Source organism: Nycticebus coucang, chromosome 18 (assembly GCF_027406575.1).
Source record: "Nycticebus coucang isolate mNycCou1 chromosome 18, mNycCou1.pri, whole genome shotgun sequence".
NCBI lineage: Eukaryota > Metazoa > Chordata > Mammalia > Primates > Lorisidae > Nycticebus > Nycticebus coucang.
In genome coordinates this window covers 23,778,786-23,922,964 of record NC_069797.1, presented here as the reverse complement: position 1 = coordinate 23,922,964, position 144,179 = coordinate 23,778,786, and the positions used below count along the sequence as shown (strand labels likewise).

Sequence of the window (144,179 nt, the reverse complement as noted above, 5' to 3'; positions counted from 1 at the left end):
TATGACTAAGAAAAAGATGAGGTTTTAGTGTAACATGATCTGGCCCTCGTGCAATTGTAAAGGTAAAAAGAAATGGCCATTAAATGGATCCTTGGATTACTGTACTATTTAACCGTTACAGCTCTTTTGTTAAAGATCAGAGAAATGGGGCGGCACCTGTGGCTCGGTGAGCAGGGCGCCGGCCCCATATACCGAGGGTGGCAAGTTCAAACCCAGCCCCAACCAAACTGCAACAAAATACTAGATGGGCGTTGTGGCGGGCGCCTGTAGTCCCAGCTACTTGGGAGGCTGAGGCAAGAGAATCACCTAAGCCCAGGTGTTGGAGGTTGCTGTGAGCTGTGTGACGCCATGGCACTCTACTGAGGGTGATAAAGTGAGACTTTGTCTCTAAAAAAAGAAAAAAAAATTAGACAAATGGGACGAGCTCTTATTTGTTTGTGCTCACACCTGGTATCTGTCTGTCTGTATGTGTAATATTTGTCTCTTTCTGTTTACGTATTCACCTGGAGGAAAGCCCTTTGGGGTGAATCCTGTCTAATTGGGCAACTTATGGGTACTACTCTCTGACTAAAAGAAAATTAACATTCTACGGTAACATTGTTTAGCCTATGTATATTTGGGGCTCTAAGGCAAAATGGCCCTTTGAACAGCTTCTTAAATTGTTAATACTATTTTACAACTTGTTTTGTCAATGGTCAGCAAAATGAGATGGAATTCCAAATGTACAGCTTTTATGTCTTTACATAAGACAGATGCAAGAAAAGAGGAGAATCTTCTAATAGTCCAGAAAACAAAGAGGGGGGAAAGTCAGCCACGTGGGAGAAAAAGGTTACAGTTCAAGGTGAGAACGATCACTGTAAGTTGGTGAGCAAAACGATGAGAGATGGAGACCAAAACTCCCGTGCTCCTGTCACCTCCAGAAGGAGAGCCGAGCAAGCGGGGTGGACCTGGAGGGGGTAACCCCATCTAGAACTCATCAAGAGAACTCAACTCAGCTGGGGAGCCAGCCGGGGGAGGTATTTACTTTTATTTTCAGTGTTTTTTTACTGTATGCCCTGCTGAGGTTGAAGCTCGCTAGACTTCCTCATCTACATTTTGCCTGCTCTCACCATCTTCACTTTCCAGATAAGGTGTCTCTTTCAACTGCCCCCTTCCCAATTCAGATCCTGACACTTGGGCGAGACAATCCATTCTGGCAGTGCACTTTTTCTCCCCGTCGGTCCATGATATTTGGCACGGACTACAAAAGCTTGTAAAGGAGCCTCAGACTCCACAAGCAGAGTTCCAAACCTGGCCTTCAATGATCTTTGATAACCATAAAATTGGGTCTTTGATACTGTAAGGAGACAGAGAGAAGGGGGAAAGGAGATGGAGCCAGCAGCAGGCCCCGGGAGCAGAAAGAAACTTTTCTAAAAGTTTGTAAAAAAATTCTGCACTGCGGTAGAAAGTTTTCAGAGACAGAGGCACAAAGACATGAAGAATGCACCCTGCTCTGTGGGCTGCACTCTGCTTCCTCTGCAGCCAGCTGGTTTCTGGACAGAGACGCACCAGGGAGCAGAGCCAGAACTGGCAGAGGCCCCTGAGCCAGCATTCCCCACACCTACGGACTCTCTAGGACTATTTCAGTCGGACAGACCAACCCAGAACAAGCGCAACTTCATCACACTGGAATGGCTGAGCCTCAGGTAACACTCTCTCTGTTACAGGTAAGCAAACTAATTTTAATAATACGAGGGCCACTTCCTCTGCACTCCCTGAATTTTAGGACCTCTGTTTCCCTCTCCTATTTTCATTTCTGGAGTAGAAGGTAAAATACAACCCACTGTGTATTCCACAGCTCCTCTGCCACTGGGAGATCAAATCTAATTGCCCTACTGCACTGTTTGAATGGAATCTTAAAGTTAAACACCTAACTCATTGAATGTCACAGGCTTTTGGAGAAATTTAACTGAGACTTTGTACACAATCTTCTTTTTCCTTTTATTTCTGAGTTTGGAGTAAAGGAAAAGGAACCAGTAAGTAGTGGGGAGAGAGATGTATAGAAAGACATGGGTATGAAGATGTACTTTTAGTAAGGAAGGATAAAAGAATACAGAATAATTTTGTGTAGGAAAGAATCTTTTGTGAAAACTTCTTGTCTTAAAGTAACTGGTGGTTTAAGAAAAAATTTAAGACAGAAACGAGGGACTGAAATACGTTGAAAGATCGTTCGTGTAAGTTGTGAAAGTTCACAAAAGGAGAATTTAGACACAACTTTGTATGTGGTTAAGTCACTTTTAATGCAAAAGGAATCTCTAGCTGAACAACCAAGTTTTCTGTTTTCTGTTTTCAGTTTATAAGACTTGCGTTTAAAGCCTCTTGGATTTCTTTTCTTATACATGTGTGTAAAGTTATAGGTAAATGCATCAAAAGTTCAGAACTCAAAAGGTCAATCTATCACTACAGAGTTAAAATGCAAAGTTTGTTCAACTGTTTATCTTTTGCCTGCTAAAAACTATGGTTGCTATGTTGCCAGTGACCTTGAGATAAAGTACTAGCACTCAGCAGAAGACCCAAGGCCAGTTACTCATTTAGAACTAAGGAAAAAAAGGGTCCTCTTTATTTTTAAAAACAGAAAACAGAAGCTGCTTTTCTTTCTGTGTGTCTGGCTCTTAGAGTAACTGGGGATATTCTTAACAAATGACTTATTTTGATTTATGTCATATTCCAGAACTTGATTTCTTCCCTTCTGTTTTTACTAAAATGGTGGGCAGAGGAAAAGGGTTAGATATTGACCAGTTCTAATTTTCAGGCCCTGTATTTTCAACTACATAATAAGATTTACTTCTTCCCACTTCGAGGCTATTCAGTTACAGATGCTGGTAACCACCAGGTATCAACATTTACAGCAACAACCAGACATCCACCTGTAGGAAAACAACCACACTGATGAACCACTGAGCCCCCTTTCCTGCAGTCCTCTAGATGAACGTCCACTCCCGCCCTCATAGACAGCTGACTGCAGAACCCACTACTCACATCACCCCTTCTCAGTGAAAAAGGGGCGAGATAGGCAGCCCATTTCCCAAAGGATGGGGCTCTGCAGAGCAGAGGGGAAATGTTAAATTAGGCAGTTAGTTGGACACTAGCAGGATGGGTGGCATATGCAGCTGGGCTATTTTGGCGATTTTGAACTAGCTTGAGTCAGGAGGGCCTGAGCTGTCACACTGAGTTAACATGGGAATGGGGCCAACTGAGACCTTGAAAGTAGACTCTCTCGGGATACAAGCTAATCAATGTCTCGGGGACTTTATGACACGAACAAACAGATGTGGTCCTATGTCATACTAACTTGGATTATTTTAGAAATAGCCTGATTAAGACCCTAGGGGGGGCTCCCAAGAGAGAAGACATGTCCAGAGGATCTCCATGGATGAACTGGATGTTTGGTCTACAATAGAAAGGCCTTTAGGACACACACACAGTTAAAGTAACAATGTCCCTAAATAAACTACCCTCAACACCTGCCCAGGACTCATGGGCCATAATGGAAAGGACACCAGTTTAAAGCAGTGCAATCCCCCACCTTCTTAGTTAAACTTGAACTGTAATAATTTCTCAAAATGTAGACATTCTACCTTCCCATCAGAATGAAAATGCCTGGACGTATTTGTTAACACTGTAATAATTATGTCAGATTTTTATTTAGCAAGGGGAGTCTCTGTAAACAGGTGTTTACATCATATTTAGTAGGGATGCGTACTGTTTTAGAACTCTTAAGAAATGTTATGTCTCTTAGACATATAGGTAACAGGATACCTTACTTAAATATATATGACTAGGGAACATGTTATCATCACAAAAGACCAAGGAATATTTTCTTTAAAATTGAAGGCAGTTAACATACCTGGACCTCCCACGAAATCAGACAACCACCCTATCTTATGCTATTGTACACCTGAAGCTGCCTAAGAGTGGTTTCTCCTTTGTGGGTCTTGAGCATTCTCTTATGCCCCAGCTAGCAGTGCTGGCAGGCCTTGCACTACTGGGAATCTCACACCCTTCTCCCCCATATGGTGGACACGCCCCACTGACCAGACACAGCCCGTAGGTGTAGTCGGGAACTGCATCTTCCAGCACCCCCCCCAGTAAAGTGCACCTTTTCAGTCTGGCTGAGTATGTCTCATTATCTATTTGTGTGGTGCCTGCTATGACTATCAGTCTTAATATTCAGATTGACCACTTAGCCTGTGCTCTCGCAAAAACCTTAAATGCTGCTTCTCAAAATATAAACATTATGATCGCAACATTGAGACAGGTTAAAGAAACAGTGTTTAAAAATCAGGCTACAGTGAACTACTTATTACTTAAACATAACCATAAGATTTCCAAAAATATGTGTTCTTTTAAATGTGTCAGAAAATAATTAAAAGGAGGTAGGAGGCGGAGCAAGATGGCGGCCGAGTAACAGCTTCCTTGCATCTGGGCACCATCAGTTTGGGGAGATAGGACTCCAGGCATCTCTGGCTGGTGGGATCTGCCTATCATCACCTCTGTGAGGATACAGGGAGTCAGCAAGAGACTTCTGGACCCCAAGAGGAGGACTAAAACAGTGGAAAAACGATAAGTGGTCGCCTGTGTTCAATCCGTCTAAACCCGCCCGCAACTGTAAGTTCAGTAGCAGCGAGACTACAAATCAGAGGGGCCTTACCTATGAACTGTTTTGGTGTCTTTGGACTTGGCACTCAGTTGAACTGCCTTGGGGAGAGCCTGAGCGGGAGTGTGGAGAACTTTGGCCATTGTCTGGGGCCCCAGTCTGAGCCACGGAGCCAGACGGAGCTAATAGTGTTTGGCTGTGGGTCACAGGGAGCCATTGTGAGCCATCTGCCCCGGCAAGCTCCGCCCTCAGGGTTGCAGAGCTAGAATCGGGTGGGAGCTGGTAACCCAGCGAACGAGTAGCCTAAGGGTGGGGTCTGAGCCGCCTTGCAGCCCTAACCCTCAGGGGCAGAGTGAGATCGATTTTGGCACACTGGGTAAGTAGATAGCCACTTCAGCAGTGATTACAGCGATAAGCACTTTCCTGGGAAAGCTTCTGCTCAGCAAGTTTACAAGTTCAAAGTGCCTTTTCAGTGGGCTGAAGAGAGATTTAGGGTGTCTACCTGCTGGGGTTTAAGAAATCAGCAGCCTCCAGTCGTATCAGAACTGTGATTAATATCTCATACCCCAGAAGACCACGTGTTGCCCAGACAATATTCAATAACATATACATACTGCTTTGTTTTTGGTTGTGGTTTTTTGTTTTTGTTTTTTTTGGTTTGGTTGTTTTTTTTGTTTATTTTGATGTTGTTGATGTTGTTTTGTTTTTTAATTTCAACCTTTTCCATACAGATCCTTTTTCTTTCTCAAATTTTCTAGTTTAATTATAATTTCCCATTGCTGCCTTTTTAAATAACTAGAACTTCATTTTTGCTAGTGTTTCTACCACTATTATTTGGTTTTTCACCGAATTTTATCCCGTAAAGTTTTCTGTTTGCTTGTTTTGGTTTGATTTATACCATTTTTGTCTTTCCTCTCTACTTGGTGGAGGTGGGGTACTGTGTCTGATCAGGTTAGCAAAGAGCTGCTGACCTCAAGGGAACCACCCAACTGGGCACCCCCAGAAGGTGGGCTTTTTTTAACGTTGTGTCAAAGTCCCCTACTGTACACCTATATTGCTCTGTCTCCCGCTTTCTGTGCCTCTCTTCTTTTTGTCAATATTCCTTTCACCCACCCCCTCTCCTTTCTCCATTTTTCTTTTTTTTCCTTATCACTTCATCCTCCTTTCTTTCATCCCTTTTTTGCTCTTCAACCTTCTCACCCTTCTGGTCCTGTAACCCTTAGTCCACAGGCACAAGAACTTAAAGAGCAAGAGGAAGTGAAAGGAAAATTAGGGCAAGGAAACAGATAAAAGAAATCACTCATGAGGAAGAATCAGCAGAAAACTCCAGGCAACATGAAGAACCAGTCCAGAACAACCCCACCAAGGGACCATGAGGTAGCTACTGCAGATGATTCCACCTATAAAGAAATGTTAGGAATGACAGAAAGGGAATTTAGAATACACATGTTGAAAACAATGAAAGAAATGATGGAAACAATGAAGGAAATTGCTAATAAAGTGGAAAATAACCAAAAGGAAAACCAAAAACAGAATCAAATAAGAGATGAACGATATGAAGAATATAAAAAGGATATAGCAGAGCTGAAGGAACTGAAACAGTCAATTAGGGAACTTAAAGATGCAATGGAAAGTATCAGCAATAGGTTAGACCATGCAGAAGAAAGAATTTCAGAGGTAGAAGACAAAGTTCTTGAGATAAGTCAGATAGTAAAAGAGGCAGAAAAGAAGAGAGAGAAAGCAGAACGTCCACTGTCAGAATTATGGGACCTTATGAAGCATTCCAACATACGAGTTACAGGAATTCCAGAAGGGGAAGAAGAATGCCCCAGAGGAATGGAAGCCATACTAGAGAATATTATAGAAGAAAATTTCCCAAATATCACCAAAGATTCTGACACACTGCTTTCAGAGGGATATCAGACCCCAGGTTGCCTGAACTCTAACTGAGCTTCTCCAAGACACATTGTGATGAACCTGTCCAAAGTCAAGACAAAAGAAAAGATTCTGCAAGCTGCCAGGAGTAAGCGCCAGTTGACCTACAGGGGCAAATCCATCAGAGTGACCGCAGACTTCTCTAATGAAACTTTCCAAGCAAGAAGACAATGGTCATCTACCTTTAATTGACTTAAACAGAACAATTTCCAGCCCAGAATTCTGTACCCTGCTAAGCTAAGCTTAAAAATTGACGGAGAAATCAAATCATTTACGGATATAAAAACATTGAGGAAATTCGCCACAACAAGACCAGCTCTATAGGAAATACTTCAACCTGTTCTGCACACTGACCACCACAATGGATCAGCAGCAAAGTAAGAACTCAGAAATTAAAGGAGAGAACCTAACTTCCACACAGATGCAAAAGATAAAACTAAGCAATGGACTCTCACAAAATGAGACTAAGAGAATACTGCCACACTTATCAATTATCTCAATAAATGTTCATGGCTTGAATTCCCCACTGAAGAGACATAGATTGGCTGACTGGATTAAAAAACACAAGCCATCCATTTGCTGTCTGCAAGAAACACACGTGGCTTCAAAAGACAAATTAAAGGTCCAAGTCAAGGATTGGAAGATAATTTTTCAGGCAAATGGAATTCAGAAGAAAAGAGGAGTTGCAATCTTATTTTCAGATACATGCAGATTTAAAGCAACTAAAGTCAAAAAAGACAAAGATGGTCACTTTATATTGGTCAAGGGAAAAATACAACAAGAAGACATTTCGATTCTAAATATTTATGCACCCAATTTAAATGCTCCCAGATTCTTCAAACAGACCTTACTCAGTCTGAGCAATATGATATCTGATAATACCATAATAACAGGGGACTTTAACACTCCTCATACAGAGCAGGACAGATCCTCTAAACACAAATTAAACAAAGACATAAGAGATTTAAATGAGACCCTAGAACAACTGTGCTTGATAGATGCATATAGAACACTCCACCCCAAAAATAAAGAATATACATTCTTCTCATCACCCCATGGAACATTCTCCAAAATTGATCATATCCTGGGACACAAAACAAATATCAACAGAATCAAAAGAATTGAAATTTTACCTTGTAGCTTCTCAGACCATAAGGCACTAAAGGTGGAACTCAACTCTAACAAAAACGCTCGACCCCACACAAAGGCATGGAAATTAAACAATCTTCTGTTGAATAACAGATGGGTGAAGGAAGAAATAAAACAGGAAATCATTAACTTCCTTGAGCATAACAACAATGAAGACACAAGCTACCAAAACCTGTGGGATACTGCAAAAGCAGTTTTGAGAGGAAAATTCATCGCTTTAGATGCCTCCATTCGAAAAACAGAAAGAGAGCACATCAACAATCTCACAAGAGATCTTATGGAATTGGAAAAAGAAGAACAATCTAAGCCTAAACTCAGTAGAAGAAAAGAAATATCCAAAATCAAATCAGAGATCAATGAAATTGAAAACAAAAGAATCATTCAGAAAATTAATGAAACAAGGAGTTGGTTTTTTGAAAAAATAAATAAAATAGATAAACCATGGCCAGACTAACGAGGAATAGAAAAGTAAAATCTCTAGTAACCTCAATCAGAAATGATAAAGGGGAAATAACAACTGATGCCACAGAGATACAAGAGATCATCTCTGAATACTACCAGAAACTCTATGCCCAGAAATTTGACAATGTGAAGGAAATGGATCAATATTTGGAATCACGCCCTCTCCCTACACTCAGCCAGGAAGAAATAGAGCTCCTGAACAGACCAATTTCAAGCACTGAGATTAAAGAAACAATAAAAACACTTCCAAGAAAAAAATGCCCTGGTCCAGATGGCTTCACTCCAGAATTCTATCAAACCTTCAAGGAAGAGCTTATTCCTGTACTGCAGAAATTATTCCAAAAAATTGAGGAAGAAGGAATCTTCCCCAACACATTCCATGAAGCAAACATCAACCTGATACCAAAACCAGGAAAAGACTCAAACAAATAGATGAATTTCAGACCAATCTCACTCATGAATATAGATGGAAAAATTCTCAACAAAATCCTAGCCAATAGATTACAGCTTATCATCAAAAAAGTCATTCATCATGATCAAGTAGGCTTCATCCCAGGGATGCAAGGCTGGTTTAACATACCCAAGTCTATAAACGTTATCCACCATATTAACAGAGGCAAAAATAAAGATCATATGATCCTCTCATTAGATGCAGAAAATCCAGCATCCTTTTCTAATTAGAACACTGAAGAGTATAGGCATAGGTGGCACATTTCTAAAACTGATTGAAGCTATCTATGACAAACCCACAGCTAATATTTTACTGAATGGAGTAAAACTGAAAGCTTTTCCTCTTAGAACTGGAACCAGACAAGGTTGTCCTCTGTCACCTTTACTATTCAACATAGTGCTGAAAGTTCTAGCTAATACAATTAGGCAAGACAAGGAAATAAAGGGAATCCAAATGGGAGCAGAGGAGGTCAAACTCTCTCTCTTTGCTGACGACATGATCTTATACTTAGAGAACCCCAAAGACTCAACCACAAGACTCCTAGAAGTCATCAAAAAATATAGTAATGTTTCAGGATATAAAATCAATGTCCACAAGTCAGTATCCTTTGTATACACCAATAACAGTCAAGATGAGAAGCTAATTAAGGACACAACTCCCTTCACCATAGTTTCAAAGAAAATGAAATACCTAGGAATATACCTAATGAAGGAGGTGAAGGACCTCTATAAAGAAAACTATGAAATTCTCGGAAAGGAAATAGCAGAGGATATTAAAAAATGGAAGAACATACTATGCTCATGGATGGGAAGAATCAACATTGTTAAAATGTCTATACTTCCCAAAGCAATCTACCTATTCAATGCCATTCCTATCAAAATACCAACATCGTACTTTCAAGATTTGGAAAAAATGATTCTGCATTTTGTATGGAACCGGAAAAAAACCCGTATAGCTAAGGCAGTTCTCTGTAACAAAAATAAAGCTGGGGGCATCAGCATACCAGATTTTAGTCTGTACTACAAAGCCATAGTGCTCAAGACAGCATGGTACTGGCACAAAAACAGAGACATAGACACTTGCAATCGAATTGAAAACCAAGAAATGAAACTAACATTTTACAACCACCTAATCTTTGATAAACCAAACAAGAACATACCTTGGGGGAAAGACTCCCTATTCAATAAATGGTGTTGGGAGAACTGGATGTCTACATGTAAAAGACTGAAACTGGACCCACACCTTTCCCCACTCACAAAAATTGATTCAAGATGGATAAAGGACTTAAATTTAAGGCATGAAACAATAAAAATCCTCCAAGAAAGCATAGGAAAAACACTGGAAGATATTGGCCTGGGGGAAGACTTCATGAAGAAGACTGCCATGGCAATTGCAACAACAACAAAAATAAACAAATGGGACTTCATTAAACTGAAAAGCTTCTGTACAGCTAAGGACACAAACCAAAGCAAAGAGACAACCCACACAATGGGAAAGGATATTTGCATATTTTGAATCAGACAAAAGCTTGATAACTAGGATCTATAGAGAACTCAAATTAATCCACATGAAAAAAGCCAACAATCCCTTATATCAATGGGCAAGAGACATGAATAGAACTTTCTCTAAAGATGACAGACGAATGGCTAACAAACCCATGAAAAAATGTTCCTCATCTCTATATATTAGAGAAATGCAAATCAAAACCACCCTGAGATATCCTCTAACATCAGTGAGAATGGCCCACATCACAAAATCTCAAAACTGCAGATGCTGGCGTGGATGTGGAGAGAAGGGAACACTTTTACACTGCTGGTGGGACTGCAAACTAGTACAACCTTTCTGGAAGGAAGTATGGAGAAACCTCAAAGCACTCAAGCTAGACCTCCCATTTGATCTTGCAATCCCATTACTGGGCATCTACCCAGAATTAAAAAAATCCTTTTATCATAAGGACACTTGTACTAGATTGTTTATTGCAGCTCAATTTACAATTGCCAAAATGTGGAAACAGCCTAAATGCCCACCAACCCAGGAATGGATTAACAAGCTGTGGTATATGTATACCATGGAATACTATTCAGCCATTTAAAAAAATGGAGACTTTACATCCTTCGTATTAACCTGGATGGAAGTGCAAGACATTATTCTTAGTAAAGCATCACAAGAATGGAGAAGCATGAATCCTATGTACTCAATTTTGATATGAGGACAATTAATGACATTTAAGGTTATGGGGGGGAAGCAGAAAGAGGGATGGAGGGAGTTGGGTGGGGCCTTGGTGTGTGTCACACTTTATGGGGGCAAGACATGATTGCAAGAGGGACTTTACCTAACAATTGCAATCAGTGTAACCTGGCTTATTGTACCCTCAGTGACAATAAAAAACAATAAAAAAAATAATAAAAAGAATATAATTAAAAGGAAAATACAAACTGTTAATAGTATAATCCAGGATGTAAAGAAAAGGATTCTTTGGGGGTGGCACCTGTGGCTCAAGGAGTAGGGCTCCGGTCCCATAGACTGGGGGTGGTGGGTTCAAACCCGGCCCTGGCCAAAAAACTGCAAAAAAAAAAAAAAAAAAAAAAAGAAAAAGAAAAGAAAAGAAAGAAAGAAAAGGATTCTTTTTTTTTTTTTTCAGTTTTTGGCCAGGGCTGGGTTTGAACCCCCCACCTTTAGCATTGGCCGGCTGCACACTGTAGCCATGTTGGGGGAGGGGTCCTCTTGTTAGGCCTCCTAATGTGTTGCTGCACATGTTACACTGTACAAACCACATCTGCTTTCCTGTCTCTTTGCTTATTGTATGGGTTTTCAACTAAAGTGCCAATGACCCCCAAAATTAGTGCCTTAAATCGTAACTATTATTTCCATGCTAAAACAAAACAAAGGTCCATAGATAGGGACCCATGAACAGTAAGGGGGGAATGTTACCAGCCACTGTCGACCTGAATGTCCATTTCATGCACAGCGCTGCTGGTCAGGCCTTGATGAGCCTGGAGGAGCCCACATGCTGACATCTGCAGATGGTTTATTCACTTCCAAGGCTACTGTCATAGATACGGGGCACTCAATTTCGTGGGACCAGTCAAGGACCCAGGCACTCTGTGCACTCACTGAAGTGTTGACTAACTATAAATTTAATCTAGAATAGAAGTGCTTTGAAGGTATATCCAACTCAAGATAGGAAGATTTGGTTAACCTTGTAACCTATGAGGGGGAATCTGACATGTACTGTGATGAGTAATGACATTGCTGATGTTTAGTTTTACTGTAAGAATAAAAGGTAACAAAGGGAAAGAGGGGACAGAGCTGTTCTTTGGGGGAGATATCTCCACTGCTCTCTGGAATCACTGGCTTTTCTGTAAATAAAAGTGAAACTGTTGATCTCTCATCCACTTTTCCACTTATTTATTAGCTTGGGTAACAGGCAGGTGGACTCCTTGGTCCCGCAACAAATAGACCCAGCAATAGTGATCCTTTGTATTTGCACAGATAGGGCAGTTGAAGCTCAGAGAGGGCAGGTGACTTGCATAAGGTCACACAGTTAGTACCAGACATCAGATAAAAACCCAGGCTTCTGGCCTCGAGACTTGTGCTTTCTTTTCTCTGCCTCAGCAGTCCCTCTGCATTGTTAAGCTTCCAACAGTCACATGGGCAAAATGAAGGTCTGGAGGGGCCTCTGCAGAAGTGGCCTCTAGGGGACTGCTCCAAGTCCAAGGTCAAGACATGTGCAGATTCATTATGAGTTCTCTTGAAAAGAAATGCTCAGTTCTCAGGGCAACACCAACCACAGGCCTAAAATCATTAGGCCCTTCTCCCTCCGCATCAACAAGAATGGCAAAAACATGAAAAGTCAGGCAGCCTTAAAGAAAGATGGAGACTTTGCCTCTTTCATGTTTACATGGATGGAGCTGGAACATATTCTTCTTAGTAAAGTATCTCAAGCATGGAAGAAAAAGTACCCAATGTACTCAGCCCTACTATGAAACTAATTCATGGCTTTCACATGAAAGCTATAACCCAGTTACAACCTAAGAATAGGGGGAAGGGGGAAAGGGAGGGAGGGAGGGGGCAAGTGGGTAGAGGAAGGGGGATTGGTGGGATTACACCTGTGGTGCATCTTACAAGGGAATATGTGAAACTTAGTAAATGTGGAATGTAAATGTCTTAGCACAATAATTAAGAAAATGCCAGGAAGGCTATGTTAACCATTGTGATAATAATGTGTCAAACGGTCTATGAAACTAGTGTATGATGCCCCATGATCATATCAATGTACACAGCTATGATTTAATAAAAAAAAAAAAAAAGTCAGGCAAAGGCTGCTCTCAGTTCTCCCTCAAATTAAGCAGCAAAAAGGACACTGTGCTCACAGCAAGCCCTCAGGTAGAGTCCAGGTCCTGCCATTTAAGTCGTGTGGCTTTGAGTAAAGCAGATCAGCCCCCGAACTCAATGTCAACATCTTTCGAGTGGATCGAAAGATTTGAGACCATCACCTTGATTTGAGACCATCACCTAGTCTCTGCAGACATTAAGCTCCCTGCAGCAGACCTGGAGGCTTTGGAGATTCACCTCCTCCCAGCCCTTCCCGGAAATGAGAAGGCCCCTTAGAATCCTCTTCCTGCCTTCCTACTCCCCCAGCTGGAGTCTAGCTCCCAGCTGCTGCTCAAACCCAGTTTACCAGGAGCTGAAACCAGGAGCTCAGTTCAAAGGAAAAATCAGCCCAAGCAATTGTCTGACCAAATTGACTTGTCAGTCACCCTGCTCAGACAGGGCCTTGGAGAGTCACCTGATCTGCTCACAGGAAAGAATGATTTGCAAGCTGTGAGGCCAGAAGGAAAAACACACAGGAAAGGCTCAACACAGAGACAACTCAGTCTGGGTTTCCATAGCAATCCTGGGAGAAACAGGGGGAGCTCGTGCCAGGATAATTCAAGAGATAGCAGCCAGCAGTCACCTTGCTCCCCCATCTCCCGCTGGGTCACTTGCCCCTCATCACTCGGGCAACAATTTCCCTCTCCAAAACCACCAGTCCACCCACCCAACCCCCAGCCCCAGCCCCAATCCCACCTGGAATCCCTCATATCCTCTCTCCAAGGTCTGCTATGGTTCAGTGAAAGGAATCCTAAAATCTATATGACACATTAAAATTTCATGTAATCTTAAGTAAAATCATCACATCTACATATTTGTCCTGAGAATCTAGGAAGAGACAGCTCCAAATGGCCAAGCGTGCTGCTCTGAAGATTTGCATGTCCTTACGGCAGACCCACCCCTCAGATCAGGACTGTGGAAAGTGAATTATTATAAATACGACATGGATATTAACTTCCTCTGAGATTGTAGCATTAAAAGTGGTTCTTTTTCTGATGTGCTTGTCCGGTACCTTCTCTTATTTGGCAGTAGAAGTATGTCCTATGCCACCTGCTCTGGAAATGATAAGAAATATGCTCCAGGTGCTGTAAAGTCCCTCCTATTCTGTTCCAAATGGGTTTTTAATCACCTGTGTGGGGTGGTGCTGAAAATTCAGGGAATTCAGCATCTGTCACTGCCTCCCCTTGTACCTGGGGAGTGGAAACCTTCTATCCCTCTTCTCCACACTCCCTTCTCTCCAGCTTCCATCCCTCCTTTGGTGACTCCATTTCTTCCCATCAGGTCCTTCCATTTGGTGAGCATGCCACCTCCGGGTGCTTGTACAATCTCCCTCCCGCTCCAGCCTCCAGGAGCCACAAAGCATCAGATATGCACAGGGGAGGGTAGGCGTGGGGCATATAGCAGCTCTTCTGTGAATCTGGAACAATTCTCAAATCAAACACATATCGAAAAACAAAATAACCAACCAAAATAGAAGATGTGGACTCTGGTCTCAGGAGTTAGGAAAAAGCAGGGACCGAGGTCTTTGTTCTGACGCCTTCTATTTGAGGTCCTCATTGGTTTATGTAAGGCCCAAACATACTGTGTCATAGCATGGAATAATTTTTCCCACATGAGGAAATGTTATTCCTCCTGTTAATGTAACTTTGACCTTGTCCTTTAAGAAAAATGATTGCAGCACATTGTTGTGCTAAGCATTTTACTCTCCATTCTGGCTGAGAATGAGCCTCCCCAGAGGACATGACACCAACTCTGGTGTGTTTCTCATTTCAGATCTCACACACACACACACACACACACACTACACACGCACAAGTACACACCTACCTGTCATAAAGGGTGCATCTTGTGACATCACAAAAATTGAACTAACATACTGTTTATACTTAGTTGAATAGTGTTATATCATAGCATATTGTTGGAATTGTTTGAATGGTAAGTATAACAGAAGTTGGGATCTGTCACCTCCCCAAACCTCCACACCTCTCTGTGAAGGAGGCACTGTGGCCTCCATTTCACACAGTGGGAAGCTCTTTCAAAGAGGAAGGCCATTTGCCCAAGGTTTATCCACAGGAAGCTGACATTCAGCCCAGTCCTCTCTGCCCCCTGTTCCAGAGTAGATCTCTGTAAGTGAGGTTTTCTCTTCAGCCCAAGCAGAACCTAAATTTCAGCAGAGACTTGTGAGAAGTGCCCTGGGCCCCATCCTCCCAAGCCAATGCTCTGCAAACAATGTCTGTGAGAAGAAAAACTAAACACTCATATGAAAGACAGAGGAGGCATCTTATAGCCATTGTTTAGTCCAGGTAAAAGCTCCTACCTGAAGCACAGTAACAAAGAATTTGGTGATCGGGAACACATCAGATTATAGGAAATGCACCTGCCTGCTTCTGACTCCCCAGTGTTGTGTGGCCCACGTCTGCTTATTTAAGTAAGTATGAGCCTAGATGTCACCTCCCAGAGAGGCCTGCCCTGTATCCCTGCTCTCATATATATCTTCCTGTGAAACTGAAGAACAGCTACCATCACTTGTGAATTTGTACTTACTGGGGTGTTTATAAGATTTACTGTCCTGCCAGCCCCCCATCATGAGAATGGACTCTATACCTGTTTTATTCAACCCTATATGCCCAGTGCCAAGCATCATCCTTTCCCAAACTAGCCACTCAATAAATATTGTAAAAAAGGCAATAAAAAAGCTACAGAGTATGTTCTTGATGCTTTTAGCTCCAAGGAAGATCAATAGACACAAGCGTGGGAGAATCTGGAGGTGGATGAAAGGACAGAGAGCAGGACACTGCTGACTGGGGAGGTGGGAGTTGCCCTGGCAGAGTGCTGGACACTGCCATGGAGGGGAGCGATTGTGACAGGAACCAGTAGACTCACCCTTCAAGAATGCCAGACCTTCCAGCAAATTCAAGCAATGTAACCTGGCTCTTTGTACCCTCAATGATTCCCCAACAATTAATAACAATAATAATAATAATAATGCCAAACTTGATGGGTTCTTTAGAAGCTTTGAACCAGACCGATTACGTGCTGCCCAGACCCACTCAGCCGTGCAGGCTCCAGTGATAGTCATCTGTTCCTGTGGTCATTCCATTCATTTCCTATTGCTACTGTGATAAATTGTCACAGATTTAGTGGCTTAAAACTGCACAAACATATCAGCTTACAGTTCTGTAGGTCAGAAATTTGACATGGATCTCACTGGGCTAACACTGAGGTGTCGGCAGGGTTGTGCTCTTTCTGGAGGCCACAGGGGAGAATCTGTTTCCTTGCCTTTTCTAGCTTCCAAAGTCTGCCCATATGCCTCCATTGTGGCCCCTTCCTCTTCTTACAAGGCCAGCCACGGCAGGTCAAATCTTTCTTGCATCACATCACTCCAACTTACTCTTTTACCTTCCATTTTTAAGGACACTTGCGATTACGTCGGTCCCACCAAGATAGTCCAGAATAATTTCTTCATCTTAAATCAGCTGATTAACAATCTTAATCCCACCTGCAACCTTAATTCCCCATTGCCATGTAAGCTGGCTTATTCAGAGTTTCAGGAGCTCCCATGTGCTGGGTCAACATTATGGAGAGGACATTTTCCCACTCACTAGCTTGACTAGAGCTCCAGCTTCCCTACAAGTGGCCTGGACGGCTTCAGATGCCTCTCTGGAGACCTCCCAGGTCCTGAGCAGCCACCTGCATTTACTGTAAAGCTGTGGGCAGCTCAGTGACATGCTCCCAGGTGATGGCTCTGGCTATATTCCTGCTTTGCTTTCCTGTTCCCTCAGACATGATTCCCAGGATATGTGCACACCTCCCTCCCCCCTAATAAAGCTGCAGCAAGTGTTATGCCTAGATCATGAAGTCCCCAAAGACCACCAGGGAGCCGATTCCAATGCAAAAGCAAAAGAGCCGTTTTATTCCAAGCTCGAGCTTGGGCTCCCAGGGACTCCACTACAACAGATCCAAGCCAAGAGCCCCGAGCTCTGTAACAGGGGTATTTTATAGTGTAGCACAGCAAAGTGGGGGTATACAATTTAAACAAAGGGAGTGCTTCTGGATTGGCTGCCACTGGTCCTGCCATATGGCCCACTCCAGAAGGCAGTTTCTGATTGGAGGCTGATGAGTCAAGGTGAAAAACCAGTGACTCACGGTGACTCATCAGTTTTGAACAAAATGGCTAACAAAATGACTGAACCCTTAAGATGGTTTTGGTCTGGTTCTCTCACAAGGAAGCTTTTGTCTCAAGCTCTGTTTTCTAGGGAACTAAGACACTGGTTACCAAGAGTGGCCCTAGAAAGTATAAGCTCAGAAAGGGACTTTGGCTTTGGATTGGCCACATGACTAGAGTAAGAGGCACCTATGCTGGGTAAAAGGGCAGTCATGACCTGGGGCATGTACTGACATCAAGGTGCAGAAGCTTCCACCTGTGGTTCACTGGGATGAGCTTCTCATGGAAGGCAAGACATTGGACAACACACTCAGCCCTACCTGCCCAACTTGGGCCTCCACTATTTGTCTCACTACCCAGCCAGGGTGGCCCCAGTGACAACTCACCCCATTCCCACGGGAAGTCCCAACTGCTGCTGCTGCCACCACGTCCTGAACTCCCACTCATGGCACCAGTAAATGAAGACAGACTCCACACTCACGCTATAGCCAGTCTGGATCTTCAGGGACTCTGACTTCCCTGGGGCTCCCTAGAGTTAGCACCTCATATGTTTGGGGGCTCACACCCATGGTGCTGGCTTTTGTCAGTGAGAGGCAAATGTAGGAAGGATGTCGTTAACGCCTACCCTGCCCAGCCTCCCTTCCTACATACTGGAAGGAAATGTCTCTGGAAATGCCTCATTCAGCAAGGGCCTTGGTTCCAAAGCTGAAGACATCCTCTTGTATTCACGCCCCCACACTCCTCGCTCCCTATGTTCTGCACCACTCAACAAAGCCTCGGATATAAGCTTTTGCCCATAGACTGTTGCTCTCTAGGGCACCTGAACTAAGACACACTTCTATTTCTCAATAAACAGAGAAAGCACTCAGGGCAACACCTTCTCCTTGCGATCCACGTGTGTGACCTGAAAAGAAATTAGGGTTGATGGAATGGAAGTGGCAGGAGAGTGAGAAGTCTATGTCTTCTTGAAATCCAAAATGGTAGCAGAGGAGACACGGCCTTGCAAGGTGTTAAATCAGGGAGACTCTAGACAATACCAATGAAAGGGAAGAGTAATTTTAAGACCAAACAAAAGGGCAAGATGGAAGGTAAGGAAAAGAAAGAGGCAAGCTAATGGTTTAGAGCTAGATCCCTCTTGTGTGATTCAGTAAATGTATTGTCTCATCAGGTTACTATACTTTCCTAAGCTGTGAGTCCTAAAGAATAAAAATGGCTCATTATAGAGTTGTTATGAGGACTAAATAATATAATGCAATGTTTAGTAAATATTAACATAATCATTTTTCCTCAGATTTGCACAGCATTTCACAGTTTGCTGAGAGAGCCTCGCATCCATTATCACACTGAGATTTCACAACAATCCTGGGAAGTGGCCAGAACCATCATCACCCCAATTTGGCTGATAAGTAAGCTGAGGCTCAGAGCTTCATGATTCCCCCAGGGTCCTGCTGCTAACAGCATGGATGGGACTTCACCCCATGGCTTAGGACTCTTAGTCAAGCAGTCTTTCCAAACCATCATTTCCAAACCAATTTGGGGGCAGGGAGAATTAATTCTGAAGAAGCAAGCATAAAAAATCTTGTTAAGGAGAAAAGACAGCAAGAGAAACCAACACATTTGATGGATATGGTGCACGTGACCCAGGGTAACACCTTCTCCTTGTGGTTTTTCTGAGCTGAACCTGGAGTAAGCAGAAACATGTGGGGGAAAGGTGGATGACAAAATCAATCAGTGAATTAGAGTGTTTGCCCTGGAAAATCTCCCTCCATTCTCAGGACAGTCTTCTGAGATGGGTACCTCTATTAGTTAGGATATTTTAGATGGCAAGCTTTTTAAAAAATTAAAAGTGATTTAAACACTAAAGGAGCCCTCCAGCTTTGAGTTTTCCCTCTGATCCCAACACCAGGCACTCATAGATAAAATATAAATAGTGAGAACTAAAAAGACCCAGCCACCTTCAAAATCAAGATAAGTATCTTTCTGGACTAGAAAGGGTAGAAAAGAACAAAGAGAAAATGTGAGCTGAGTCACAGGTCTGCTGGATTCTGGCCAAAGAAGCAGGCAGAGGTGGCTGGAGTTCTATGTATGTGTTACAGGGACTAAAATACCACAGATGAGGTAGGGATATTGATCCTGACTCACAGGGCCTGGAATGGGGTTTCCCTGGTGGTAGCGGAAAGAGTTTAAAACCAATTACAACGTACCTGGCCCAGGACTGTGATTTCTATGAAGCTATATGATTAAGAAAGTGGGAGTGAGGTATAGACTTGCAGCCAGGACCTGGGCAAACCATCCAGTACTGGATCTGCATCTTTCTGTTTCCATAAGGAACCAGAGCCCGAAGTACCTACATGAGGCCAGGTTCTTGGATGGGAGGCTCAGTAACTACAACAGGTAATGTGGGGTTGACGGTGTTGAGGTGATTCCCATAACAATCCTACAGAGTGAAGTTCTGTAGCCTGTCAGGAACCCTAACCCTGAGAAGGAACAGACAGCAAAACCGATGCTTAGGAGGCACAATGATAGAGAAAGCACAAAATAATTTTTCTGATTATTTAGAATCTACAATGGATAAACAAAGAAATAACATAAATAGTAACAAGAAATTATGAAATGAAAGCGAGCAGAAATAAAACAAGGTCAGGTGGGCATTTTTAAAAGCAGAACCAGTTAGAAATGCTAGGTACAGGACCAGCACGGGGGCTCACACCTGTAATCCTAGCAAGCAAGAGGATTGCTTGAGGCCAGTTCAACATAGCAAGACAAATATATTACAAATATATTAAAAATATATATTTTTAATACAAATATATTAAAAATTATAAATGGACATGGTGGCACAACTTGTAGTCCTAGCTACTTAGGCGACTGAAGCAGGAGAATCATTTAAGCCCAGTAGCTCAAGATTGCAGTGAGCTATGATCATGCCACTGTGCTCCACTCTGAGACACAGAGCAAGATACTGTCTCTTACACAAATAAATAAATACTATTTTTGAAAAGAAAAAGAAATGCTATACACAAAACAGGAACTTAATTTAAAATACTTTTCAATAGAATGGATCAATGTTAGAAGACAAAAATCAAAAAGAACACAACTTAAATAAAGAAGGAAAAATATGAAGTCCTGTTTAAAAACAAAACAAAACAAAAAAACCCTCTGGCCCAAATGTGCTTAATGGGACTTCCAGAAGAAGAGAATGGAGAGGATTGTGAGAAAGCAATTTTCAGAGATAAAGGCTGAAGATTGAATATATATACTGAAGGCTAAATAGAACACGCTTTTTTTTTTTTTTTTTTTTTTGAGACAGGGTCTTGCTGTAGTCCTGGGTAGAGTACAGCGGCATCATCATGGCTCATAGAAGCCTGGAACCCCTGGACTCAAGCAATCCTCCTGCCTCAGCCTCCCAAGCAGCTGGTACTATAGGCACATACCACCATCTCCCACCATGAATGGTTAATTTGTTCTACTTTAGTAGAGATGGGGGTCTCTGTCTCTTGCTCAGGCTGGTCTTGAACTCCTGACCTCAAGCAATCCACCCACCTTGCCCTCACAAAGTGCTAGGGTTATAGGCATGAGCCACTATGCCCAGCCAACAACTTTTTAAAACCGCCCATAATTATATGCCACAGAGAACATGGAAGGTAAAGAAAAAGGTAGTTATAAAAACCATCAGAAAGAATACAGCAGATTATCTGCAAAATTAAAAAAAAAAAAATCACCATAAGCTTCTCATGACCATAATAGAAGATAGAAGACAGCAGAGTCACTTCTTGAAAAGGCTGAAGAAAAATAACCAGAAGCGGAGATAATATCCCCAGTTAAATTATCATTGAAGACTGAAAGTGAAATCAAGACCTTTTCAGACATAAAAAAGACTGTTCACCACACGCACAAACTATCTGAAAGAATCAGAGAAGAGTGTACTTCAGCAAGAAGAAAAGTGAAACGAGAAGAAACGTCGCACAAGACACAAAGGTAAATGGAAATTGGTGAAATGTCAATAAGTTTAATTGATTACTAGGTAATGCTATTTCATTACTCAATAATCATTATACTAAATAATAATAATGTCCAGACAAAAAGTCTAGACAAAAATAATGAGAAAAACACAGGGGTTCTGCAGGTAAAGTATGGTAAGATCTTATTTACAGGAGAAAAGAAATAATAAAGAAGCTCTGCCTTTTCCTTAAAAAATTAATAGTAGAGGTGATGCAGTGAGTGTGGTGGGGCCAGCAATCTCACCTGCACCTGGAAGGAACATTCCCAAGTTCTTTCTGGAGACTGTCAGGAGCTATTGGGATGGGCCAAAGGCTTTTGAAATAAATCTAGCCCATCTGGGCACTGTGAGTCTGGGGAGATAGGACTCCAGGCACCTCTGGCTGGTGGGATCTGCCTATCATCACCCCTGAGAGGATACAGGGAGTTAGCGAGAGACTTCTGGACCCCAAGAGGAGGACTAAAACAGTGGACAACTGGCAAGTGGTCGCGTGTGTTCAATCCGTCTAAACCCGCCCGCAACTTCCACAGGCACGAGAACTTAAAGAGCAAGAGGAAGTGAAAGGAAAATTAGGGCAAGGAAACAGATAAAAGAAATCACTCATGAGGAAGAATCAGCAGAAAACTCCAGGCAACATGAAGAACCAGCCCAGAACAACCCCTCCAAGGGACCATGATGTAGCTACTGCAGAGGATTCCAACTATACAGAAATGTTAGGAATGACAGAAAGGGAATTTAGAATACACATGTTGAAAACAATGAAAGAAATGATGGAAACAATGAAGGAAACGGCTAATAAAGTGGAAATTAACCAAAAGGAAATTCAAAAACAGAATCAAATAAGAGATGAACTATATGAAGAATATAAAAAGGATATAGCAGAGCTGAAGGAACTGAAACAGTCAATCAGGGAACTTAAAGATGCAATGGAAAGTATCAGCAACAGGTTAGACCATGCAGAAGAAAGAATTTCAGAGGTAGAAGACAAAGTTTTTGAGATAACTCAGATAGTAAAAGAGGCAGAAAAGAAGAGAGAGAAAGCAGAACGTTCACTGTCAGAATTATGGGACTTTATGAAGCGTTACAACATACGAGTTATAGGAATTCCAGAAGGGGAAGAAGAATGCCCCAGAGGAATGGAAGCCATACTAGAGAATATTATAAAAGAAAATTTCCCAAATATCACCAAAGATTCTGACACACTGCTTTCAGAGGGCTATCGGACCCCAGGTCGCCTCAACTCTAACTGAGCTTCTCCAAGACACATTGTGATGAACCTGTCCAAAGTCAAGACAAAAGAAAAGATTCTGCAAGCTGCCAGGAGTAAGCGCCAGTTGACCTACAGGGGCAAATCCATCAGAGTGACCGCAGACTTCTCTAATGAAACTTTCCAAGCAAGAAGACAATGGTCATCTACCTTTAATTGACTTAAACAGAACAATTTCCAGCCCAGAATTCTGTACCCTGCTAAGCTAAGCTTAAAAATTGACAGAGAAATCAAATCATTTACAGATATACAAACATTGAGGAAATTCGCTACAACAAGACCAGCTCTACAGGAAATACTTCAACCTGTTCTGCACAATGACCACCACAATGGATCAGCAGCAAAGTAAGAACTCAGAAATTAAAGGACAGAACCTAACCTCCACACTGATGCAAAAGATAAAACTAAGCAATGGACTCTCACCAAATAAGACGAATAGAATACTACCACACTTAGTAATTACATCACTAAATGTTAATGGCTTGAATTCCCCACTGAAGAGACATAGATTGGTTGACTGGATTAAAAAACACAAGCCATCCATTTGCTGTCTGCAAGAAACACACCTGGCTTCAAAAGACAAATTAAAGCTCCGAGTCAAGGGTTGGAAGACAATTTTTCAGGCAAATGGAATCCAGAAGAAAAGAGGAGTTGCAATCTTATTTTCAGATACATGTGGATTTAAAGCAACTAAAGTCAAAAAAGACAAAGATGGTCACTTTATATTGGTCAAGGGAAAAATACAACAAGAAGATATTTCAATTCTAAATATCTATGCACCCAATTTAAATGCTCCCAGATTCTTGAAACAGACCTTACTCAGTCTGAGCAATATGATATCTGATAATACCATCATAACAGGGGACGTTAACACTCCTCTTACAGAGCTGGACAGATCCTCTAAACAGAAATTAAACAAGGATATAAGAGATTTAAATGAGACCCTAGAACAACTGTGCTTGATAGACGCATATAGAACACTCCATCCCAAAGATAAAGAATATACATTCTTCTCATCACCCCATGGAACATTCTCCAAAATTGATCATATCCTGGGACACAAAACAAATATCAACAGAATCAAAAGAATTGAAAATTTACCTTGTATCTTCTCAGACCATAAGGCACTAAAGGTGGAACTCAACTCTAACAAAAATGCTCAAACCCACCCAAAGGCATGGAAATTAAACAATCTTCTGTTGAATAACAGATGGGTGCAGGAAGAAATAAAACAGGAAATCATTAACTTCCTTGAGCATAACAACAATGAAGACACAAGCTACCAAAACCTGTGGGATACTGCAAAAGCAGTTTTGAGAGGAAAATTCATCGCTTTAGATGCCTACATTCGAAAAACAGAAAGAGAGCACATTAACAATCTCACAAGAGATCATATGGAATTGGAAAAAGAAGAACAATCTAAGCCTAAACTCAGTAGAAGAAAAGAAATATCCAAAATCAAATCAGAGATCAATGAAATTGAAAACAAAAGAATCATTCAGAAATTAATGAAACAAGGAGTTGGTTTTTTGAAAAAATAAATAAAATAGATAAACCATTGGCCAGACTAATGAGGAATAGAAAAGTAAAATCTCTAGTAACCTCAATCAGAAATGATAAAGGGGAAATAACAACTGATCCCACAGAGATACAAGAGATCATCTCTGAATACTACCAGAAACTCTATGCCCAGAAATTTGACAATGTGAAAGAAATGGATCAATATTTGGAATCACACCCTCTCCCTAGACTCAGCCAGGAAGAAATAGAGCTCCTGAACAGACCAATTTCAAGCACTGAGATCAAACAAACAATAAAAAATCTTCCAAGAAAAAAATGCCCTGGTCCAGATGGCTTCACTCCAGAATTCTATCAAACCTTCAAGGAAGAGCTTATTCCTGTACTGCAGAAATTATTCCAAAAATAGCCGGGCGTTGTGGTGGGCGCCTGTAGTCCCAGCTACTCGGGAGGCTGAAGCAAGAGAATCGCGTAAGCCCAAGAGTTAGAGGTTGCTGTGAGCTGTGTGACGCCACGGCACTCTACCCGAGGGCGGTACAGTGAGACTCTGTCTCTACAAAAAAAAAAAAAAGAAAGAAATTATTCCAAAACATTGAGGAAGAAGGAATCTTCCCCAACACATTCTATGAAGCAAACATCACCCTGATACCAAAACCAGGAAAAGACCCAAACTAAAAGGAGAATTTCAGACCAATCTCACTCATGAACATAGACGCAAAAATTCTCAACAAAATCCTAGCCAATAGATTACAGCTTATCATCAAAAAAGTCATTCATCATGATCAAGTAGGCTTCATCCCAGGGATGCAAGCCTGGTTTAACATACGCAAGTCTATAAACGTTATCCACCATATTAACAGAGGCAAAAATAAAGATCATATGATCCTCTTAATAGATGCAGAAAAAGCATTTGATAAAATCCAGCATCCTTTTCTAATGAGAACACTGAAGAGTATAGGCATAGGTGGCACATTTCTAAAACTGACTGAAGCTATCTATGACAAACCCACAGCTAATATTTTACTGAATGGAGTAAAACTGAAAGCTTTTCCTCTTAGAACTGGAACCAGACAAGGTTGTCCTCTGTCACCTTTACTATTCAACGTAGTGCTGGAAGTTCTAGCCAATACAATTAGGCAAGACAAGGAAATAAAGGGAATCCAAATGGGAGCAGAGGAGGTCAAACTCTCCCTCTTTGCTGACGACATGATCTTATACTTAGAGAACCCCAAAGACTCAACCACAAGACTCCTAGAAGTCATCAAAAAATACAGTAATGTTTCAGGATATAAAAATCAATGTCCACAAGTCAGTAGCCTTTGTGTACACCAATAACAGTCAAGATGAGAAGCTAATTAAGGACACAACTCCCTTCACCATAGTTTCAAAGAAAATGAAATACCTAGGAGTATACCTAACGAAGGAGGTGAAGGACCTCTATAAAGAAAACTATGAAATCCTCAGAAAGGAAATAGCAGAGGATATTAGAAAATGGAAGAACATACCATGCTCATGGATGGGAAGGATCAACATTGTTAAAATGTCTATACTTCCCAAAGCAATCTACCTATTCAATGCCATTCCTATCAAAATACCAACATCGTACTTTCAAGATTTGGAAAAAATGATTCTGCATTTTGTATGGAACCGGAAAAAACCCCGTATAGCTAAGGCAGTTCTCTGTAACAATAATAAAGCTGGGGGCATCAGCATACCAGATTTTAATCTGTACTACAAAGCCATAGTGCTCAAGACAGCATGGTACTGGCACAAAAACAGAGACATAGACACTTGGAATCGAATTGAAAACCAAGAAATGAAACTAACATTTTACAACCACCTAATCTTTGATAAACCAAACAAGAACATACCTTGGGGGAAAGACTCCCTATTCAATAAATGGTGTTGGGAGAACTGGATGTCTACATGTAAAAGACTGAAACTGGACCCACACCTTTCCCCACTCACAAAAATTGATTCAAGATGGATAAAGGACTTAAATTTAAGGCATGAAACAATAAAAATCCTCCAATAAAGCATAGGAAAAACACTGGAAGATGTTGGCCTGGGGAAAGACTTCATGAAGAAGACTGCCATCACAATTGCAACAACAAAAATAAACAAATGGGACTTCATTAAACTGGAAAGCTTCTGTACAGCTAAGGAGACAATAACCAAAGCAAAGAGACAACCTACACAATGGGAAAGGATATTTGCATATTTTCAATCAGACAAAAGCTTGATAACTAGGATCTACAGAGAACTCAAATTAATCCACATGAAAAAAGCCAACAATCCCATATATCAATGGGCAAGAGACATGAATAGAACTTTCTCTAAAGATGACAGACGAATGGCTAACAAACACATGAAAAAATGTTCATCATCTCTATATATTAGAGAAATGCAAATCAAAACAACCCTGAGATACCATCTAACCCCAGTGAGAATGGCCCACATCACAAAATCTCAAAACTGCAGATGCTGGCGTGGATGTGGAGAGAAGGGAACACTTTTACACTGCTGGTGGGACTGCAAACTAGTACAACCTTTCTGGAAGGAAGTATGGAGAAACCTCAAAGCACTCAACCTAGACCTCCCATTTGATCCTGCAATCCCATTACTGGGCATCTACCCAAAAGGAAAAAATTCCTTTTATCATAAGGACACTTGTACTAGACTGTTTATTGCAGCTCAATTTACAATCGCCAAAATGTGGAAACAGCCTAAATGCCCACCAACCCAGGAATGGATTAACAAGCTGTGGTATATGTATACCATGGAATACTATTCAGCCATTAAAAAAAATGGAGACTTTACATCCTTCGTATTAACCTGGATGGACGTGGAAGACATTATTCTTAGTAAAGCATCACAAGAATGGAGAAGCATGAATCCTATGTACTCAATTTTGATATGAGGACAATTAATGACAATTATGGTCATGGGGGGGAAACAGAAAGAGGGAAGGAGGGAGGTGGGTGGGGCCTTGGTGTGTGTTACACTTTATGGGGGCAAGACATGATTGCAAGAGGGACTTTACCGAACAATTGCAATCAGTGTAACCTGGCTTATTGTACCCTCAATGAATCCTCAACAATTAAAAAAAAAAAAAATCAGGAAGTTAATAAAATCCAAAAAAAAAAAATTAATAGTAAAATAGAAATGCTAAAAATATAAATCTCATTAAGAGTAATAGAAGTTATTGTTTCCAAGTTAGCAGGAGAAGGGAGAAATGGAGAGAAAAAGAAAATTTTGACCACATAACAATAGCTAAAAACAAAGAAAAATAGAAGTAAAAAAAGAAATACAAAATAAGGTGGTAGACATAAGGCATGAATGATCACCAAAAAAATATAAACAGACCAAAATTTTCTGTTAAAGAATAGACTGTCAGACTGGATGTTTTAAAATCTAACCATATGTTATTTAGATGTGACAAAAAAAGATTGAAATAAAGGGACAAATATTAAAAGAAAGATGGTATAGCAATGCTAATATGAGACAGGATTTGAGGCAAAATGCTATCAGAGAAATAAATAGGCATTATACATAATAATACAAGAAACACACTCACCAAGGAGCCATAACAATCATGAACTTCTGTGCATCTAAATATCCTGTCTTAACTTCCCATCTTTTATATTAATCTGGATGGAGTTGAAATACATTCTTCTCAGTAAAGTATGACAAGAATGGAAAAGCAAATATCCAATGTACTCAATACTAATATGAAGCCAGTAGATGATCTAATACATGCCCACATAAGAGAAAACTCAATTCAATTCAAGTTGTGGGGGAGGCAAGAGGGGGGGAGGTTTGGGGTGCTGACACTGAATGGGCACAATGTAGGGGTGTATGGCACACCTTTGGGGTACAAGACATAGCTACAAGAAGGACTGTACCTAACAAATGCAAATATTGTGATTTGGTTGTCTGTACCCTCACGTTAACCTGAAATGAAATTTAAAAATAAATAACTATCCTGTCTTAAATATATAAAGCAAAAATGGGCAGAGTTCCAAGGAGATATTGACAAATACTCCATCACAGAGGAAGAGATTAGTGCACCTTCACAGAAACAAGTAGATCAGCAGCAATGGTATAGATTGTTCGAACCACAGCATTTTAAAAGCTTGATTTCATAGATAAATCTGGAACCTTGCTCGCAATAAGCATGGAATGTCAATCCTTTTCAGGCACACAGAGCACATTAAAAAATTGATGATGTACTCGGTCATGAAAGACGGTAGCCATAAACTTGAAAAAAATCCATGTCACACAGATTTGTGTTCTCCAGCCAATGCCTTTATATTACAATTCAACAATGAAAGTAGTCTCAAATGCAGATGGAAAAGAAAAAATACTCTCCTAAATAACATGGTTTAAAAAGAAATTTACAATGGAAATTTATAAAATATTTAGAACTGAATGGCAATGACTGTACTTTCATGTAAAATTTGTGGAATGTTATTAAAGCTCAATCTGGAAGAAAAATTCAAACCTTCAACATATTTATTAAAAACCAAGAAAGATTAAAAATAAATGAGTTCCTTGTTCAACTCAAGAAGCCAGGAAAAGAAAATCGGGGTAGAATAAAGGAAATAATAAAGATGACAGCAGAAATTAATGAAATAGAGAAAGTATTAGATATGAAACAAAATAGACAAATCTTAAACAAGGAGAAAGGAGACAGTAAAGATTGGAAATCGTAAAACTGTGAACAACTTCCAGTCAATGAGACATGAACAACTTTCCGTAAAGATATAAATCGTGAAAACTAACAGAAAGATAAGCAGAAAGCTTGAATAAACCAGGACTGTTAAGAAAATGTAATGGATGGTCGAAGATAGCCTTCCTGTTCCCAGAGACACCAAGCCCACACAGTTATAGAAGCAAGTGTTACAAAACCCTCAAGAAACAAGTATTTCCTATTTTATACAGGTTACTTCAGAGAATGTGGGAATGAGCAAAGGATTACCCTTCTCAGTTGATAAAGCTGGGTGTGATCTTGATACCAAAATTAGACAAGAATAGTATTTTAAAATTATACTTTGAATCTATTTATTAATATAGATCCAACAATCTTTTTTTTTTGTAGAGACAGAGTTTCACTTTATCGCCCTCGGTAGAGTGCGTGGCGTCGCACAGCTCACAGAAACCTCCAACTCCTGGGCTTAGGCAATTCTCCTGCCTCAGCCTCTCGAGTAGCTGGGACTACAGGCACCCGCCACAACACCCGGCTATTTTTTTGTTGCAGTTTGGCCGGGGCCGGGTTTGAACCCACCACCCTCGGTATATGGGGCCGGCACCCTGCTCACTGAGCCACAGGCGCCGCCCCAGATCCAACAATCTTAAATAAAATAATGGCAAGTCTGCTCCAACAGCATAGAAAATATAGTATGACCAAACAAAGCTTATTCCAATAAAACAAAGGTAGCTCAGTATTAGGAAATCTGTCAACTTAGTTCAACATATGAGGTCGAGTAATTAAGTCCTTGAACTCATCCTAGAAAAAGTGCTATGTACTTCATGGCTGAATATTGCTATGGTCACCTTCACAATACCGCCTTTATCCCTGTTGACTATTGTGATATCAGCAATGAGGTACATAGCACTTTTTCTAGGATGAGTTCAAGAACTTAATTGTTCAACCTTGTATTAGCAGATTATAGAGGAAAAATGATATGCTCATATCAAAAGATGCACAAAAAGCATTTAATAACATTTACCACATTCATAGAAGGGAGAAAACGCTTAGGAAAATACACAAATAGAATGTAATTTTCACAACTTAATAAAGCATCTTTACCCCAAACTTCCAGCAAACATTATAGTTAATAACAAAATTCTAGGTTCCTTCTCAATTAAATCTGAAAAAAAGACAAGGGTGCCTATTATTGGCAGTACTATTTAAAATTCTCCTGGAATTCTAGCTAATGTGCTTAGACATAAAGACTGGAAAGGAACTGCACATATAAATGTGTCCTTCTTTTCAAATAGTATGTTTATTTGCATAAAAAATACTCCGTAGATGCTCAGTGAGTGAGTGAATGAAGGAAATGCAGTTTGGCTGCCTGGGTCAGGGACAAACCCACAGAGGAACTTCACCGTTCCCTGGAGGGTCGGCGCTGTGGCAGGCCGGCTCGCCTGTTTATTAGACACACAGCTGTGCCTCAGAAGTCAGAAAAAGCCCTTCTGTTCCACTGAGCTTGCCTCCATTTAAGTCAACGCTATTTCCTCACAGATATTTTGCGTTAACTGGAGTTTTCTAATATTGCATTGAAATATTGTGTATCTTGATTTCTGGGTTTTCAGCGTCCCCCTAAGTTTTGTGGGTGCCTCATTCACCCTAGTCCCAGCCCTGCAAAGGCTGATGAGTTGTCATGCATTGACGCTGCGCCCCCTCCCCCCAGGAGTGGATATCAAGCCTCGGGGCTGAGAGGCACCTGATATATTAAGGGATCCCCTGCTTTCACAACTCCTACTCACATGTCATTGCTGTCGTTCAGTCAGACGTGACAAGCAAGGCTGACAGCCTTCCCCTCGAGTCTGAGGAGGAGGGAGGTGGAGTTGTGCCAGGGAGTCACTTCACACTACATGGGGGAGGGGCTGGCTTCTTTCCTCAGCTGGGGCAGGTCCTGTTTGCTGTTCAGCTGAGCAGACTTCTGGCTGACTGTGCCCCAGAAAGACCCCGCCCTCTTCCAGGGCCATATTCCACAGGGATACCATCCTGTCACTTTCTGAAAAAACAGCCACCTGTGCAGACCCACCAAAGCCCCAACCCTCCTACTTCCTCTCAGATCTTAGCCCAGGAAACTAGCATTTTTGATGCCCCCACTTATGCTAAGTAGGCAGACCTTACATCTTAGCAGTAAGAGCAGCCCCGGCTCAAATCCCAACTCTGCCGCTTACTAACTGCGTGTCCTTGGGAACGTGACAATGAAACTTTCTGAGTTTTTGTCTCCTCATCTGTAAAACAGTAATGAGAACACCTGCTCCCAGGGCTTATGAAAGGATTACATGGAAGTGATGCTCATAAAATGTTTGGCACAGTGCCTGGCACATGCTGTGCAGTTTTTGGCCAGGGCCAGGTTTGAACCCACCACCTCTGGTATATGGGGCCAGCGCCCTACTCCTTGAGCCACAGGCACCGCTTGGCACATGTTGTGTTCTCTGCAAATTACCATCAGCATGGCATTAAATATAGATATAAGCCATAGGATGTAGAAGTGGGCCATGACAAGGGCAATAGTTTTGCCATGAACAAGAGGGTTTGATGAAGGATGAGGCGCTGGACTAGGATCTGGGGAAATCAGAGGACCTCAGTAGGATGAGCAGCCAAGGTGATGAGAGGCTAGGCTGGGAGTGGCGGGGCATGGGAGCAGGGTGGACAAAGAGGGCAAAGCAGGGTAGGAGAGCACAGGACAGCTGGAGGAATACCCACAAGTGGCCATACAGGCTGCTGGGAGTCAAATGAGGGACATACAGAGCTGGGCATGTTGAGGGAAGCCACTGCTGATTCTAGGGAGGGTACAATAGGGTGAGATGGCCTGTCTGGACGGGGGAGCCTGGAGGCCGTTATCTCTTCCCACTTCTCTTCCTCTTTAGGTTGTGAACTCTTTGAAGGCAGAGACTGGTCGGATTAATCATGTGGTCCTTGTTCCCGGGATGTGGCCTGACTCAGTGCTCCAGGCATGAGTGGAGAGTGGAGTCTGGCTTCCAGGAAACCCCAGGCTCCTCTCCTCATTGCTTTTCCTCCACAAGGACAAACCAGAATCAAGAGCAAGAAGAAAGAACCTTCACCCTGTACTTGGATTTCAGGATACCGATTGCACTTATTTTTCAAGGAGTAGAATGTTCAATGGATGTAAAAGCTTCTCCTTTATGGCAGCCAACTTGCTTCTGCTCTTTAAACTCTCTCTCACACTGCAATGTGATGGTCATTTTATCTGACAATCTGACTGGGCCACAAAATGCCCAGCTATTTGGTCAAACATTATTCTGGGTGTTTCTGAGAGGGTGTTTGGGGAGACACAGAGACTGAGTGAAGCAGATTTCCCTCCCTGCTATAGGCGGATCTCACCCCATCAGGTGGGCCTGAATAGCACAAAAAGTTTAACCCTTCTCCAGGTAAGAAAGCACTCCTCCTACCAGACTTCCTTCCAACTGAAGCTTTTTCTACCTTTGGACACAAACTGAAACGCTGGCTCTTCCTGGGTCTCAAGCCCACTGGCCTTCAGAATGGAGCCACACCGTTGCTGCTCCTGATTCTCAAACTTGGACATCTTCAGCTTGCCCACTCACCCTGCATATCTTGGGACTTGTCAGCATCCATAATCACATAAGCCAATTCCTTAAAATAAGTATAAAAAAGTGTGTGTGTGTGTGTGTGTGTGTGCGTTTCTCTTTCTCTGGAGAATCTCAGCAAATACAAGAGTAGCCAAGCCTGGGACCACCACTCAGGTCTGGAAGGACAAGGGGAGGACAACATGAGAAAATTATGCCCTAGGACCCAGAGGAAGTGCTCTTTCCCTTTCTTCCTTGCACTGTAGCAAAAAGAGATGTAATATTTGGGTTTAAGCATTAAGGGTGTAAAACAGACAGTATGAACCTCTGACTTTGGCTCTGGGGTTATTCAGGCTTAATGGTAAAGAAGAAAGAAGATGCCCAGAGGGCACAAGATTTGGTGATCAAAATCTCTGGTATTTAAAAAGGGGTTACTTTTCCTCTACTGTAGATGGAATTTCCTCTATGAAGCAGTAATATTGCTCGTGTCACGGACCCCTCATGACATGTGACTTCAATGTTCCTCCTCTGAGAAGTGAGACCTGTGCCCCTCTCCATGAAACTGGTTGGCACTGACTGCCCCAAACAATGGAGTTCAGCAGAACTGCTGAGGCCGGGTCCTAGCAAGGATGGAGCTTCCACCCAGCTCATACTGTCTGGGGGCCTCTTGTTCTGGAAAAGCCAACCATCATGCTTTGAGGAAGTTTGAACTAGCCCACCCACAGAGACCAGGTGGACAGGAACTAAGACCCCCAGCCAACAGCCAGCAGCAACCAACAGATGTGTAAGTGATGGAGCCTTCAGATACCTTGGGAACCTTAAGGACAGGATGAAGCCCCTGGATCCTCTGACCACAACACCATCTCACAGCATTCCAACCTCACCATCAGTACATCCTGGAGTAAAGGAGAAATGACAAAAGAAGAGAGGGGGGGAAGAAGGGAGGAAGAAAATTGCAGACAAGATTATAATCCAAATCAGTGGTATATAAAGAGCCTATTCTTTGCCCTTTTGCCCCCATCCTTGGGTGAGAACTGAGTCCCTGCCTACCTTCATAAGGTCAACTTGGCCAGAGAGCAACAGCAGGATTTGTCAGAAAAGTCTTTGTACCCTGAGGGCCATCCTCCAATGACAAAGCCAAGCAGGATGGAGAGTGCTGGTGGCCTGGTCCAGACTGCTCAGCTGAAGTTTGTGCACAGAGCAAGCACCAGACTCCAAGCCCAGAGCCCAACAGGGAAAGAAAACTGTTGCTGGAACCCAAGAGCAAGACTCATAACAAGAGGATTACAGCCAAGTTATCCAGAAATATGGGTCACAGAGCAGGTGGCGGGTCTGAGAGGAGCAGCTGTGCCTACGCCTCCAGCAGCTTTGCTTTGACCTTTCACGTGACCGTGCTGGTAAAAAGCACATGTCAAGAGGCAAGTAAGAGGAGTCTGCGTTCCCCTCATCATCACTAATGTGTGATGTAAGGATCTCACAGAGGAATGACCCAGCAACAGGGGGAGTTTCCAACAGGGAAGAAAGTGAGACATGGTTAGGTTGCTTAGCTGACCCTTCCTCCCTCCTTTTCAGCCCTTCCCAGGGCCCCTCCCTCAAGAACTATCTCACTACCCCTTGCTTACCTGGCTTGGACACTAGTGAGGAGACCAGATGGTCAAGGTCATGCTTGACTCAAGCCTCTCAGTTCAGCTCCCAACTCAAACCCTTGAGCAGACATTGCTCCATCTGACTGAGCTCACAGCCAAGGAAATTAAACCCTGATCCCTGACTGCCCTGAATCTGACACTCTCTGGTTTGGCAAAGCAAGCGGGGCCCACGGAAGCCTTGGCAGGTGTTGGCAGGCAACCTGCAAGCCAGCCCATCAGGAGGAAGCAAAGCACCTGCTCACATCCAACTGCTGAGGGGAGGCCGGAGGTGCTCATGGTGAATTGGTGGGGGGAGGGGGCCACACCTTCTTGAACCTAACTCCACAACTCCCCTGACCAGTGGTACTCAGCTGGCCTGTCAAGGGAAGCTGCACTTGTTCGTTCTGGATCTCTCCCAAAGGAAGTTCTTCATGGCATTTCTTTCTCCAGCCCCTTCACCACTTCAGCTCAGACTGTTATACCTATGAGGTGCCCAGAAGACTGTTTAGATACCCCTCAGCATGGGTCATTCTGTTTGTTCTTGCAAAAGTTCAATGCTAGGATGGTCCATCCCAAGGTTCTGGACTGATGGTAAAGGCAGCACTTTGGCACAGGAGGCCCATCTCAAAGCCCCTGATCCTGGCTGTTGGATGTGTGCACCCACCCACCTGCCATGGACAGTGGCCAGCACTGGAGCCTGCCAGGCCCAGGGACAGCGCATTGTCCTGTGAAGTCCACACCCCAGCCTCATATCATGTCTTAGAGACCGGAAAGCTATGGGGCTATGTCAGCTTAGCTTGGCTGGGACTTCAGTTCCCAGAATTCCCTTTCCCTCATGCATTCAGGTACAGGGTAGCCTCAAGAGAAATTTGCACAAGATTTGGGAGACAAATGAAGCATCAGCCATTTCTCCCTGAAGGTCACTGAGAGATACCAGGCAGTGTTACAACTCACACACAATGTCTCCAAGTGCAGGTTCACCTTGCTGGTGTGGGGGACACCTGGGCTGTACCTCCTTCCCTCTGATTTTGCGATAAAGGATATCCATTTCTCCTCAAAATCACCTGGATCACCAAGACTGGAGGGAGTGATTATCAAATATAGATCCCAGGTTGTCCACATGGGATCTAGTCGATAATGTGCTGGTAAATGTTTAACAACGAGGTATAGTTTCAACATGGATTTTGGTTGACATTTTCGCGTGCGTTAGTAAGTCAAAGGCAACACCATTAAGATGTATGTTAGAACTTGCATGTTAGATCAATGTGGTAATTCTTTGCTAAACTGAAAAATAGTTTTGAATACCAAAAGAATATTTACTCTATTCACAATGTAAGTGTTACAAATATGACACTTCTTTAAGTTTAATGTGTTTTAGTAACATTTTCTTCATTGTCTTCTTAAGTCTAAATAATCAACAAAACAATAAATCAAGCCCTGAGTTGTAGTGTTTTCTGGTTTCTATGATGTAATAGCTCCCAACAAGGCTAATTGAAAGGTCCCAATGTGATATCACTGGCCATGGAATAGAGAAGAGGTGTGTGACAGCAGAGCATTACATACATGCAGCATTCCCACCATGCAGACTCAGTAGTCCTCAATAACCTCCATCACATGGGTAATAAGACTTAGCAAAATGGTTAGGAAGGACTAAGTTTAGAGTATCATGTTTGTTTTAAATGTAATTTGTTTAATCGTATGTAACTTTATACAATTTCATTTTTAATAATGGCTGCGTTTAACAACTGGATCACAAAATTCCTAAAACTTTAATAATCAGCTCTCACCAATTGTTATGAGCCAGCCCCGGTACATGACAAGTTGCCGTTGTCTTCATGTTTTCCAGCTTGTGTCTGCTCTCCTCAAGTTCACATCCAGCTTTCCTTTCCAACAGCTGGCCTTGCTGAAATTTAGTGATGTCTGGTGCAACGTCAGACCAGAAGGAGCAACCTTACACAGTGGTCTCAACCAGCTCCCACAGTTGCATAACATCTAGTTCCTATAATATGTCCCTTATTCAATGGAACTCAACATGTTTTTGCTTCTGTGTTTGAACCCTAACCAATACAGATGTAAAGGGATTTCATGAGGCCCAAGGGGATGCTGACCACGCCTGCTCCACCACACAGCAAGCTCCAAGGGTTTGGGTCTGTTTCTCAATGGTGCAAGTGTATACCCATCTTCCAAGCAGTTCCTGTATCAGACACTCTCAATATAGACATGAATGGTAGGATGTAGTTTTGGGGCTTGGACCACTGTTCCCAGCCTGGCAGAGCAGCCAGAGTGACAGGGTCAAGGTTGATCTAAGATGGACACTGAGGGGTGTCCCAGCAGCAGAACTGATCAGGCCTCAAGTGATTGGACCTCATTGAACCATGAGGGTCTCCCAGCATGTGCAGGGGACATGACCATGAATCCTAGAAGCAACTGGTCAGAGTGGGAAGACCTGTCCTTCATTAGCACTTGTTCTCTCATCCATTCATTCACACGTTGCCTATTCCATGCCAAGTCTTAGGCTAGACTCTGGGACACAGTTGTTAAAAAATATGATTCTTCAATACAATGTGAAGCCCTGGGAATGGATTCTGGAACAGAAAAGGGGCATAAGTAGGAAGGCTGGTGAAATCTGAATAAAATCTATAGTTCAGTTAATAGTATCATGCCAAAGTTAATGTCTTAGTTTTGACAGAAGTACCATGGTTATGTAACATGTTAACATCAGAAGAAACTGGGTGAAGAAAACACAGGAAGTCTCTGTACTATCTTTGCAACTTTCATGTATAGAATTTTATATAGAATTCTTACAAAATAAAAGTTTTATTTAAAAATGTAAAAACAGGAAGAAAAGATCCTCCCCACCACCAAGGCCAGGGTCAATGAGATGAGATATAGGGAGCAGCAGGGCAAACCTAAGGGGTTTTCCAGTAAGGGGGGTGAGGACAAAGCTGTTCACTAGGACATGGAGCAGGAACCAAGCCCTGAGCTGCAAGAAAGACTCAGAAACAAACATTCACATCCCCAGCTCTGAACCCTGTCAGAGCAAGACAATGAAGGTCAGAGGCTTTCTTTACTTCTTATAAATACAAAGAGATAACCAGTTAGGCAGAATTCAAACATTGGTAGGGAATTTATAACCTGCATTTTAAATGCTGCAGCTACTTTTCTGTGTACATGGATTATTCTGGTAAAACACTCCTGGTCCTTACATAAAATGACAAATAGTCACCCTTGCAGGGGAGGGCCAAGACTGGACATCTTCCTGGCCAAAGTATCCTACTGATATTTCTTGACAAGCAGAAGGGATCTTGGAGACTGGGTTCTCTGGCAACTTCTCGGCAAATATGCCAATGTTGCCCTCTTCTGTTCCACTATGAAGTTCAATCCTCTTTTATGATCTCAACTGAGATCCGTTAGCAAGAAAGGAAACTATGGAGGGCTGAGACCCTTCCTGAGGGATAGGAAAGTCTGGAGAAGTAGCCCAGACTAATGTCAAAGAGTTGGTCTTGGCACCACATTTGGCTGAAGCTGGCCAAACCCCTGTAGCTGGCCCACCACAGGTTGAGGAGGTAGCTGAGAATGTGGCTGTAAACTAGGAAAGTAATAGTTTTGGAGTCCCAGTGTGGAGCACCCTATGCCAAGTGTAACATTAAGCAAAGAGGACCACTATCCTCAATCAGTGTAGGAAACCGAACTAGTGAACGCATAATGATAGCCGTGGACAGGAGAACATCAGACTATGCAAGAGCAGGTCCCACCCACCATCCCATGTGGCAGTAACAGCATCTAGGACAGCTCAAACCAACCGGCCTGCTGGTGGACTGGTCATACGTGTACATGGTGGACATAAAGTTCATGTGCAATTAAAATAGTTTAATATAGTAAATTGCACACGAACTTTAAGGACACCCTATATTTCCTAGTTCTACCGGCACAAGTATATGAAAGCCAGAATGACATGCAGGACTAAGTGCTTCCTGAGAAGGTTTTTAATTTTTTTAAATATAACCTAAAAGCCCCAAGAGATTTCCTAAGATTTTTGAAAATATGGCATGTGACAAACTAAGTCCACTTTAATCTGGAAATATAAAATATAACCAAATTTACACTTATGAAGCTGGACATCCTAGCTGTAGAAACACACTCACTTCATCAGAATCCTTCCCTGGTTAGCCTCCCCTAAATCCAACTCATTCATTTGTTCAAGAAGGGCTGGCCTTAGAGCTCTGAATGTAGCACTTTAAAAACAAATTTGGTTTCTTCAAAATAGAAATGAAGTGGCCAGCAGTTGGTGAATATATCTTGGAGCTAGAAGTTGTGGCTATGGAGAAAAGGTGGAGAGAGTGCCGTCTGCCTGCACGATCCTCAGGCTGGGCTCTTTTGCCCATGAGAAGAACCTCCTGGACTCTGAGAATCTTCTTTTTCAGGCATAGCTCTGCTCTCTCTGGACAAATGAGGCAAAAGAGACATGGTCTCCTGAGCCTTTACTACCCAAACATCACAAATTCTGGAGGTCAATAATCTTTAACAGTGCAAAGTAGATGGTCCCTTCCCTGAAGTAGGAATCTCCAAAATCATCTTTCTCTAAGTGTTTGCTAGTGTGTTCCAAAGTGACCCCTTGGACAACTCAGGATGGATCTGCCAGCTCAAGTTTTGCCTTCTGCCTGGGTCAGTCCATCAGGACCACTGGGCTGCAGGGACACAGCTTATCTTTCAAGATAGAGACAGGGACAGCTTATCTTTCCTTGGGGCACAAGGAAAGAGATAACTTTGGTGTCAAACAGACCGGAATTCATTTCCCAGCCCTTGCTCCCTTTCCTTCTCTTTCTCTTCCTAGCTGAGTGACCTTGGGCCAGGAGGGCCCAAGGGCCACATTACTTCTCGGGGTCTTCCGTTTCTTCATTCCTTGAATGGGACAATCATAGTACAGTAAAAGAAAATTTTAGCCCCCTTTAAATGTGTGACGCCAAGGTGAAGCTAAGCCCCAGGAGATTGAGGCATGTAACCTGTTTACAATTCCGCCTCATAGATTATAAATTAACTCTCTTCCACATTGTTCTTGTTCTGTAAGTGACTAGGAAAGACCGGAGACCAGACTTTCCCTCCTTCCAACCACTGATCTTTGTTTTAGATTATCTTTCTTGTTCATTGTCCTATACCTAACTCAGACCTGATGGTGCTAAGACCCTGCTAATGTTACATTTTCAGGGCGGAATGTTAAACATACCTCTCCCGAAAGAAAAGGACCACCTCAACTAATCAGATCATTGTACCCACAGAAAGATGTTGAAATTTTGTTAAACTTCTCTGAACTTTATCTATATAAGCCACCTTGAACTTCTATGCTTTGGAACTGTGAATTCCATTCTTTGGCCTCTGTGCTTCCTGAGCAGCCGGTCCTCAAACTTTGCACTTGAATAAACTCTCTTTAAACTAGATTCTGACCCTTCTAGTTATTTTAGTTTGACAGTACATACCTCCTGAGGATACTAAGGATTGCTTGAGATAATGCACATACAGTGCTGAGCACAGGACCTGGCCTTAGAAATCACTCAAAATATGTGAGCTTTTGGAATATGCACAATACTAAGTTTCAAAATTTTCTCATCCCATGTTCTGTTTGATCCTCATGTGTGAGGATATACAGCCAGAGAAGGTATTTTTCCACATAGTCTCAGAGGAGGAAACTGATCAATTCCTTGTCCAAGATCACACAGAGTTACTGAAGGGGTCAGGACTGACATTTACATGTGGCTGCTTTAGGTTCTGTGATCACATTTCACCTCCTGAGAGTACCTTCCCCTTCCCCCAACCCTTACTACCCCGCCCCCACTCATCCATCACCTGCTGAAAGGGATCAGGAGAGAGGAAATCTCAAAGCCCTCATCATTTAATTCACTTTAGGTGATATTAAAGAAAGCTTCTTTGAGGGATAAAGTGGTTCAGCTTTTTGCCAGCATTTTCCTTGACAAGGGTTTCCATGGAGAAAGTGGCTGTGTTTCTGGAAGGGCCAGCCCCCGGCTCCCTCACCGGGGAGCTGCTGTGCACCACTAGAGCAGGAGCAATAAATCTGCTCCCAATCTGCTTCACTGCAGTCCAGAGACCAAGAAGGACCTGCTGCTCCAGCCCCCATGGAGGCCATCTGGACGTGGACAAGACAGGATTAAGTGTGTGTGGGGGGGGGAGGGGACGTCAAGGCAGCTGCTGTCATGACCAAGAAGGTGCTAAGTGCTCCAGGAAAGCCAGCTTTATTAAAGAAAGCTACTGTCCCTGTACCATTAGATGGGGAGTTCCTGCTGACTGGCTGCTCAACAAAAACCATTGTCATCCATCTGTGTTCCCCAATGAGGGGTGGAAGCCTGGGACCTATCGACCTTGTCAGCACCATGGAGAGCTGCCTGCTCCTGGGTCTGTAGAAGCACAGCTGGGCTCCCGGGCTGACAGGAAGAAAGGAAAAAGAAATGGGGATGGAAAAAGAGAAGGAAATAGCGAATAGAGTGAAAGAGAGAGCACGGGGGAGAGGGGAAAAGCAGAGTGGGGAACAGAGACAGACAAGCAGAGACAGAGTTGCAGAAATAGACCAAACGGCAAACACACACACAGACAGAGACCGACTGAGAGATACGGGCAAAGACTAGCAGAGCAAGAGAGAAACGCAGTGAGATGGCATAGAGAAAGGACTTGGGTAGAATTTAAATCTTAGCTTCAAGCTTCAGCTCCTCAGCTGTCTGAGTTAAACAACATGAATGCGAGCTAGCATTTGTCAGCACTTACTATTATGAGCCGGGCACTAAGTGAAGCACTTCTGTGCAGCACAGCCTTTGATCCTCACGACGACCATACAGAGTATGGTCCTGATCTTTTAGATATGAAGCAGATCCTGTCAGCTGGGTTTCCATTGCCAACGGCAGTCTCGTGCCAGCCCTCTGCACCAGAACTGGGGGCTTCTATCCTGAGAACTAGGCATGGATTTTGACTAGCTAACATTTAAAATGCCTTCTATATCCCCAAAAGCAGCTGCCTCTCTTTATTGAAGCAAGTTTTCCCTGAAAAATCAGGTTCATCTTCCCATACTCTGCTTAGTTAAATGTCAAAAACACCAAGGTTCCCACCTCTGGACCTTAGCACTTGCTATTCCTTTTGCCTGGAACTCTGGTCCCCAGGTCTTAACAGCCCTTTCATATCGTTCAGATCTGCTGCAGTGTCACTCCTCACAGAGGCTTTCCTTAAATTCCCACATGATCTCTCTCTCTCTCTCTCTCTCTCTCTCTCTCTCTCTCTCTCTCTCTCTCTCTCTCACACACACACACACACACACACACACACACACACACACACACACACACACTTACTCTGCGTCTCCCTACCAGGATTCTTTTACTGTTTATTGTTTCCTATCTCTCCCACTAGAATATAAGCCCCATCAGAGATGGGACTTTGTCTTCTTCATGCTTGTGTTTCTATCTCCTAAAGAAAGGCACTCAGTTAATAGTATTGAGTTAAATCTGAACAAATGAACTCTTCTTTCAGGAACCATGGAGTATGATGTTTAGATGCTGCCCAAGAACCAAGAACCTTAAAGCTGGAAGCTCAGCAAGCTGTGCCTCTGACCCCATCCAGGACCCCATGCTGGAGGCCCCGGGGGGAAATAGTCAGTGAATGGGACATTCTCTAGACTTTATAGTCTTTTGGTATAGAATATGAACTATTTACAGATGGTCAGTAGTCACATGATGAGGAATTGGTTTGTAGCATCTCCATCCAGCAGCCCACACACCATCTAGCTAGTGGGTGCTGTGGCACACTGCCCAGATACCCCTGCAGGTCCCAGGATTGGTGGCTGATGACTCTCAGCTGAGTTGCTCTCCTAACACTGTCCTCAGCTGAAGAGAGAACAGCCTCATCAAAGATCACCCCCTTCCTGGGGGACAGCTTTATCTGATAACTGATCAGTGAAAGCTTCCAAAGAGCTGACTCCCTTGCCTCAGTTCAGGACAGTGCTGAAAGACCATGCCCACTCCAGGGAGCGCTGAGGCAGCTGATTAACAGCTCAACTCCTTCCTCTGCCCAATCATTCTTCCTTTTGCAGCTATTGGTCACAAAGGCACTCCTCAAGAACACCCAGAGATTCATTTCAGAGTCACGTTCCAGGGAACCTGGTCTAAGCTACCATACCTACACCTTCATTCTTTTAATTTATTTATTTTTTTTTTGAGATGGGGTCTTGCTCTCTTGCCCAGGCTAGAGTGCTGTGGCATTATCATAGTTCACTGCAACCTCAAACTCAAGCATTCCTACTGCCTCGGCCTCCTGAGTAGTTGGGACTATGGGTGCCCAACACCACTCCTGGCTAATTTTTCATAAAGATGGGGTCTTGTTCTTGCTCAGGCTGGTCTTGAACTCCTGAGCTCAAGCAATCCTCCCACCTCAGCCTCCTAGAGTGCTAAGATTACAGATATGAGCCACCAAGCACAGCCACATTCTATTCTTTATCCGGACAGCAACAACAAGGATAAAGCTCTTCCTTGGAATGACCTAAAACAACAGTTCTCAACCTGTGGGTTGCGACCCACAGGAACTGTATTAAAGGACTGCAGCATTAGGAAAGCTGAGAACCACTGACCTAAAATGTGCCTCCCTGTGGTACCCTCCAATCTACAGCTACTGGTTCTTTTCCTCAGGGCCACACAAGACAACTCGAATCTCTCCACCCCAAAAAAGCATCTCAGATATTTAAAATTGGCCACCACACCTCCTGAGAGCCATCTGCTGCCCTCCCCAAGCTAATCAACCTCCCTTCCTTCACCCACTCCGACATTTAGCATCCACATCTTCCCACTTGCTTTCACAAGTCCCACACCCTATTAAAGTACGTCAATTACAAAAAGAAGCTGTATGCCCCATGTTTATGTAATTCCACTTTATGTAATCACCACAACCACACATCAGGGTCAGCTTGATGCTGGTGGCAAGGACACTTTGGGTTTGGGTACACCTGGAATTTTTCTCTTGAGGCACGAGTTCTTGGCTTTGGAAAACAGCACACAGTTGTATACAATCGCTGAGGATTCTTTTTACCAGACTTTTCTCTTTTGTTCTAAATTACAATTTGTGGCCAAAAAGAATCTAGCTCTTCTGTCACCCAACAGGGGTAATATCCAAGAATCTCACCAGCAGCAAAGACAGTCTTTCATCTCTATATCTGACTTAGGTTGAGTTGCAAATCTAATGGATATTGCTCTGTTGGGGGGATAAGAACACGTTGTAAAACAGGCTGTTGTCTCTAAGAGAGGGGGGAAAAATCTCATATTAATGGGCAAGACACATGTTACTATGACTACAGTTTTTAAAAGATTATGAGCAAGCCAAATGTCTTCTATTATTCATAAAGAAAAGATAATGTTTTGCCATCACCAAATGATGCACCCTGCATCGAGACACACCTCCTTTTATCTGGACGTGTCAGCATCGTTGGCTCCCCCGGAGAGAATATTGGAATGCTGTTGATGGCAGAGCATCCATAATGCTGCAGACAACTTCTTCTGAAGCGCTAATTTTCTCCATGTTGTGCAATCTAACTCACAGATCTGCACTGCACATCAGCACCGCGCTAATGCGATAATCAGCTGTAAGTGTCCTGCTTCAGCTGAGACAACAGGCTTGGAGAGGCACCGTCTCAGAGTAGATGTACACAGCGGAACCAGAAGGGCTTTTGACTATCTCTGGCTCCAAACACAAGTGTGGAGGGTGTGACAGGAAAGGGAAAGCTTTCAGGACTTGGAGAGCTTGCTTGAAGCAGTACAGCCTGGAGGAGAAAGTCTGAAGTGTGAGAAGTGACACCACCTGGTGCCAGTTTGGGGCAGGGGGTGGGAAAGAGGTTGAGGTGCATCCAGCCCTGTGCTCAGCACTGAGATTAGAGAGACAATGGGCACAGGGGGCAACAGAGAGTTCACAGCTGCGTGGCTATTCCTATAAAATCCTTTCTCTGGAGTCTGGAAAGCTCTCTAAAAATGCTGTGTGGCATATAGGTGGCTAACAAGCTAAGGTAGGGATGGCAAGCTGGTGGCCCCAGGCCAGAGGCAACTGGGCTTGATTGGCCTGCTTAAAAGTTTTCAAATTCAGAGTCTTTATATAAAAACTCAGCCTTGTCTTTAAAAATGAGAAGATCTAGCCTCATTGAGCTCCTAATCCAAGGAGGCAAGAATTATCTGGTGCCAGGTAACAGCTTCCTCCAAAGGCAAACATAGGGTCTCTAGCACCGATCACACCCCTGACTTCAATCCATGGGCATTTGAGTCCTGACCTTCTGGAATCTTCTTTACAGGGAGGAAACTTTTAGATTAACCATTGAAGGGTGAGTAGGAGCTCTCCAGGTAGAGAAGTGGAGAGGTAAGGAAGTGAGAAAACTGGCCAGACAGGGAAAGCTAGATACACACACAGGCCTGAAACAGCCCCGAGTGTCTGGGCCAGGCTTGGTGAGGCTGGAGTATAGGAGAGTGGGGTCTGGTCTGAATCCTGTGGTTGATCTAAGGAAAGTGGTTGGAATGAAAGCAGTCAGTCATTATAAGAACACACAATAAGGGAGTTCATGTCTGAAGTAAACCCAAGAAGGGGAGTTTCTGGGGATGGGGCAGGCTGCCCAAGTCTGATGCTGGAGGGCAATCATGGCCCCAGTGTGGAACCAGTGCTCCAGAAACTCCATTGCAGAATAAATCCCCCAAAACTTAGTGGCATTAAAGCAACCATGTTTTTCTATTTGTCTAGATGTCTGGGGCATCCACTGAGAAGACTCATCGGATGGCGGTCACTCAATGGAATCATCTGGAGGTGTCTGCATTCACATGTCCAGGGGATGAGGCTTGCCGTCAGCTGGACCTCAGGTAGGCTATGGGCCAGAATAAGTAACTACATGGGGTCTCTCCATATAGTCACTCCTTGTGACCTTGCTTGGAGTTCCTCAATTCACCAGGCTGAATTCCAAGAGCAAGCAACTCAAGAGAACAGAGCAAAAGTGCATGGAGTATTCATGATTGAGCCTTGGAAATCACATAGCATCCCTTTGGCCACACTCTGTTGGTCAAAACAGTCACAGAGGTCTTCCCACATTCAAGGGAAAAGAACATAGCTCCCACATGGGAGGAGGGATTGCCAACGACACAGCATAAGTAGATCAGAGAGACAGGAGATGTTGCAGCCATCCTTGGAAAACAACTGCTACATTGAGCTCTTTGGGAAGATCAATACAATGGACTGGATTCACTCAACTTGTTTTTCCACCCCAAGGAAGGTTGGGTATATTAAGTTTAGAATTAGGCAAAAGATCTTAATTAGAAATACAAAGTCGGGCCAGGCACAGTGGCTCACACCGTAATCCTAGCACTCTGGGAGGCCAAGGCAGGAGGATCACTTGAGCTTAGGAGTTTGAGACCAGCCTGAGCAAGAGAAAGATCCCACCTTTACTGAAAATAGAAAAATTATCTTGGTGTTGTGGCAGGCACCTGTAGTCCCAGCTGCTTGGGAGGCTGAGGCAGGAGGATCACTTGAACCCAGGAGTTTGAGGTTGCTGTGAATTAGGGAAACATCATGGCACTCTAGCCTGGGCAACACAGTGAGAATCTGTCTCAAAAACAAACAAACAAAAAAACACAAGAAAGAAATGTAAATTTGGACGTTCTCAACAAGTAATGCTGTCTTAGGACAGGAGAAAGGATGCGGTCACCAAGGTTGTAAGCATAGGGCAGAAAAGAAGTTCAGGGACTGAACCCGGGGGCACACCAACATTTCAAAATCTGGGAAATGAAGAAGAATGGCAAAGGAGCCTGCAAAAGAGCAGTGGGTGGAAAGCACGGAGGAAAACAGGCATCCTGAAAACCAGGAGGGAAAAGTGTTAGGGGGAGAGAAGAAGAGTCAACCAGTGATCCTCGCAGCCAATAGGGAGCCACGGGGGCCTCTGCATCTAATAATGACAAAGTCCGAGCTAGGTTTTAGAGAGAAATCTGGGAGTGGTGTGTAGAACTATTTGGAGATAATGGAAAGATGGGAACAAATCTGTGATGACCGAACATAAACCCTCCATCTCAGTCCTGAGAGAGTTGGAGGAGGACTGGAGAAGGTGGCCCGCATAGCCTTCCTAGGAGGATTGAGGCCGACATCGGAAATGACAGGAAGGAAGAGCACAGGCTGGTGCCCTAGAAGAGAAACAGCTTAGACAAGAGCCTGCAGGCTGCACAGCTGTGGGGCAGCTGAGCCTGTCAGCCAAGTCTCACCCCACATGAGCAGCCAGTGGTTTATTCTCTGTTCTTTGGCCCCTGATTAACCCATAACCCCACCATTGAGGGCAACAATTGTCAAGGAAACAGTAAGGATTGTTCAGCCCACACGCCATAGCTAAGGAAACTGCCACCCCCATAGACAAAGTGCACTTTATTATTCTAACCCTACGAGGATGTGGAGAAACAAAGCTCTGAAAACTGATAAATAAGTTTTTTAAAAGGACTATGGAAACTGCTGTACTGCCTCTGCTTGGCCTCAATTCATTCTTGATAAGGATTCTCTCTGCTCTGTACATTCATCAAAAGCCTTTTTTAAAAAAAAAAAAAAAAAAAATAGGTTTTAAGCCGATGGGCAGACTTGTGTGCTGAGTCCCCGGAAGGAAGGGTTAAACGAGTGTCGTTCTCTTGGCTTCTCCTGTCTGGGTTTTCCCCTGTGCACGCTGACCCTGCTCCTTCTTTGATGCCTCCTCTTTCTTCTTGTAATTGCTTTGGTTCTCACAGGTTTTCTCCGTGGCCTGTGAGGAAGACATGGTTTCCCAGGCAATCAGGCCTGGGATTCTGCAGCTGCGGGTCCCCTGGAAATGCATTTTTGTGCCATTGTTAAAGTAACAGCCAGTGTAATATCAGTATGTCCAGGGACGTCACCTTGGCTGTTGGCGGTGTTGGCTGATGTCCCAACACTCATCTGGAGGTGTAGCGTCACAGACATCATCAGGGTAATTTAGACACTGAGTATTCAACATTCCCAATGCTCAGAGGCAAGTCCTGGTTTAATAAGCTTCTTAGTAGCTTGCTGCACAGAGGGCCATGGGCTTTGGAGAGACTGAGACCAGAGGTTCCCATTTCAGCTCTGCCATTTACTAGGCTCCCTTTGCCCATCTGTGAAATGGAAACAAAATGACTTCTTTGTAGGGTCAGTGAGAATGTATGGAAGGCATCCAGTAGGGGTCTAATATTCCGAAGGTGTTATTCTTGCAGTTATCACTTTCTTCCCCCAAACCTCATCTCACTCTCTTTTCCCTCACATGCTTATTTATACTTTCATTTCCTAAAAAAGTAGCATGCTTAGGTGCCAATGGCATCTCTCATCATTTGTGTCTAAAGCAGTTTTCCACAGCAGTTGGTACAGTGGGTACATAAGAAGCTCTGAGGTCCTGGAGCAGAGAAGCCAGGTGCCTTCCAACCCAGCCTTCCATTAACCAGGGTCCCACCAGACTGTCTAAGGAAGAGGGACTTGAATGTAGAGAATTGTTACTCGGCGATGGGAGAGCTGAGAAGCTGAGCAGGACAGTAAAACAAGCAAGTGTCAGCAACACCCAGAAGCCACTACCCACCCAGGCCACAGGGACAGAGAAAGGGAGCATGCCCAGGGGTCAGCATGCCTGGGGTCACCCTGGGCGACCTGGAACCACATAGGAGGTGCAGGACTCCACTCAAAGCAGCCAAGAAGGGAAAAAATATCCTAGTTTCTCCCTTCCCACCAGTGCCCAGCACCCTCTTCTTCCAGCTGCCTTCCAGTGACTAAGCCCTATTGGAGGCCACTGACAGAGGCTGGGAAATGCTGCCTGCAGGAGTCAGCCACCCTTGCACTCAAAGCAGCACAGAGCAAGTGGGGAATGGATCTGAGAGCAGACACACCCAGGACCCAGACAGTCTTCTAAACTGTTCATTCACTGCATGGTTAGCTCCAAGTAATCGGGTGTCCTACACTGGGAAGAGGGGCTAAATTGGGAACAGTTCTGCCTCTAAAGCAGAGGCAAAACCAGACACAGCCCACGCTGAAGAACTTCATCCCCATTCAATACCTCTTGGTTTTTACTTAGACTTCATAGAACACTAAGTATCTCTTGGCACAACATTTGTGGCTGCTGTTTACAGTGGGAAAAAAATATTTGTCCCCAAATCTCAAAACTACATTTGTAACAAACACTCTGCAGGACAACTATAATACTGGCTTCCTCTTCCCTCCTCATCTGCCTTTTTTAAAATATGAATTTAATCATTCGCTCCCTCCCTAAAATGGTTTGATTGTTTTCAGGAAAAACACTACAACTTCCCAACATGGCCCTCGGCCGAATGGCCATCACCTAACTTTCGAACCTGCCCCTGGACTGCTGTCCCCTGAAGACGGCACTCTCGTGCCCCCAACCCCCTTTCATTTTTGCTTTCATTAAATCAATACCTCAAGCTTGGGCTGAGCTGAGATGTCTTCCTTGACTCCCTGACTAGGTTCACTCTCCCACTACACGTTTTCGTAGCAGCCTGTGCCTCTCCATCACACATGTCTCAGTTGCCATTTGACATCTGTCTGTGTTAACATCTACCTTCTAGATAGTAATCTCCCTCGGGGTAGAAGCCGTTTCTGTTTCTTTCACCATTGCACCTTTAGCACTAAGCATGGTGGCTGCACCATCGTAAGCATTTAGTAAATATAGGCAAATATCTACTGGGTGGATGGATAGGTGGATTGATGGATGGGTAGGAGGGCAGATGGATAGCAGAGGGTAGATACATGGGTAGGTGAATGCATGAAAAGGTAGGTGTGTGGGTGTATGTATGAACACACGGATGGACAGAGAGTAGTTGGGCAGCTGGGTGCATGGATGCGCAGGTGGTTTTATGAATGGCAAGTAAGTAGATAGATGGGTAGGTGAGTGGATGGGTTTATAGATGGGTGGATGGATGGATATACACAAGGTGGGTAGAGGATGTATGGATGGAAGTGTAGATGAGCAGATGGGTACGTGGAGAGCAGAGAGGAGGAGACACGAAAGCTCCCACAGTTGAGTGTTGGAAGGTGGGATCACTCACACAGTGCTGACGATGAGGATGAGGCCCCCTCAGAACTTGCTCTCTGGCTGTGCCTGGTGCCTGGGAAGTGTATGCTCACTCTCATTTTTGCCCCACCTACCCTTTCCCCACATGGAGGAAATATGTGTTGTTCCTGAGGAGAATGCGGATGTCCACACTGGTTTTGCAGGACTGTGGTCCCTTCTTGAGCTACAGAGGGGAGCCTCTCCCAATATGTAAGCCATTTGGATCAGAAACACCCACGAGAATCCCTTTCACACTTGCCTCTTTGTTTACACAGGTGCAAATTGGCTCAGTTGGTTCCTTCTTTCTCCATAGATCCAGGAAGTGAATTTGGAGGTTGTGATGGTTTCATGTGCCAATTTGGCTGGGCCATAGCCCTCCATTATTTGATCAAATATTAATCTAATGTTGCTATGAGGGCATTTTGTAGATATGATTAACATCGTAAATCAATTGACTTTAAGGAAAGGAGATTATCCTGGATCCTCTAGCTGGGCCTGATCCTATCAGGTGCAAGGTCTTAAGAGCAGAATTGATGCTTCCTTGAAGAAGAAGAAATCTGCCTGTGACAGAAGCTTCCACTCCTACCTAAGAGTTCCAGCTGCCCTCCCTGAGGGCCTCCATCCTCCCAGCCACCATCCCCTCCACTGCATAAACCAGTTCCACGTATAAACATACGCACACACATGCACATATATACACATATACAGGTATACAAACACATGTGCCTACACTCATGCACACGAATGAGCATACACACATACACAGACACACAGACACACATCTACATTCATATGAGCATACACACATACACTACACACATGCACACACACGGACGCGTACACACACCTGCACACATAGGTGTCTGTGAACCCTACCATTTTCTACTGGCCTGTCGGGACCCTGACTGACCAGGGAAGGGGCAATGCCCTAGAACGGAAGCTGGAACCTCATTTTCTCCCTACTGCACGGCAGAGCAAGCCAAGAGCTGTGCACCAGGAATCATCTGGAAACCCTCACTACTGGTGGTGCAGGAGCTTCCTCAGAAGAAAAGTCATGCTCACAGCCCAGGATGTGGGAAACTCCAAGGCAGAAGCAGTGGACGCCTCCTTTATTAGGCAACAGGGATACCCATGAGTTGGGTGAGTAGGCCCCTTCCAGAGGCTCCCCATATAGCCTGAGGTGTGGCTCAGACCTCAGGGACCATTCTCAGAGGCCTCACCACTCCTTAGAATGGCTTGTTTTATAAGAAACCAAGGGCCTTTGCACAAGGCAGGGATTGCCCCTCCTTCTAGGGGCCTCCCTGGCCTTACTTACTCCTCTCCCTGCCCATTTAGGGGCGGAAGTGCAAACTAACCTGTAGGCCACTGGTCTTCAAGTCGGCCACTTCCCCCAGACCATGGCCTCCCTGGGGCAGAAACCTCGTCTTCTCTCCACTGCACCGCAGAGCAAGCCAAGAACTGTGATGGGAAATCATCTGGAAACCCTCACCAGCATGGCAGGTTTAGTCTTGGTTTTCCAGAAGATACCCCATGGTTACTGCCTTTGGGCTGCTCACAGTCGGTGGTGGAGACAGGGGGTGAACTGCAGTGGGGCCAGGGAGATGCCGGAGGGAAAGTCAGGCTGAGGGAACCCAGAGAAAGCAGAGGTGCTAACTCCTCCTGAAGTAGTCAGGGATGACTTCTCAGGCTCACGCTGGGTCTTAAAAGATTGGTAAGAATGCACCTATGGCCGCAGGTAGTAGCTCATTCCTGTAATCCCAGCACTTTGGGAGGCCAGAGCTGGAGAATCACTTCAGGCCAGGAGTTTGAAACCAGCATAGGCAACACAGCAAGATCCCATCTCTACAAAATAAAAAATTTTAAATAAAAAAAATTTAATAAAAATAAATTTTAAAATGCCCCTGGAGATGATAATAACTCATCTGTTATTTTTCTGAGGACTTACTCTGGGCCCCACATTTTTCTAAGCTTTATGGACAATCTCATTTGATCTTTAAAACCACCCTAATAGGAAGCTTCTGCTATGATGTCTTTCCTACAGATGAAGAAACTGAGGTTCAGAAAGGAACTTAAATAGCGTTCCCAAAATCACATAGCTGGAGTAATGAGGTACCAGAATGTAGAACCACGGTGGCCCCGTTATAAGACCTTTATCTTACCCACTCCCCACACCACCTAGACAGAAGGAGGTGTTATCCCAGCTAAAAGAGAACATCATTGCATCAGTACCATGGAGCCAGACTCAAAATCTGCTCTTTTCTAGAACTACATTTTGAAGATACGACTGGTGCATTTTTTTCTATTAAAGCCAGGAAAGTGAAATTATAACAGAATTTTTATTCTGATTAGAATAAAAATAAAACACTTAAACTTAAAATAATGTTGTGAGTGTTGATACATCTACTTTTCTATTTTTCAATATTTAAATTAACCTTTAAAAATGCATAAAAACACTCTTCTAAGGATGCACATTTTCCCTTTGCCTCAGGCTCCCACATGGCTCGGCACTGCACTGTCAGAGCCTGTCTTCACGTGAAATTCTGAAAATTTGTTCTTTGTAGATTGTTTGCATTAATTACTATTTTTAAAAATATTGATTTAAAATCTTGTTTTTTAAACAAGCTGTGTTTGCTGGCACCTGTAGCAAGGGCCTCAGCCTCACCCTAGTTCCAACGCGAAGGGCTCTGACAGGTCCCTGGGCCAGCTGGAGTCAAGGGTGGGTGTGGGCAAGGCAGAAGAGAGAGCACTGGGACTGATCACAGGGGGCTTTCTGTGCCCTAGTCAGGAATTTAGAGACAGGGCCAGACCATGCCAGGCCATCGGGAAGGCAGATGAGTTGGTCAGGCAAGACGGAAAGAGGCCTGACTGAGGGCAGAGGCTGTGCAGGTGAAGGCCACAGTCACAGGGTGGATGCACAGCCGAGCTCCCAGGCCTGAGCAGCAGGGAGCTGAGTGAACACTCAAGAGACTAAACAGAATCTGGGAGCCTGACCTGTGGCTGACACTGGGGCTGGCAGCCAAAAGCCAGGGGCCAAGAGGTCAGCTGAGTCCACCTACCCAGAAAGAAAAAAATAATGCTGCTTCTGCAGACCCTCTTCCCTGTTACCCAGAGTGAAGTTCAGTGAGAAGGCTCTGACAGACACCACCTGAAATCAACCATGTAGTCTTCTAAATTGTGTGGGACCCCCCAAGAGGGAGCTGGTTAGGAACCAGAGGGCATCAGAGACAGGTAAACAATAGACCCTTCACTTTCAATTTCCTGTCCCTAACATCCAGTGACACACTACTCATTCCCAAGGACTCCAGAGCCTGAGGCTCCCCTGCCTTACTTATGTGAAGCCCATGATCTTACATGGCAACCCAACGAGATAAATAATATTGCCAAAAGCAACACCCAAGGCATCAACCCATTTTTTCAGCCTTCAATTAATCTGCTTCAAATAATTTTCTTTGTCTTCTTCGTGGCTAAATTTTATGCTCATCATTCTCGTCCCCTATCCCAGAAGACAGAGGCTCAGCTAAGAATTTCCTTCAAATTCTTACCCAGAAACTCCAGTGCAGGTCAGTGTAACAGTCTGACAATGTCACACTTAAAGAAGGAGACAGTGTCATCTTAAAGAGAGAGACACATACCACAAAAAGACTTGAAAATGAATGTTCGTAGCATCTTTATTCATTGTAGATAAAAACCGGAAACATCGCAAATGTCCATCAACAGGTGAATGAGTAAACAAATTGTGGTATACATTCTGTGCAAACCCACAATGCACAGCATGACTGAATCTCAAAAGCATCATGCAAAAGACACAGACTATATGATCTCAATTACGAGTTCAAGGAGGGACGAAACTAATCTATGATGATAGGTTTCACAGCAGTGTTTACCTGGGGGCAGGGGAGAGGGTGAGCCACAATATTGACTGGGAAGGGTACAGGAAACTGTCTGAAGTGATGGAAATGTTCCCTATGTTGATTTTTAATGATAGTCACACTGGAGCACACATATTAAAAATTCATTGACCAGTAGACTTAAGATTTGTGCATTTTACTATACATAAATTAGGCCTCAATTTAAAAATATATAAAAACAAACTGAATAATTTTTCAAAGGGAAAATGATGGATGGATGGATGTGCGTGTATAAATCTATGTAACGATACTAAAATGCAACTTTCAGCTGAAACTTATTGCTATGGATGAAACTGGCCAATAGAATTTTCTTCAGTGATATAAACGTTTCCCTCTGTCCAATATGGTAGACACTAGCCACGTGTGGTTCTTGAGCACGTGAAGTGTGCCCAGTGCAATTGAGGAACTGAATTTTACTTTGTTTCATTTTTAATTAATTCAACTTTATGTGTAAATAGATATAAGTGGCTGTTGGGTACTGTTTGGGGCATTACAGCGTAGACATCAGACACTCAAGTGAGACGCCAAACTAAGATGTACAAATGAACCAGGAGTGGTGACCTGCAACAGGACCCCTCAGGGAGTCTGACACCTTCGGGGACAGGGTGCATGCTTTGAGACAGGAGATGTTTTAGAAATTCTCTTCTATTCCCTAATCATCCTATTTCCTCTGAAGTCAATTTCCTGTTTGCCTTACTTTGTCTGTTGATTGGTCCAGATTCTCCTCAAATGTTTGGGAATCCTTGGTCACCCGTCCACTTTTACTCATGAAATAGTCTGGCCAAGAGTTTTACATCCAAAGGTGGAGCTGGCCACCTGGTAGACTTCGTGCCACATGAATGGTCAGAAAATCAAATTACACTAAACCCTCCCCCATCAAATGCTGGGGACAGGGAACCTTACTCTCCGGCCCCAACTCACCTTCACAGTTCTCCCCTGACACCTCATGGAATGTCTGAAGAAATAATCATTCCATTTTGTACTAGGGATAAATCCCAGACAGTCGTCTAGTCTGCATTTTGAGAAAGCAAGAGTTGTGAGGGTCGACTGTTTTTATACATATCTTCAATTATTCCTCGTCTTTTCGGCCTCACTCTCTCATCTTAGGCCAAGCCTACGGTACCTGCCGTCTCTAGTCAGAGGCCTTCCCTTTGCGGGTATTCTGAGCTGAAAGTTTCTCCACACTCTGCGTGAGCCACCAGCGTTTCTTCATGCACTTTGTGACCTCCAGAAGTTGTTAAAATCACTCATTCTCTGCCTCTCCCTGCCTTGTGAAAGGACTCTGCTTTGTTTATATTCCTTCACTGTCATGTTAGTGGAGGGAGGAGGAGAATGTGTGTACTCAGTTCAGCATCTTGAACAAGAAGTTCTCCAGGAATATCTTTCATCCCTCATGGTGAAAGGTAGGTTTCCAATCTATACTATCTCCTGGAAAAATTTCCCCAGATCCCCTCATCATCCTATGACCTTGAATTATATTCCTCCTCTGGGCTGGGGTGAGCGGAGCAGGAGCTGCGAGAGGCAGGCTCAAGCAGAGGGGATGAGTTGCACAGCACAGCTTCAGAAGCGATAGGAACTTTCACTTCCCCCTGTATGAACTGCTAAAAGGGCACCTAAGGACCCAAACCTTAAAATCACAGTGGGAAGTAGGCAGTGGGGGGCCCTGGCGTCACCCCTGGTTAGAGCTCTGAGTGATATTCTGAAAGAGCTTAGGGAAAGAATAGTGCCCTGAGCTCGGAAAAAGTCAGGCATCAGGACACTGAAATGAAGAATTAGAGCCACAGGTGTCAGGAACAAGGCCATGGCTCAGGTGGGGCTGAGGGCAGCCAGGCTAACTTCTGGGGGAGGGAGCGGATGGCAAAGGCCCAGGGGCTGGTACTCGCACCTGCTGAGTGATGTCTATTTCAGAAAGCAGAACACTAACTGAAGGACACAACACCGTATAGTAGGTGTCCACATTTGAAGGTAAAGAACTTATCATTTTTCCCACAGAGAAAAGTGGCTGTGCAAGGTGGAATATGATTAATCCCCAATCAAGAGATTTCTGTACTGATCAAAAGGCAACCAAATACAGAATTAAAGAAAACAACAAAAAGAGTTTGAAAATTGTCCACTTGGAGGAAGGGTCCCTGCGGCCCCCTGAGACACACGCTCAGGTTGTGGACCTCCTCTTTCAACATCATGCAGAGCTGCACGTGTGTACAGGGAGTCATTTGTTACTGGAACATACAGTCTGAACTCTGGTGGATTCCTCAGTTCCAGGCTGGGCCTGGGGGTGAAGTAGTACATTATCAATGGAGGAGGTCTTCTGGTTTAAAAGCCTTGTATTATGCAAGGATGCTATTCAAAATACTTAGCGAGTATGGCACAGGTACCAAGCAATCAGAACGCTGATCTTAATAACACATCCAGTCAGGCAGGTACCTGCACGTGAGCGTGTATGGCCCCTGCAAAGTGGAGTGACCTCTGCCGAGCTGTGCCTGGAGACGTGAACCTGTGTTGGCCACTACTTTACTCTGGATACCTATACTGGAGGAGTCTGGTAAAGTCCCCTTTGGGACCTCTTGCATCTCCCTTAGTCATCTGAGTATCACCAAATTAGCAAGATGCCTGCCAGCCCTAAATTAAGAGCAGGCTGGTACGGCATCATGATGCACCAGTTTACATTTCAACCCTATGTTCTGCTGGAAATAAAAGAACATGTTTGGGTTTTAGTGGTAAAATTGTAAAAGACAGGTAGATTACTAGTGCATGGGCCACTCAGCCCCTCAATATCTGGCTAGTCTTGGTAAGCACTTTGACTATACAGTCTCATCTATCAGGAGTTGCATTCAAAAAATAGTAACAGTGATTAGAAATAATTTCTTTCTTTCTCACATACTAGCAGTCCTGGGATAGGCAGTTGAAAGTGTTCCATAGTGAACAGGACCCAGGATCTTCAGTTTCCCGGCTCCACCTTCCTTAGAACATGACTTTCATCATCTAGGTCACCTCATGATCCAAGATGACCATTGGGGCTCCAGCCATTATGTCTGAGTTCCAGGAAGACAGCAAGCAGAAGAGGAAAGAGGGGGAAAGTCACAAGTCATCATCTGCCCTTTTATTAAAACACTTTTTCAGAAGCTCTATCCAGCCACTTCTGCTTCTGATCTATTTACAGGCCACCTCTAACTGCAAGAGAGGCTAGAACACTCAGTCCTTTTGCTAGCCCCATTGCCACATGAGGAATAGAATTGGGGTTCTGCTATGACAAACAGAGAAAGGCAACTAGCCTTCCTGGCTCTCTCCTATATAAGAAAGTTCCCTGACTCTCTTTGGGGTCATCTGAAGTGATAAGAGATGTCCCCCAAAGTAGCCCTCACTGTTGCACCAGCCGAGGCCCCCTGGAGGAATCACCGAGGTAGACCCAGTAGCCTACCCTGCAGTGGTGATGAGAAGCTGTGACCTTTGGGGCTTAGCTGTTTGCTGTTCATACAAACAGCATCAGCTCCGAGTGATGGTCACTATTTACCATCCTGGATATTTCCCTCTCAAGATTTCATCAGTCTGGAAATGAGAGTGACTAGAGGGTATGGCTGATGACGTTCAAAAACCCCTCTTGGTGCAAGGTACAAGTGATGAAGAGAAGAAGAAAACCTGCCTGGAAAAGCTGAAGACCTGAGGCAGGGGAAACTTCTGACCTCAAAGGAATTACATCTCAAGAAACTCTCATTGAAACCCAAGTCAGGATGTGGGGAAAGAGCATCAAATATCTTACTGGAGGGAGATGGTCTAGGGAGGGAGGTAACCTTGCAGTTTGGGGGCTCAGAGAAATCTTAGGGAGGATTTTAAGTATGAAGATGCCTGGCTGTGGAAGATGGGGCAGTGTCCTTTGAGATGTCAGCATGGCTTGAGCAAAGCCAGGAGAAAAGACCTTGCTAGCTGGAGGTTCTGTCCTTCCCGTTCCCTTTTCCTCCCCATTTTCCCTCTGCCTTTGAATTTCTTTACTGCTTCCTAAGGAAGATAGGCAGAATTCATTGGAGGACAACAGAGCTGTCCCAGACTGATTGGTTCGGCAGCAACGACCACTGGGACCCCTGAGCACTGCCCACAACCACCCCTAGATTCTGTCTGCACATCACTGGCACTCAAGGCAATTCTTTGGACACATTAACTGGTGAGCAAATAAACAATTGAAAAGGGAGCCACCAGAGCAGCTGGATTTGCTCTTTGTGGGATGTTCTCCATGCAGAGAAACACCAGTCTACAAAATGGACTTGTTTCAGGTCCACCCAGGACAATGCCTCAAAGGGAAAAGCGACCCTAAAGTGTGTTTGTGCAGTAAAACGAATGATCCTAGTGTCAATTATTTAGAAACAGGCCTCTAATGTGAGCAATCAGAAGTGAGGAAAAATCGATACACTTCTTCTCATTGTGTAGAAATGGAAAACAAGCTTCACTTTATTCCAGCCTCAGGGAGAAAAGAGCAAATGAATGGTTCCTGTCAAGGCTCTGGAGCCGCCTGGCTCAGGTGTGGGTTAGTGGGTTCTGAGTCCAGGTCTGAAATCCCTAAGTGAATTTGGGTGCGCCCACATGCACACAATACACAGAGGCCGAGGTATGTGTTCCCATGTGCCTTATGCTTGTCACCCAGGCACACCCACGTCCGTGCTTATCATATGCTCACATGAACACAAGCACATCTGTCTACACCAGTGGTTCTCAACCTTCCTAATGCCATGATGTATTTTCATTGTTACAAAGGGGTCGCAACCCACAGGTTGAGAACGCTGGTCTACGCACATGCACAGGCAAAGATGACAGCTATCCACTCACACATGTGCATGTACAAATATTCACACCCACACACGTGTGAGTACCTGAACGCAGACACCTGCCCCCATGCACTCACTCAGATACTCACCTATAGATCTTGGCACATCATGCTTGCCAAATTAAATGACAGTGTTGTGTGGCAGATCAATAAAGGAACAGATGGAAAAGAAGTCTGCAGACCTCTCAGGAATCTGCAACTTCTTCACCCTCGTTAGGTCGCCAAAAGGAGCATCCCTCACTCAAGACAGTCAGACTGTTATAGAGAGATACATACTTAGAAAACCACATATGTGCATGCACATTAACCACACATGTAGGGGTGCTCACTGTGTTCATTTTCTATTGCTGCTATAATAAACTACCACAAACTTTGTAGCTTAAAACAACACAAATTTATCATCTTATCATTCTGGATGTCAAAACTGCAAAATGGGTCTACTGGGCTAAATTCAAGGTGTTGGCAGGGCTGCCTTCCTTATGGAAGGTCTAGGGAAGGATCTGTTGCCTTACCTTTTCCAGCTTCTGAAGGCTGTGCACACTTCTTGGATCATGGCCTCTTCCTCCCTCTTCAAAGCCAGCAGTGTAGCAGTTTAAATGTCTCTCTCTGACTCTAAAGCTTTTTCTTCCATCTTCTGTTTATAAGGACCCTGTGATTACCTTCAGCCCATGAAGGATAATCTGGGATAAGCTCCCCATTTGGAGGGCAGCTGATTAATAAATGGAATTCCATCTGTGATCTTAATCCCCCCTTGCCATTTCTGGGGATAAGAATGTGAACAACTCTGGAGGCCCATGATTCTGCCTACCACACTCACACACATCCATGGAAGAAAGGACAGATGCATTTATGGTATGAGAAACAGAACAGCTTTCTGGTTAGAGTATGCATTTGGAGTTAGATACACTAAACAAGTTCAAAGTTTGGCTCTGCTTCAGATAGCTGTGTGACTTTTGGCATGTCCCAAACCCTCTTTAAGCTTCAACATCATCTATAAGATAGAAATAATAGCATATGCATTCTGGGATTATTATAAGGGTTAAAAGAAATAATACATGCAAAGTGACTGGTAGAGTACCTGTCAGCCAGCTATGGCTACAAAATAATCCACAGAAATATTATGAAACTAATGTAGGACCTTCACATGAAAGCTATATCCCAGTTATAACCTAAGAATAGGGAGAAAGGGGAAAGGGAGGGGAGGGAAGGGGGAGGGAGGCGGAAGAAGGGGGACTAATGGGATTACACCTGCGGTGCATCTTACAAGGGTATATGTGAATCCTAGTAAATGTGGAATGTAAAAGTCTTAGCAAAATAACTAAGAAAATGCTACAAAAGCTATGTTAACTAATGTGATGAAAATGTGTCAAACGATATATGAACCAAGTGTATGGTGCCCCATGATCATACTAATGTACACAGCTATGGTTTAATAAAAAAATAAAAAAAATCTTATAGACACTGTCCTAAATTTCATCTCCCAGAAGTAGCCACATCTCTGATTTGGTGAGAAATTGTTTTGTTTTCTCACCCTGCAATTTCTGGAATCTCTGTAGTTCCTTGAAATTCTGTACGCAAACTGGCCAACTCCTTCCTGAGCTTAAGGCCATTAGTAGCAGCCAGCACATACTTTCAATCTCATGCCTCAAAATCTCTTCATCCAACTTGACTGTGCTTCAGCCACCTTTTCTATAATACCTTTCAGGCTATTGCAAGTGACAATTTTACTAAACGTTTCACCATTACATAACACGAGGGCCATTTTACTAGCCTCCCATAACACTTCCCTCACCACTTGTCACCCAGTCTCAAAACCAGTGCCACACACTTCAAGCTTTTCTTATGGAAGCATTCCACTTCAGATACCAATTGCTGTATCAGTCAGCTATTGCTGTGTAACAACTACAAAATCTCACATAACAACAAGCATTTATTTCTCACTCACTTGCCTGTGAATTAGAATAATGAATGAGTGATGAGTAATGTCATCTACCATGCACAATGAGGATAGAGTGAGTTTTTGATTAATGATGGCCATTGTTAGCTATTCTGCCAATCCCTCACACAGTGACACTCAACGGCCGAAGAGCTGGCTTCTAAACCAACTCCACCATTACCTCACTGTTAGGCCTCAGAGAAGCCACTTAGCCTCTCTAAGCCTTGGTTTCCTCATTTAAAAAGTGAGATTAGTGGGACTAGAATGTCGAGCACCTGATGTCACTGTCACTCTTTCCCCTCCAGGATCTGTGGCAGACTCACAGAGAGATCGAAACACTCTTTTCCTCTGAGCCTGAATTGGAACTCAGAGCTCTCCTCAGAAGCCACCACCAATTGCTGTATCAGTTAGCTATTGCTGTGTAACAACTACAAAATCCACGTGGCCACCACTAAAATGACTTGAAATCGGTTCACCGAATGGACGTCTTTTCCCTCCTACACTAGAACTGTCTGTTACAGCTAGATATGGCATTGGCTGTCCTCCAGCCAAGGCCATCCTTTTGCAGGTACAGGAATTAAAGCCCAGAGAGGGAAAACAACACGACCGAGCAGGCACAGGTAGGTAGTTGAATGCCAAACCCAAAACCTGGACTAGTATTCCTTCCACATCACAGAGCCAGGAAGGGAGGGCACCAAACCACAAATGCAGATCTTCCAATTCCGAGAACGTCCTCTGTCCCAGGCTCTCTCAAAGACACAGTGCTGAGAGAAGTGATCCCACTGGGTGGGGAGAGGGGGCATTTGCCATTGCTGGTAGGAGTAGAAAGCCCTAGAAAGGTGCGACCCTTTGGCTGCCCTTTCTACAAAATCCCTGGTCTTCCTATACACTGCTTCATCTGACATCTCTTCTTTGTAGTCCTCAGAACCATCACATTGACATTGGAAAGTAAATAGGTCACACACTGCAAAAAGGCATGAGAACAGTATGGATAAGAGCCCAGACTGGTGGGTTTGAATCGTGCCTCCAACACGTATCAGCTCTGTGGTATTAGGAAACCCACCAGTCACTTAGCTCTCTGTGCCTCAGTTTCCTCATCTGTAAAGTGGAACTACTAGTAGCAATTCCCTCAAAATGGTTATGAGAATGCCATGTAATATGCATGTTAAATATATGTAAAATATACATATAGGACTTAGAACAGCATCAGGCACTTATGGAATTATATAAACATTAGCTATTATAATTTTTTACCTTAAAGTTGTAGAAAATGCACCGATTTGGAAAGCTCTGCTCTGTGGAGAGCTCTGTGGCCCTGCTCCCACCTCTTCTGTCACTGACTAAATGAACCTTAACATCCCTCAGTCACTTTTAAGACACTGCAATTTCCTGTACATCATATGGACATAGGTGGTGAGTGACATCCCAGAGGAAAAGTTCTCTGTCCATTCAGTGAGAAATTAAGGACTCAGTTTTCAAGCAGCATCCATATAATTTTAGAAGCTGCTTTTAGCAGGAAGGAGTCACTAAGTCTAAAGTTTCAGAAGCCCATGCTATTGGCTGGTGTGACTCATTTAGAGCAATGGTGATAAATGGGGGAAGGCTGAGGAAGCTGGGGAGAGGCGGCAAGATCTGGTGGGAGGAAGAACAAAGCCCCATTGTTTGCAATGGATTGCTGGAGGAAATGCTTCTTGCTTGTGAGTCATTTGTAATTAACTCAACCTGGGATGAAAAATGGTGTGTACATGAAAATGTTATACTACCCGTGTAATAATAAATCGTTAGCAGATGCTGTGGGGGATGAAGATTGTTATTAATGACTTTGGGGAGAAAAAGGTTTGTGGGAAATGTTTGATTCAGAGGAAGGACAAGGTTCTTGCTCAGCTCCCACTTGGTTGGCTGAGGGAGGGAGCAGAAAAGCAGAAAAACACAGTGTGCACGGGGCCCTGCTTGGGCTTATCCACGTGGCTGGGCTTCTCACCTGGATCAGGTCCTGAGTCCTTGAAGGCCCAGGGCCTCATTCCTCCTGTGCACGCGGAAGGGCATCTGGGTGCAACTGTCAGACTTGGCCAGGAAAAGCCCCAGTTTGGTTCAGCACAGCAGTCATTCTGGGGGGGGGGGGGTTCACTCTGCATTCCAAAACTCAACCCTGAGAAGCCTGACCTCTCTTCTCCCAGCAGTCTTTCAGGTCATTAAGTTTTGCAGCACATCCCACAGACAACTGCTTTTGCACAAACATCTGCTTCTGCACACTCCTCCTGCACCCCTTGTGGGACTGGATAGCTCATTGCTGGACAGTGCATAGCTAGATAGCTCCTCACTGAATAGAACTGTGGTTAAGCGGGGAGCTGAGGTCGGCCCCGACCAAGTTTCCCTTTGGGTTTGGCAATTATTAGTAGTGTTTTAGCCAATGAGCTTACCTCGCGGATCCTCAGTTTCTTCATCCCTAAAATAGGCAAATTAGCAGTATCTATTCCCAAGTATGTTTGAGGACTAATTAAAATATACATATATTCTATTAACATAAAATAGTCCAGTCCTGGCAAGTAGTAATAAGCCCTCACACGATTATGGTGGTGATGTGTTGAAGCCCTCAGGAGGGTCACTCACTGCCTCCAGGCTCTCTGCCTCCCGCCACCTTTCCCTTGGCACGATGCTCCCTCCCCTCTGTGAGGCCAAGCACTCCAGAGCCGGGACTTTGGGCCCCACGGCCTCTCCTTCAAGCCCTGGCTCCTCCACTCACTAATTCATGAACAATGACACATGACTTAATTCTTCCCAGGGCACAGATGTCTCCATGCAGCTGGGGATCCCAGCAGCACTCGCCCATCAGTGCTCTCAGTGAGTGAGCTGATGGCAGTAAAGCCTCTAGCACAGTGCCTGGCGCACAGGATGCACCCCACAGTGCTGGGTATCTGTACTTTGCCAGATGCTAGGGGCAGGGGCACTACAGCACAAATGTGGTCAGTGCCCCCAGGAACTCACAGTCCAGGACTTCAAGCTGGCAAGAGGCATCTTCATCCAGTTCCCTCTACCCAACTCTGAGGGGAGTCAAGGCTATAGAACCCTGCCCCTTAGCAATCCTTTACTCTGTTCCCCTTCTCCTTCACGGATGCCATCTTACCTCAGCAAACCATGGTTCCTTCAGACCGAAAAGCCAGAAACAATTGTGCTTGAATGTACTTACTGTGTGACCTTAGGCAAGTTGCTTAACCTCTCTGATCCTGTTTCCTCACTTGCAACTGTAGCGATTAAACTAAATGAGACGATGCATGCAACATTCCTAGTCCAGGGCCTGACACTGTTTAAAAGTTGAAAAAAATATTGTTTCCTTGGTCTATATTTTCAGTCCTAAATGCAAATTCCATTTTCCTTGCCTAGTGAAATTAACCCTTTTCCTCTCCAGATTTATACTTTACTCAAACATGTCTTCCAGCATAGTATGTTCTTTCTGAACCCTGTTGTATTGGAATCAAAGTCTCCTGCATGCTGTGCCTTCTCGAGAACTACCTTTTCCATTTGCGTCCTAGGGTAGAAATTGTAGCTCTCTCCCAACATTAGGTCTCTTTGCTGTGGTGGAGCACTGCATTTGATGCCAACATTGTTCACTCCTTGTATCTATCCTCTCCAATCATCTCCTCCCCACCCCACCTGTTTTTGGACTTGCCATGTGACTTGCTTCAACAATGGAACAATAGTGATGTGAGGCAAGAAGAGGCTTGAAAAGTGTTTATGCCCTGGGGCTTGTTCTCCTCGAGACAAACTGGGTAACAACCATGGGAAGAGAGTACACAGTCATTCCAGTCACCTCAGGAAAGATGTCATAAACTGCACCGTCCCAGATAACCCATCGCCTAACAATAAATGCAGAAAAGAGCTGGGCCCAAAAGAAGAACCACCCTGCTGAACATAGTTTCACCCACAAAATTTGAACTAAAAAAATAGATGATATCTTAGGCCACTAAATTTTGGGTGGTTTGTTACACAGCAAAGTCTGATTCATCATCTCCCACTGTGTGGCACTCAGGTGTTTTAGGCGAGCTCTAATTAGTCTAATCTACTGTTTTTCAACCTTTGTGTTACTCTCACAGCACACTTGAACCTATAATTAAACTTCTTTGTCACACTTAAATTATGTTGATCGAAAAAAAAAGAGTAAAAAAAAATGCTTACTGTGCTTTGAAGTTCTTTCAAAAATAATTTAGTTAATCATCTTTAAAATTTTCCACAGTTGAAAATCACTGGTCTAATCCAATCAATATAATCCCAGTTTCCTTGTCAAGGGCTTAGGGATGGATAAGGTTAAGCTAATCAGCCCACAGAATCCACTGGCCGCCAAACTATTTAGGAAAGAAGATGTGAACCAAATCAAGTCATCAAAACACAGAGAGAGGTTTGCTGGAAGATGCTGAGAATAAAGCTTCCTTGTTATTATATATAAAAAAAAAGCTTTCAGATATTCTCTTCCTCTGGATTTTATATGTGATGTTAAGCCAGAAATTGCTGCCTCTCTTTTGCTCCCATAAAAAGTAGTTTGCGGACAAAGACAAAGCAAGAAGAGGTCCCAGATACAGAAATTACAGAGAAATGGACACTGGTGCCAGTGGATTAAGCTGATCCTGAGGCCATTTTACATGTGGACTTCCCATTATATGAGCAAATACGTTTCATTTTTGTTTAAACCAGTGTAAGTCAAGTTTTCTCCTACTTGCTGCCAAAGTCATCCTAACTGCTTCTATGCACTCTCATAAAATGATGAATAAACTTATCCTAAATAACTATGCTTCCCACTCAACTATCTCCACTCTGCTAGCCCTTCTTCCAGCCTACAGGATGGCAAGCTGGGGACCCTGATTCCCTCTGAGACAGTGGGTCTCTTCCCTGGCAACTTTTTACTTTGTGTGCTAGAAGATCAGTCTCTTTGATGATTAAAGCTGTGAGAAACAAGATTCAGAACTTCCTTGTGTCCTGCCCCATGAAGAAAACTAGTCATCATGGAAACAGCAAATGAAACAACCATGCCCATGAGGCAAAATGTGGAGAGAAAAAAGGACAGAAACAGAGAGACAGAGAGAGAGGACCTGGTGTCGCTAAAACCCCTGGTTCTAACTGTTCTTGAGGCCCAGTTGCTCCCCCGACTGCCCTGCAGTTTGATGGATCTTCCCTTCCTAAGATATAAAAAGCCTACCAGTTATCCTTTTCTTGCTTACTTTTTTCTAGAGTTTATTTCTGTAATTTTCAGTCATTAGGCAAGGTACATGGCCCACCCCTGTATTCCCAGCACTTTGGGAGGCTGAGGTGGGAGAATTGTTGAGGCCGGGAGTTTAAGACCCACCTAGGCAACATAGAAAGACCCCATCTCTACTATAAATAAATAAATAAATAAATAAATAAATATAAATAATAATTCCTTAAAAATGTGCTCTATACCCTATTACCTGGTATCATCGTTGATTAACTCAATGTCCAAGATGATGCTCCTCTAACATCTTGGTCTTACGCTTCTCCCACCTTCTCAGGTTCAGTCACATTCTTCTCTATTGCACTGTGCCCCAGGCCTGGGCCTCTGTCATAACTATGATAGGCACACTCACAGCTGTGATGAAGTACAGAAGGCACTGGATCTAAGTTGGAAGACCTGACCCCACATCCAAGCTCTTAAAGGACAACTGGAGCTCAGAAATCAAACCTATTTTCACAAGCCAACATTCCAGCTCCAGTTTCACTTATCTCCCTAAAAATGCTGGACCAAGTGCAGCTCATCGTGACACCCTGGGATCCTTTGAACACTTGCCCTATAGTCTTCCCCTCCATGGTCAAAGACTTTGCCCTTGGACCCATCTCTAATTCTCAGAACAGTGAGCTCTTTTGGGAATTAGACAAGCATTATGTGCCAACACGTCTCGGTCATTCATTCCACAAATATTCAATGACAACCAATGATGTGGAATCTACTTGTCCATCAGAGGTTAATCAAGCCCAGACCTGCTTTTGCTAAGCTCTCAGCCTAATGAAGGATCCATGCTATAAACAAATAACATCCACATAAGTTAATAAGTACTATAGTTTAAAACCAGTGTATCATAACAGCCCAGCTGAGAAGTATCCACTACAGAAAACGCCTTAGAGTTGCTAATTTTTAGTTTAGTCTTAAAAAACTAATAGGAATTTGGAGACAAAGGATATTCCAAGCATATGGTAAACGTAAAATAACTAGAGTATTCATTCATAATTCAACAAATATTGGGTGGTGCCTGTGGCTCAAAGGAGTAGGGCCCCGGCCCCATATGCCAGAGGTGACAGGTTCAAACCCAGCCCCAGCCAAAAAATGCAAAAAAATGTATATATATATTTATTGCATATCTACTAAGTGGCAGGTATCATTCCAAGCACAGAGGATACAGTAATCAAAACTGCATTTTCCCCCACTCCTTCACAGATTGGCCTCTAAGCTTCCTCTCACCCAGGGGCATGAAAAATCAGCATATGTAGAGGACCGTTTGATTTCTCAGCCATTACCTTCTCCCTCACCCCAGCCACCGGCAGCCATTGATTCACATAACTTTATATTACAAATACTCCAGATTTACCCATTGTTCAGGGGCATTTTGTTTCAGGCAATTCTATCAACCTATCAAGATTTTTTTTTCAAATACTGGATAATCATTCAATGTGTTTGTTCTCACTTCCTGGTTTGTATTACCTGCAAAATCAGTAAAGCATTTGCCCAGGGCATCTTTATCCAAGCTAGCCACATAAATATTAGATGCATTGTGCCTGAAATTAAATAAGCATCATGTGCCAGATGTATTGTACTAACCACGCAGAGATGTCCCCCACCCAATCGATGTCAAATCATCCTGTCGTGCAACCGCCCACACTGTGACTATGACATGCTCAACACTCTTCTAGTGCTAGACAGGTACACATAACTGGCTCTGCCCAGCCAGTGTTCACTATGTAGCCAGACTCACAAAGAAGGCAGCTACTCACAGAGAAAGGCAGGAATTATTTTCTGAATTTCGGAAAGTAGGGAACATCCAGGCTAGCTGATTGCAGATGCATACGAGTTTGCAGGGTGTGTAAGTGGAAGAAACGTCCCAGGGAAGGGAACAGTATGTGCAAACATGATGCATCAACAATCTCTAAATAAATACCTGGCTGTGGCTGCAGCTTGAGACAACAGAGATTGGAAAAGACAGCAGATGCCAGATGGCGAGGGGCCCCATTTACAGTCCTTTAGACCCATGTCACCCTCCATGGTGTCCACAAAGACATCTTGAGAAGCTACTCAGTTTTGCTGTGGGGTTGGTTGTGTCTGAGGTTCCAAGCAGCCTCACTTCTTCATAAATAATTCAAAGCCCAGTCTTCAGAAATCCACATACATCTTCTTCAAGGAGCACTGATTCATGGACGTTTTTGAACACAAAAGGTTCTGATTCTATTTTTGTTTAAAAAAAAAAAAAAGCAGAAGTGCTCAGGATTCACTACCCTGATCCGCATAGAGAGAAAATGAAAGCAAGAGAAGCTGTGGGCTGTGTGGTATAAACACACAGGGACGGTAACGCAGCCTAACTGGAGAGGAGCCACCCTGCCACCTACCTCCCTGTCTCTCCATCCCACAGGGCGGAGAGGGACAAGATGCTCGCTGTCCACTCCAATGCTTCCCTGTGACAGCCTGGCCACTTTGCATCACAGATGCAAAATCATCTATAGCTTTGCAAGAAATGCGATGTGGCGGCATCGAACCACTCAGAGCCCTGCACCTGTGTCTAGTGGAGATTCCACTTCTTCAAGTCCTCACCAGTTCCTACAAATCCAAAGTCTGTGTGGACCTCTGTGTGGAGGCAGCGTGGCTGAACACAGACAATAGACTCCAGGAGATGTGAGCTCAGCTTCTAAGTCCTGCTCGATCTTAAATAAACTATTAATCTATTTAATATTTTTCCAAGCCTTAGTTTCCTCATCTGTAAAATGGAAGTAATGACAACTAGATGTCCTAAGGATTAGAGAATGTTTGAATAATGCTCCTGTACACACATCTTTAGTTTAAAATTGTGCTGAGGGGCTTTCTGGTTTTTTGCCATTTTTTCATTGGGTTGTTCATTTATTTTAAATTGTGTGTGCACATGTGTGGTGTCAAGTGGGGACCTAAATTATTTTATACAAATATCGTTATCAAGTGCAACTTATTTGGATATTTTTTTAATCCAGCAGTATGAGTAAGTCTAGTATTGGTTAAAATTGAGGAAACAGGCGAGGGGTGGTGGCTCACAGTTATAATCCTAGCACTCTGGGTGGCCGAGCAGAAGGATCACTTGAGCTCAGGAGTTAGAGGCCAACCTGAGCAAGAGCGAGACCCTGTCTCTACTAAAAAAATAGAAAAATAGCCAATTGTGGTGGTACGTGCTTATAGTCCCAGCTACTCCGGAGGCTGAGACAAGAGGATCACTTGCAGTTTAAGGTTGCTATGAGCTATGACCCCACTGCACTCTAGCTGGGGTGACGAAGGGAGACTCTTTCTCAAAAAAAAATTTTTTTATTTGAGGAAACTGGCTTTCTTATTATGCAGTCAGTGAAAATACAATGGACACCATATTTTGGTAAAAAATACATAATCAAATTTCAAACATAAATACCCGAAAATCTTACCATCCTGCTCTAGAACTCTTGTCTTACAGAAATACTAGTAGAAGCACATGAAGCACAAGGTATAACATTGTTTATAATGGTAAAAGAGAGACTGGAAATCATTTAAATGTCCATCCATGTCTGAATGAATAAATTGTAGTATGTCCCTGCACCACCATTTTAAAAGCACCATATGGACAGACTTGGAAAGAAGTCTATAACATGTTGTAAAGCGAAAAGGGAAGTCGCAGCACAGTATGGATAGTGTTAATATTCATTTTGGATTTTAAAAGCCATATTTAATAAAAATAGCTATTGATTTATTAAATATATATTCTTTGCCCAACGCTCATTTAAATATTTAATCCCTGCATTAGCCGCAGGAGATGAGTACGATCATCCCGTTTTGCAGATGAGGAAACTGGTTGTGGAGTTGGTAAGTGGTGAAGCCCGGATTCGAGGCGGGTCATCTGAGCTCTGAGTCTGCACCTCAACCACACTGCAGGAAAAGGGCTCCAACTGGGAGGGGGAGCAGAGCCTTTCTCCACCTACTTTATCCATTTTTGCATTGTTTGGATTTGTTACAATGAGCATGTAATTGAAAAATAAAAATTTTATAAAAGCACCCAACCATGTGGAATCCTCGCCTGGGATGGGAGCCAAGTGGGGGCGGCCACAGATGCTTTCCTCAGCTGGGCTGAGCACGAACCTGACCTCCCATGGTGCCTGATACACACCTTCCTCATCAGCAAGGAGACATAGCTGGGGAAAGGCACCAGTTTAGGCGTAAGACATTCTGAGTTCAATCCCACCTCCACCATCTCCCAGCTGGGTGAGCTTTGGCAAGTGTCTTAACTTCTCTGAGCCTCTGCTTCTCAGCTGCAATAGACTGGTACCACGATTATGGGTTTGCTGTGAGGGTTAGAGAGAATAGCTGGAACCCAACAGGTGGTCAGGAGGAGGAGGCTGTTATGGCTGTTTGGTCCCATCCTCTCAGCAGCTGTTGCTCCTGGTACCACATGAATTGAGACAAACTTCCTTCAGCTGACACCATCAGGGAAGATTTTATTGTCACACAGTGTCCACATCCAACTCTCAGATTCAAAGTCAACTCAGAGGCCGGGTACAGCAGCTCATACCTGTAACCCTAGCACTCTGGGTGGCCGAGGCAGGTGGATCGCTTGAGCTCAGGCGTTTGAAACTGCCCTGAACAAGAGTAAGACCCCAGTTCTACTAAAATTAGAAAAATTAGCCAGGCATTGTGGCAGGCAGCTGTAGTCCTGGCTACCTGGGAGGCTGAGGCAAGAGGATCACTTGAGCCCAGAATTGTGAGGTTGCTGTGAGTTCTGATGACAGACATTCTGTCTAAAAACAAACAAAAAAAAAACTAAATTCAGAGAGAGAGAGGGTGTCACAATATATTTTAAATTCAAAAGACCAATCATTTCGGATGCCTCCCCCTAGTTTCAAAACCCTTCCCATTCCAAGGAATGAAAGGACAGGAAAAGAGATTTCTGTTCCCACCTTAACCCAGTGATTCTAGTCGCAGCCCCTTGGTCTTCCAAGCTCGGTTCAGTGTTTGGAAGAAATACTTTGCCTCAAGTTTTCCTCTCTGTGGGTCTAGAAACCACAAGCACAATCTGATGCAAAGCTGGAACGTAGAAAGAATAAAGCCCCTGACACTTGGATCCTGCCTTCGGAAAGCTGGACTTGAGTGTGCTTCAGCACATAGGGGACAGAGAAGGATTGGGAGGGGTTTTGACCCCTTCAAAATTCGTATCTCACTATGAAATGACTTTAGCATTAGCCCTCCCAATATTACCTAACATTACCTGGGATAATCCCCACTACTCCCACTTTCAGCCCCTAACTGGGTGCCGACCTCAGAGTGAGAGTGTTCTCCCTTCTGAAGGTCCCTGTGATGTCTGCGTGAGGCTGTGTGATCTCCCGAGCAGCCTCGTTTATCGCTATTGTGAGTTCTACGCATTCTTAGTTTAATGACACCCTCTCTGAAGCAGCAGCGATGGTGCCAAATGGCACTTGCGTTTCCAGGAAAGCAGCCAAACTCATTAAGGTAATAAAGGACTTTAGCTGTATAGAGATGCCTCCTTCACATACATTCCCGAAAAACCCTCACTCTCACTACTCATCAGCAGCCATTAAATCTCTGCCTCCACCTGCAAAGCTCTGGCCCCACTGAGTCACACCGCATTGGCCCTGCCACTTAGAGCTTGGAATGCACATCTCAGAGCCTGGCCAGCTGACTTCTCTGCCACTTCTGTTTCCAAAGCAGCTCCCCAAGATCCCTCTCTCCCCACAGATCCCACTGGGGCTGGTGGGGGATGGGCTCCCTCTATCGCCTGGTTGTTACAGTCCCACTGTTTGGATTCACAGCATAGCCTCAGCGGCAGGAAGCAGTGGTCAGATGAATCATCACAACCGCCTCCTGTGCAGTCTACCTGCCTCAATCTTACCCCTCTCTAACAACACTTCCCCATTGCAGCCAGGGTAATCTTCAACCATAGATCTGATTGCAATATCCCTCCACCATCTTGCTTTCTCAGCTCCCCATTGCTCCAAGAGGCCAGCCCAAGCTCCTGGTGTACCATCAGGCTTCCCAGGGAATGCTCCACCACCACATACCTCTCCAGTGCCCCCAACATCATCACCCACCCAGCTCCCAAAACACACCCACTCTCTCTCACTCTAGGCTTTGGGTGCCACTCTTCAGAGGCCTGTGACACCTTTCTCCACCGGCTGAGTCCTCTTTTCCTGCATACCTGCCCTCATCCTTCCAGACTCCATGGAGAAATCCCTCCCTCCTGGAAGCCTTTCTCTGACCTCCCAAGTTTGCCTAAGCCGGGTGCTCGTCCTGCAAATTGCCACAGCAGCAGGCATGCTGAGAGCCAGGACAGTTACCGCACTGGATTCCCACTGTCTGCTTTATTCTCAGTCCCCACAGATGGAGTGTGAGTACCTAACTAGCAGGCGCTGGGTCTCATTCAGCTGTGCCATCCCACCAGCCCGGCACGTGGAGGTCCCAAGCGAATGATGCCAAAGCCTCTTGTGTTACTCAGTGGGCATCAGCGCCACCTGTGCCTCCCGTGTTACGCAGTGGGCACCAGCGCCCCCTGTGCCTCCCGTGTTACGCAGTGGGCACCAGCGCCCCCTGTGCCTCCCGTGTTAAGCAGTGGGCACCAGCGCCCCCTGTGCCTCCCGTGTTAAGCAGTGGGCACCAGCGCCCCCTGTGCCTCGCGTGTTAGGCAGTGGGCACCAGCGCCCCCTGTGTCTTCCGTGTTACGCAGTGGGCACCAGCGCCCCCTGTGTCTTCCGTGTTACGCAGTGGGCACCAGCGCCCCCTGTGTCTTCCGTGTTACGCAGTGGGCACCAGCGCCCCTGTGCCTCCCGTGTTACGCAGTGGGCATCAGCGCCTCCTGTGTCTCCGTGTTACGCAGTGGGCACCAGAGCCCCCTGTGCCTCCCGTGTTACGCAGTGAGCATCAGCGCCCCCTGTGTCTTCCGTGTTATGCAGTGGGCATCAGCGCCCCCTGTGTCTCCCGTGTTACGTAGTGGGCACCAGCACCCCCGTGTCTCCCGTGTTACGCAGTGGGCACCAGCGCCCCTGTGCCTCCCGTGTTACGCAGTGGGCACCAGCGCCCCCTGTGTCTTCCGTGTTACGCAGTGGGCATCAGCGCCTCCTGTGTCTCCCGTGTTACGCAGTAGGCACCAGCGCCCCCTGTGCCTCCCGTGTTACGCAGTGGGCACCAGCATCCCCTGTGTCTTCTGTGTTACGCAGTGGGCATCAGCGCCCCCTGTGCCTCCCATGTTACGCAGCGGGCACCAGCGCCCCCTGTGCCTCCCATGTTACGCAGTGGGCACCAGCACCCGCTGTGCCTCCACAGTTACACAGTGGGCATCAGCACCCCCTGTGTCGAGCTCCTGCCTGCCCTGCCATCCGGTCTCCTCAATGACCTTCGGAGAAAAGTCCTTCCTTCATCTCGTCCCAGATCTCTTCCCCTTGCACTCTCTTAGCAATTTCTGTCCTCATCTCTATATTTACTTGTCAAATTGAAGCCTTAAATATTTGAAGGCTTCTTCAGAGCAACCTGTCCATCTCTGCAGCCCCGCTTCCCTCCTCTCACTCCCCAAGCCTTTAACTCCACCAGACATTGGGGACAGTCTCTTCACCCTCCCGACAGCCTGCAAAGGAACTTGAGAACCACCAGTGGGGTCAGCCTCTGGTCCCCTCAACCCAAGTTCTGGCTCCGATGGAGTCCCCCTAAGGCAAGTTATCACTGCTCTGTAGTGGGGACAGATTTTCCTTAATAATCCTACATAGATTCAGTTGTTGAGTTCAGCCAGGCCTCCCAGGAAGGAGTTTATATTTCCTATTGGCACCAGCTCTTGGCATAATAAATTGCTTTGAATGTTTCAAACACTCCTCTTCAAGTGTCAAGGCACAGAAGGTAATTAGTATCCTGGAGTAGTGGTCACATGTGGGTTGTGGTCTTGCACCAAGCCCCTTCCCCCGCTCAGCCAGGATTCAGGATCCTCCTTCATAAGAACCAATGGGCAGGGAAGGGCTGATTCAGCACAGGATCCAGATCACCATGATCACCCAGTGGAAATCACAAAGCATGTAACAGCAGGGGCTACACTGGTGCTTAAAGGGCTACCAGTGGCTGGCTTTCAGGGACACTGTGGTCAAGGCCAGGGACCCCTATGGAAAAAGCCAGAGGCATAAGTTGGTCCTGAGGCCCCAGGACTGAACCTTAAGCTGATCTATGCAAGAAGATTCTGATGATCCAGGTCTAGACAGGAAAACTGAAGCCACTCTAGTCCTCCAAACACAGGGAGCATGATATGGAGCATGTAAAGACTAAGAAACCCATCAGGGACGGTGAAGCAACCCAAAAATGTAGTAACAGTAGGAGGCCAGGGTCCCTTCCATGGCTGTAGGACGCAGGGGATGACAGTATTCCCAGGCCCAGATGCCAGGCCCATCCAGCTCAAGGAGAACCACAGCACGGGTTGCTAACAAAAGGTGAAACTGCAGAGGGTGGGGCTGTCCGGCAGGGACTGGGAACAGCTGCACAGATGCAGCTGTGGCTAGAAAATGCCCTCTGCTGCCAAAGCAGGGAGAAAGGGAACATGCCCTGACTTCTCCTTTCCTCTCATGTTCCAACCTCCTGCGAAACCTAGACGTGTACCAGTGGTGAAGGCGCCCGGGAAACAGCCTGCAGGAGAAGGGCAAGGGATGCATCCAAAGGGAAGCAGCAATGACCAGCCCAGGGACCAAGGGACAGGCTCAAAGTTCACGTACCCCCCTCTGTTCTCCTTCACGTGTTACAGCATTTGGTTCTGTCCCTTCTTGGCTTCCTTCCTTCCAGACTGAAGTCTGTCCCCACAGGAAGCTGGCTTCTGTGCCCACCCTGTGGGCTCAATTAATGTCACAATTCTCCAAACACTTACCATGCACCAAATATGTGCTAGGCATTCCTCTGGGCTATTGGAGGGCGTGGACACTGAAAGAAATAAGATATAATTCTTGTTCTCAAGGAGGTCATGGTCTGGGGGAAACGGACAAGTGCTCAGCTCTCTATCACAAGAAATAAATAATTTATATGAGGCTGACTAAGGGGAAATGGGAGAAGGCTTTCCACAAGAGTTGACATCTGAACTGTATCGTAGAGAAGAAGGAGCTCATCTCACAGGAGAAAGGAGGGGACAGTCTGCCCAAAGGCAGTAAGTGGATATCAGGACATGACAGTTGTAGGAACACAAGAGAGAAGGCAAGGCTGGCTTGGAAGGCATGTGGAGAGAGGGTCACAGTTACAGCCTGAAAGATGGGTTGGATTAAAGGGCCTGGAGTGCCACACAGTAGAGAGGAGTCACCAATGGGGTTCCTTGAAGGATGTGGCATGATTAAATCTCTGTTCTAGGAAGGTCTCTCTGGCTGTCTTCAGAGAGGATGGGTTGGAAATGTGAGGACAGAGGTGGGGAGAAGAGTTTGAAAGGTGATTATCACAGTAATCCCGGAAATAAGTGGCAATGTGCAGAGTAGTGGAGAAGAGGACCAGAAGCTGGAAGAGAGATATCTTGGGGACACATTCCTGTGAGACATGGTAAGGGATACAGGTGACCAACTCACGGCCTGACACTGGGCTTCTGCTGTCTCAGTGCATTCCCAAGGTGAGCCCAGAGCTGACCCGAGCCCAGCATCCTGAGGATGGGTGCCCCGGAGCTTGTGCACGGGGGAGGCTGGCCTTTTGGTGCCCGATGCCCTGCATAGCGGTGCCTGGCCTTGGGGACTCTTTTTGTTGCAGATACATTTTGGGCACAGAGTTCACAGTTCCCTGCATCATACCAGAGCCAGGTTTGAGTTATTTTCCCCAAATCACTCCCTGTATCCATCTTTTGGTTCATCTATATTGATGGCTCTGAAATTGTATCTCCTCACCCACTGGTTTCTACTTTCTCCAGAGCCTGCTTGCCAACCTGCAGTCCCTAGTCTCAGATCCACTCCCCCAGCTGTCCCTGCTGTTCCTAATTCTTACCTTTCCCTTCTCTGTCTTAACCTTGTATTATACAAAGAACCAAGAACTGGTTCTTTAGTCAATCCACATGTAAGAAAACAAGTACAAAGAAGAGGCAAACGTAGCTGGAGATTCTCTATCTCCTACTCCCAGAGAAGATGAACTGAGCCATTCCGAGCCGAGCTTAGAGCCAGGTCCCCACTTTTCATATCCTCTGCACAGTCCTGCACGATTAAAAGCTTTGAGTCTGCACGTCTTTTATTGAGAGCTTACTTTGTGCCTAGAATTGTGCAGGACACTGTGAGCATCAGAAACGGACAAGGCAGTCTCCCTGCCCAGGAATTCACACCTTTGGCTCTTTATAGCCCAGCCCCAGCTCACTCTTCCAGCACCATCCCTAGCTCCTTCCCACTGTGCAGCCTTCACTGTAGTGACATGGCAGGGACTGGAATGCGTAGATAAAAACTCCACAGACACAGATAAAGAATGAGGAGACATTTAACTCATTTATTTGGTGCAGGGAGAATCACTCTTCTGGACCTAACTTTGCAGGCTACTTGGTGGCCACCAAAGGCATAGTGAGACTGTCAAGAGGTCCCAACGGCCTTTAGAAGCAGCCTCGAGAGTGACAGAGGACACAGCTGTTGGAGGGAGATATACTGGCTGGTCACCCTGAGAGCACACCTTTCAGCACATTGGAGGCACGGTGGTGCCTGGAGGAGCCATTGGATCTCAGAGATCTGGTTCTCATCTGCAGAAATAGGGATGGTAAGTTCAATCTCAGAAAAGTGCAGGAAGGACGAAGTAAGCTAGCTCTTTAAAGATGTCCTAGGAACAGGCCAGGTGCTTTTGTGCCTTTAATCTCAGCACTATGGGAGGCTGAGGTAGGAGGATTATTTGAGCCCAGGAGTTCAAGAAAATCCTGAGCAAGAGTGAGGCCACATCTCTACTAAAAACAAACAAACAAACAAACAACAACAACAAAAAAAAAAAAAACAGATGAATTAGCCAGGCACTGTGGTAATTCACACCAATCTGCCTGTAGTCCCAGATACTCCAGAGGCTGAGGCAGAAGGATTGCTTGAGCCTAGGAATTTGAGGTTGCTGTGAGCAAGGCTGAGGCCACAACATGCTAGCCTGGGCAAAAGAGTGAATATGTCTCCAAAAAAGAAAAATTGTGTTAGGAACAGATTTTTGTGCCAGTGTTATGGCAAAGCCCTGGCAAGAAGGCAAGAAAGGAAAAAAATAATGCACAAAAGTGAGCCAGTATTTCTAAGAACCCCAGACAGAGCCACGAAGCCTGGCTCTAATACTGCTATTCATTCATTCCCTTGTTCAACAAATACTCCTTGAGCTTCTACTGTTTATGACCAATGTACTGTACTAGGTGCTGGGAGTGTGGTGACATACAGCATAGATGTAATTTCTTTGCTCAACGAAGTTAGAGTCCAGGACAGTGGATCTTTAAAAGTTAATGATCTTTTAAAGTTTTTGTGGCGCACCTAAGAGCCTCCCACAGCACACCGGTTGAAAACCACTGGTCTAGGGGACAGATGGGCAAGAACACAGGAAGGATCAGCAGCATCTTCTTGCAGGTGTTACCCCTGGACCCATGGACTCCCTGGTCGGAAGAAGCTCTGCAGATCAAAAGGTGTTGGTCTGATTGCTCCAGGCCACGCCTCTTGAGAAAGAGGACCCACTTCATCTGTCCAAGATCCACTGGGCAGCACTGACCACTTCATAAATAGTAATGATAGTGGGTACCTAGGAGATCCAGATAGGAGAGGCACCCTATCCAGGATTGCACTTTACCCAGTGATAGATTTGCAGAAATGTTGCCTCACTTGGTCCCAGAAGCAGCCTTCCAGATTGCTTTTAATGCATTCTCTCACGGCTCAAAGAAGACCCGCACAGTCCTATTTCTGTGGAATGATCACCACCTACTGGCCTAAACCAAATGTCAAGAAAACAGAGCCTGGAGTAATGGGATTTAATGACCAGTTGACATTGTGGATTTGCAGTTTTCTAGGGAGGCTTAGCAGGGCTGTCACAAGGGGCCTCGTTAATTCTCCACACTAAGCCCCAGATGGCTGAGGATTTGGTCTGTTCTTAAGGGTTCCTAGAAGGGAATTCCACACTTACCTCCCCTTACTCATTCCTTTGTTTATCACCTCTCTCCAGGCACAGGTCCTACCCCAGAGGTAATCCCAGTTCCTCCTGCTACAGTTAAAGCTACTTTGTTTTGATTGACATCAAAGGGGCTGCATACATTCAGAGGTCTGCATTTTACCTCTGTATGTTCTGGCTCAAAAGCCTCCAGGGAGAGGGATGGTTCACAATCCACTTAATGCAATGGGCACAGATGTGTTCTGAGAGGCTCAGGCTGCCCCCAGGGTGAGGGCTAGAGCAAGCTCAAGATGCATGTCCCACACTCCAGCTGCCTTTAGAAGCAGCCTTGGGAGTGATACAAGGACACACCTGTTGGAGGGAGATACACTGAATGGTCACCCCTGAGCATTGTGATGCCTGGGAGGAGGCTGTGGAGCCCCAGAGATCTGGTTTTCATCCACAGAAATAAGGATGATAATTTCGATCCCAGAAAAGTATAGGGAAGATGAAGTGAGTCAGCTCCACAAAGCACCTGACATAAAATAGACCCCACTCAATCGATGTTGTCATCTTCCCCTTCTCCCCACTTCCAGGACTGACGTCAAAAACATCAATTCAACCATTTTGTGTAATCACAGACCACTTTATGCTGGAGGAACTTAGTATACAAATTTACATACATATAAAGATATAAGATAGCCAGGTGCAGTGGCTCACGCCTGTAATCCTAGCACTCTGGGAGGTTGAGGCAGGTGCATTCCTCAAGCTCAGGAGTTTGAGACCAGCCTGAACAAAAATGAGACCCCATCTCTAAAAATAGCTGGGCATTGTGGTGGGCACCTGTAATCCCAGTTACTTGGGAGTCTGAGGCAAGAAAATCACTTGAGCCCAAGAGTTTGAGGTTGCTGATACTACAGCACTCTACTGAGGGTGACAAAGTGAAACTCTGTCTAAATATATACATATATATATAAAACATAAAATAAGCATTTTTATTAAGTTACCATTGTGCTTGTGTATGTCAAGCACAATTTAAATGAGACTATGGAGGTGATAAGATGAAGTCAGGAGTTAAGGTAGCACACAAACTATGAGCTTTAAGATTGAACTTTGTATGTGTATATATATATATTTGTTTTTTTTTTCAAACATGATCTTGTCCTGTCACCCAGGTTAGAGTACAGTGGTGTACTCATAACTCACAGCCACCTCAAACTGCTGGGCTCAAGCAATCCTCCTGCCTCAGCCTCCCCAATAGCTGAGACTACAGGCTCCTGCTGCCACACCCAGTTAATTTTCTAATTTTTCTATTTTTAGGAGACACTATGGTGCTCAGGCCAGTCTCAAACTCCTAACCTCTAGTGATCCTCCTGCCTCTGCCTCCCAAAGTGTTAGGATTATAGGTGTGAGCCACTGTACCAGGCCTGCATGTATATTTTTAAGTGATAGTCCAAACTTATGACTCAAAAACTTTCTAGAAGACAAACCAAAGAGGCCTATATCCAGTCACTTGAAACAGTGCTAGAAAGAGAAAAATAAGTGAGTTCCCAAGAAAAGCATATTTCTGAACCAAAACTTAAATGTGTGAGCTCTTCGATCCAAAAATAACTTGTCTAGGGGAACTATCCTTTAGAGGTATTCTCATAAAGGATAAGATAAAATGTGCAAAAAGATAAAACGTGTATGAAGTGGGTTATCACAGTGTGGTTGGTAACAGCAAAATGCAAATTAAAGTGATCACATTGGATTAATTAAACAAATTATAGTTCATCCAAAGTGTGAAATACTATACAATTTTAAAAGGAGTGCTATACTACCCTGACAGGTTAAGTATACCATGATACCAAGATCATGAAAGTGGTCTTCCCAGGGCAAGGCTTCTGCATTGTACTCCAGACATGCTGATGATCCCTGTGATTTCCCCAGAAAGAAAAAAAAAAATGCTGTTTTACTTCATGAGTTAAATAAAATTAAGAAATCTTAAAAAATAATAATAATAATAAAGGAAGGCGGTACCCATGGCTCAAGGAGTGGGGCACTGGCCCCATATGCCAGAGGTGGTGGGTTCAAACCTGACCCTGGCCAAAAACTGCAACAAAAAATAAATAAAATAAATAAAAGAAAAGAATGATTTAGAGCTGTAGGTACTAACATTGAAGGATCTACAGCATATTTTAAGAGAAAAAAATACCCCCACCCCCAAATTAGGTCCTTTCCATTGTTAGTCTCCAGCCCCCTGGCCTGTTAGGAATTGGGCCGTACAGCAGGAGGTGAGCAGTGGGCAAAAAAATGTCACTTCTACTGTATTTACAGCCGTTCCCCATTGCTCACATCACTGCCTGAGCTCCACCTCCTGTCAGATCAGCCCTAGCATTAGACTCTCACGGGACTGTGAACCTGCTATAAACTGCGCATGTGAGGGATCTAGGTTGTATTCTCCTTATGAGAGGTTAATGCCTGATCTGAGTTGGAGCTGAGGTGGTGATGAAGAGAAGCTGCAAATACAGGATGGGACTGTCTAGTTGCAGAAAAACAAGGTCAGGGATCCCACGGATTCTGCATTATGGTGAGATACATAATTATTTCATTACATATTATAATGAAACAATAACAGAAACAGTAATAGAAATAAAGTGCACAATTAATTTAATGTGCTTGAATTATCCAGAGAACATCCCCCTACCCTTGTTCATGGAAAATTGTCTTCCTTAAAACCGGTCCCTGGTGCCAAAAGGGTTGGGGATTGCCTCATGTAGAGAAGTAACTGGAATCTAGTAAAAAAAAAAAAATCTTTTTCATGTAACATTTTTGTAATGCTGATTATCCCTGGAAAATAGATACGTACCATGGTGGTAAAAATCAAAAGAACATTTTTTACTTTATATATTTCTGTGTTTTACTTTTGTAAGTAATCCTGATAATTAAAGAATAAGGCAGAAATGTCATTTTAAAAGTTACTAATTGGATAGCTGTATTGTATCAGTGTTAAATTTCCTGAATTTGATTATTGTACTATTGTTATATAAGAAAATAGCCTTACGAGAGGTTCAGGGGGAGGGCAGGGGTGGAGACAAGATGGCTGACTGAAGCCAGCTTTCCACCGAGACTCCTGTCCAGAAGGAGAGTTAAAGGACAGAAAGCAAGTAACCTGGTGGATTAAAGCTGCACCAAGAGAGAAGATTGAAGAACACACAACAACCCTGCTGAGGTGAGCTGCAACCCCAAGGATACAAACAAAATGTACAAAATCCATCACCAAGCGGACAGGAATCCCCTCCCCCATGAGAACGGCTTGGAGTGCCCCACAAACAAACGAGCAGAGTTCAAAGGTCCTCCCACTACACTCCACGGGAGAGACCCTCTAAAAACTGGACCTACCTCCCCTACTAGGGTGCCATGGCATTCTCCTGCCAGGCATAAAACTGTATAAAACTGTATATATTCTCTACCTGCAATTCTGAGCTCCCAGCACTCCCCTCCATTCTCACTCTGAGGTCTGAAGGCCTGTCCCCCAGGAGTCCAGATTCTTGGGTTATTGCTCAAAGAGGTGTGGACTGGGCCTAGACTGCAGCTGGTCAGTGCTGATTCTGCGGCACAGGAGTGAGGAGAGGATGGTCGGCGAGAGGGAACCACACCGGAGCGGTGGTGCCAAAGGCGCAGAGCAGCAGCCGTTTTTGGGAAAAATATGGCCAACTCCCGGATATGCCAAAGCCACACCCCCGTCTCCCTGGGCAACCAGAAGAGGCTGGGCATCTTCTCAGGTGGCAACCACTGCAGAACAGATCTGGGATGGAAACAGAGGCCCCATGAGTAAAGGGTTTGCTTGAGGCGGTACCAGCCTGGGTGGAGTGCGGGGACTAGAAAACGCATGTGCACAGCCAGGAAATTCCAAGGAATTCTGGGGCTGACCCAGAGGACCGCTTTACTGAGCCTAAGATGCACCCAGCCCTCAGGAGATTGTCAGCCTATAGACAAAGGAAGGCAGGAGGCTAGAACTGACAGGTAACCGAATACAAACCTGCAGGAGTAAAGACAGGGCCTGAGGCACAGGCTCTGGGAACTCAAAACAGCTTCTCTTCTGCAGGGGAATTTAGCAGGGACAGAAACAAATTCCCACAAAGTTGTTCTATTCATTTCTGTCAGTAACATCAATCAGGGGTTGGGCTGGAACTGAGTGAACACCCCCAGCCTCCATCGAGTACCCAAGGTTGTCAGGCCTCACCTCCCCGTGCTGGATAGAGGCAGAGTGCAGCGGCCTAGCTGAGCAGATATAGATTTCCTTGTGATGCGGGCAGGCACAACCCCCTGGAGTATCTGTTCACTAGAGGCAACTGGGTCACAGCCTTGCAGGGCTATCAGTGACTGGGTGTGACAGAGGTACAAGGTGGGGAAGGAGGCATCAACCTTCCGAAGACTAATCTATTAGCTAGGTGGTTCCTCCTGACTTCACAGAGCACCACAGCAAGTCATATCTGAGTTGTCACCAGACCCCTGCGATCCAGTTGCCAGAGACCTTTTAAACTCTCCCATCTGAGACAGATGCTGACTGAGGCAATTGATTTAGACCTTTTGAACTGAGCCAATTGCCCGAGGACTATTCCAGTGGTGCCCTGGGTATGTGGTTGTAGGAAGGTATGATTTTCCTTTTCTAATTGTTGCCTGTGGGAGGCGGGGTGACTTAATTGCTGGTATTTCTCCACAGCTGAGACTTCAACCCAGAGTAACTGTTTCACTAGGGTCGGACAGAGACCAGCTGAAAACAAGACAGAACCACTTAGCCCCACCACACCAAACAGGTCCCCAGGTTCTCAGGCCATAGCACTGTACGGGTCCTCGACAAAGCTCCATGGGAAAAAACAAACGGTGTAAAACAATCCTGGGGTGGAATCAGCAGAAAAACTCTGGTAACATGAATAATCAGAATAGATCAACCCCCCAAGGAAAGATATGGCAGATGTAACTGAAGATCCCATTCATAAACAGCTGGCTGAGATGTCAGAAATCGAATTCAGAATTTGGATTGCAAACAACATTAATAGAATGGAGGAAAATTTGGAATTAGAAATTCGAAGAGCAATTCAAAAGTCAGAATTAGAAATTCAAGGAGAAATTCAAAAGTTATGTCAAGAATTTAACAAATTTAAAGACAAAACCACCAAAGATTTTGATGCACTGAAGCAAGAATTTGCAGCCCTTAAAGATCTAAAAAATACAGTAGAATCCCTCAGTAACAGAGTGCAACAAGCAGAAGAAAGGATTTCTGACATTGAAGACAAAGAACACTCCCAAACTCTCAAAGAGGAAGAGCAATGGAGAGCGAAAATGGATCATTCTCTCAGAGAGCTCTGGGATAATTCGAAAAAGGCTAATATCCACCCCATTGGAATCCCTGAAAGTGATGAAGTGGCCTCGCAAGGCACAAAGGCCCTTCTCCATGAAATTATGAAAGAGAATTTTCCAGACATGCCAAGAGATTCTGAAATTCAGATAGCAGACAGTTTCAGAACCCCAGCAGAACTCAATCCGAATAAGACGTTCCCCAGGCATATCATAATTAACTTCACTAAAGTTAATATGAAGGAGAAAATTCTGAAAGCTGCCAGACGTAAGAAATCCATTACCTACAAAGGGAAGAATATTAGAATGACTGCAGATCTCTATGCTGAAACTTTTCAAGCCAGAAGAGGGTGGTCATCAACTTTTAATCTACTAAAGCAAAGTAACTTTCAACCCCAGATCCTGTATCCAGCTAAACTGAGTTTCATTTAAGATGGAGAAATTAAATATTTTAATGACATTCATATGTTGAAGATATTTGCCATACCCAAACCAGCTCTTCAGGATATTCTCAGACCTATCCTCCATAATGACCAGCCCAATCCTCTGCGAAAGTAAACTCATACAGAAACTTCTGATCAAACTCCAACTTCCACACTGGCGAAAGGATTAAAAATGTCCACTGGACTTTGGAAAAACTTGATACCCAAAATTTTACCAGACTTATCAATATTCTCCATTAATGTGAACGGCTTAAACTGTCCACTAAAGAGGCACAGGTTAGCTGACTGGACACAAAAACTCAGGCCAGATATTTGCTGCATACAAGAGTCACATCTTACCTTAAAATATAAATATAGACTCAGGGTCATCCATATTTCAGGCAAACAGTAATCAGAAAAAAGCAAGTGTTGCAATTCTATTTGCAGACACAATAGTCTTTAAACCAACAAAAGTAAGGAAGGATAAGAATGGTCACTTCATATTTGTTAAGGGTAATACTCAGTATGATGAGATTTCAATTATTAATATTTATGCACCCAACCAGAATGCACCTCAATTTATAAGAGAAACTCTAACAGACATGAGCAACTCAATTTCCTCCAGCTCCATAATAGAAGGAGATTTCAATACTCCTTTGGCAGTGTTAGATAGATTCTCCAATAAGAAGGTGAGCAAAGAAATTTTAGATTTAAACCTAACCATCCAACATTTGGATTTAGCAGACATCTACAGAACATTTCATCCCAACAAAACTGAATACACATACTTCTCATCAGCCCACGGAACATACTCCAAAATTGATCACATCTTAGGTCACAAGTGTAACCTGAGTAAATTTAAAGAAATAGCAATTATTCCTTGCATCTTCTTGGACCACCATGGAATAAAAGTTGAACTCAGTAACAACAGAAATCTGCATACTCATACAAAAACATGGAAGTTAAATAACCTTATGCTGAATGATAGCTGGGTCAGAGATGAGATTAAGAAGGAACTTGCCAAATTTCTGGAACAAAATGACAATGAAGACACGAATTATCAGAACCTCTGGGATACCGTGAAGGCAGTCCTAAGAGGGAAATTGATAGTACTGCAAGCCTTCCTCAAGAAAACAGAAAGAGAGGAAGCTAACAACTTAATGGAACATCTCAACCAACTGGAAAAGGAAGAACATTCCAACTGCAAACCCAGTAGAAGAAAAGAAATAACCAAAATTTGTGTGTCACACTTTATGGGGGCAAGATATGATTGCAAGAGGGACTTTACCTAACAATTGCAATCAGTGTAACCTGGCTTATTGTACCCTCAATGAATCCCCAACAATAAAAAAAAAAGAGAGAAATAACGAAAATTAGAGAAGAATTAAAGGAAATTGAAAACAAAATCATTATACAACACATCAATAAATCAAAAACTTGGTTTTTTGAAAAGGTCAATAAAATAGATAAACCTTTGGCTAACCTAACCAGGAAAAAAAGAGTAAAATCTCTAATCTCATCAATCAGAAACAACAAAGATGAAATAACAACAGACTCCTCAGAAATTCAAAAAATCCTTAATGAATATTACAAGAAACTTTATTCTCAGAAATATGAAAATCTGAAGGAAATTGACCAATACTTGGAAGCACATCACCTTCCAAGACTTAGCCAGAATCAAGTGGAAATGTTGAACAGGCCAATATCAAGTTCTGAAATAGCATTGACCATACTAAATCTCCCTAAAAAGAAAATCCCGGGACCAGATGGCTTCATGTCAGAATTCTACCAAACCTTTAAAGAGGAACTAGTATCTATATTACTCAACCTGTTCCAAAATGTAGAAAAAGAAGGAAGACTACCCAACATGTTCTATGAAGCGAACATCACCCTGATAACCAAACCAGGAAAAGACCCAACAAGAAAAGAAAATTATAGACCAATATCTATAATTGCATCTAATGAATATGGATGCAAAAATATTCAACAAGATCCTAACAAACAGAATCTAGCAACACATCAAACAAATTATACATCATGACCAAGTCGGTTTTATCCCAGGGTCTCAGGGCTGGTTCAATATACATAAATCTATAAGTATAATTCAGCACATAAACAAATTAAAAAACAAAGACCATATGATTCTCACAATTGATGCAGAAAAAGCTTTTGATAATATACAGCAACCCTTCATGATCAGAACACTTAAGAAAATTGGTATAGAAGGGACATTTCTTAAACTGATAGAGGCCATCTATAGCAAACCCACAGCCAATATCATATTGAATGGAGTTAAATTGGAATCATTTCCACTCAGATCAGGAACCAGACAAGGCTGCCCATTGTCTCCACTGCTCTTTAACATTGTAATGGAAGTTTTAGCCACCGCAATTAGGGAAGAAAAGGCGATCAAGGGTATCCATATAGGGTCAGAAGAGATCAACTTTCACTCTTCACAGATGATATGATTGTATATCTGGAAAACACCAGGGATTCTACTACAAAACTCTTAGAAGTGATCAAGGAATACAGCAGCATCTCAGGTTACAAAATCAACATTCATAATTGGTAGCCTTTATACATACCAACAATAGTCAAGCTGAAAAAATAGTCAAGGACTCCATTCCATTCACAGTAATGCCAAAAAAGATGAAATATTTGGGAGTTTATCTAACAAAGGACATGAAAGATCTCTATAAAGAGAACTATGAAACTCTAAGAAAGGAAATAGCTGAAATGTTAACAAATGGAAAAACATACCATGCTCATGGCTGGGAAGAATCAACATTGTTAAAATTTCCATACTGCCCAAAGCAATATACAATTTTAATGCAATCCCTATTAAAGCTCCACTGTCATACTTTAAAGATCTTGAAAAAATAATACTTCATTTTATATGGAATCAGAAAAAAACTCGAATAGCCAAGACATTACTCAGAAATAAAAACAAAGCAGGAAGAATCACACTACCAGACCTCAGACTATACTATAAATCGATAGTGATCAAAACAGCATGGTACTGGCACAAAAACAGAGAAGTAGACGTCTGGAATAGAATAGAGAACCAAGAAATGAATCCAGCTACCTACCATTATTTGATCTTTGACAAGCCAATTAAAAACATTCAGTGGGGAAAAAATTCCCTATTTAACAAATGGTGCTGGGTGAACTGGCTGGCAACCTGTAGAAGACTGAAACCTTTCACCATTAACTGATATAGACTCTCACTAGATTAAAGATTTAAACTTAAGACATGAAACTATAAAAGTACTAGAAGAGAGTGCAGGGAAACTCTTGAAGAAATAGGTGTGGGCAAGTATTTATGAGGAGGACCCCCCCACCCAGGGCAATTGAAGCAGCTTCAAAAATACACTTTGAAGTGTATTCAAAAATACACTACTGGGACCTGATCAAACTAAAAAGCTTCTGCACAGCCAAGAATCCAGTAAGTAAAGCAAGCAGACAGCCCTCAGAATGGGAGAAGATATTTCCAGGTTATGTCTCCGACAAAGGTTTAATAACCAGAATCCACAGAGAACTCAAACGTATAAGCAAGAAAAGAACAAGTGATCCCATTGCAGGCTGGGCAAGGGACTTGAAGAGAAACTTCTCTGAAGAAGACAGGCGCACGGCCTACAGACTTATGAAAAAATGCTCACCATCCTTAATCATCAGAGAAATGCAAATCAAAACTACTTTGAGATATCATCTAACTCCAGTAAGATTAGCCCATATTACAAAATCCCAAGACCAGATATGTTGGCGTGGATGTGGAGAAAAGGGAACACTTCTACACTACTGGTGGGAATGCAAATTAATACATTCCTTTTGGAAAGATGTTTGGAGAACACTTAGAGACCTAAAAATAGATCTGCCATTCAATCCTATAATTCCTCTACTAGGTATATACCCAGAAGACCAAAAATCACATCATAAGAAAGATATTTGTACCAGCATGTTTATTGCAGCCCAATTCATAATTGCTAAGTCATGGAAAAAGCCCAAGTGCCTATCGATCCACAAATGGATTAATAAATTGTGGCATATGTACACCATGGAATATTATGCAGCCTTAAAGAAAGATGGAGACTTTACCTCTTTCATGTTTACATGGATGGAGTTGGAACATATTCTTCTTAGTAAAGTATCTCAAGAATGGAAGAAAAAGTACCCAATGTACTCAGCCCTACTATGAAACCAATTTATGGCTTTCACATGAAAGCTATAACCCAGTTACAACCTAAGAATAGGGGGAAGAGGGAAAGGGAGGGGAGGGAGGGGGCAGGAAGGTGGGTAGAGCGAGGGCAATTGGTGGGATTACACCTGAGGTGCATCCTACAAGGGTACATACGAAACTTAGTAAACGTAGAATGTAAATGTCTTAACACAATAACTAAGAAAATGCCAGGAAGGCTATGCTAACCAATGTGATGAAAATGTGTCAAACGGTCTATAAAACCAGTGTATGGTGCCCCATGATCGCATTAATGTACACAGCTATGATTTAATAATAATAAAATAAATAAATAATAATTAAAAAAAAGAAAATAGCCTTACACTTAGTAGATATTTGCCAACATCCTTGGAGGTGAAAGCTTATGATATCTGTAACTTATTCTCAAATAAACTAAATAATAAACTAAAACAATAGTAAATGTACAGAGTTAATGTGAATGCCTTGATGTTAATAGTTGGTGAATCCAGGTCAAGGTTATATGGGAGTTCACTGTGCAACTCTCACCATTTTTCCATGAAATGTTTGCAAAGTAAAAGGGTCTCTAAAAAATTATGCATGAAATCTTCCTTTTAGGGTGCCTTGCCCTAAGATGCACTAGGAATACCCCATTGGTGGATGTTTTAGGCCTATAAGGGAGGAGCTAATCTCTGTTCTTGATGGAGACTTAAAGGCAGTTAAGAAAGTCAATGAGAATCCTCAGAGCGAGAGGGTGTGTTCTACTGCAAATGATGTAAATGGACCTGTGCTTTGGGTGTTGTTTATTCTTGAAAGATGGTGATGGGGGTGCATGTATGTATTCTGGTCCAAGTTCACAGGAGATTCAAAGCATACCATAGTAGAGGGACAGCAAGTCCTGAATCTCCGTCATTTCACAGGTGAGGAAGAATTAAAAGGAGGGCAAATTAAAAGGAAGATGAAGAATTAAAAGGAGGATGAGGAGGAGCACTAGTTGAACTAGAATATAGTTTTTAATAAAAGATTTCAACTAGTTGTTGTTCAGGCTACAGTTTTATCTAAGCCTAAAATACACCAACTTTGAAGGAACGAGTTTACAAACTACGGAGGTTATATTACTGGGTCCAAGTTCCAACCACACATCTGAAGGGAATAGATAATTCTACATGAAGCATTCTGGAGGGAAGTTAATCCAGAAGTATCCGGATTTGGATTTAAATCATAATAATTTGAATATATGTAGAAAGTATCACTATACTTTTACGGATTACTCGCAATAGTTTAATTTTGAATTGTAATTAGCAGGACTTGAATAAGTGTGCATTTTAACGTGCTGCTAGCAGGCCCCAACGAAAGGTAACAAAGACCCAAAGCGCCAGAAACCAGGATAACTATAAAAATGTAGCGGTCAGGGCGGCGCCTGTGGCTCAAAGGAGTAAGGCACCGGCCCCATATGCCAGAGGTGGTGTGTTCAAACCCAACCCCAGCCAGAAACTGCAAAAAAAAAAAAAAATGTAGTAGTCAGAGGGAGTGCTCCAGCAGGGCCGCTGTTACCCAGACTGATGGGGCTTGAGTGCCATCTGGTGGCCAGAATGAGTAGCTGTGTACAAGGATGAACAGGAATACTCAAAAGACATTTCAATGTCTATAGCATTTATTGTGGATACAACACTGTACAAAACAAGGTAAGTCTCATCTTCAGGGACTTAAGTTAGCTAACTTTCTAATGGCAGGTGGAGGTGATGGAAAATAAACCAGTCTATAATGTCAGGTGATAAAGTGTCCTGCAGAAAAATACAGCAAGGAGTGGCCTTTGTAGTTGCCTTTGGAGAAGGCTGGGTAGTAAAACTCTGAGTGTCTGGAGAACATCGTCCCAAAAGAATAGGAAAGCCAGTGCAAAGGGCCTAAGGTGAGGCCTTGTTCCTGTGTTCAAGTAATAGAAAGGCGACCAAGAGAACCCAAGCAAGATGCAACTGGGGGGAAAGGCAGGAGATAATGCCAGAGAGATAGGGGGACCACATCCTACAGGGCCTGCTGAGCCACTGGGAGGCCTGAGGTTCTTATTCAGAGTCAGACTGGGCATAGTGGAAGGTTTTGAGCTGAGAAGTGACCTGACCTGACTTAAAGTATAATGGATTATTCAGGCTGCTGAACTGAGAGTAAACAGTAAAGAGGCAATGTCAATGCCAGGTGGAAAGTCAGGAGTCACCACAGCGATCCTGGTGAGAACAAGTGCAAGGCTGGATCCGTGGTGTCACCATCAGCAGTAAGCTCCCCTGGATGTAAAAGACAGTGTAGGGGGATGTTGCTGAGAGATCAGGTGTGAGGTTTGAGAGAATGAGAGGATACATAGATGGCCTGATGTTCTGGACCCTGCATTTATTTACTGAAACGAAAAGTTCATGAGCAGGGAAGGCTGAGGGGAGAAAGAGGGGTTCAGTGAGAAACTGAGCCACACGTCCAAGGGAAAGGCAAGGAAGTGTTTGATAAAAGACCTGGAGATCACAGATGCAAATGTGGGAGTCCTCTGTCTTCAGCCCACAGGGGAGTGAGTGCAGCCAGAGGAGAGGAGGGGTCTGGGAACAAAACCCAATTATCTCATATCCTCTCTACCACCTTCCTCATGGAATTCAGGCTAAAACACCGTAAGGCGTCCTTCTCCTCCGCCACATTGCCGGGTGGGGAGGGCAATATCCCTCCGCTGCTGGATGAGAATGTGAGCATGGCCATTTTAAAGGGTGGTATGAAAGGGTATGTGTGCGAGAGAGAAAGTGCATGTGTGTGCGTATGCACACGCTCACACGTGAGGGCATACAAAGTGCTGGGAACACCCAAAACCTCTTTGGAGGGGTCTGGGACTGGGAAAGTAGAGGAGTAATGTCTATTACTTAGATTTTTAAACCATGAATTTGTATCCACAGCTTACTTGCAGGATTAAATTTAACAGGAATATTTAAATTACACCTTCATTAATTATATTACCTGAGTACTCACATGTGCAAAGCATTGAGCTACCTTTCTGGATTTCAGAGAGGCAAGGCAGCTACCTGCCTCCAAGGAATCCATGACCTTAAGAGCAGGAGGAGAAGGTAACTGAGTTTCTGGACCCTCTGCTGTGTACAACCAGGTCCCACACTACACATGTTCATGTTTGTTCATTTAACCGTCACAAGGACTTTGGGACTTGGCTGTCCTTTCCTTGCTGTAAAGAAAAATTCAGAGAGGCAAGTATTGTCCAAGTCAACAAGTGGAAGAGCCAGCGTCAGAACCCAGACAAAGCCCTCAGGATTTCCATTATACTACCCGACCTCCAGGGACAGACGGCTGGATAGAGGGCATCAGGATTGTGCTTAATGAGTTGTAGGAGCTGCCACTTGGGTTGGCCCTAAAAGAATGAGATTCTGGAAGGCGAATTTTTTTAAAAGGGGATAAATCGTTCTGTATTAAGCACTTACTAAGTGCTGTGCCTACTACATTTGAGAGCATTATTTGGTTTTATATCCTATGAAGTAGGTATTATTATCCCATTTTACAGATGTAGATACCGGGGCCTAGCAAGTTAAATGACTTGCCCCATAGCTGGGACTATAGGCACTCGCCACAGTGCCCAGTTACTTTATTGTTGCAGCCCCAGTGTATGCAGCCGGCATTAAGCCTGCCCTCACTTTAGATGTGAGTTGCAAATTGGGTTCCCATACCACTTATACTTTTGTCTGACTTGGTGACAACTTCAGGGGTTCCCATAGCCCCACCTCGGATTCAATAATTTGCTAGAGCAACTCACAGGACTCAGGACAGCATTTTACTTACTATAACTAGTTTATGATAAGGATCCAATTCAGGAACAGCCAAATGGAAGAGATAGGTGATGGGGCAAGGATGCTTGAGAGAGGGGTGCAGAGCTTCCTTGCCCTCTCTGGGCACAACCCCTCCCTGCACCTCCACCTGTTCACTACCTGGAAGCTCTTCAGACCCCAAACTATAAGAGTGAAACTATAGGGGTTTTTACAGAGGCTTTCCATCATAGGCAGGACTGATTAAGTTACTGGCCATGGGTGATCAACTCAACTTTCAGCCCCTCTCCTCTCCCTGGAGGTTGTGAGGTGGGGTGAAAGCTCCAACCCTGTAATCCTGCCATGGGCTTTCTGGCCAGCCCTCATCCTGAAGCCATTTGGGGGCCTCCAGCCACCAGACACCTCAGTAGTGTACAGAAGACACTCAGTGTTCTGGTGAATCCAGGGGTTTTAGGAGTTATGTGCCAAGAATTGGAGGCAAAGACCTAATTTATTATTTATCTTTTATTACATCACGGAGGGTGGGGGATCCCTAGAATTCTGAACATGTGAGAGACTCCAAGTCTGGAGGCCAAGGCCAGTCAGAGGGAGTCTTCCCTAGTACATGTCTTCCCGGCTACTGACCCAGCCACCTAGAATCCTTAGCTGCCCACAATTGTCCAGGGGTTTTTCTGACCTGTGGGCATGAACATGTGAGCCTTTGTGCATCTAAGCTATCTGACGTGGAGTTTGGGAATCCTGGACTAAACTGTCAATTTTGGGCATGTCAAGATTGAAGGCCAGTGGAAAGAGGTGTGGAAGTCCAGAGAAGCAAGGAGACCTGGTCAGATCACAAACAGGTCAGCCTCCAAGGGCCCTTCCTCTTCTAGTCCACCCTATTTAGTTCTAGGTCGGTAAGATTCACAGGGAAGGGACGTGGGATTTGGAGTCAGATGGTACAGTTCTGCCTTTTGCAGTTTTGTAAAATGTGGGAGGCTGAGGCAAGAGAATCACTTCAGCCCAAGAGTTTGAGGTTCCTGTGAGCTGTTATGCCATGACACTATACCGAAGGCAACATAGTGAGACTCTGTCTCAAAAAAAAAAAAGTAAGGGCAGTTTTGTGAGACTGAGCCTTAAACCTGCTCAACAGGGTCTGATGCCAACTCCAGGCAGTCGGTGTCAGAAGTGGATTGAACTGTGGCACCTCTGGCTGGGTCCAGAGAGTTGGGGTCAGAGCTGATTGGCGTCATGAGGAAAAAGCAGTCCCCACACCCCTCCCCTACACCCCTCCACCACGTGGGGTCTCAGGATCCTTCACAGAGCACTCAGACCCTTTGGTCATCCCAGATTTGGGAGCAAGGCTTTCTCCCTTGGGTAAGTCTGATACTAGAACATCTTACAATGTGTTTATCTGCCATTAAACAAAACTAACACTTATCCAATATATTTAACGACCACTGAGAGCTTTTGTTGAATTTGAGCCTCTTGGAAAACCTATGATGCCCCATTTAGCAGACAAGCAAACTAAGGCTCAGAGAAGTGAATCAGCCAACAAGGAGGAAGTGTCCACATAAGCCACAGACTAGAGCCTGGACTCCACCAGCCCAGGTCAAATCAGGGCATCTCCAGAAACTCCTGGTGCTTTTTTATTATACAGCAGCAAACAAGTTGGTAATGCCATTCCTCAATGTGGAGACCGCAACCTCTGCTGACTCTACAAAAGAGGAAGAAGTCCTGGCTTTGCAGTGATGGTGGTTGAAGGGGGCTCTTCCGCTTTCAGGTGGAAATGTTTACTAGCTGAGTGCCAGGCTGCTCGCAAAGCACACAGCCCCCTGGCCTGAGATACACTTCTTAGGGCCCCTCAAAACATAGCAGGAAGCCCCCCAAATCATGAAAGCCTGGGAAGGATGCCCCTGGGCTTCTTCTTGTTTCCCAAGAAGGAGCTGCCCAGGCAGACACAGGGGCCCCACCCATCCTGAAAGCCTGGGCCTGGGCCTGGACCTGGGCCCCACAGCCACATGTCAGGAAAGCATGCCCTCTGACTCTGTGGGGAGGCAGGTGTCTGCATGCAGATGTGTGTCTATGCGTCTGCACGTGCTGCCATCTGTGCCCCCAGACTGCCTGTGGGTGCTGCCTGCCTAGAGATCTGTAAGTCTCTGCTCTACTGCAGCTGTACGAGGACGCACCCTCCCCTGGCCACACCCACCAGGGGTTTCCTCTGGGTGACTTTCTCTTCCTGCTCTGGCTGGCCCTGGACTGTCTTCACTGGTTGGTATCCTAGGGCCAGGAGAGGTGTGAAGATACTGGGGACCCTGTAAGCCCACTCACTGCCTTGCCTCTCCCAGCCCACCTCCTGCCAGTCTTGCAGCTCAAAGATTAATCCCGGGAGTCCAGGGCCCAGGACAGGGAAGAATCGGAGGAACACAGAACCGTGAGTGTCACCCACGCCCTATCCCCAGCCCTCCCATCACCCTGCCTGCTGAGCCCTGGGCCTGACCCCTGCACCTGCACATAACCTGACTTCTTTCAGCGTCCCCCAGTCCCCCACAGGATCCTCTGTCCCATGACTTTTCCTAACACTCCCCTTCCCCTCACTCCTGCCAATATCATCTACTGGCAGATGCCCTGGGACTTACAAAACTGGTGTAAATGTTGAATAGTTTACCAAGCCGAGAGTAATGACCCCAGTGGGAATCTCACAATGGGAGATGGTAGGGCCAAGGCAAAGGAGACCACTGTTGTCTGCCTAACTGACACCCCTCACTACACATCTACCTGAACATCCCCCAGTGCCCTACTCTGGGCCAGACATGGCCAGCGGAGCCCATTGGCAGCTGGGCTATTACTTGGAGCTACTGAAGGAGGAGGAGCTGAAGGAGTTCCAGCTTCGTCTGTCCAGTGATGCACCCTTCGGGGGCCCTTCCAGTGCAGCGGTGGTTCCACCAGAGAAGATGAGTGGCATGGAGGTGGCCTCACACCTGGTGGCTCAGTATGGGCAGCAGCAAGCCTGGGACCTGGCCCTGCGCACCTGGGAGCAGATGGGCCTGAGCTCATTCTGTGCTCGGGCCCAGGCAGAGTTGGCCTTGTTGTCAGGTGAGTGGACAAAGGGCCCCTCTGCCTGCTGTAGTTCTTCAGGACCCCACTCTTCCTCCCTAAGGACTCACCACTACCACTGCACCCTCCCTGCCAGCTCTGCTGCTGGGCAGTGACTTGGGACCAACCTGACAAAGACTAGGCGGGAGCTGGGGGCCCCTGCTGGGTCCCAGAGCCCCACACCCTCTTCTATTCAAGCGCATCTCCCCCACCCTTGTGGTCCTCACCATGCCTGGGAGGGAGATGCAGAGATATCCAGAAGGGTGACGGGAAGGGTGGGCATGGACTTCAGGCCCAGCTCCCAGGCAGAGCATTTTCCTGGCAGGCAGTGACGGGCACAGACTCAGGCAGAGGCAGGTTTCAGTCCTGGCACCCTGAGCAAATCACGTCACCACTCTCTGTCTCTATTTCTCCATCTGTAAAATGAAGAGTAAGAGCCCACCTCCTTGGGCTGTGTGAGGGAGCCTATGAGAACTAACCCATGATAAACATTCAACACAATCTGATGTATAGAAATTCTCGACAAATAAGAGCTCTTCTTGCTATTGCTGCTGCTGTTGTTATAATTACTATTAGCAGCCCTTGGAGGCAGAGGCCCTGAGCCCCAAATGGGAGAAGAATAGTGACACACAAGGGAGTAGGGTCAGAACACGGACAGATATGCAGGTTTCCTGAATCCAGACCAGTACTTTTTTCCCAGCAGTGTCCACCAAAGAATCATTCTTCAGACGAGCCCATGGAAGAGATTGTGGAGGGTTGCAGTGGGTCCTGGCTTCTCTTGACCTCTCTTGGCTGATACAGGAGGCCTGCTTAATATGAAGAGCCCTGGTCTCAGTCTCCTGGCTTCTGCCCCTGCCCCTCTGACATATCCCCAACCTTTCTGTCTCCTTCCTGCAGGTGATGACCTCCCATCCCTCTGCTCCCCAAGTGTACCCAACCTGGAGTCCCCCAACCCACCCAGTCCTGCTGTCATGCTGGAGTCCTTTGACTCTAGTTTCCTAGAGAAACTTGGATACCAGGGGTACACCCAGTACTCAGAAAGGAGGACTTCTGGCCAGCTGACTGACACATCTCAACGTCACTGGAAAGGTGAGGCTTGGTGAGCTGGGCTGAGAGCCCTGGGTAGGGCTGTGAGTCAACCAGTGGATCTCCAGCTGAGTGAGCACGTAGCTACATGGGGACCTGGAAGGGAGGACAGCAGAGGAAGTGTGGAGCCAGGGCGGGCTGTTAAGAGGCAGTAGCCCTCAAAATAACTTTCAGAGACTTGCAAATATTGAGATCATATCCCCTCCCCATTTGACAGATGGGGAAACTGAGATCCATGTAGGTCAGGCAGTAAGTCTCACCCAAGTGGGTGCCACATGTGACATGGTCCTTGCCCAAGCAGAGTTCCGCTCACAATCTTTGTGGACTCTGAAGATCCTTAGGGTCAGGGTGGTGCAGAAATTCAAGAGGACTCTGCTCTCCAGATGGGCCCCAAGAAAAAGTGAGGCTCATTTCTCAGCCCAACCCACTTTCCTCACCAGATTTCCCTTATTTTGGTCTCTGATACCCTGAATCACCCAGGCCGCAAACCTCAGCTACACCCCTGCCTCTTCTGCTTCTCATGCCAGCATCAAGGTGGCCACCTCTTCCCAAAGCAGATGGCTAGAGAGAGCAGCTCATTAGTGCAAGCTCACACAGCATTTAGTGAGAGAACAAGGGCTAGAACCAAGAACAACCCATTCCTGGTGCACGGATTTCCTCCTCAGCCCATTGCTGCTTTGTGACAGTTTCCACCTGGCCCCGTCTGTTTCCCTTATTTCCATGCCCATTCTCACCCCCCTCCCGGCTCAAACCCTCATGACCGTCACAGGCCCAGACTCCACTGACCTCAGTTTTCACCCCAACTTCACCAGCATGTTGTGTGACATAAAACAAGTCTCTCCACTCCACTGGCTCATTTTCCTCCTCTGAGCCTTCATAGCACTACTGACTTTTCGCTCCTCATGCCACCTCCCACTCCACAGTACAGAATTTATTCTTCTCTGACTGGTGCACAAAAAATGTACTTGCATTAAAGTTCAAGTTCATGATGTAAATTCTACTGAAGACATGGTAGCAGATATGTTAAACTGTTCACATCTCTCCCCACAAAGGGGTCCTCCTATGCCCCCACGGGCATTCTTCTCTTTCTGGTCCTTCCCCCATGCAGTACCCAGTCTCTTCCCTTCTCTGGGACACAGAGCAATTCTGTGCTGCCCCCAACTTGCATAGCTTCCATTTCAGTGCCTAGCAAAGCAGCTGCCTTATGGTAAAGAAAACCCACCCTCTTTGGAATGTCACTTAGTAACTATTTATTTTTACACAAAATTGGGAGATCAACTCTCCAAGTGGTTTACTAAGATCTTCCTCCCTCAGGCTGGACGCAGTGGCTCATGTCTATAGTCAAAGCTATGAGAGGCTGAGCTTGGAGGACTGATTGAGCCCAGGAGTTAGAGGCTGCAGTGAGCTAGGTAGATACTGGTTGAATCCTAGCCCATGCAACAGAGAGAGACTGTGTCTAAAAAACAATATATTTTTTGTATCTAATACACACTGTATTCCCACTGAGAACTTTCAGACCAGCTACTAAGAAAATAAAATTATCTCTCTACATTTACATGGCTTTAAAAGTAGTATTACCTGGGGGAAGGCGAGAGCAGAAAGAGAAAGAAGGAGGGAGGGGTGGGGAAAGGAAGAGCAGAGAGAGGGAAGGAGGGAGGGGGTGGGGCCTTGGAATGTGCCACACCTTTTGGAGGCAAGACAGGATTGTAAGAGGGACTTTGCCTAACAAATGCAATTGGTGTAACCTGGTTTATTGTACCTTCAGTGAATCCCCAACAATAAAAAACTTAAAAAAAAAAAAGTAGTATTACCAAAACCCAGTTGTGAGAGTTCCAATGGTAGGCACCTAAAATAAAATTGTCATTTCTTTACTGTCATTCCCTTGTAGAAATCCCTTACCTGCCCTTCTGCGAAGCTCTTCACAGCCCCCCAGACCAGCAGTCTCTAAGCCAGGACTCACCCAACACCCCCACATCCACGGCAGTGCTCAGGGATGGAAAATCCCCACCTCAGCCCAGCCCAGAGCCCGGAATGCAGGAGGCTCCTGGGACAGAGTGGCCTCTGGCTGAAATGTCTGAAAAGTATTTCACAGGTGAGACCCGGCTGAGCTTGTGAAGAGTTGGCAGAGGCATGGAACAAGAGTTCCCTGTGGGGACACTCTGACCAAGAGTTCCCTGGGATAGAGCCACCCTGTCTTCTCTGCCCCTGGTCCAGATCTGGAACCACAGCAGAGTCCCACTTCTGAGGCCACAGATCGCTCCCACCTGCCAAAAGTTTTGTACCATGGAAAAATGGGCGCTTCACTGGGTATTAATTGGCTAATTGTTTCCTAAGGACTCTGCCTTGTGATGGGAGGAGAGAAGAGCTGGGGAATGTCTGGGATGAGGTTGGGTGGGGAGGAGAGAGTAAGAGGGTCCTCTTACAGTTGGTCCTGGGTGTGGTACAGGAGGGTGGGAAGAGCAGTCTACAGGGGTTGCTGGCTGCTATAGAACACAGCTTGAGCTAAAAAATGTCCAATTGCCCTGCTCCTCCAAGAAAAAAAAATGCCCTTGGGGCCAGGTTGACAGGCTGAACACAGAGGACCAGGAACACATCTGAAATGGCTCTCCAGAAATCCTGCTATGGAGTCTCTCCACTGGACCACGGCACTATTTCCAGGAGGCCATGAACTTTACAATGCAGGTGCCTCTTCTAGCCAGGAAACACTTCACTGGTTTAGTGGACAGGGCACTGGTCTAGGGTCAGAAGAGCTGGATTTGATTTCCACTGAGCTTCTCCCTCCCTGGGAAGCACAGAGCAAGTCACACGCCCATAGTGTTTGCTGGACATCCTCTGTGTCAGGCCCTGGGCCTGCCGCTACAGTGGCCCATTGTGCTTAAATTTCACAGCCACCCCATGAGATATTATTATTATCTCACCTTGGAAATGAAAAAATGAAGGCTCAAAAAGGAAAGTCTCCTAGTTAGTAGTGGCAGAGATGGCATTCAGACTTCGTCTCTCTGACTCCACAATACACACTTCCAACTCATACATCATGCACAGGCCCCTGATGCCATGGTCTTAACCACTGAACTCTAGTGCCTCTCAATAAGTGCACTAGAAGAGGTCATCTTTGAAATCTGAGAGATGTTATGTTAAAAGGAGTTCTTCTGTACCCAGCTAGGAGTAAACTTGTAGAATTCGTGGTCCTAAAATAGGGCCCAGGCTCAAAGTATATCTAATGGCTTAATTAGTTACACCACTTCCCATTCAAAAAAAGAAAAGGAAGAAGAAAGGAAGGGAGAAAAAGTAAGATTAGAGGCATCTTACAGAAACATACAAATGCCATAACCTTACTAGAATGCAATAACCTGAAAAGCGAAAACCGGCAAGTATGTAAGCCATGAGGATTAATCAGTTGCTATAATTGAGGTTTCCATCAATTCGGAGCATCCTAGCAAACAAGACAAAAAGGGAAATATAATAGGTTACATAATACCTATTACTCAATAGAAGAGAAAAGACCAATTCAAGAGAAATGCATATTTTCTTGATTCTAAATTCTAAGGGAATTTTCCAAGTGAAGAACCTGAACAAAATAATATTCTTGATAATGGTTTCATAGCAAGGAGAAAAGCGAGAGGCACTCAAGATATTGGGAGGGGAAAGAAGGAAGAGTTTGTAGCAATTCTACTATTTAGAATCTAATGTGGGAGCCTGAATTCCCTCCCTAGGGGACAGTCCCATCTGTGAGCTCAGAGGCATCTTCCCTTCTGTCTCAGGTGAGATCCTTCAGAAACAGAACCTGGCACAGGATTTGCTTGCAAGCATTTTACTGGGGAGAAGAAGTGAGATAGGCAGGGGGGAGCTCAAAGGTGCACTACAGAGCAAGTTGCTCCTATAAACATGTGGCCAGGGATGACCAGGAGAAAGTGTGGACACACCTCATGGTATCTGTCCTGGGACAAGGGATCCCCATCCATAGTCCACTGAGGACTCCTCCTGGAGTCTTAACTCCCCAGTGTTTCTGGCTCACCCACTTGTGGGCCGAGAGAGCCCTCAGACTGACCATCACAGGTGTTGCAGAAGGACAGCGTTGGCAGATACTGCAGTGGTGGGAGCTGAGGGGACGCTGTCAGGACCCCATAGCATCTCCAACACCATCATTATCTCCTTCACCCCGGCATGACCTCCTGCAGGAAGACCTCACAGCCCCATTTACACATGAGAAAACTGAAGCTCAGGAGCTAATGGGCCAAGCCATGGGCTTAATGAGGATAGAGAGTACGTGTTTTGTTCACTCTTTATCCCCAGCCCGTACAGCAGCAGCAGCACTTGACTCACAGAAAGCCCATGATAAACATTTGAAGAAGGAAAGTCATCCAAGGAGGATGACTTGGTTCAGTCAAGACTTGAACTGGGGTCTTCCACCCCAAAGTCCATGTTCCTTCAGTTAGTTGGCAAGAGCACAGCCATCTCTGCAGTCATTGCCCTGTGGGCCTTGGAGTAAGTGCCTAAAATAGTTGTTGGATGAATGAAAAATGAATGAACATGTCTGTTCTATACCTTTATGTTCCACCTTCCCCTCCCTTAGGAATGAGAAAAAGATACCAGAAGCAGAGGAGAGAGACTCCAGGATTCACATGGTCCTGGAAAAATGAGGATTTGCACCAAAAATTCACACAGCTGCTACTTCTACAAAGACCTCACCACAGAGGCCTCGAGTCCCTGTTCAGGAGGAAGAGACAAGTCCCTGTGGTTGAGAATCAAGGACATTTGATTGAGATGAGAGACTTATTTGGCCCAGGCCTGGGAGCCCAAGAAGAACCTCACATGGTCATACTGCATGGAGCCGCTGGAATTGGGAAATCAACACTGGCCAGGCAGGTGCAGAGAGGCTGGGAGGAAGGCCTGCTATACCGGGACCGCTTCAAGCACGTCTTCTACTTCAGCTGCAGAGAGCTGGCCCAGTCCAAGGTGGTGAGTCTCGCTGAGCTCATCACAAAAGCCCAGGCGGCCCCTCCAGCTCCCCTTGGTCAGGTTCTGTCTCGGCCAGAGCAGCTGCTCTTCATCCTCGATGGCGTGGATGAGCCAAGATGGGTCTTGCAGCAACAGAGTGCCAAGCTCTGTCAACACTGGAGCCAGCCACAACGGGTGGCCACGCTGCTGGGCCGTTTGCTGGGGAAAACCATACTTCCCGAGGCATCCTTCCTGATCACGACTCGGACTGTGGCTCTGCAGAAGCTTATTCCTTCTCTGCAGCAGCCACGTTGGGTGGAGGTCCTGGGGTTCTCTGAGTCTGGCAGGAAGGAATATTTCTATAACTATTTCACAGATGAAAGCCAAGCACTTAGAGCCCTCAGCTTGGTTGAGTCAAACCGAGCAGTCTGGACCATGTGTCTCGTGCCCTGGCTGTCCTGGCTGGTCTGCACCTGCCTGAAGCAGCAGATGGAGAGGGAGGAGGACCTCACACTGACCACCACAACTGCCACTGGCCTCCACCTATACTACCTCTCCCAGGCTCTCCCGGCTCAGCCCCTCGGGCCTCAGCTGAGAGGCATCTGCTCCCTGGCTGCTGAGGGCATTGGGCGAAAAAGGAGCCTTTTCAGCCGAGGTGACCTTAGGAAGTATGGGTTAAATGGGCCCATCATCTCCACTTTCATGAAGATGGGTGTTCTTCAACAGCACCCCACCTCTCTCAGCTACAGCTTCATCCACCTGTGTCTCCAGGAGTTCTTTGCAGCAGTGTCCTGTGCCTTGGGGGATGAGAAGAGAGGTGAACATCCTAACAGCATCAGAGGTGTGGGAGGTTTGCTAGATGCATACAGAACACATGACCTGCTCCAGACACCAACTGCACGTTTCCTATTTGGGCTTTTAAGTGAGCAGACAGGGAGAGAGATGGAGAGCATCTTCACCTACCAGCGGGCTCCTGAGCTGAAGAGGGAGCTGCTGCAGTGGGCCAAGGGGAAGGCCCAGGGCCTGTGGTCTCCCCGGCAGCTTGGCTTTCTGGATTTGTTCCACTGTTTGTACGAGACTCAGGATGAGAAGTTCCTGACACGGGTGATGGGTCATTTCCTAGCATCCAGCGTGTATGTCCAAACAGACATGGAGCTCCTGGTGTTCACTTTCTGCATCCAATTCTGCCACCGCGTGAAGAGGCTTCAACTGCATGAGAGCAGACAGCACAGGCCAAGATGCAGGCCCACTGGGGTAGTCCTGTGAGTACCCACACGCCCCTATCTCCAGTTCTTGGTCGATCCCCTAAGCACGAATGTCCTCAGCACTGAAGGCTCCTCACTGAGCCTGAGCAGGGGGCTAAAGGATCGTGGTCTGCACAATCTGATCAGCATTCTCACCCACTGTGGGACAGGCCCTGCTTGCTTCTGCCTTGACCTTCGGCCTTTCTCCTACCCCTAGGTCTACTGCTCACCTTCTCTCCTGGACACTCTCCCCCTTCATGCTGACCTTAGCTGTCCCCACCCTTTCCAAGGGTCAGGCAGCTCTCCTACCCCAGTTCCTCTCCCCACATGCTTTCACTCAGAGAAATTGCTCACTCAGCTGCTTAAGGCAATGACAATCAGTGGCAATGGCATTGGCCCTGAGATCTTCCCCCAGCACCTCAGAATCCAAGTCTGAAAAGAAGTCCTCTATTTTCCCCAGCATACCTGACTCCTTGGCTGTGTCCATGGTGCCATGATTGGGGCTCTCGACCTGAATCCCTGTTCTGAGCATGTCAGAGCATCTCTCTCTGATCATCCTCCAGGCCAGCAACACTGAGAACTTCCCCATCTGACTTCCCTTGCCTCTGTTGCAGTATTACTCATAGTACTGATATAGGTCCTCTCCCTCTTCAGCTGACTCATTCTATAAATATTTCTTAAGCACTACTCAGGCCCTACAGATCACAGGTTAATAAGCACAATCCCTGCTCTGTGGTTCTCAAAGACTGAGGGAGAAGACAGACGTTCATCCTATAAAGACAACAGAGTGTGACACCTTGTTGTAGGTGATAATCCCTTACTGCAGGTATTAAAGGTCTGGACAAGGTACTATTGTAGCCCAAGGAAGGGAGTGAGCACACTAGGGGACCAGGAAAGAAAAAATTCTCAGAGGAAGAAATGTTAGATTAGGGTCTTTTATGTTCAGATTTTTAAAGTTTTTTTTTTTCTCACAATACAACTCATGTTAATTGTAGAAAAGTAAGAATGGATAAAAAAGATGAAAATTAATATAAGCTAGAATTTCATCACTCAAAGATGATCATCGTGATCAATTGTAAGAATTCTAGCCTTTTTCTATGCACATTTCTATGGCAAAATTCTATACCATATATTTTTATTTTATTTTATTTTTATACATTATATTTTATACCATACATTTTTATTTTACATCAGCTTTATTTGCTTGATATATCAAGGTTATCTTCCTGTGTTAAGTAATCTGATACAACAACCTTTGAATAACCACATGATATTCCACAGGGAAAGGGCCATGGCTGATTAGGCCATTCCACTATTCTTGCCCATTTTAGGTTATTTCTCATTGTTCATGGTTATAAATGTGAAGTAGGGCCGGGGGCGGTGGCTCTCACCTGTAATCCCAGCATTCTGGGAGGCCAAGGCAAGAGGATCACATGAGGTCAGTTTGAGACCAGCCTGAGCAAGAGTGAGACTCGTGTCTCTAACAAGAATAGAAAAATTTACCAGACTTAGTGGTTTGAGCCTATAGTCCAGGTACTCAGGAGGCTGAGGCACTAGGATGCCTTAAACCCAGGAGTTTGAGATTGCTGTGAGCTATGATGGTGCCACAGCACTCTGCGCAGGGTGACAGAGCTCCATCTCAAAACAGTAAAAAAATAAAATAAAGTGAAGCAGGCCTTGACACACTTGGATACAGGAGTTGCAAATGGTAATGGCCTGATGTGGAGGCACAAGGTACCAGGCACATCAGGCCAGATATAGAGAGTTTAGGGTGCACAGGGGCAAGTGGAGCCCAGAGGGAATCCATGGGGAAGGCAGGGGCTTCAGCTGCAAGTGGGAAGGGAAATGTTAAAGGCACAGAGTCAGCTAGACAAGGTGGAGAGAACAGTAAGAGTCTACTGTAAACAAACAAAAAGGTCCAGGAAGAAATAAGGAAGCCTGGCTGAAGGCCGTGGGAAGGGAGAGGAGGACCAACCAGAGATATTAAGGAAATGAAAATGGCAGGTAGGGGCGGCACCTGTGGCTCAAGGAGTAGGGTGCCGGTCCCATATGCCAGAGGTGGTGGGTTCAAACCCAGCCCTGGCCAAAAATCACAAAAAAAAAAAGAAAATGGCAGGAGGGAGGCTCCCAGGTATGTGACTTATAATAAAGCATTGTGCATTTTGAATAATTCATTTTTAATTTTGATAGCTCTTATTAAAGATGGCAAATGCTGACTATAATAAAAAATTAAAACTGTATTCTTGAAGTTCCATAAAACTAAATAAATGTAAATAAAATCAAATAACTTTCAAATGATGGGGGTTTTGATACGTTTGTAGCACTATACTTTGGAAGCTGTTGAAACTTTGATGATTCTCTGTAAGTTTTTTTACTCTCCCAGAGACCTGCAGCAGACACAGTGGTTGTTCTTTTTGATCCTGAAGAGACTCAGGAAGGCAGAGAAGTGGAACTGATATTCAGCCTCCATTCCAGGCCTCCACACAGTTCTGCAGACTTGGGGGACATTGGATTAAGGGTGGAGAGAAATTGGGATGTATTAAGTCAAAAGGTTAGGGGAGCTATCTCTCCAGAACATAGAAACATCAGTTTACAGCCGTGCCACCCTGAGCACTCCAGATGGCGTCTGATCTCAGAAGCTAAGCAGGGTCAGACCTGATTAGTATTTGGATGGGAGAAAATAGAAAGATGAATCTGAAACTTGGGATAGAGCTTGAGAAAGGGAACCAAAGGAAGTAGATGAAGTTACTAAAGCAGTGTGTGAAAATGAAGAAATTAAATTGGTGGAAATTATATGAGGCAGTGTCTATTCCAACACTCTCAAACTCCATCATGCTGTCCTCTCCAGGCTGCAAATATCCTGTCCTAGGATGTTCCCTCTGCCTTCTCCTCCTGCAGACCCTCTCTGTGGTCTTGCTGTCTTTGGAAGGGAATAGGGTCCCACATGAGCCAACCTAGACAGCAGTATATACATGTGTGATCAGATACAACCTTCCATCACAAACTCACACTCAGACCACCCCTCCTAGCCTCTGTGCCCACCTCCCATCTCCTTTCCTTTCTGGGCACTGGGAGTCCAGAATATCTGTGCCAAAAGAAGACTGGCATGTCTACATCAAAGTGAGGAAGGCTGTCCAAATCACCAAGCTCCTTCTCTGTGCCAGGCCCCATCTTGGCCACTGCAGATAAAAAAGATGAAAAGTATCTGCCCCAGCCCTAAAGGAACTCCAAGGCTGAGGCAGAAACAGACACACCAAATGAGCATGTCAGTTGCTGTGGTGAGGGCTGTAGAATGAGGAACCACACAGAGGAGGAGCCCTGTGCCCAGGTGGTATGGACAGAGGCCTGGCGGGGAGGCTGGCCAGTCCTGGGGATGGCACTGCCCACAGTGGCCTGGTGCTCAGGGAGACTGAACACCCACTGTGTTGTGCAGGGCTGTGCACATGAGACCCACACACACACACAGATCACCTCTCTCTTGTCCCTCTCTCCCTCCCTCAGGTCCATGCAGGTCACGGTCACAGATGCCTGTTGGCAGCTTTTCTTCTCCATTCTTGAAGTCACCGGAAGCCTGAAGGAGCTGGACCTAAGTGGAAACTTGCTGAGCCTCTCTGCAGTGCAGAGTCTTAGTGAGACCCTGAGACATCCTCGCTGCCACCTGAAGACCCTGCGGTGAGTGCACCTGGGGTTCTGCTCTGAAGCATGGCTGGGAGCACATCCAAGGCAGAAGCAGAGACTGGGACGAGGGATTGGTCTTCGTATTCATCAAACATTCCTTGTAGCCCTCTCTACCCATGCACTGTGGCAGAGGCCAGGGCTACACAGATAGGATTTTTTTCTCACAGATTCTACAAGAGACTGACAATAATCAGGGAACCATACTAACAAATCTATAATAAATTTATAATAATCAGGGCTCTAATGGAAAAACTTTGCTCAAGAGGAAGTGAAGCTTGGAAAGTATCTCAGGAATACAGAGGATTTAACTAAGAGAAGAAGAGGAAGAAATTTTTAGACAGAGGGAATGGCATATACAAAGGCCCTGTGGCAGGAGGGAGGATGAAGCAGGCAAGGAATTGAAAGTAGGCCTGTGTGTCTGGAGAGCAGAGAGCAAAGGGGTGTGATGAGGTTGCAGAGACTATCAGGAACCTGACCACACAAGGCCTGTAGGCCGTGATGGGATTAGGGGTCTTTTCCGGATGCATTGGAATTTTAAGCAGACAGTTGACAAGATAAGTATATTTTTAACATAGAAACTGACTGGTATGCAAAAAGTGAATTGTAACAATACAAAAGTAGTGTTAAACAGTTAGTTGGAAAATGCAATAGTTCCTATGAAGATGGTGATAGCATAAACTAAGGAAAATTACAGTAGTTTTAGTAACAGACAGTAATCAATCACTGTAGTGTTAGCCATGGAGATGGAAAGAAGTCACTGGATTCAAAAGATCTATAAGAGTAAAATAACTGGGCTCAGGAAAGGATTGGATTTAGGGAGAAAGGGAGAGGGCAATATCAAGGAAAGTCTTAGGTTTCTGGCCAGAGCCACTTACGGGATAGGGATGAATGAAGAATACTGAAAGAGGTGAAGTTGAGTGATGGAGTGTCATGACTATGATCTTGTACTTGTTGATTTCAAGTTCCTTGAAACCCCAAGGTATCCAAGGGGGTAACAAATAAAGCTCGATGTGTCTAGCCATGATGGCTCATGCCTATAATCCTAGCACTCTAGGAGGCCAAGGAGGGACAATTGCTTGAACTCAGGAGTTCAACACCAGCCTGAGCCAGAGTGAGACCCCATCACTGCTAAAAATATAAAAATTTGCTAGGCATTATAGCAGACACCTATAATCCTACCTACTCAAGAGGCTGAGGCAGGAGGATCACTTAAGCCCAAGAGATTGAGGTTACCATGAGGTAGGCTGAGGCCAGGACCCTCTAGCTTGGGCAGCAGAGTGAGACTCTCTCTCAAAGAAAAAACAACAACAACAAAAAAAAAAAAATGGTAAGACTGTCCCACAAAACAGATCTCAATGAATTTCAAAGAATTAAAATTACACAAAGTGATCTAATTTTACTTCTCTGATCATGATGAAATAAAATTAGAAGTCAACAACAGAAGGAAATTTGGGGAATTCATAAGACACTTAAATTAAACAACAAATTCCAAAAATCAATAGATCAAAGAAGAAACCACAAAGGAATGTAAAACATACTTTGAAATGAATATAAACAAAACTTAGAGATCTAAAAATAGATCTGCCATTCAATCCCGTAATCCCTCTACTGGGCATATACCCAGAAGACCAAAAATCACATCATAACAAAGATATCTGTATCAGAATATTTATTACAGCCCTATTCATAATTGCTAAGTCATGGAAAAAGCCCAAGTGCCCATCGATCCACGAATGGATTAATAAATTGTGGTATATGTACACCATGGAATATTATGCAGCCTTAAAAAAAGATGGAGACTACCTCTTTCATGTTTACATGGATGGAGCTGGAACATATTCTTCTTAGTAAAGTGTCTCAAGAATGGAAGAAAAAGTACCCAATGTACTCACCCTTATTATAAAACTAATGTAGGACCTCCACATGAAAGCTATAACCCAGTTACAACCTCAGAATAGGGAGAAGAGGGAAAGGGAGGGGAGGGAGGGGGGACGGAGGTGGAGGGAAGGGCATTAATGAGATTACACCTGCGGTGCATCTTACAAGGGTATATGTGAATCCTAGTAAATGTGGAATGTAAAGGTCTTAGCAAAATAACTAAGAAAATGCCATGAAAGGTATGTTAACTAGTATGATGAAAATGTGTCAAACAGTCTATGAACCAAGTGTATGGTGCCCCATGATCATACTAATGTATACAGCTATGATTTAATAAAAAAAAAATGCCAAGATGTATTGGCTGCATCTAAAGCAGTGAGGACAGGGAAATTTATAGCTATAAATGCCTATGTTAAAAAAGAAGATGGGATATCACTACATACATATTAGAATGTCCAAAATCTAAAATACTCCCAACACCAAATGCTGGTGAGGATGTTGAGCGACAGGAACTCTAATTGATAGCTGATGGGAACTCAAATGGTATAGTCTCTTTGGAAGATGGAGTGGCAGTTTTTTATAAACTTAAATGTACTTTTACCATATGATCCAGCAAACACACTCCTTGGTATTTATCCAAATGAATATAGCCTACATCCACACAAAAACCTTCACTTGGATGTTTAAGGCAGCTTTCTTCATAACTGACAAAACGGAGAAGCAACCAAGATGTCCTTCAGTAGGTGAATGGATAAATCAACAGGTATAGATGCAGATGATGGACTATTGAAGGCTAAAAAGAAGTAAGCTATCAAGCCATACAAAGTAAGGACCTTAAATGTATATCATTAAGTGAAAGAAGCCAACCTGAAAAGGTTGCATACTGTATGATTCTAGCTATATGACATTTTGGAAAAGGTAAAACTATGGAGACCATAAAAGGATCAGTAGTTGCCAATGTCCTTGTTTTGATTATTTTTTTCTTCTAGGTAAATGCCTAGTAATGGGATTAAGCGATCAAATGGAAGGTCTACATTTAACTCTTTGAGGATTCTCCATATGTCTTTTCTTTCTTTTTTTTTTGTATTATTATTATTTTTTTATTGATGGGGATTCATTGACGGTACAATAAGCCAGGTTACACGGATTGCAATTGTTAGGTAAAGTCCCTCTTGCAATCATGTCTTACCCCCATAAAGTGTGACACACACCAAGGCCCCACCCCCTCCCTCCGTCCCTCTTTCTGCTTCCCCCCCATAACCTTAATTGTCATTAATTGTCCTCATATCAAAATTGAGTACATAGGATTCATGCTTCTCCATTCTTGTGATGCTTTACTAAGAATAATGTCTTCCACGTCCATCCAGGTTAATACGAAGGATGTAAAGTCTCCATTTTTTTTTAATGGCCTAATAGTATTCCATGGTATACATATACCACAGCTTGTTAATCCATTCCTGGGTTGGTGGGCATTTAGGCTGTTTCCACATTTTGGCGATTGTAAATTGAGCTGCAATAAACAGTCTAGTACAAGTGTCCTTATGATAAAAGGAATTTTTTCCTTCTGGATAGATGCCCAGTAATGGGATTGCAGGATCAAATGGGAGGTCTAGCTTGAGTGCTTTGAGGTTTCTCCATACTTCCTTCCAGAAAGGTTGTACTAGTTTGCAGTCCCACCAGCAGTGTAAAAGTGTTCCCTTCTCTCCACATCCACGCCAGCATCTGCAGTTTTGAGATTTTGTGATGTGGGCCATTCTCACTGGGGTTAGATGATATCTCAGGGTTGTTTTGATTTGCATTTCTCTAATATATAGAGATGATGAACATTTTTTCATGTGTTTGTTAGCCATTCGTCTGTCGTCTTTAGAGAAAGTTCTATTCATGTCTCTTGCCCATTGATATATGGGATTGTTGGCTTTTTTCATGTGGATTAATTTGAGTTCTCTATAGATCCTAGTTATCAAGCTTTTGTCTGATTGAAAATATGCAAATATCCTTTCCCATTGTGTACATTGTCTCTTTGCTTTGGTTATTGTCTCCTTAGCTGTACAGAAGCTTTTCACTTTAATGAAGTCCCATTTGTTTATTTCTGTTGTTGTTGCAATTGCGATGGCAGTCTTCCTCATGAAGTCTTTCCCGAGGCCAATATCTTCCGGTGTTTTTCCTATGCTTTCTTGGAGGATTTTTATTGTTTCATGCCTTAAATTTAAGTCCTTTGCATAAAGTATCTAGAATCAATTTTTGTGAGTGGGGAAAGGTGTGGGTCCAGTTTCAGTCTTTTTTTTTTTTTAATTTTTTTTATATATATATATATTTTTTTTTTTATTGTTGGAGATTCATTGAGGGTACAATAAGCCAGGTTACACTGATTGCAATTGTTAGGTAAAGTCCCTCTTGCAATCATGTCTTGCCCCCATAAAGTGTGACACACACCAAGGCCCCACCCACCTCCCTCCTTCCCTCTTTCTGTTCCCCCCCATAACCATAATTGTCATTAATTGTCCTCATATCAAAATTGAGTACATAGGATTCATGCTTCTCCATTCTTGTGATGCTTTACTAAGAATAATGTCTTCCACGTCCATCCAGGTTAATACGAAGGATGTAAAGTCTCCATTTTTTTTAATGGCTGAATAGTATTCCATGGTATACATATACCACAGCTTGTTAATCCATTCCTGGGTTGGTGGGCATTTAGGCTGTTTCCACATTTTGGCGATTGTAAATTGAGCTGCAATAAACAGTCTAGTACAAGTGTCCTTATGATAAAAGGATTTCTTTCCTTCTGGGTAGATGCCCAGTAATGGGATTGCAGGATCAAATGGGAGGTCTAGCTTGAGTGCTTTGAGGTTTCTCCATACTTCCTTCCGGAAAGGTTGTACTAGTTTGCAGTCCCACCAGCAGTGTAAAAGTGTTCCCTTCTCTCCACATCCACGCCAGCATCTGCAGTTTTGAGATTTTGTGATGTGGGCCATTCTCACTGGGGTTAGATGATATCTCAGGGTTGTTTTGATTTGCATTTCTCTAATATATAGAGATGATGAACATTTTTTCATGTGTTTGTTAGCCATTCGTCTGTCGTCTTTAGAGAAAGTTCTATTCATGTCTCTTGCCCATTGATATAAGGGATTGTTGGCTTTTTTCATGTGGATTAATTTGAGTTCTCTATAGATCCTAGTTATCAAGCTTTTGTCTGATTGAAAATATGCAAATATCCTTTCCCATTGTGTAGGTTGTCTCTTTGCTTTGGTTATTGTCTCCTTAGCTGTACAGAAGCTTTTCAGTTTAATGAAGTCCCATTTGTTTATTTTTGTTGTTGTTGCAATTGCCATGGCAGTCTTCTTCATGAAATCTTTCCCCAGGCCAATATCTTCCAGTGTTTTTCCTATGCTTTCTTGGAGGATTTTTATTGTTTCATGCCTTAAGTTTAAGTCCTTTATCCATCTCGAATCAATTTTTGTGAGTGGGAAAAGGTGTGGGTCCAGTTTCAGTCTTTTACATGTAGACATCCAGTTCTCCCAACACCATTTATTGAATAGGGAGTCTTTCCCCCAAGGTATGTTCTTGTTTGGTTTATCAAAGATTAGGTGGTTGTAAAATGTTAGTTTCATTTCTTGGTTTTCAATTCGATTCCAAGTGTCTATGTCTCTGTTTTTGTGCCAGTACCATGCTGTCTTGAGCACTATGGCTTTGTAGTACAGACTAAAATGTGGTATGCTGATGCCCCCAGCTCTATTTTTGTTACAGAGAACTGCCTTAGCTATACGGGGTTTTTTCCGGTTCCATACAAAACGCAGAATCATTTTTTCCAAATCTTGAAAGTACGATGTTGGTATTTTGATAGGAATGGCATTGAATAGGTAGATTGCTTTGGGAAGTATAGACATTTTAACAATGTTGATTCTTCCCATCCATGAGCATGGTATGTTCTTCCATTTGTTAATATCCTCTGCTATTTCCTTTCTGAGGATTTCATAGTTTTCTTTATAGAGGTCCTTCACCTCCTTCGTTAGGTATATTCCTAAGTATTTCATTTTCTTTGAGACTATGGTGAAGGGAGTTGTGTCCTTAATTAGCTTCTCATCTTGACTGTTATTGGTGTATACAAAGGCTACTGACTTGTGGACATTGATTTTATATCCTGAAACATTACTGTATTTTTTGATGACTTCTAGGAGTCTTGTGGTTGAATCTTTGGGGTTCTCTAAGTATAAGATCATGTCGTCAGCAAAGAGGGAGAGTTTGACCTCCTCTGCTCCCATTTGGATTCCCTTTATTTCCTTGTCTTGCCTAATTGTATTGGCTAGAACTTCCAGCACTACGTTGAATAGTAATGGTGACAGAGGACAACCTTGTCTGGTTCCAGTTCTAAGAGGAAAAGCTTTCAGTTTTACCCCATTCAGTAAAATATTGGCTGTGGGTTTGTCATAGATAGCTTCAGTCAGTTTTAGAAATGTGCCACCTAAGCCTATACTCTTCAGTGTTCTAATTAGAAAAGGATGCTGGATTTTATCAAATGCTTTTTCGGCATCTATTGAGAGGATCATATGATCTTTATTTTTGCCTCTGTTAATGTGGTGGATAACGTTTATGGACTTGCATATGTTAAACCAGCCTTGCATCCCTGGGATGAAGCCTACTTGATCATGATGAATGACTTTTTTGATGATAAGCTGTAATCTATTGGCTAGGATTTTGTTGAGAATTTTTGCATCTGTATTCATGAGTGAGATTGGTCTGAAATTCTCCTTTTGGTTGTGTCTTTTCCTGGTTTTGGTATCAGGGTGATGTTTGCTTCATAGAATGTGTTGGGGAAGATTCCTTCTTCCTCAATTTTTTGGAATAATTTCTGCAGTACAGGAATAAGCTCTTCCTTGAAGGTTTGATAGAATTCTGGAGTGAAGCCATCTGGACCAGGGCATTTTTTGGTTGGAAGATTTTTTATTGTTTCTTTGATCTCAGTTCTTGAAATTGGTCTGTTCAGGAGCTCTATTTCTTCCTGGTTGAGTCTAGGGAGAGGGTGTGATTCCAAATATTGATCCATTTCCTTCACATTGTCTAATTTCTGGGCATAGAGTTTCAGGTAGTATTCAGAGATGATCTCTTGTATCTCTGTGGGATCAGTTGTTATTTCCCCTTTATCATTTCTGATTGAGGTTACTAGAGATTTTACTTTTGTATTCCTCGTTAGTCTGGCCAATGGTTTATCTATTTTATTTATTTTTTCAAAAAACCAACTCCTTGTTTCATTAATTTTCTGAATGATTCTTTTGTTTTCAATTTCATTGATCTCTGATTTGATTTTGGATATTTCTTTTCTTCTACTGAGTTTAGGTAGATTGTTCTTCTTTTTCCAATTCCATAAGATTTCTTGTGAGATTGTTGATGTGCTCTCTTTCTGTTTTTCGAATGTAGGCATCTAAAGCGATGAATTTTCCTCTCAAAACTGCTTTTGCAGTATCCCACAGGTTTGGGTAGCTTGTGTCTTCATTGTTGTTATGCTCAAGGAAGTTAATGATTTCCTGTTTTATTTCTTCCTGCACCCATCTGTTATTCAACAGAAGATTGCTTAATTTCCATGCCTTTGTGTGGAGTCGAGCGTTTTTGTTAGAGTTGAGTTCCACCTTTAGTGCCTTATGGTCTGAGAAGATACAAGGTAAAATTTCAATTCTTTTGATTCTGTTGATATTTGTTTTGTGTCCCAGGATATGATCAATTTTGGAGAATGTTCCATGGGGTGATGAGAAGAATGTATATTCTTTATCTTTGGGGTGGAGTGTTCTATATGCGTCTGTCAAGCACAGTTGTTCTAGGGTCTCATTTAAATCTCTTATATCTTTGTTTAATTTATGTTTAGAGGAACTGTCCAGCTCTGTAAGAGGAGTGTTGAAGTCACCTGTTATTATGGTATTATCAGATATCATATTGCTCAGACTGAGTAAGGTCTGTTTCAAGAATCTGGGAGCATTTAAATTGGGTGCATAAATATTTAGAATTGAAATGTTTTCTTGTTGTATTTTTCCCTTGACCAATGTAAAGTGACCATCTTTGTCTTTTTTGACTTTAGTTGCTTTAAATCTGCATGTATCTGAAAATAAGATTGCAACTCCTCTTTTCTTCTGAATTCCATTTGCCTGAAAAGTTGTCTTCCAACCCTTGACTTGCAGTTTTAATTTGTCTTTTGAAGCCAGGTGTGTTTCCTGCAGACAGCAAATGGATGGGTTGTGTTTTTTAATCCAGTCAGCTAATCTATGTCTCTTCAGTGGGGAATTCAAGCCAGTAACATTTATTGGGTGTCATAGTATTCTATTCACCTTATTTTGTGAGAGTCCATTGCTTAGTTTTATCTTTTGCATCAGTGTGGAAGTTAGGTTCTGTCCTTTAATTTCTGAGTTCTTACTTTGCTGCTGATCCATTGTGATGGTCAGTGTGTAGAACAGGTTGAAGTATTTTCTGTAGAGCTCATCTTGTTGTGGCACATTTCCTCAATGTTTGTATATCAGTAAATGATTTCATTTCTCCATCAATTTTAAAGCTTAGCTTAGCAGGATATAAAATCCTGGGCTGGAAATTGTCCTGTTTAAGTAGATTGAAAGTAGATGACCATTGTCTTCTTGCTTGGAAAGTTTCATTAGAGAAGTCTTCAGTCACTCTGATGGATTTTCCCCTGTAGGTCAACTGGCACTTACTCCTGGCAGCCTGAAGTATCTTTTCTTTTGTCTTGACTTTGGACAGGTTCATCACAATGTGTCTTGGAGAAGCTCAATTAGAGTTGAGGTGACCTGGAGTCCGATATCCCTCTGAAAGCTGTGTGTCAGAATTTTTGGTGATATTTTTGAAATTTTCATTTATAATATTCTCTAGAATGGCTTCCATAACCCTGGGGCATTCTTCTTCCCCTTCTGAGATTGCTATAACTCATATGTTGGAACGCATCATAAAGTCCCATAATTTTGTCAGTGAATGTTCTGCTTTCTCTCTCTTCTTTTCTGCCTCTTTTACTATCTGAGTTATCTCAAGAACCTTGTCCTCTACCTCTGAAATACTTTCTTCTGCGTGGTCTAATCCAGGGGTCCTCAAACTTTTTAAACAGGGGTCCAGTTCATTGTCCCTCAGACTGTTGGAGGGCCGGACTATTGTTTAAAAAAAAAAAAACTATGAACAAATTCCTATGCACATTGCGCATATCTTATTTTGAAGTAAAAAAACAAAACAGGAAGAAATACAATATTTAAATTGAAGAACAAGTAAAGTTAAATCAACAAACTTATCAGTATTTCAATGGGAACTATGGGCCTGCTTTTGGCTAATGAGATGGTCAATGTCCGGTTCCATATCTGTCACTGCTAATCATAACAAGTGATGCAAGTGTGCATCAGTTAGTCCTGAGACTGAGAGGAGGAGTTGAGAGACAGAGAGAAGGAGGGGAGTCAGAGAGTGTGGCGCACATTCCACACATGTGCACTGTGGGCCCTGGAATAGTCTTCTGCTAAGCAAGACAGGCAGCAGTGGCAAAAACATGGTGGGCCAGATAAATGTCCTCGACAGGCCGCATATGGCCCTCAGGCCATAGTTTGAGGACCCCTGGTCTAATCTGTTTCTAATACTTTCTATTGGATCTTTAAGTTCCCTAATTGACTGCTATATCCTTTCTATATTCTTCATATTGTTCATCTCTTATTTGATTCCTTTTTGGGGTTTCCTCTTGGTTATTTTCCACTTTCTCAGTAGTTTCCTTCATTGTTTCCATCATTTCCTTCATTGTTTTCATCATGTGTATTCTAAATTCCCTTTCTGTCATTTCTAACATTTCTTTATAGGTGGAATCCTCTGCAGTAGCTACCTCATGGTCCCTTGGAAGAGTTGCTCTGGACTGGTTCATATTGCCAGGAGTTTTCTGCTGATTCTTCCTCATGAGTCATTTCTCTTCTCTGTTTTCTTGCCCTAATTTTCCTTTCCCTTCCTCTTGCTCTTTAAGTTGCCGTGCCCTGGACTAGGGTTTCAATGAGTCCTTTTGGTACAGGACCAGAAGGATGAGAAGGTTGAAGAGCAAGAAGGGATAAAATAAAGAAAAAAGCAAGCAAGAAAGAAAGAAAAGAAAAGAAAAAAGAGAAAGGAGAGGGGGTGGGTAAAAGGGAATATTGACAAAGAGAAGAGAGGCACAGAAAGAGGGAGACAGAACAATACAGGTGTACAGTAGGGCACTTTGACACAACCTTAAAAGAAATCCAACCTCTGGGGGTGCCAGGTTGGATGGTTCCCTTGAGCTTAGCAGCTCTTTGCTAGCCTGATCAGACACAGTACCCCACCCTCACCAAATAGAGAGGAAAGACAAAAATGCTATAAATCAGACCAAAACAAGCAAACAGAAAACTTTACAGGTAAAATTGGGGAAAAAAACAAATAATAGGGGTAGAAACACTAGCAAAAATGAAGTTCAAATTATTGTAAAAGGCAACAATGGGAAATTGTATTTAAACTGGAAAAATGGAGAAAGAAAACAAAGAAAAGAAAAATCTATAGGGAAAAGGTTGAAATTAAAAATCCAAACAACAAACAAACAAAGACAAAGCAGTATATATAGCTTGTTGAATATTATCTGGGCAACAGGTGATCTTCTGGAGTATGAGATGTTAATCACAGTGCTGATATGACTGGAGGCCTCTGCTGATTTCTCAAACCTTGCAGGGTAGAAACCCTAAATTTCTCTTCAGCCCTCTTAAAAGGCTCTTTAATCTTCTAAACTTGGCTAAGCAGAAGCTTTCCCAGGAAAGTGCTTGTCGCTGGGATCACTGCTGAAGTGGCTATTCACTTACCCAGTGTGCCAACAACGGTCTCACTCTGCCCCTGAGTGTTAAGGCTGTAAGGCAGCTCAGTCCCTTCCTTTAGGCTGCTCAGTCACTAGATTTAGCTACTGCCTGATCCTTGCTCCGCCACCCTGAGGGTGGAACTCACAGGGGCACTTCTCTCACAATGGCTCCATGGGGCCCACAGCCGAACACTATTAGCTCCATCCGGCTCAGAGGGCCCTAGACAAAGCCCAAAGTTCTCTGCACTCCCGCCCAAGCTCTCCCAAGGCAGTTCAACTGAGTACCGAGTCCAAAAACACCAAAACAGCTCACAAGTAAGGCCTTTCCAGTTTGCAGTGTCACTGCTGCTGTACTTACAGCTGCTGGAGGGATTAGACCAAATGAACACATGCAACCACTTGCCAGTTTTCCACTGCTTTTGTCCTCCTCTTGGGGTCCAGAAGTCTCTCACTGACTCCCTGTGTCCTCAAAGGTATGATCATAGGCAGATCCTACCCGCCAGAGATGCCTGGAGTCTTGTCTCCCCAGACTCACTGTGCCCAGTTGCAAGGAAGCTGTTACTCGGCTGCCATCTTACTCAGATTCCTCAACCCAAAATTTTTTTTTAAAGAGGAAGATTAGAGATGAGAGCAAAAATGACCAGGATCCAGGTTACATAGGCCCTGTAGACCAGGATAAGGACCTTGTATTTTACTCTGAGTGATGTAGGAAAACATTGGAAGGTTTTGATCAAAAAAGATTCCCAAACTGACCACTGTTATTTATTTCTATGTCTGTCTCCCAGTAGGATGTGCATTTCTGGGGTCCTGGTGATGAAGGCTGCTCTTATTCACCTCCACCCAGCCCACAACAGGTTGTCAGGGTGTGTTAGTGGGTATTCACTGAATCCAGGCACTAGGAAACTCAAAGCCCTGAGTATGTACTTCCTACAGGTTGGCCAGCTGTGGCCTCACAGCTGAGGGCTGCAAGGACCTTGCCCTTGGGATGAGCACCAGCCAGACCCTGACCAAGCTGGAGCTGAGCTTCAATGTCCTCATGGATGCGGGAGCCAAGCACCTTTGCTGGGGGCTGAGACAGCAGAATTGCAGGCTGCAGTTACTACGGTAATTGTCTCGGGTTGACACTGCCTTGTGGGGTGGACGTGGGAGGAACAGGAAGCTGCCTGCCTCTGTCAGGAAGACCAGGGGAGGGGAAGAGAGAAAAGGAGACCTGCTCTGAGAGGTAGGGGGCACTGCAGGATGTCGGCCAGGCTATGGAGACTCAGGAGGAGGGTCACTCACACCTGGGCTGAGGGACATGGCCTCCGGACTCCACAGGCAGCATGAACACCCAAGTCTAGTGGGCACACACTTTCTAAGCCCTTGTTTGAGTCACATTTGCTATTGTCCCATTGGCCAAAACAAGTCCTGTGATGGCCAGGCCAAGATTCCAGGGGTGGAGAATTGGACTCAAGCTCTTAAAGAGAGAATACTACCCAGGGGCATGGACACAAAGTGGGGGCAGGAGGAGAACTTGTGGCTGCTGTCACAGTCTACTAGAGGGTGATGATAACAGTACCAACTTCACAGACTTTTTATGAGGATTAATGGGTGAAGTTGGGGTTTGCCTAGTAATAAGGCCTCTTTCTTGGCCTAGGGTTCAGTCTGAGAGCTAAAATCACCAGTGTCCACTTAACACAGTCTTCTACCTCATCCAAGGGGCCAGTGCCATGCCCCATGTAGAATCAAGGGGACTGTTCACCTCTCCCTGAAACCCCAGGGCCCCCTTGCCCTGACACACAAAGTTACACATACAACCCTCTGCTCAGAGGGCTGCCATCAGGGAAACCATGCACTTCTCTCCTTATTTCCCCAAAGAAAACATCTCCCTTTCCCAGGGCCATTGCCTGTTTCCCCACTCAGTAATGCTGAGCCAAGAGTTAATGGGATGTGTGGATGGGAAGGGGAGTCAGCTGGGACCCCCTTCTTACTTCAGGGTTAGACATTCCTGGAAGGATAGGAATGTTAAAGCCAGGTCTGATGCCTGATTTTCCACTTTCCCAGAACTCTGTCGTGGCCAAGACCCTGAGAGCTATGTGACATGTTACCAACATGGACTGCAAATAAGGTCCTGAGCTTTCTGCTGGGGGCTGAGAAGACCCAGCTGTGGGAGCCAAAGGTTCTAGAAGCATGGTGGAGACCCCAAGGGCAGAGGACCCCCAGACAGCCTTCCCCGCAGACAGCCTGTGTACACGCAGCATAAGCAGACACACAGCCCTTCCCTTACCTGAATGGCAGCACACCACAAACACTGTCCTGCACTTTGCTTTGTCTTGGAGACGGGCCCACATCAGGGCACACACAGTTGCTGCATCCCTTTTAATGGCCGCAGCACAGAATTTCACGGCATAGATTTTCCATCTGTTTTCAATCAATTTCCTGTAATAGGCATCTGGGTTTTCTCCAGTCTTTGCCTCTGTGAACATCCTTCTGCATTTAACATCCTTATCGTGCATCCAGAGACACAATGGATTATCTGTAACCTAAATTCTGAAAAACAGAATTGCAGGGTAAAGGATCTGTGCATTGCTAATCATGCCCTCTAAAGAGATTGTTCTAATTAAGGGGTGCATTGTTTACCAAGATTAAATGGGCCACAGTGAGCCTTGTACACAGGCACCCCAATATCAGTCCCTTTCTGTGCATCTCGGTAACCCCCACACTGCAGGGAGAGTAGAAAGACTTTATCTGGAAAGACAGCAATACCAGCCTGCCTTTTCATCCCTGCTCCCATTGCTCCCTCTGTGATACTCAGTCCATGAACAGCAAGAAGCTGCCCTGGACATCATGGGGCTCAGGCCCTCCCCGAGGCCAGCAGATCCCACCCTTACTCCCCGGGACCTACAGCCCAGTGCTGGAAGAGCCAGAGTTACCCACCCAGATGGACATGGGAGTGAGCAGGCTGCGGGACTCTACCACAGTGCAGCACAGTATGTGGCATGCCAGGACGACCTTATCCTGGGACAGTGTGCACCCCAGACCCTAGAGTAATGGAGAGCCCAGGCTAGGTCCTCAAGTTCCTACTGAAGACATCATACTCCCCCTCAATTTTTATTCTTGTGAGAGCCCACTCATTTTTCTCCTTAATTGCCAATTCCCTTAAGATTGAAACACAACAAAGCATCCTATGGCACCTGAATCAGGGTGTTTGGCAGGGTTAACAGTTAGACCCAGGTATACACAGGGACCATTGTGTAAATCACTCTTCAAGGCTGCTGCAGTGAGTATCAGAATTCGTAGGAATCACACTGGAATGAGAAAGGGAGGCCACTGCATCCTGAGGGGCGCCTTGGCTGCAAGAGGAAAGTTAAAATCTCTGGATTGCCACAATCCAGGAAAGTTTTTATCCTCCCTAATGTCACCCCAGGGCCCCCAAAGGGCCAGAGCTGCAGGCAAGGGAGACCAGATCCCAGTTACTCTGAAGAGTGAGCCATGACAACGATGACTGTGGGCCCACGTGTGTCTCTCCTGCAGGCTGGTCAGCTGTGGCCTCACGTCCAGCTGCTGCCAGGACCTGGCCTCTGTGCTCAGCACCAGCCCCAGCCTGAAGAAGCTGGACCTGCAGCAGAACGACCTGGGAGACCTTGGCGTGAGGCTGCTCTGTGAGGGGCTGAGGCATCCCGCCTGCTCACTCACGCTCCTGTGGTAAGGCCCTGCGGGCCCCCTCTGGGCAGAGGGCAGGGGAGTGAGGGCGGTAGGGTGGTGGGGGATTGGATCAAGGAAGGAAAAGAGGCTGATAAATGCATGGTCAGCCTGGGCTTCTTACTGGGTCTGCCACTTACTTACACGAGCCACTCAGGCAAGTCATTGTCCCCTCTGAGACCCGGTTTCTTCAGCTGTGGAATGGGAGTATCATATCCACTTCATGGATTATAATAAATAAAATGTATAAAGAATAAGGCCAGTGCTGGGAAGACATGATGAAATGATAAGTATTAGTGAGGCTGCATGTTCTAAGGGACTCCAGCGTTATTCCAGGCAGCACTTCATTCATCACTCATTCATTCATTCACGGCATGCCTCCCATGTGCAACTACTGGGCCAGGCCCTGGGGATAGGACAGTGAGCAAACAGGCCTGGGTCCTGCCCTCTTGAATTTAAACTCTGCTGGGAAAGAGATAAGCATTGCTCACCTACGAATGCACACATGTGTGTGCACTAGCTCTGTTGAGTGCTATAAAGGGGAAGTACAGGGTATTATGCGAATGTGACCCTGGCAGGGGATGGAACTAGGTTGAAGGGCCAGGAAGAGCTTCTCTGAGGAAGGGACATCAGACTGAGGCCTGAAAGGGATATAGCTTTCCCACTTTGGGGAAAGCTGTCCAGGCAAGGGATAGCATGGGGAAAGACCCCAGCAGAATAGGGCTCGAGCACCTGAGACCCAGAGGCCCCTGAAGAGCCCTGTGTGACTGGAGTGGAATGAGACCCCAGCCCTCAATTCATATCCTGCAGGCCTGGAGCCTAATGTCCTTCCCCAGGTAGTCACCCCCACACCATGTCTGTGCCACTTGCTCTTTCTTTCTCCTCCCTAAAAACAAACACATGGGCCATTTCTGATGAACACTTCCCTACAGCTGGGTGGGACTGTGCCACGTGCTCGGGAAGCTGACAGAGGCTCCAGATGCCATGTCCAGAGACTTGGGTCCTGCTCTGATCTCTCAGAGTGGGGCTGGGATCCTGGGCCCTTGGGTTATCCTCAGCCAGGCCTCCTGCTCTCTCTCCCAAACCTAAGGCAGTAGTCAGAGCAGCATGACAGGGATAAACAGTCTGCACCTGGGTCTGTCTCCTGCCACTTACAACCAGGGAACTCCATCCTAGGACCAGCAACTTCCCAACACCAGCCTGCTGGCCCTGGATATTGTTGGTGTAACCACCCACCCCGAGTTGAAGAGTCTCCCCAGAGCTTGGCCAGCATGGTCATCAAACCTCAGCTGCCTGGGAGGGGACCTTGCTCCCTGAGATCCTGCGAAGGTGCCCCATCCTTCCCTCCTGGAGCCCAGGATGCGGTCGAAAGGGACAACTGTCTACTGCTTGGGCTCCATCCCCTCCCCAAGGGGAGAACAGCTCTGCTCACAGCAGAGTGACAAAGGCCTGGCCCTTTACAGGGTGAGCATCTTGTCACCTCTTGCCTTATCTCATAACAGGCAGAGCAGGAGTGGTTCACCCTTGACTGAAGACACAGACTCAGAAAAAGCAATACATGCATAATCAGCCTGGGTTTCTTACTGGGTCTGCCACTTACTTACACACACCACTCACTTGGTTCCTTCATCTGTGGAATGGGAAGTGCCATGGATTTTATTATAATCCATGGCACTTCATGGATTATAATAAAATAAAGTATATAAAGAGGACTAGGCCTTTGTCACCCTACTGTCCCAAATCCGCCAGAAACCCCACAATACAAGGCCTGTGAGAATGGAACCAGGACTCCCTCTTTCTAGCAAAACTTCCAAACTCCAGGAGACAACCCCCAGGGCCCAGACCCTAGATGGTCACTATGAGGCTATGAGAAGTGCCACTAGTGACAATGGCAGCCTCTCACCAAGGCCACATCTCCTTTCTGGGGTGGCCTGCGTTCAACAACTGAGGACTGACTGACAGACATTGGGGTACAAAAGCCCAACTCCTTATTCCAACCCCAGACAGTGCTAAAGGGCCATCCCATCTTCAAAAGGGCCCATAGGGTCAACCGAGGTCTCTCCTGAGACCGTCCGGCGCCCACTTCTCCCTCTGCCCAACCCACTTCCCTCCCTCCCCTCACCGTGGTGTGGACCCCAGGACACTCCCTAGTAAAATTCCTCACACTACTCTCCATCCTAGAGCCCAAGTCCCAGGGAGCCCAACCTGGGACAGAGTCCTTTGGGAGGCACAGGTCCCCAGATTCTGGATGAGCCCTGAGGGCCCAGGGAGCACTTGGGGACCCCAGGAGAACCAGGCCCCCTTGTGCTTGCAGGCTGGACCAGGCCCTTCTGGGTGAGGAGCTGAAGGAGGAGCTGAGGACCCTGGAGAAAGAGAAGCCTCCACTGCTCATCTCCAGCAGGTGGGAAAGGGGCCCCAGAACTCCCTCTGGCTGGTGCATACTCAGAGCTGAGCCAAGAGATGGGGAAGGATTCTTAGGGTGAGAGAGACGGAGCCAGGAGAAAACCAGGAAACCACAGCAGCCAGTGAGGTTTGCTTAGTGCAAATAGAAGCAAATCACCTCCCTGCTGAAACCCTCCTGATAGACAAATAAGTAGGTCAAAAAGTGAAAAGGTGAGTGGGTGAGTGAGTGAATCCTCTGGGGCCACCATAGTGTGATGCCGAATGGCCACAAGTACAGGCTCCTTTAGTGCAGAGCAGGGAAGGTTTGGAACAATGATAGCAATGACCACATGGGGGAGACAAAGACAGAGACAGAGGGGGCACTTGGGACAGAGACCACCCTCAAGGTCACTGCAATTCACACACACATATACACAAAACCCCTGGCCTGAGGGGTAAGCCCCGAGCCCTAGGGACAGCAGAGTCCACCCTCCACCACTAGGAAGCTGCTGCAGCCTCCTTATTCTCTCACTTGGCGCATTGCAGTCTGTGTCTGTAAAGTGCAGCTGTCCCTAAGTTCCTGGCAGCTATGCCCCACCAGAAATGGAAGGGAAAGAGCTCCTGGGATTAGGAGGAGGCTGCCATCCACTGAACAGACATCCCCTGATAACACAGTGTTTCTTCACATACGAATCTGACACATCACTTGGCTGCCAAAGATCTGTAAAATTTCTCCATTGCTTCTGGTGCAAAACAGAACATTATTTTTTTTCCTTTATCTTTTTCTCTTATTTTTTGATACAGTCTCACTCTGTTGCCTGGGCTAGAGTGCAATGGTATCAGCCTAGCTCACAGCAACCTTAAACTCCTGGGTTTGAGTGATCCTCTTGTCTCAGGTACTACAGATGCCACCACAATGCCTGGCTAAATTTCTTATCTTAGTAGAGATGGGGTCTCACTCTTGCTCAAGCTGGTCTTGAACTCCTGAGTGCAAAGAATCCTACCACCATGGCTTCCAGAGTGCTAGGATTACAGGAGTGAGCCACCATGCCAGGCCAAAACAGATAGTTCTTAACTTGGGCCAAAAGACTTTGCTGTGGTTCCTGTCCCTCTACAATTCCACCAAGGCCACTTTCTCCATGCCCACTGGCCTCCAAACCGGTGGTTCTCAAACTCAGTGTTTTTAAATGTTCTCTGGAAGGCTTGCTATAACACAAATTCCTTGCCCCCTCAAGCCCCCAGAGATTCCAATTCAGCAGGTCTGAATGGGTGATGGTGACAGTGATGCTGCTGCTCCATGGGCCACACTCTGAGCAGGATGCTCCAGACCCCTGGCCTTCTTCTGTTCCTCATAGGAGCTGAATATCCCCTCCCTCAGAGTCCCTACCTCTGGCTAGAATCCAGCCTTTCTTGGCCTAGCCAACCCTTCCCATCCTCCTTATCTCAGCTCAGCTCCTCTGCACAAGGTCAGATGGACCCACCAATGAGCTCACACACAGCCAGGTACAGTGATACACATGTGTGAGGTAACTTGTGCCTGTCTCCCCACTGGACTATGCTCCTAGAGGTTGGGCTATCTTTCTTGCTCACTGCTGTGAACTCAGATACCAAAATAGATCAGCTACTGTGTTAAAAAGAATGGGCTGGAGAGGAACCAGAGTGAAGGAGAGAGAGCTTTCACGGGACACAGCTGTGGTTCAGGCCACAGATGCCAGGGCCTAGCAATAGGATAGAGGTTGTCATAGGGAAGAAAAGAGAAAGCAGAGCTATCAGGAGGTCCTGTCAAGGTGATCAGCTCTCAGGGTGGGTGAGGAGGAGTTAGGACGACACCCCAGAGCCAGCATAGAAGGACAAGCAGATGGCGAGGGACATATTCATAGAGACGGGGGCTACAGAATGAGCACTAGCTTGAGTGCAAACTTGCACGAGTTAAATTTTAAGCAGGCATGTCATGTAGAAAGCTGTCGCTTCCTCCAAGAACCTAAGGAGAATGAACAATTCTCAACTCTATATCCAGGAAGCCAAATGTGATGACCCCTAATGATGGAGGAAAGAAGACTAGTAATGTGTCCTCACTCAAGCGGCAGAGGCGAGAATCAGGTAGTCTGAAGGAGCCAGGCTGGGAGGACCATGACGGGTGGAGGGGGGGCTGCCATGGGAGGTCAGCCACTCTATCCCCCTGCCTCTGATGCACAATGTGGCAGGTTCCCCACCTGGGAGGAGCCCCTGGATCATGATCCCCTACATGCATCATCTCCTGCACCTAGAACCTGCCTGAATGTCTGCTTCCCTCTCCCCCAGCCTCAGGGGCTGGTGCTGCCCATCTCCAGAACTTATGTGGCCAGGGCCCAGTCTCCCGTTCTGAGCTGCTGTGGCCTGGGAATCACCTCTCCATCCCTGCCCATCCATCTTCTGAGCCATCTTCCTCTTCCCACCTACCCTCCTGAGGACATGCTGGGAAGTGGAACACTCTGGACCAGTGGGAAAGGGCAGGCAGGCGGAGGCTGTGTTGGGGGCAGTGGGGAGGGCATACACAAACAGCAGGTGGGCAGCCCCAGGTGCAGGGATGGAGACTGCAGACACACACCCTGCCACAGGTCAGCCTTAGGAAGGGCCCCCAGGGTCCAGTGTAGGGGGCTATAGGGAATCTAGAGCTGACCATTGCCCTGCTATTCCAGAGGGAAGCTCTGCACAGGTCGCACAGGTGGAGCCCCCCTCTCTGTCTCCTGCTCCTCCGAGGGTCTTTCACATGGAGCCGCCGGGAACTGAAGATGAGTTCTTGGGCCCCACTGGACCTGTGGCTGCTGAGATAGTTGACCAAGAGATGAGGAGCCTGTACCGGTGAGTGAGGCTGGTCTCCCCCTCCAGTTCTGCACCTAGAACCTGCCTGAATTTCTTCCCACTGGGTCCCCCCAGTCAGCACACCACCCACTCCTGCATTGGGGTCCCTCTCCTTGCCAAGCCAGCAGACAGGGACAGGGATGGGATACTGGGGGTGTGTGTGTGTGTGTTGTGAAGGAAAAGTAGGTTTCTTGTGAAAAATTCTGAAATATACACAAAAAATAGAGAGTACAAAAAATGTTCATGTCATCATTATACAGCTTCAACCACAGTTTGGTCTAATTCATTTCAACTACTCACTTTCTCCTTCTTTTGTCATTTTTATGTTTCCATGTACTTCCTATTTCACAGAAATTTTTACAATATTTTAAATTCAAGACGTCAGGTGATTTTTATCCTTAAATATTATATAATGCTCAAAAAATAAAAATAAAGACCTTTTCTTTCATAACCATAGTGCCATTCTCACATTTAACAAAGCCACCAGTAAGTGTTCATATTATCTAATATCCAGTTCCGATTCAAATTTGTTCAAATATCTAAAATGTGTTCTTGCGGGTGGTTTGTTTTAATCAGTATCCAAACAAGGACCACTTATTGTATTTGGTTTGTTATGTCTCTTAAATTTCACTTAAATCTCTTTTAATCTACTTATTCCCATCTTATTAATATCTGCTGTGTGCTAAAGACTGTACTGTATTAAATGGTTGAAAACCCTAAAATTGGTATGGTGTCCCTGCTCTCCAAGAGCTTCTGTCTATAATCGTAGCCATGGTTTCATATGCAACACTCACCAAACACCATCCCAGACATTATTTCAGCTGGGGGACAGTGTCATTCACAACTTACATTTACAGACACTGGCATCCTGGGCCCCCACCACTTGCTACATGGAAGCCTTGGAAAAGTCACTTAATATCTCTGTGAAGCACAGTTTTCATCTCTGAGGGTTTATCATTAGCATTAGCATGTAGGCCACAGTGGCTCACACCTATAATCCCACCACTGTAGGAGGCCAAACTGAGATGATCACTCGAGGCCAAGAGTTTGAGACTAGGCTGGACAACATAGTGAGATCCCTGTCTCTATAAAAAAGAAATGTTTTTAATTTAGCCAGGGGTGTTGGTACCTGTTGTCCTAGCTACTCAGGAGGCTGAGGCAGCAGCGTTATTTGAGCTCACAGCCAGCTATGATGATTGCACCACTGCCCTCCAACCTAGATGACAGAGCTAAACCCTATCTCTAAAAATAAACCAAATAAATTAAAGATCTATCATATAAATTGATAATTATTTGTCTATAGGCCTTTTAAAAATAAGAACATTTGTCTATTTCATCATCAGTATCATTGTCTTGTTATCATGACAGAAGCAGCTAACTTCTCCCAGGTTTGTATCAAGCTGCCAGCATGTAGTAGACACTTATTCTCACAACTATAAATTGGGTTCTGTTATTATCCCTACTTAAAGGTGATGGAACTGAGAATAGGAAGGTCACATGACTTGCTCTGGGATCCACAGTCAGAGAACAGAGGAACCAGGACTGAAACCCAAATCTGTCTGACCTTGAAGTCTGGCCTTGCAGCCAGTCTGCTATATTCAGAAGGCCCTGCAGAGTGTCTGGCATCCAGCAGGTGCTCACTGAGTCTGTGTAATGCTGTGTCTGCCTGTCCCTCTTCTTCCCAGAGTTCACTTCCCCGAGTCTGGCTCCTATGACTGGCGCAGCACAGGTCTCCACTTTGTGGTGAGATGGGCAGTGACCATCGAGATTGAATTCTGTTCCTGGAAACAGTTCCTGGATGGGAACGTGTCACAGCACAGCTGGATGGTGGCCGGGCCTCTGTTTGACATCAAGGCTGAGCCAGGATCTGTGGCAGCTGTGTACCTTCCTCACTTTGTGGACCTCCGAGGTGAACGACAGGGAGAGGAAAGGGGCAAGGCTAACAATGGGCCTGAAGGGGAGTGTAGACGATGGTGTCCTGGGGGCGGAGCTTGTGGCTTCACTGAGAGACGGGGAGAGGGCTAGGGAGGTGGAGACTGACACTGTTCCTCATTTTGCTCTTCTCTGCACATACCAGTTTTGAAACACATGTCCCCCACCTCATATTTTTCCTGAGCTTACTTGAAAATTTCCCTAAATAGAAAATGAAATCTCAATGACAATAATAACTAGCATCTATTAAGTGTTCTTTATATAGATGTATCACACAGGATCCTAACAGGAAACACCTGATAGGCTCAGTTGAGAATTTTGAAGAGACTTTTCAAAACAGGACTGTTTACCAGGTACGGCAAAGTGAGCTAACAGGGAATGTTGGGGTACCCAGAGACTAGGAACAGCAGGAAGCCATTACTTCTCCTACAGGCAGGGAGAAGAAATAATGTCCCAGACTCTGCTTGAGAACTGAAGCCATGAAAGAGAGGCATCCCAATTCAAGATAGCAGTCATAAAGTGTCTCAACCTCTGTCAACTATAGAGACTTCACACAGATAAAGTTCCAAGAAATGAGCTTGCAGTCAAAAATCTTACAAAGGGTAAATGAGGCACTATAAATGACAGCCAGTGGAAACTACAGGTGCCAGAATCAATCCCTTAAATACTTCAGACATTAGAGTTATCAGAAGCAGAATATAAAACAAGTGTGTATAACATGCTCAAAGAAATTAGTCTGAAAAATATGAGCAAGAAGTGAGAAACCATTAAAAATGATGAATCAAATTAAAAACAAAGTTTTAAACAACAAATAACATAGAGAATACCATGAGAAGAACTAATATACATCTAATTAGAATTCCACAAGAGAATAGAAAAGATGCAATTTTCATAGAGATAATTGCCAAGAAATTTCTAGGATTGTTGAGAGCTATGAAACTTTCACAATGAGAAATCCAAAGCAGAGAGACAGGAAAGAGAAAAAGAAATCAAGATTGGACTCATTATTGTGAAACTACAGAATAACCACGTATATGGAAGATCTTGACAACAGCCAGAAAGAAGGATTACCTAGAAAGGCACTGCAATGCAGCTGATGACTGATTTCTGAACAGCCACAAATGGAAGGCAGAAGAAAATGGAATTATCTCTTCAATGTACTAAAAAAAAAAAAAAAAAAAAAAACTGAAACTGTCAATCAAAATGATAAACAGAAAAAAATTTTTGAGAAGAGGGCAAAAGCAAATTGTGGTATATGTACACCATGGAATATTATGCAGCCTAAAGAAAGATAGAGACTTTACCTCTTTCATGTTTACATGGATGGAGCTGGAACATATTCTTCTTAGCAAAGTATCTCAGGAATGGAAGAAAAAGAATCCAATGTACTCAGCTCTACTATGAAGCTAAATTACAGCTTTCACATGAAGACTATAACCCAACTATAGCACAAGACTATGGGGAAAGGGCCAAGGAAGGGGGAGGGAGGGGGGATGTTTTGGTGGAGGGAGGGTAATGGGTGGGGCCACATCTACAGTGCATCTTAGAATGGGTACAGGTGAAACTTACTAAATGCAGAATACAAATGTCTACAATACAGTAACTAAGAAAATGCCATGAAGGCTACGTTGAACAGTTTGATGAGAATATTTCAGATTGTATATGAAACCCACACATTGTACCCCTTGATTACACTAATGTACACAGCTATGACTTAACAATAAAAATAAATTAATTAAAAAAATTAAAAAAATAAAAAAAAAGAAGAGGGCAAAATAAAACATTTTAAAGCACACTAAAAACCAAACTAAGAGAGCTTTCCACAAACAAATGCTTACTGAAGAAAAGTCTAAAGGACATGCCAGGGGTCCTCAAACTACGGCCCGTGGGCCACATGAGGCAGTGTGATTGTATTTGTTCCCGTTTTGTTTTTTTACTTCAAAATAAGATATGTGCAGTGTGCATAGGAATTTGTTCATAGTTTTTTTTTTTTAAACTATAGTCCGGCCCTCCAACAGTCTGAGGGACAGTGAACTGGCCCCCTGTTTAAAAAGTTTCAGGACCCCTGGGACTCTAAACAAAAGGAAAATCTGAGGTACAAGATGGAATGGTAAGCCAAGATCCTGAGCCGTATGTGGGTAAAGCTACCCAAAACACTGTCTAAAAGCTGGGCATGGTGGCTCATACCTGCGATCCCAGCACTCTGGGAGGCCAAGGCAGGAGGATTCCTTGAGCTCAGAAGTTTGAGACCAGCCTGAGCAAGACAGAAACCTCATCTCTACTAAAAATAGAAAAATTAGCCAACTGTTTTGACAGGAACCTTGTAGTCCCAGCTACTGAGGAGGATGAGGCAGGAGCATCATTTGAACCCAAGTTTGAGGTTGCTGTGAGCTAGGCTGATACCACAGCACTCTAGCCTGGGTAACTGAGTGGACTCCGTCTCAAAAAAAAAAAAAAAAGGAAAGCATTGACTAGAGAAAGCAACAATATTAAAGTCTGATACATGGGGATTTAACAGAACAAGAAAGCTAAATAAATATCAACAAACGTTTCCAGGATTCCCTGCTGCCTGCTTTCTGGGCTATCTGGTTTAGGAGATAGACTCTGGCTGCTTTTTCACCATATTGGTGAGGTCCCCTGTTGAGTTATTAACTTTCCACTGTAAGTTTTCTCCTGCTACAGCCCAAGCTGAAAGCTTTTGACTTCTTAGGTCACCCCAGGCCCTCGAAGACCTCAATATCCTAAGTGTTCCCGTGCTCCTGTGTGACCAGCTCCATCAATTACAGGGCCTAGTGAAAAATGAATACTTCTTATTAGCCATGTCCCTGTTCAACATTATTAAGAAGAATATCAAGCATTTTATCCATGACAATAGCGGGTAACCCTTGCTAGCCCAAGTGCTTTACAGATACAAACCCATCCCGTCTTCACGGTGACACGAGGAGGTAGATGCTGTCATCAGCTCCACTGATGATGCATGGACAGGCTGAGTAATCTGCTCAGAGTCACGCAGCTGGTGAGGGCTCGTGCTGGGAGTCAAACTCAGTCCGTCTGTGTCATCTAACCACACTGCTAGATACCTCTCCAGTGTCCCACCTTTATGTGATGTGGGTCCCACTGTCCCTCCTTGAGTAGGAAAGTTGCTTTGCCTCAACAGCTCACCTGAGCCTGGACAGTGCTCACAACAGACTCAGCAGGAAAGGCAGAGAGGGCAGGGTCTAAAGGAGAGAGAATCCCCTGGGTCCCAGGACTGTAGCCGCATCTGGGAAAGGAGGACGGAGTGATGGGCTCCACTGGCAGAGCCCTTGTGATGCCCTAGGCCATCTGCCTGTCTTCCTTTTTGGGCCATGAGCTCTGAAATTGCAGTGCCCTCCTCTTTCTCGTTCACAGCTACATCCACAGGGTCTGGCACACTGCAAGTGCTCAGTAAACTTTTGTGTAATGAGCAGATGTGAAGCCCTGGGTGCCAGACCCTGCCGCAGAAACACGCCTACTCCTTGATGGCTTGTTCTGAATATTTCAAATGAGACCAGCTAAAGGGTCTCTCTTCCTGCAAATGAGATTTGCCTAGACAACACCCAAGCTTCCTCTCCTTCAGGCCATGATCTTCCTCGCTGCATCCCTTTCCAGTCAATCAACACAAACATACTGTCAGGTTTGGAGAAAGTGATTCTGCTCAAGTTTATGGAAAGGATGTGAGAAAGAGGATCTTAACACTGACAGATGACAGTGAATGGTCTCACCTAGACCTCCACAGCCCTGTGGAGGGAGAAAGAGGATCTTAACACTGACAGATCTGCATCCTGGGAACTCTCTCAGCCAAGGGCAACCCAGGACACAGTCACCCTAGCAAGAACGTAAGTTGGAAACATCCATCACCTTCCAGGATTCAGCCGAAATTAGCGTGGCACACACAGAGCATCAGTAAGTGCCACAAACTGTGATCAAATGCCATGATCTTGTCCTGAGGCCAAAATTGGCTGTGTGGCCTTGACATAAGCATTCCAGGGCTGTGGAGGTCCAGGTGAGACCATTCACTGTCATTGATGGCAGTGCAAAGCGGCACCGCCTCTTAGACTGGCAACTTAGGGGAAACAAAAGATATTACCCTTTCATACACTTTTCCTATCACTTAGTACTTACTGATTTCAAAGTGATAACCCACGTGAAAGAAAAAAAGTCTCTGCAGAAATATGTGCACTGTAGTGCTATTGTTCACGATGAAAAGTTAGAAACAAACTCAATGCTGACACAGGAGGCAAATAGTAAATTACAGGGTGATCCATCCACTAGCAGGGACCATATGCTGTGGTCATTAGGAAGGTCTGATGGATGCTTGCAACAGTTTAAACTGTCATGGAGAAAACAGGAGACCAAAACTACAGTGGAAACATGAAAAGACATTGCAACAGAGAAAGACTGATAGAAAAGGGTAGGATGGTAGCAGCCGCTATATTGTTTGATTGGTGAGATCCATAGGTGAATTCCTCCTCATTTTCTCAAATGACATATGCCACTGCAATATTATTTTCATCCAAAAAAAGCAATTAATAAGTGAGAAAACGTTTTATTTGTTTTTGAGACACAGTCTCACTCTGCCACCCTATGTGGCATGGCATCATCGTAGCTCATAGCATCCTCAATCTCCTGGGCTCAGGCAATTCTCTTACCTTAACCTCCTGGGTATCTGGGACTATAGGTGCCCACCAAAACATCTGGATAGTTTTTCTATTTTTAGATATGGGTGTCTCACTCTTGATCAGCTGGTCTCACACTCCTGAGGTCAAGATATCCATCTGCTTTGGCCTCCCAGAGTGCTAAGGTTACAAGCAGGAGCCACCTCACCTGAAAATAAATGAGAAAACTTCAGTAATGAGCTCCATGGCCCTTTCTGGGATTAACATCACTTGGTGATATTCTGATTGGCACTCAAGCCAACTAAGGGCTTTGTTCAGCTGTTTGGATCTCCTGTAGCCCAGAGATCACCTGCACTGCAGCAGCTGCCAGGCAATGCAGTGAAGGAGCCAGGGCTCCCAATGTCTAGGCCGGTGTCTCTTCCACCACCAGCCTTCATCACTCAAACTCTCTCGTCTGGCTTTGATGTCCTAACCTGGTGTACTGGTCAGAGGCTGAGGTCAAAGAAATCCTGTCTGAATAAGGAATATATTAGAAGATTCTTGAGTAGCTCATAGTCTTAACAAAGAGTTATACAACAAATCGATGGGACCCAATGATGCTGAAAAACCAAGGACATAGCCAAGATCAAACCAAGAAAAATATGGAGAAACCTCTGCTGCACACACAGATACTGTGGAACCCTCCAGCCATGGGGGTCATGGACATTTGCCTCCACTGCTACTGCCACAATAATCTCCGTCTCTCCATCAGTGCTCATCCCTCCTAGACTCGAGGTTCTGGTGAGGGGCATACACTTAGGTCTTGGCCACTTACCTGTGTCATAGCTGCCAGGGGTAGCAGCTTCCTGAGTGGAAGGCTCAGCTTGTCTCCTGACAAGCCCCACACAATGCTGGAGGACGTGGCTCTTCCCCAAAAGAGGAGTTCAAATGGAGAGTGACCACTTGATGATGTAGACTATGCTGGTCACAACATTTCTCACTGTCCCTCCCTCCTTCCTGTCTTCTACCTGCCTAAAGTCAAACCTGCCAGCATCACTCAGTGGTCCCTCACAGTTACAGAATCCATACCAGCAGGAGTAGTCAGAGGTTCTGTATCTTTCCAAGGTCCAGTGCCAGAGGATGGGCCTGTGTGTAAGTTTGACTCAAAAGGACTCCTGAGGTTCTCCCACCCTAGACACAGTACCACCTGCAGCTTCCAGAGGCCCCTGATCCAGACACGCCCCCTCCTCCATGCTGGGTGTCTTAGTCCATTCCAGCTGCCACAACAAAATTCTATAGACTGGGTAGCATATAAATAACAGAGATTGATTTCTCAGTTCTGGAACCTGGCAAGTCCAAGATGAAGGTGCCAGGAGACAGGGTGCCTGGTAAGGGTCTTCTGACTCATAGGTAGGGCCTCCTACCTGTGTCCTCACTGGGTAGAAGGAATAAGCAAGCTCTCTTGGGTTGCTTTTGTTAGAGCGTTGTCCCATTTGTAAGGATTCTGCTCCTATAACCTAATTACCATCAAAAGGCAGCACCTCTTTTTTTTTAAGAAAGGGATCTTGCTATGTGCCCCAGGCTGGACTCAAAATCCTGAGCCCAAGCAATTCTCTAACTTCAGCCTCCCTAATAGCTGGAACTACAGCCATGAGCCACCACACCCAGATAATTTTTTTTCTATTATTTTTACAGACATTCCACTTTTAATATCATCTTCATGGGAGTTAGAATTTCAATGTATGAATTTTGAGATGACACAAACTTCAGATCATGTCTCTGGGTTCTCCTAAGTAGGCCTCTGAGCCTAAGCCCTGGGATCCCACTGTGCCAGCTGACCCTGACTCAGTGAGGGTACTAAATCCATGCCTCTCTATTCTATTCCTTTACAGGGGGCCAGGTGGACATCTCCCTGTTCCAAGTGGCACACTTTAAAGAGGAGGGCATACTCCTGGAGCAGCCAGCCCAGGTGGAGCCACATTACATCATCCTGGAAAACCCCAGCTTCTCCCCCATGGGAGTTCTACTGAGAATGGTCCGCACTGCCCTGTACTTCCTTCCCGTCACCTCCATGGTGTTGCTCTACCATCAGCCCCAACATGAGGAGGACAAATTCCACCTCTACCTGATCCCCAATGACTGCTGCATTCGGAAGGTGACACTAAAAGCCAGAAAGACTGGGCCAGGGTGGGCTGACGGAAAACACCAAATGCAGTTGGAGAGGCCCCAGAAGGGTCCTGTGCTAGGAATAAGGATGGGCCTCTTAGAAGTGAGAACTCTCAGTGGGTGACAGTCCTGCCCCCTGCTCAGCCCCAGGCTGGGCTCTTGACTCTCCGGGTCCCCCCAGCTGGGCTCGATGCTCCATCACTGGTCGTTGCACAGCAGTTTCAGCCTCTTTCCAGGAGTCAAAAGGTGGGCTGGCCCTGTGCCTAAAACCAGCCTTTCCCCATTCTCATTTCTTCTCCTGGAATGATCCTGTCGCCACCCTGAAGATAGCAGAGGCCCAGTGTGGGGCTGTCTTTGTAGCTGTGATTGAGGGGAGAGGAGTGCAGGGATGCTATAGCCCCCTGCCCCACAAAAACACAGTGCACTGTCTCACCTATTCAGACCAGATCCCACAGGGCAGAATCCTGACTTAGTCATTGTTCTGTGTGATCCTTAGGCCATTGATGATGAAGAAAACAAGTTCCAATTTGTACGAATACACAAGCCAAACCTGCTGACCTCACTGTATATGGGCTCTCGCTACACCGTGTCTGGCTCAGGAAGGCTGAAAATGATCCCCAAGGTGAGCGTCCCTGTGTTTGCCCCCTGGCCACTAGGATCAGAGGGCATGCTCAGGAATGCCTGTGGGACAGGTGTCAGGGCTGTCCCAGGGAGGGGGCAAATAGGGAGGGGTTGAGCAGAAAGGTAGAGGGGTTTGGGGTGAGTGGGGTGAACTTGGGGTCCCAGGGAAGTGCTTGGACTCAGGGAAAACCCACAGGACCACACCTGCAGCCCAGCCCTGGGCTTGTCACTCATTGTGGCAGAAGAACACACTCAGGTGGAAACCATAGGGTGTCTCAATAAAGGGGTATAAGAAAGAACCTACTGTAAGGACTTGCGCCTTGGTTGGGTAATTTAGGGGAAGACCTAAGGAAATAGAGTTTTGCTCTAGACTAGGCATTTTCAGAAGGCAGAGGCAGTTCTACCACTGGGAAGCTCAAGGAATCCTCTCTCCAGGGAGGGCAGACTGAAGCAGCACAAAGCAGCGATTGTTAAGAAGCAACAGTCACTCATTTAGTACAGGGACATGTTTGGCATGTCGTGGGCTGCCCAGTGGCCTGTCTGAAGTGGACGTTCTCTGAGAGTGTGTGTTGAACTAGAGGACAACATAGGTGTACTGTGACTCTTGGTGAGACTGTGGTGACACTGAGGTCCTGCTCTGAACCTCAGATCCCTTCCTGCCTGTCAGCAGATGATTTTTGTGCTTTCTCAACCCACCTTTCTGGCCAAAATCAGATGAAATTGGGCCACTGGGCATTAATCCATGATATCCGAATCTTCACCATCACCAACATTTTGCTGGTTAGGATCAGAGAAGCTTTACTCGTAAGCTGTAGCTGAACCAGGGTTAATCCTTCTTTCTTTCTCCATCTGTTGTGACAAGAGTCTTTGAACCATCAGACATGACAATAGCTGTGTGGCATTTAAGACCCAGGAGAGGGTACACTGGATACCAGTAACACAGACAGTTATCAAAAACTAAAGGACTATTCGTCATTGTAACAAGTCCAAACCTGGGGCCTACATTATGAAACCCAGCCAATAAAATGTAATCAGAATCCACCTGGGTCTATTTAAGAAAGCCACGTCCTTGCTCTTTTTTTCTCCCTGGTAACAGATCATTCTACTTACAACTATAAGTCAATGGAAAGCATTTGCTATCGTGAAAATTCCACTATAACTGGCCAATAACTGGCCAGGTAAGATGGATCCAGCAATCACTTATATCCTGAGAAGTCTGGGAAAACTTGCAAGAAAGTTTTGTTTTTCCCTAAGTGGTAGAAGGGAACCACAGGGAATCACAGGGCATATTAGGATGAAAATAGGGGGATCATATTAGTGTTTTAGAGAGCATCAAAGTAGAATAATAGAACAACATTAGTTGTAGCATAAAGGGATAGGAAAGAATGTTGAAGAATCGGAACATTTACCTTGTTCTAAAATCTTGGGCAGAAGCTGTCCATCTCTGAAGTCAGTGGTTTCTAAAGGATCCCTACTAATATAATGTCTCCAGATGGACTAGAAATCCAGTAGTTATAAGGAAGGGATGTTTATCTTTTCAGTTGAGAAACATGAACCCAAGGATATCTTGGAATTTCCTGCTGTCTCATTGTTAATGAGAGAAAGACATGATTCAGTCACTCAACAAGTATTCGCCCAGTGCCAAGTATAGGCAGTCTTTGGTGGAGATAATTCAGTGAATGATCTAGACTAATCCCTGCTCTTAGGAAGCTTATATGCTGGTGGATGAGACCTACATAAATAATTAAACTAATAGTGACCAAGTACTATGAAGTGTTGTGAAGAAAATATAGCGACCTAAGAGAGTGACTGGTTATTTTATACTAGGTTTTTGGGGGAAACTTCTCTGAGGAGGTGACATTTAAGATGAGACCACAGTGACAAAAAGGGTTCAAGATTCACAGTAGGTTTCAGGCAGAGGAATGAATGCAGAGGCAGAGAGGTAGAAGCAAGCTGGACACCTCCAGGTGACCTAAAAGAGTCAAATGTGGCCGAGCTCAGTGCATGTAGTAAGAGTTGGGTCAGATCAGAGGAAGAGTCTTCAAGGGCCCAATGGCCTAGTCAGCTCTGATGTAGAGTATGGATTTTGTTCTAAGTGTGATGGAAGCTCTTGTAGGGTCTTAAACATGGTAATATTATATAAGACTTGATTGACTTTCGGGTCAGCTGAGTAAGAATAAGTGATAAGCAGTTAAGAGTAGAAGCAAAAAGAAAGTCAAAAGGCTGTTGCAAAGCCAACCATAGTGGAGGTGGGAGACTGAGGCAAGAGGATTGCTTGAGCCTAGACGTTCGAGGCCAGCATGGACAACATAGTAAGACTTCATCTCTGAAAAAAGTTATGGCAATAATGCAGGTTAGAGGTGAAGGTGGCATCACTAGGGAAGTACCAATGGAGATGGGGAAAAGTTGGATTCAGGATATATTTTGGAGGTAGAGCCAACAGGACTTGGGGGATTAGATATAGATGGAAAGAAGTTAAAGATGACCCTAATTTAGGACCTGTGTGCTCAATGGACAGTAGTATCATTTACTGAGTTTGTGAAAACTGGAGAAGGACCATGTCTAGAAGAAGTTGGGAATCAGAAGGAGCATGTCTAGAAGTTGGGAATTAGGCTGCTATCAAAGCCCAAGAGAAGCCCAGATGTCTGTCTTGCATGTGACGTAGGAAAGGGGATACATATAAATTTTCTGTTAATTGAAATCAGGTCAAGCTTAGGATGTGTTGGGAAGACAGACATTGGGTTGAAGGAATGAGGGTTTGGATTCAAGATGGGAGAAGTGGAGGAAGAAAGATCTGGTTCAAGATTCTAGAGAAGGATCTGGCTCAGAATGACAAACATTACTTTTACAGAGGAGCTCTGACTCATCCATGAGGTAACAGCTATGTCTTCATCTTCTGAGTCAGGATTTGTGGAAAATTAGGAAAAGAGCAGTGTCTAATGGTGGTGACTGATTTCAGTACAGGAGGTCATGACAGTGTCCCTATGGGGTTGAGCAGGGCCACAAAGGTGTCAGGTATGGGAAGGACCTCACATGCAGGATGAAGAGGATGGCAACTCTTTGTCTCTTCAGGAACTGGAACTCTGCTATCAAAACCCCGGAGAAGCCCAGATGTTTTCTGAGTTCTATGTTGCCCACATGGGATCGGGGATCAGGCTGCAAATGAGAGACAAAAAACATAGGACCGTGGTATGGAAGGCCTTGGTGAAACCAGGTAAACCAGGACAGGTCCCAGGAGTCCAGAGTTGTGGGGAGAAAGAAAGTCAGTGAGTGTTGTGTGCACATGTGTGTGACAGTGAGTATTACTACCATTTTTATTTTTAAGACATTGTCTCACCTTATTGCCCAGGCTAGAGTGCTGTGGCACCAGCCTAGCTCACAGCAAACTCAAACCCTGGGATTAAGCAATCCTCCAGTCTCAGGCTCTGAATAGTAGAGATTACAGATACTTACCATAACACCTGCCTAATTTTTCTATTTTTAGTAGAGACAGGGTCTCACTCTTTCTCAGACTGGTCTCAAAATCCTGAGCTCAAGGAGTCCTCATGCCTCAGCCTTTTGGAATGCTAGGATTACAGGCATGAGCCACAGTTCCCAACCCATTATCACAATTTATTGATGTCAAGAAATAGCCCAGGGAAATTAGGTGACTTTATCAAGTCACAGAACAGTTGTGACCAGAATTTAAACTCATCAGTCTGACTCTCTAAGCCCTGGGTTCTCTCCTGTGCACAATGGTGTCTCCACCTTCCCCTTGAAGTAGCATATCTTGACATCCACAATGCTTGTGGCAAAGTTTCTCATGATAGCTTGGATAAGAGATACAGGATACAAAGAATAAGAACTAGATGGTTATGTGGTTACATATGGATTAAGCCAATTTTGGCAATAGCAGGTACTTTCCTCTGGATCATTCAGCATTTTCCAAGTAGAAAAGAGGGAATCAAATAATGAACTTTCTTTTTTTTTTTTTTGAGACAGGGTCTTACTTGTCACTCTTGGTAGAGTGCCATGGGGTCGTAGCTCCCAGCAACCTCAAACTCCTGGGCTTAAGTAAGTCTCTTGCCTCAGCCCACCAAGTACCTGGGACTATAGGTGCTACAATGCCAGCTATTTTTAAAGATGAGGTCTCACTCTGGCTCAGGCTGGTCTCAAACATGGGAGCTCAGGCAATCCACCTGCCTTGGCCTCCCAAGTGCTGGGATTATAGGCATGAGCCACCACACCCAGCCCAAATAATGAACTTTCTAGAATGGAGAAATCACAAAAGCCTTAATCCAACACCTCCACACTAAGAACCAAAATCTCCCAAACAGTCTTTTTAGGGACAACTACCCTTAATCTCCTGTCAAAATAAATGGAGCTGCCTCCTGTGTTGTTATAAACAAGCTGTACATTTGGTGGAAAGAAGGTGGGTTTTACCCAGTCTTGGCCTGTGTGCAAGCCACAGGTGAAGAACTATCAGCCTCAGCTTCAGTCCTGGATTTTAATTCCACTCTGGCAATGACTTGCTGGGTGATCTTGGGAGAATTGCTTGTGTGAGTCACTCTGTGTGAGTCTACAACAGTGGTTCTCAACCTTTCTAATGCCGCGGCCCCTTTAATACAGTTCCAGAGGGGTTGTGACCCACAGGTTGAGAACCACTGGTCTAGAAGGACAAACAAAGACAAGAAGTAAATTTTGACTCAGAATAAGGAGATGACAAATAGTTGGATTTTTTGTTTTGTTTTGTTTTGTTTTGTTTTGTTTTACAGTTACCCACAATGCTTGGACAAACTGAATGTCAAATAGTTTTAAGTTTTACCTAGCAAGACATTTGGTTAGTTCTCCACCAGGGATTCAGGTCAGGCAAAGACTGAATAAAATCACTTCTGCAATGTGTAGTAGAAATTGCTATTGCTCACTCAGATGACTTCTCTTTCTTTATTAGTCTACGATCATAGCCCCTGGGCCTCAGTTTCCCCAAATGCATAAGGAAGAGATTCTGCATCTGAGAATCTCAGGAGTTATTGGAGCCTGGAGGTGTGTCATGTGTGTTAATAACTAGTACTGTAACAGGTGCTCATTCATCTCTGTTTTTCCTCAGGAGATCTCAGACCCGCAGCTGCTCTGGGCCCTCCAGCTGCCATAGGTCAGTAACAGCTCTTGGAGACCACAGGAGCCAATGGTAGTTCCAGTGTGTACTATCTGGTTCTGGAGAGAAGGGAAGAGAGAACGGAGGGTTCCATTATTGCAAACCTCACAAGCATCAGGCCTGACAGAGTGGTGCATGTCCTGGGACAGAGTCCCCTCCACCCCTCATTGCTGCTGCCCACACAGGTCCTAGAAGCCCCACTCAATGACCTCACATGCCCCCATGATGAACCCCCAAACCACACCCTGCTTAGGGCAGAATACCTGGCTAAATGCTGATGTGAGAGAGGGCAGAGATGCCTTTTTGATGGTCAGATGCCTTTCCAGAGGGAGAAGGAAGCCAGGGATGCAGCCAGGAGAAAGAGCTGGAGGGGGTATTAGAGGTGGTGGCCATGTTGGAAGCCCTTCTTTGTTTGTTGCCAGCCTCACCTTCATCCCTGGATGCCCCAGTATTACTGCACTTCATGGACAGGCATCGAGAGCAGCTGGTAGCACGAGTGACGTCGGTGGACTCTGTCTTGGACAAGCTGCATGGACAGGTGCTGAGCGAGGAGCAGTATGAGCAGGTGCGGGCAGAGGCCACAAGACCAGACCAGATGCGAAAGCTGTTCAGCTTCAGCAAGTCCTGGGACAAGGCCTGCAAAGATAGACTCTACCAAGTCCTGAAAGAGACCCATCCTCATCTAATAATGGATCTCTTTGAGGGACAAATGTTGTTGCAAAGGGGTCTCCTGCCACCCAGAAGCTGAAGTCTGAACCTCCACCTTTGGGTCCTGGCTCTGCCTAACCCTTCTTTAGGTCTGAATTTCTTCATCTATAAACAAGTTGCCCTCTCACTTTCCTTCCAGCTGCAAGTGATGCAGCTTTGATGCTGCCTCTGCTGGGTGTTATATGCCCATGCTCAGCAATGCCACACAGGCCCAGGCTGCCTCCCTTGGTCTTGACAGGCCAGCAGTCCGGGTGGGATAACAACATCTCAGGGAATATCCATCTACTGCTGAGAGTCCTGCAGACTTTGTAAAGCCTGGTCTGGTGGCCACCACAGCACACAAGGATGGGTAGGAAGGACATGGGACTGTTCATTTCTGGTGGAGATAGATAACGGAAATGCACGTGTCCTTGGTGGGGAGGTTGAATGAGTTATGAATTGTAGAGGGGGGTGAATATTTATGATTTATTTTTCAGTTGTTGTTCTATCCAGATAAACCCTGTCCTATATTAGGGAATCACCAAAAAATAGAACTAAGGGAATTTTCACAAGGGAGAGCACCAAAGAGGCCCAAGATGGAGCCTTGGAGTTCAAAGAAAGAAGCACTGAACATGAGAATGATCAGTCTAAATCATTGGTTTATAATAATAGTGCAATTTACAAATAGAGTGGGCTGCAGTGAACCCTCCAGACTGTAGAAAAAGGGGTGTTCTACCTACTAATACCACAGTGAGGGGTCAGGTATGGAGTTAAATGAGGGTTTCAGGAATTTGGCTCAGGGAAGGGGCCAGTTTCTTTCAGTGTTTGGGGCAACAAGCTAGATGCCTTTATCAGTCCCTGAAAATGTTCAAGGCCCTACTATTGGCTTACGCCTGCTGGGAAAAAATGGCAATTGTCTGGGTCATAGAGTAGTCAAGGCATTCTGTGATTTTTCAGTCAGAATACAGAAAGAAAGCAGAGGCAAGTGGGAGGATGCTACATACCTTGTGGACTCACTGACTTTTTTGCTCAGGCTGGCTGTGGGAATCTGTGTCTGGAGAGAAGAGTGTTCCTGAACTTTTGTTCCCAGCTCCTAGACATGTCCTGTAATGGTGTGGAGTCCAGCAGCACACAAACACTTTGAGAAAGAACATGATCTAAGATCCAGATGATTGTGACTGTTCTCTGATCCCATGTAGGATTAGCCTGCAGAGAAGGAATTAAATTGTCAGGACTCTGCACTCAGGACTTAGGCTCTCTGCTTCCAAAGACAAGGAAGTTGTGTATAATTATTTTGATGAATTCCAGATCAGCTGCCAGTGTTGGCAGTTCTTTGTTAAATATGGCAGGTGTACAATCTGCACCAAAATTTGATGTCCTCAGCAATCTTAAGAGGAAAATGTGCTGTATTTTTTTTACACATTTTTTTCTCCAAATGACCAAAGTCATCATGGAAGATTCTTAGAAGCAGGAAAGAGTTCTCTTAAAAGAAAACTATTTGCTTGTATTGCTTGTACTTGGTATCACATCTCACATGATAGTGCCCATCCACTATCTGTTCAAAAGCTAATTCTAATTTATTTCATTCACAAGGTAAAAACCCAAATCTGTCTAGAGAAAGATGCAGGTGGAGTGTTGTAGCTCAGGGTCTGCCCAAGGTTCTGTCCTCTAATTGTTAGCTTCCAGCTAGGGGTTCAATGATTGTTGGACCCACAACATTAAGAATTATTACAGGGAACCTGAGGGCCACACCTGGCAATCTTCAATGCTTTCTGCTAGAGCCTGTCTGAGCACCAACACTTCTCCACAAGGGTGAACCACTGACCTACCAAGCAAAATGGAAAATGAGGCAAGTTATCCTTGGGAAATGTGCTCATACTTCTCTACGATGGAGGACTACAGACATCTCATCAGCTGCCTTCAGCCACTCCAACACCAAGCACAGATAGAAGAAAATTTAAGGATAAGGAGGAAGCAAGAGGAGAAAGTAGGGGAAGGAAGTAAACAAGAAGAAAGCACACATGGGAGAAACCAACAAAAAAAATCTGGCAACTTGAAAAACTAGCACAAATCAATCCCCTCAAAGGATCATGAATCAGCTACCACAGAGGATTCCATGTATAATGAAGTTATGGAAATAGCAAAAAGGGAATTTAGAGTATGGATGCCAAAAATAATGAAGGGAATTGAAGGGAAAGTGAAAAACCACCAAAAGGAAATGCAAGAATTGACCCAAGAAATTAATGAAAGATATGATGAAAGTATAAACCATATATTGGAGCTTAAGGAATAGAATAAGTAATTTATCCTCAGAAGAGAATTAAAAATGCACTAGAAAGTATAATAACAGATAAAACCATGGAGAAGAAAGAATCTCAGAGTTATAGGGTAAGGCTCTTGAGCTAACCCTGGCATTTAAAGAGTCAGAAAAGAAGAGAGTAAAAGCAAAGCAGTCTCTTAGAGAATTATGAAACTTCAAAAAGCATACCAACATATAAATTACAGGTATTCCTGAAGGAAAAGAAGAGTGACCCAAACGTGTAGAAGCCCTACTGGTGGGTATCATAACCAAAAGTTTCTCAAGCACCAACAAAGATTCTGACATTCCTTTTAGATGGATATCGAACTCTGGTTCTTCTCAATACAAACAGAGCATCTCCTCAACACATTATGATAAACATGTACAAAGTCAAGTTGAAAGAATAAATTATGTAAGCAGCCAGGAGTAAGCATCAATTGACTTACAGGGGCAGACCCATCAGGGTGACATGAAACTTCTCAGCTGAAATTTTACAAGCAAAAAGAGACATGGAGGGTATTTACCACTATGAGACCAGCTTAGCAGGAAGTACTCAGACCCCTACTACCCACAGGCCATCACAATGGATGGCCAGCAAAGTAAAGACATCCAGAACAAAAGGTCAAGCCTAGTTTCCACAATGGCCCAAGTAATAAAATTAGGTGTCAGACCTCCACAAAACAAGACAAACAAACTCTACCTAATTTATTATCAATTCTCTTAATAAATGTGAATGGCTTGACTTCCCCACTAAAGAGGCACAGGCTAGATGACTTGATAAAAAAAAAAAAAAAGCATAAGCCAACTATATACTATCCTCAGGAAACACATATGACCTCTAAGGACAAAACAAAACTCAGGGTGAAGATTTGGAAATCGATATTTCAGGCAAATGTAAATTAGAAGAAAGGAGAGGGTTGTAATTTTATTTGCAGATAAAAACATATTTAAAGCAACAAAAGTAAAGACAAAGATGGACACTATATAGTAATCAAGGAAACAACACAAGAATACATTTCAATTATATATATGCACTCAACTTAAATGCTCCCAGATTTATAAAATGAACCCTAAGTGGTCTGAACAATATGATATTCTACAACACCAAAATAGCTAGAAACTTTAACACCCCATTGATAGAAATGGACAGATCACTAAACAAAAACTAAGCAAAGACACAAGGAACTTAAATAGAACCTCAGAACAATTGGGCTTAATAGCTGTCCACAGAACATACCATCTCAAAGCTAATGAATATATGTTCTTCTCATCAGCCCATGGGTCATATTCAAAATAGATTATAGCCTAGGGCCCAAATCAAATGTCAACAAAATTTTAAAAATAGAAATTATACCTTGTATCTTTTTAGAACATAAGGCAATAAAGGTAGAACTCAGGCAGCACCTGTGGCTCAAAGGAGTAGAGCACCAGCCCCATATACCAAAGGTGTTGGGTTCAATACTGGCCCTGGCCAAAAACTGCAAAAAAAAAAAGAAAGAAAAAAGTAGAACTCAACTCCAACAAAAACCTTCACCCCACACAAAGTCATAGAAACTAAACAACTTTTTGTAGACTGATAGCAGGGTCAAAGAGGAAATAAAGAAAGAAATTATTAGATTCCTTGAACATAACAACAATGAAGCCACAAGCTATCAAAACCTGTGAGATCCTGCAAAAGGATCTAGTTCTAAGAGAGAAATTTATCACATTAGATGTCCACATCCAAAAAAGCACACATCAACAATGTCATGAATCATCTCAAGGAAATGCAAAAGAAAGAGCAATACAATATCAACCTAGAAGAAGAAAAATAATAATCACAATTAAATCAGAAATAAATGAAAACAAAGAATCATTCAGAAAATTAACAAAACAAAAAGCTGATTCATAGGAAAGATAAACAAAATCAATAAAACTCTTGCTAGATTAACTAGAAATAGAAAAGTAAGATCTCTATTTTAATCAGAAATAACAAAGGGAGAATAACCACAGATATTCACAAAGATACAAGAGATTATCTCTGACTACTACAAGAAACTCTATGCCCAGAAATTTGACAATGTGGAGCAAATGGACCAATATGTGGAATCACACAACTTCCTTAGACTTAACCAGAAAATTAGATCTCTTTAACAGATCAATGTCAAGCAATGAAATTCAAGAAACAATAAAAAAGCTCCCAACAAAACAACACCCTGGACCAGATGGCTTCACACCAGAATTCTATCAAACCATGGAAGAGGAACTTGTACATATAGTGCAGAAACTATTACAAACACTCAGAAGGAAGGGATACTTCCCAGCATGTTCTACAAAGCAAACATCACCCTGATGTTTGAACTCAAAAACCAGGAAAGGACCCAACAAAAAGGAAAATTACAGACCAGTTTCACTAATGAATATTGATGCAAAAATACTCCACAAAACCCTAGCAAATAGAATACCACTACAAATTTAAAATATTATACATCAGGATCAAGTT

The 144,179-nt window shown here is 44.6% G+C and overlaps 1 protein-coding gene across 1 annotated transcript; it reads left to right on the top strand.

Moving 5' to 3' along the window:
* The first annotated feature begins 92,863 nt into the window (after nt 1-92,863).
* NLRP1 (NLR family pyrin domain containing 1) lies at nt 92,864-139,954 on the top strand. Its single transcript, XM_053569154.1, has 18 exons — nt 92,864-92,880; nt 92,958-93,043; nt 93,403-93,705; nt 94,603-94,794; nt 96,680-96,883; nt 99,365-100,991; nt 104,475-104,645; nt 116,272-116,442; nt 118,852-119,022; nt 121,334-121,420; nt 123,419-123,501; nt 124,080-124,242; nt 125,928-126,151; nt 132,683-132,945; nt 133,453-133,578; nt 136,650-136,791; nt 138,664-138,708; nt 139,134-139,954. Exons 3-18 carry the CDS (start codon nt 93,423-93,425, stop codon nt 139,457-139,459), a joined length of 4,278 nt encoding a protein of 1,425 aa, XP_053425129.1. The 5' UTR covers nt 92,864-92,880; nt 92,958-93,043; nt 93,403-93,422; the 3' UTR covers nt 139,460-139,954.
* Nucleotides 139,955-144,179: the final 4,225 nt, after the last annotated feature.

Bases quoted from the DNA above. Each gene is read 5' to 3' on its own strand.
- NLRP1 (XM_053569154.1), top strand. From the start codon at position 93,423: ATGGCCAGCGGAGCCCATTGGCAGCTGGGCTATTACTTGGAGCTACTG. The intron at 126,152-132,682 runs GTGAACGACAGG...ATTCCTTTACAG, and splicing joins TCACTTTGTGGACCTCCGAG to GGGGCCAGGTGGACATCTCC. The intron at 133,579-136,649 runs GTGAGCGTCCCT...TTGTCTCTTCAG, and splicing joins GGCTGAAAATGATCCCCAAG to GAACTGGAACTCTGCTATCA.